The following is a 114797-nucleotide window of genomic DNA, read 5'->3' as shown; positions in this document are numbered from 1 at the left end:
TCATATAAAAATTAGGCAATTTCCCACATGTTAAGAACTGAACACTACAACCCATAATGCTGAAGCTGTTTACAAAGTTTTCATTGTATCCATGAAGGCTTTTCATATTTTGATGAAAAATTACTCATCAAAAGTCATATATTATAATAGGACTTGAATTTCCTAGGAGTTGATGCAGGACATTGTTGAAAGTCTAACAGCAGTACAACTATAATGCTGAAGGTACATACAAAGTTTACGATCATTTCAAATTTATTTTGCTATCACACATGGCTAGCGTAACTCTTGAGCATTTTTCGGCAAAACTTTGTCTCAAGCGTTGTCCACAACAACTTGCAGGATTGTTATGAAACATTATGGGGTTTTAGACTACCATATGGGGATGTGCATTTTGTACGGAATTTATTTTGGGGCAAAAATTGTAGAAGTGACAACTCCTTTATTTTAGGCATAACTCTGCCTCATGTGATATCTGCAACTCCTCCCTAACAACATGCAGGACTGTAATGAAACAAAATGGAGTGTTAGATTTCCATAATGGGATGTGCATATTGTCAGGAATTAACATTTAAAAGTAAATGTAGTTTTGTCATTTATTTATATTGTCAATAACAAAGTACTGACTGTGGTCTGTAGTTGGGTTTTAGAAATGGCAGCAAAATTATATGTCTAAAGTGCTTAGGCCAGTTTTTTAATTTGTTGGTTTAGTGATGTTTTACTGGATGAAATAAGGTCGGTTGATGGGAAAAATAAAAAACAAAATGGGGAAAAAATACATATCTTCTACTTATATTTCAAATAAAAACATTTTTTTAATTCAAAGATTCCACTATCTAACCCGAAAAAGTTTGGAAGTGGAATTCGTGTCTACTTTATGTACCTGCACATCATTTATAAACACAAACTCTCATTCCAATTTTTTAAGTGTCCAATAAATTCAATGGGCAATACTTAAACAATGTTAGTTTCCTTTATTTTTTGTATCTATAGCCTTCCTTACAATATAATATAGTTATGTTTACATAAAGGCAGTAAAAAGTGACTAAAAGTTAAATATAATCAAAGTGTAAATTTGAGTTTGAAAACCAGGTTACCGGTAGTCAAAACCATGTACTGTTTAATTTATTATTGATCATTGTTTTGGTGTAAACAAGTTGTGTTACAGTAGGGCTGAGTGAAATATCAATATATAAAAAAAAACTAAGTATAGGAAGAATTCGGGAGCAAAAAAGAAAAAATGAGTATGATTTTGTCTTCTATTTTCATATAACAATAAGACTGAGAGACATAACCTTTTTAGAAAATCTTTTAAAAATATTAAATTGACATCATCTTTTTTTAGTCTAAAAAAAATACACTATCCTAAGATTTAAAAATTGTGCATAACATTTCAAGAATTATGGATGGTGAAATGGTCTACAAAAGAAGAAGACAACAAATTATGTTTTAATTGAATTTTTTCAATTGTTTTATAAGCTCTCTGGCGTATTTCCACACATAACTTCATAGCTTTGACTTTCCCGCCAATTATCTCCCCTTTATTTATCTACTTCCTCTTGAGAAAAAACCCACAAGATTTTTTAAGCCCTTAAATCATTTACAATTTATATTTTTTTCAATTAAAGGTATTGTGATTTTATCACCTCTAGCCAGTGTTAAATAGTTTACCAAACTACCCAAACCTTTCAACATGTATTGACATGGTGAAATTTATGCAGTGATTTTGTTGGATCTTTTCACCTACTCAACTTTGTCAAGTTGTTGAATATACAAAACTAGAAGTAGGCATTGTCTGTAACTATAATTTTTTAAATAGGTATTACAATTTAGCCATTTTTTTGTAGTTGGTGGCAGTAAAAATAATAATTTGAAAACTGAAATTCAAATTTCATTTTTTTTTCTCTCCTTACTGTGGCCTTAATTTATCCCCCATAAAATTGTGTGTCCACATTGGTCCTCAAATGTACAAACTTCAACAGGCTGCAAGGGGTTTTAGTCCTATTTGGGGCAATGTCTAGTTAAATTGGGAACTAACAGTAAAGCCGAAGTTGGAACTCTTTACTACCATCACTCTGAGAATGTATACCAAAAGTCAATTGGACGAGGCAGAGGCAGATATGCATATGCACATACATACACACACACAGCAATGCCCAGTGTCATCATCCCACCTTTTTCTCGAAATATAGACCACAGACTCCAAACTGATATTTATTGTGGATAAATTCATGGAGAAGAAACAAAGCTAAAAGGAAAGTTGTAACTTTTTGTTTATTTTCAGTTTTCATTGTTACATCTTAAAAGATAGTACAGCTACTTTAAAATAAATACAAGGTATTGGAAACACAGTTCAAATTAAAGGTCAAATAAAAAGTTATAAATCTTTAATTTTTAAAAATATTTCACTAAAAGCAAATAGTAAACTCAATGATAAATAATTAATAAATGTAATATGTAACCTCTAGGGATTAATATCTAGAATTTAAAGATTGCAATCATTGTTGTATAACCTTTTCATCAACATTTCTTTAGAAAATTTTTTAGTATAAATAGGTAAAATACTAATAGGACAATTTTTAAAGTCAGGAATACTGTTATGACAACACATCAGTAAAACTTCAATAATTACTTCAATAATTGAGAAGTACCTGTTTATATATATCTATGTATATGAAAGGTAAATGGTTTGTACATATGACTAAGTTTTTCATAAAATAAAATAATATTACCAAGATGGCCAACCTCGTTCACCCTAAAGCTAGTTTATTTAGTGAATAATCTTACTTTTTTTTTTTACGATTTCACCGAGTATGAATTCCACTCTTACATGGCCTTAAGTCAAATGGTTAACTGCGAGTCACCTACTGTTTTACTGGGATACACATGATTGTCAAAATCTAAACCCTGCCATTCAAACAAAACAGACATAACTTATCAATTGTAAATAAATGTGTTCTCTTAAATTGGTAACTGGTTCATGTTTGATTTCAACAATAAAACAGAAGTTAATATCAATCAAGTAACACCACTTACCACATTGTCATTTTCACAAAAAAAAAAAATACAGCTAACTTCTTAGAATTACATTTTACAAACATGGAAAGCATTGATAATCCCATGACTAAGACACCAGAATCATTTAGTGATGGTTATCTAAAATAATTCTTCACAATCTGTAAAACAAGACCACATTAAAAATGTGCTTGGTTTTCTTCTCCTCTAATAAGGAAGGTAACCTGGCAGGTAGAGAATGCCTTTTTTATTTATTTATACTAAGTGAAACAGTTGGAAACACAACTGAGACAACCAAAAATTACTTTTTTTATGACTGATGACTATGTCTGGCAATTTCTTGATTTTTCCTAGAAATGATAAGAGACTTTTATCTGCGTTTATTTTTACCAACATGGCAGGGGTGAGGAAAAATCAAATATTTATATTTTTTTATTTTTGGCCCATAACATCCCTCTGTATTTTCCATAAGTATGAATTCTAGCTCCTCCAATTTAATCATTTTTAGAAATCTTTTTTCACTAATCAGTAAATTTGTATTTGAAATAATAAGGTTCCTTGAAAATTAAAGATTACATTTTCACAATACCCTATTTTTTCTTATTCTATGTCTGTGCTTTTTAATGGTTCCTTTCAACATTTATTTTACTATTTTATCAAACTTTTGTATCTAGCTGGCATAGAAGAACAAAATTTAGAAGCAAGCTCCAATAGTTAATGTCTACTATTAATGATTAATCAGTAAATCATTCAAAGATGTACTATTTACAACTGTACACTGTACAATGATACATCATACAAATAGCACTAATAGTAGTTTTCTAGATGTCAACTTATTACATTTGACCTTAAAGGAATAAATTGAAAAGTATACTCAAAGCCCTCCATGGTAATATCTAGATCAAGGTATCCAATCTACCCAATATAGCTCATGCCATGTTAATATTGTCAAGCAACTAAACAATTGTATTGTTAAAAATTATACCGATTAAAACCATTGTTATGCCATACTGCTCTTCTGAGGAGTCTCTTACATTTCTTACACATTTAAAAAGGATGTAAATTGTTAAAGTCATGTGACCACTATTACACATCACAATATGAACATTTGCATGATTTGCTTATGATAATTATATTAGTTTACATTCCTTACAGTACAAAATATCTAATGACTATCAACAGAGTTGATTAAAAATATGATGATAAACCTGGGAATTAAAAACATCAATGTGTCAAAAATGTATCTTTTAAAATGGTTGTTTACAACTTGATTGATATGAATAAACCTTTAACAGAATGTTTATTTGCAAGAAATCAATATGTCAACTTCAATTCATGTCTCCTTCATCCTTTAAACATATGTCTAATTCAAATTCATCAAAGAACTGATCCTCAAATGTCTTCTTCACTGCTTCAGAATAAGACCTAGAACTCTTTCCTGAATTGCATCTATCCTTCTTTGAGTTGTCTAGTGAATGTTTCTGCTGAGCTTGAATGACTGAGTTGGAGCAATGAGATGATGTTGATTCCATGTCAAGATCTGATGGTGATGATGAATAGGCAGTGTCTTCTGATGAACTATCAAATACTCTTCTACAAAAAAATATAAGAGCTCCATCACTAACTAGAAAAAAACTGAGCACTGTTCACTAGTTGTTAACCTTCACTCCCTTCCATAAAACCCCAAAAGTCATTCAGATGGGAAAAAGAATTGGTGCACAATAGCACCAGGAGTGAAAAAATGTGTGAAAGTTTCCATTTTGCAGTTTAAGAGTTGCAAATTAGAACTGAGAATGCACAAACGGACAACATAATCACCATAAACCTTTCATTTTTTCCAGCAGAGGTATAAAAAAACAGGGGGATTACACTTTTTTTTTAATTTGTTGGTTTATGGATTTTTGACTGAATGAAATCAAGTTGATCAGTCAGAAAAAAATAAAAAAGGAACCAGAAATATATATATATACTATTTATATTACTAAAAGCTTTTTATTTTTATTTTCGAAGATTCCATTATCTAACCTGACATTAGAAATGGGATTCTAATTTTTTTTTTTTTTTTTTTTTTTTTTTTTTATTTAAACATATTTTATTGTCAAAAACAATTGAATTAGACACAAGTTGTACAACTTATCAATGCCTTCTCCTAATATATACATTTGAATAATACATACTTATGACATTTACAATAAATCGTATTATTTATGAAGTTACTATAGAGACAAACAGATATGTAGAGACCCAAAAACATAGATGAATGAATAAAATTAGACAGGGATATCAAAAAAATATTTACTCAAATTGAATGTATTATGTTTAAATAAGTTACAAGTTGAATTTTTCAAGACACACATGCATCAATGTTGCAGTGGAACATGATAAAAATAAACACAAGTAGTGTTCACAATATACCCTACGAGCTGAATGTAACGACATTATATTACTCACTTGAAAACCACCTAGTAGCTTCAATGAACGTTTGAACATAACTAAAAATCAATGAGTTAAACTCGTAACTCAAATTATCATCTCCAAAAAGCAGAGTGTTGAGATAAATACTTGTTCCTAGACCAGTCAAATTTTGAAAAAGCATGTTTCGTTGCACAGTAAAATTTGGACAGACGAGAAAAAAATGTTCTGCGTCTTCCATAAAGCTCCACAAGAACAGCTTTTATCAAAAACAATATGTACTCTAAAAAAGTCGTTTTTCAAAGCACTACTCTTATTTCTAATTCGTGCACGAGTCAAATTCATGAATCGTTTACCAATGAGGTAAAACGGTGGTGGCCTATTAATAGCATTGTCATTAGGATATTTTAATTTTAAACGTAATTTAAATATATCAGAAGAAGGTGATTCTCGTAAGGATATATCCAAATTGTTCCATAAGTTCAATGTAGCTGGCAAAAATGACTGTTGATACAATGAAAGTCTAGTTGGAGGGACACTATAATTTCGGTTATTGCGTAAGTTATACACTGATATCTCAGATATTAATGGGGGGAAGTAAATCTGATAAATATTCAGGACAATGTCCATTAATCATATTATACAACAAAAGAAGCTTCTTTTGTTCTCTTCTATCTTGTAATGTTTCCCAACCAGTCTCTCGATAAAGTGAATCTCTACTAGCATATGATGTTAAACCCTAACTATTCTGGCTGCTTCAAGTTGGATTTTCTCAATTCTATCTGAATTGACTAATCCACAATTATCCCAAACTTCGCTAGAGTATTCTAGAATCGGTCTTATGAATGTAAAGTAAATCCTCTCGAGGAATTCTCGATCCAGCTTAAATTTTAATTTACGTAATACATTGAGTTGCTTAGAAGCTCTCTCAATTAGAATATATATAATTTGTCCATTTGCAATCAGAGCTAAATACCAAGCAGAGATGTTTATGTCATTCGACTGGTTGTATGATAGAATTATCAAATGTAAAAACAATATTAGTAGCTCTGTTGCAAGTACTAAATACCATAATGTCAGTTGTATCAGGATTTAGCTTTACCAGCCATTCACTAGACCATATAGAAATATTTTCAAAGTCCATATTAGTCATATTGACAAGTGTCTCCTCATCATTGGCTACATGATCAATAGAAGTGTCATCTGCAAATAATCTACAAAGCCCAATCATACTATCAGATATGTCATTGACATATACAAGAAAAAGAAGTGGTCCTAATACAGATCCTTGTGGTACACCAGCATACAATGAGCCTATGGTTGATTTTCCATCCATGAGAACAACCCTTTGTCTTCTAGATTCTAAATAACTATAAAGCTACTTTAATAAATTATGCTTGATACCATATCGTTCTAATTTAAAAATCAATCTCTTAATCCAAACACAGTCAAAAGCCTTGCTAAAATCGCAAAATGTAATGCAAGGTTTTTTTACCAGAATTTAAAGACACCAAAATTTCATGATAAAGTTCAACTGATGTACTGCAGAAAAACCAGGTAAGAATCCCGACTGAAATTTATAGATAAGATTATTGAAAAATTAATCGTTAAAAATAGGTTTATAAACTATCTTTTCTAAAATTTTACTTGTGCAACTCAACAAAGCAACTGGTCTATAAGTGGTGAAATTTATGCTGCCATTCTCATTCAATCTTCTCTTTGACTTGTTGAATTAAGCATTGTTCGTAACTTTCATTCAAAAAGCAGATTATAATTTTGCACTTGCCATTTTTTTTTGTAGTCAGTGGTAGTGAAAATAGTTGGAAAACTGAAATTTTTTGCGGATCCGTAAACCATTATCTTAAAAACTGTGGCCTTAACAACATTCTTCATTTCCAGAAGTACTTATACCCATCTGATAACAGGAGAAACTGATGATGAATTGAAAAGATGCACATTTGCAATTCCTACACAAATGAATAAATGAGGTATTTTTTAGTTATATTTACTTAATTGTTGGATATCTGTATTTCAGTAAATTGATTTATATTGATTTAAGTGTTTGTTGAATGAACATACCACTCAGGATCTTTTCATAATTAAATATGAAACAACCAATCACATAAATATTGCTAATTGCGATATGCTGTACATGTGTTTCAAGGATTAACCTCTAATCATAAGCATTATAATCAAATATTTGGGAAGAACTAAATTCACAAATTAACTGTATATAAGAACTCAAAACCAAACTATCTGAAAAGAAAGAGGTTCTACCATGTGCAATGCAAATAATGAATCCTCAGTCTTTTAGGGATTAAGAAATTTATTCAAAGACAAGCTGAAGACTTTCACCTTTAATTGTGAAATGTACCTAACCCTTAACCAATTTGGTCACAAAAATTCCCCATAATGGACCATCAGAGGAGCTTTGACAATTAAGCAACTGTTAGAGTGCAGTTTGCTTGCTACTGTGAGGCCTGAACTACCTATTTGCCTTAGTAGAAGGCTCATTGCTGTGGGCCCTTTTTCGACGTACTTGCCCGAGTAGTGTGCTTTTTACTGTGAGGCCTGAACTACCTATTTGCCAGTGCAATGGGGTCATTACTGGGGGCATTGTCCTACCTGTTTGCCATTTGTTCTTGGATGTGTGGGGGATCCCACTTGTGTAAAGCTATTCTCCAATATCTAATCTGACAATCCCAAGACCTCCTGCTACATTTCCTGTACTTATCAGGTGTTTTAGGATGCTCCTGTCTTCTTTCTCGTCTAAAATGTGTCATTAAAATAAATCAAAAAAAGAAGAAAGAAATGCTTGACCCTCAGTTCCTTAATCAAAAAAGTATTAAATTTAACACTGAAAATATCAATAAATTTTTGGAGTTGCTCCTTTTCACAAATTCTGTCAAGTGCAAAATTAAGAGTACCAATTTTCTCTACTATTTATCCTGCTTTTCTGTCACTAAAATGAATAAAATTATCAGCCAACTAAGATGCTTTTAAAAAGTTAATAAATGTATGGTCTACAAGTGGAAGTATCCAGGATAACAATGGAGATCTTGATGAATGTTTGGGCAGGAACGCAGAAATAGATCATCAATTAAAATTCTTGCTGCCTGCTTTGAAATGGATAGATTTATTTTTCTGAAATTTGGATTTCCAATTCCAGTGATCTGATTGGTCTAAAATTGAGTGAAGGAAGTATCTGAGGAAAACCTCAAAAGTCTTTTTCAAGAAACCTGATGTGGAGTTTCCATACTTAATTTCAACCTAACATCCAAAGACTCAGGATATTCTATCTCAACAATCAGACGCTAGAATAGTAATATAGTTACTTCGGAACAGCCTTTATATATTCATCATAAGCCAATGTATTTTTGCCATAGTCAATTGCTTTCTGTCTTCTCTCCAGAACACCTGTATCAGTCTCTTCCTCCTGTGTGTACATCTTTCTGTAACAAAGGTTGTCAATATTATTTCTTTTTTGACTTATAGACAATAAAATAAATTTAAGCCAATGTTCACTAGTCACAATCTGGAACCCAACTTCGGTACAACTAGGTAAATTATAAACAGAAGTCATCAAATAGGAGGTCATTACTAAAACATAACATCAAATCCCACAATATAACATAAATACATGTTGTATCAAAATATCAAATGCTTGTTTTTACAAGTAGTAGAGAAAACAGTTTAAAGCAATTTGAGAAACATGGGTAATACAGTAGGGATATAATACTTCTTGTCTAGATTGGTAGTGTTTTCTCCTCTCGTCCAGTGTCAGGGATGATTTTTCTAGGTCTTCAAACAAAGTGGAAATTGGTAACATCAGAAATAAATTAACAAAAAAAACAAAAACAAAAAACAAGTAACTCCCAGAAGCCTGCATCACTCATCTGGTTAAATTTTTTGCTTTTCAAGGGCAATAACTCTTAACAAGGAGTTGTCTGACAATTTTAACTCCACAAAGACTTTGGTAGGACTTATAAGGATCATTTCATCAATTGGAAAGTTTCATTCTCTTTATTATACTTTTCAAGATATTGGCTGAAAAAAAAACTGCTAAAACGTAATTTTTAGCCTTTCAAAGGCAACAACTACATGCAGTCATCTGACAATTTTGATCCCTGGAGACTTTTGTAGGCCTTACAATAGGAATCATTTCAGCAATTGAGAGTTTTATTCTATCTATCAAAGTTTTCAAGATATTGGCTGAAAACTATTTTAAAAAAAAAGGAGTCATTTTTCACCTCTCAAGGGCAATAACTCTTACATTGAGTCGTCTGACAACTTTGATACATGGGAGACTTTTGTAGGCCTAATAATAAGAATCATTTCGGCAATTGAAAGATACTGTAATTGTATTTAGGCCTGAGAAAAAACTGGTCTATTTAGAGACACTCCACTTACGTTTTTTTTTTTTCTGTTTACCCTAGCACATTCAACTGGTATTTTCTAATGAAATGCTCCGGAACTATCATTTTTAGTTGAGCACTATTAGTCGGGTAATCCCCTAATTAGAAATTCAATGTAATGCATTGAAGGTTGAGGATCAATGTAAAAGAAATCAGAAAAGTCCACGGTCTGAAATGGGTGGTCCTGGATCTCGTACCTATGCTAATTTGAACTTGTTTGTAGACTTAACATTGCACTTCCAACCCGAATACAGTTATTTTTTTATATTCATGAGTCACATGTACATTTTTGGTTGCACTTTTCAAAATTGGAAAATGTCACAGAGGGTTTCTGCTTAGGTTACAATTGCTTACATTATTTTTGAGTTTGGGGAAAATTATATGTTTATAGAAACAAAAAACTAGGTTCTTAAACATCTGCACAATGAGGATTTAGAATATTTCCCCTCATTATGCTGCATTTCCTTTAAGAGAGAATTCCTTACAATCCACTGGATAAGACACAAAAGGTTGCAAAACCTTTCAATATCAAATCAATTTTTCAAAAACCTTTGCTCCTGGAATATTTGTTTGTTTGTTTGTTTGTTGGAGCAGCAATATTTCAGCTATATTCAGACGATGAACATGAAATTGATAATAAAATGAACATGAAATGATGAAATGAAAAACGGATGGGACAAAAGGACAATGGGGGTTGACAAATTTAGATTGCCACTGGAAATAGGGAGAGGTGGGTAGCGTCGGGCAATTAAGCCTCCTGTGGCAGAGCCCTATGGTTCCTACTCCGGGAGAATACCACAGTAGGGTTCTTTAACGTGCGAGAAACGTGGCATCTTTCCCAACACGGTGCACCACTATGGTTTGCAGTCAAGTTTTCCGTATTATAGCCTGACAAACCCAGCATGTAACACGCCAGGGGTACCCCATTCCACCACCTGGGGCACACAACCCAGTTGCTCTGTGGGCAGAGCGCCCTAGCCCCCGGTTAGGGTTCTGAGTAGTATTTAGTCGCCTTTTACACGCTGCTGCAGGCCTATTCTTTTAACACCCGGACCTGCACGGGGCTGAAATCAGCAGCCCTTGTCACAAAAAATCGTAAGAGTAAAATTAGTCGGAAGTTATGACTCTATTATGACATCATAACTTACAACTAATTTTACACTTAAAATTTTTTGTGAAAAGGACCGCAGACTTTATTTTAGTGTTTTCCAGTCTCTAATATGAATTCATGAATTGACACTGATGATATTTTCTACAACAATTTAATACGAATTAGTATGTGAATTACATCACCTGAATATAGCTGAAATATTGCTGCTCGGGCGTTAAACCCCAACAAACAAACAAACAAGCATTTCTTACAGTTATATATACCTCTTAGGTCCCTTACTACCCAGCCTGTCATTCCCTTTCATTTCCAACTTTCTTCTGTATGACACCCTAAAAAATTACAAGCATGATTAATATATAGATTTATCAAATTTTCCCCACGTAAAAATTTCTCCATAATTCACACTGAAATAAATCCAGTAATTTCACTTTAAGTCTTTCTCCTGCCAAAACACTGCATCACAAATATCAATCTGCCAATCACAGAATTTGAAATTAATGTGGAAATTAGCGAAATTATTATCACTAGTGCCAAGAACACTTGAAGATATAACTTGTGTGCGGAACAAGTTTAATCTTGGCTTTCTTTGGCACTGGTGATCATATTTTAGTTATTCATTCTTTCCTTTTAATTATCCTTTTATCATTTTTATCATTTTTGTTTTGAAAGAAATAACATTCTAAATATATTTAAAGAACACTGTGAACCAAACAAATAAAAACTGGGACTTCATCAAGGACTAAACTTGAAGCAAAGACAATATGTGTGGTACAGATCGGTCTACCATAAAAGTGTCTTCAATGTTCTTGAATTTTTTGTTTGTTTTGACTTATTGCTTTGTACTCTGCCAGAGTTCTACATAGACCACATACTGTAGACACAGTCTTTGAAAATGCGTAAATTATATGGCAACAGCTGAATTGGGCTTGCAAGTCTCATCACATGACCATGTGAAATTTTGACTCCATTCAACACATAGAAAGTGATTGTTTATTGCACTGCAAGTACAATCTCATCAAGGAAAACCCTTTACATATTAATTTGATGATAAAAATATGATGTTAACTATATCTACACAACAATTAGTATGATAAGGCAAAAAATAAAATCAACCCACTATCGTTGTATATTCTATATATATGGGTTGGGTGTAAATATTCAATTATTTTATATCCAGCATTATCAAAATGTAAAATATGCCTATACAGGCCAACCCTTCTGTCTATCAGCACAACACCACTGACCATACCTAACATGAATTACTTTCTACTTGAATATTTCTGCATCTGAATAGCCAAGGTGTTGACATATTGGGTAATATATCCTATGATGTTTTTATATAAGATCTATCTTTCAAGTACCTGTTTTCATATGTGCCTTCTCCCCACCTCCTTTTTCCTAGCCTTTCTGGTGTATATCTGAAAGGGAAAAAAATTGTCATTTCCTAAGGTCTATACTTTGACAAAATATCCTCCAAATACATGATTGCTTTTCAGAGGTCATATAAAGTTAACTAAATATACTGGGAGCATGCAAGATTTTATTGCATCCTTTGCATTCATACATCTACATGTACATGTAGTGCCTTACCTTTACCCTCATTAAAATCTACACTGCAGTTTAAGAAGAATTCCACAAACAAAATGTGGGGAAAATAGACATCCATGGTGAATCCTATCCATCCCAAATTGTTTTAATGGGTGTAGCAAATAAATCAACAAAGCATTTGAAAAATCTTAAAATTCTCCTGATGGATTAAATTTCTAATCCAAATTCAATAGTATAGTAATTTTGATACAGATTAAGTCAACAACAGAAGCCATTTTTTCCAGTGAACACTTCACTTATCTGTTTTCGCCAAAGTGTGATTATGGGGAGATGCACTTTTTAGTTTCTTTTCCAAAGACAAATCACATGAACAATGTGTGTTAACAGTCTGCTACAAATGTAAGAGGGTAATTTTTTTTAGTATGTCACAATGTTGATCTGATTTTTGAATATTTTTTTTTTGTGTGTGATGTTTTTTTCTTGTTGTGTTTGTTTTAGGTATAATTATAGTGAAATTTTCGTAATTGAGTTTTTATAATTCACATTTAATAAACTTAACTGCATTATAAATATGTCTCATCCATTCTTTTTACAGAAATGGGAAACAAGCATGTGGCATTTATTTACCAAAACCTGATAATGCCTCTTACCAAAAGCAGCATTGCAATATAATTCAGTCGTTGCCTAACTGTATGGCAAAGCATATTCTCTTTTTATGAACTGTATTTTCATAATTTCTCAAATTTTTCTTGGGACAACTTGCAGGAGTGACATTTTCTAGATTGTCAGCACACAACTGTTATTGTTTATTTCATTTACAAGAAAAGAACTATTTGGAAAAAAAAAATCAGTTGAAATGAGGCACCCCCAAATCTGGGATTACCCACCCCCCCATCACCCAAAGATCTGATGATTTAAGATACCAAGATTCCAACACCCAAACCAGAGGCTCTAAAGAACTGGAATTGTTCACCTGGAACACTTAGAACCTGGTATCCATAACACAGAAATGAAAATAATGATGCTTACTTATATTTCAGAAATAGAAATTGGGCTTACATGTGACCCTCAACAAGAGGATTTAATGAAAATGACACGGCCCTTAATGATTAAATATAAAAACAAAAAAACAACAGTATTTTGATAAGGCCAAAGCACAAGTATAGTTGCATAGAAGGAAAAGACAATCACCACATTCAAAAGTGCATTGTTGAACCCATCAACTACAGAGTTTTTATCTGGACTGCATAAAGCAAACTTCTTGTCTATGTCACCTCATTTGGAACAACTTACATCATGATGTAAACCTAAATTAAATTTGATTACAAAATTTTTATTTTATATTAATCATGTGAATTTTTTAGGCTACAAATCTAAAACTTTTCAGTACCAGATCATTAGATTTTCCTACTTTAATGCTTCACCAGTATGGAAGTACAAACAAAGGACATGTATGTACTTTCTACAGACAAAGGGTTCAACTATCAATGGTATTGCAAATGGAATTTAAAAAAAAAAAATGAATAAAAGAAAAACTGTCAGTCATAGAAAAGTAATAAATTAAACATGTATGGGTTAACTGTTGTACAAAATCATATAAAATTATGGTTACCTCATTAATACATCCACTATGGCATATACCACCATGTGATTAGGACCCTATGTTTATTTACACTGATTTTCGTGACATCATCAAAAGTGTGACGTCGCAAAAACATTCCATACGTTATTGCGCTAAAAATGATTTCATAATTGTTAGTACTTGAATAAACACAAAATGAGATTTCAAGTTTCTATCTCTGAAACATCTCTAGATACTACATATGGGTGCATTATTTTTGTTTTAATACAAAGCCTGTACATGTATGTATAGAGTTCTTCTGTGGAACAGTATCCTTAATGCAGAGATCAGAGGATATTTTATATGTAGAATAAACTTATCATTAACTTTATAAATTTTCCAATGTTCCTACTGCCTGATAAAGTCTTGCCTCAGTCTACTGCGGTGATACTAAAAATTATCAGAAATTTCCAATGACGTTACACAACATAAATTGTGACATCGCCAATAAAGAGAATAACATCAGTTTTGAATATTTCAACAGACCATAACATCTTGTGCTGTCTGCCTTGCTGAGATATTTTCTGTCTCAACTTCAAAACTGCCATTATTTTGTATTATCTGCAATTTACGGCATTTTCCATTGATGTACACAGATGGATAATGCTTGTCCCAGGGTACTGACCCTTATATAAAAAATAACAGGTCAGTTTATTAACAGGCATGCGTGAAAAATCACAGAGAAATGTGTGCTTCTCAGAACATTCAATGAAAATTTATTACGTTTGAGTGAAGTTGAACCATATCAAAACACTATTGGATCAATCCAACAAAAAAAAGCCATTTGATAATATTCTTATTAACGGGGAAATTTTGATTTTTGTAACACAAGGTACAGAAAAATAAAATAAAATATTAATAAACAGAACATCCGGTATTGATTTTCAATACTGGCTTTATCACTGGGTATCTCAGGTGAGCAAAAGGATCAAACACCGCCAGAAAATGCATGACTAGCAAATCTCAGCATCCTTCAGTAAGATTTTGTTGTTCTCTGACTCGTCCGAGTATTGTTAGTGAACTCTAAATTTTGCCCACGGATGTTTGAAATTTCTGAGGTGTTGTATTCTTAATTTCATATGTAAAATCCTAATGATAGCATATAATGCTGAAAAAAAAAAGTTCAATAATGCACATCTTCAATGCCGTACTCTTCCATGTATTACACACATTCTTGTATTCTGTGCACCCTTTCTTGGCAAGGGAGATCAACAAAAAGTTAGCTTCTGTGTAAAACACGCACTGGGAAAAATCACCAACAGAGGATCACAGCAGTGTATAGGATCCATTCAACAGGACAGCTGAAATGTTTACATTTCCTGTTCGTAAGCATATCAGGTATTTCTCTAAAACAATGGCGTCAAGTACAACCCTTTTATAAAAAAGATGTTTAAATTTGCCAAGCTTGTGTATTGATATTTGATATCTGGAAACAGTTCATCAAGCAGATTAAAGGATTAGTGACAATTGTTTTCATCTTTTAAATTGATCCTTGGTTATATGATAATTAAACGACAATGGATCCAAGGACAGGTTATTCAGAAAAAAAAAATCTAGAAACTCATTCTTTTGGTGTATACCATGCACCCACTCCTGGAACAAAGAAAAAGTTGAAGTGCGCTGTATACGCGGAAAAATAAGGAATGTACATAAACTAAAACACTGTGCAAAGTTTGAATAATATTGCTTTAATACTTTTGAGTTACAAATTACTCAATGTAGGTACTATTCACAACATAAAGTGACAAAAAAATGGCCAAGTTCAATATGCTAAAACTATAGGAAAAAAATTAAACAAATTTTTCCATCATAGGAGATGCACATCTGCAATAAGTATACATGTATTATGTAATCATTATGCAAAGTTTGAATAATATTGTTTGATCACTTCTTGAGTTACTCTAACAGATTATACAAAAGTAGGTACCCCTAAGCATGATGGACAGAGTCAAGGGGCTACCAGACCTACTTTTAATGTTAGTGATACAGTTAAAAAAAATTAGTGTACTTCGAATCGTGTTACATGGTATAAATGTAAAATCCCTTTTGTTTGCAGGGTTTGACACTAACACTAGCCCACTAGTCCAAGGCTAGCACAATTTAAGAAGAGCTAGTGAAGTTCATATCTTAGAACCCTAACCAGGCTAGTAGAAATTGAAGTACCAACTCCACTTGAGTTTGGTTTACTTATGCATCATGTAAAACATTGTACTGAGTGGAAGAAAGAGACATAATCCAGTTGCATAAAACCCTTTCAATGATGACAAATAGTTCTAAGGTGTTGGTAATAAATCTTTATGGTAAAACGTACCACTTCCCAGAAAAGGAACCTGTACCAAAACAAAAATGATGCCAGAAGCAAGGAAAATTAAATTTATATGCTTAGTTTCACATAGTGCAATGATTCTTGGAAGCACCAAAAATTCAGGATTTCTTCCAATTTTCAAAATTTTCTAGGGCAGTAATCCCCCGATCCCTAGCAGGAGCTACTAAGCTTTGCCTGGACTACCTTTTTGTATCAATTTTTTTTTTTGGAGTACCATAACATCCAAAATAGGGCTCTTAAGATGGATAGCTCCCAATAAAATCCTCTGACATTAATTACATTCTATCAAGCACATAGTAATACATATAAATTTAACTGCTACCAAAACCCTTTGAGAGGTTTAAGAGAATTTGCAACTACCTGCATGCCTATGAAAACTTCTAAAATAACCAAACGAATAATGTGAATGAATAATTACATTTCACATGTTTTTTTTTTCAAAACAAGCATTCTGAAAGTATTGTGAGTGTTCAGTCTAGAGCGTGCAATTACAGGATTCCTGCAATTTTTATCATTTTGGCAAAATGGAAATGGTCACCTGGGTCAAATCAGGCGCATTGAACTTTCACCTTTTGAGATCATCCCTTTCATAAATTCCAGAAATCGGTACCGAAATGCATCTTATTTTACAATAAAGAGCTGTACTTTAAGCGCATGATATACCAGTTGCCCTTTTAATTTGTCCCTATGCTTTTAATAAATTTTTAAGATCAACTAGAAATACTGTGAGCCCTGTCAAAAACCCTCCCCCCCCCCAAAGAAAAAGTAGATCAAAAATGCACAACAAATTTGGCACTATTAATTCTACCTCAAGTTTAACTAAGTTTGTTGTCTTGATTTTTCACCCATACATTTATATCTTGTTCAAAACACACATTTCTGACAAGGTTACCAAGTACCTTTTATATTTATTAGTCGATCATAACAAATGGTCTGTTTTCAATGATTTTTTAGCAAATAAATTTCCTTGGCTGTTTCCGCCTTTTTTTTTTTTTAGGAGTAAAACTACATAACATGGAAACGTAAAATTTGACATTTACACGAATCAGAAAGAAGCTTACTTCAATAGATATGAACAATTCACCAATGTTTCATTTAATGTTTCAAAGTTAGTGAAAGAGTAATTGTGCAAAAAGTAGAAAATCCACCTTTTTTTTTAAGTACAAGAATTCAAAACTTGGAAACGATAAATCTGATATTTATAGAAATCGAAAGGGAACTTGCATCAATAGTTTCATAAAAGTTGGTGAAAGTGTTCTTGAGTTATTGTCTGAAGTGTTGACAACAGACGGACAACGGTATACCATAATACATCCGGTTTTAGATGGGCGTATGAAAACAATAAGTCTGAATAAGTACTGCACTTGAAGGCAAGTAATTATTCTCTGCTTTCCTTGCTTCAAAGTAGACTGAAAGCTTTGGGAATAGTCCAAGAACCCAAAAGAACGTACTGAAAACAAAACTACAATGTTAGAAATTTGTCAATTGTACATGTTGACAAGTGTTGTCAGTGGCGCAGCCATCACTGGCACTTTTTTATCAATGACTATCCAATTTGAATTCATATCGGATATTGACAGTCACTTGATGGATACAAGTGGCGGTTATGCCTATGTTCAATTGCTTCAGATAGCAAATACAAATAAAAGAACAGTGTTCCAATGTCCTTTGCATTAAGATACATTTCAAACTTTAAATTCACTGAAATTTTCCAAGTCCAAGGACCATAAGGCCAAAAAAAAATATACATTTGTTTCCTGTTTCCTGACCAACCTGGATTTTTTGTACTGAAATTTACAGGGAAAAAATGGTTTTTCAAGTTTCTTTTTATTCTGATCCAAGTCGTAATTGTTGATTGGAACTCCACAGTATTTTTTATTCTGAAGAAGCTAGTGTTCTGACACGCAGTAGAAGATGTTTGTTTTGTATCTCACTTACCACTGTACACATATTTCTCAAAATCCTCCGACATTTTTCAATTCAAACATTGGTTGACAATCTGATAACATCGCGTAAAATCATTCACTCTTTCCTGACTTAGCAAGATTCTTGCATTTTCTGAGAGGGCTGGCTGCAGCGAAAGTCAGACACCATTTCAGAGGTTAGGGGAGTAAGTTCTGGCTGTCTGTAAATACGGAGCAGCTGTCGCCGCTTCATTCAGTAATATACAGAAATTTTTAAGCAGTAACATTAACCAAAACAAAAAACAAGCTAAAACAGAGTTAACATATTGGCCATGGATCCGGAAACTCTCAAAAATGCCTGTCATGGACAGACAAATTTTGCAAATGTACGATGACCATTTTCCTATATCAGACATAAAAAATTGTCAACCCTTATAAATTTCAGTCTGGGTAGTTTTATTAATGTATAAACATCCTGTCTACCTGTCTCCTAATTGTTTATTGGAAATAAATTGACAGGTGCGTGTCAATTTTAGCCAATGTGCAGCCACCTGCGACAATAATTTACCTGTAACTGATCAGTTGATTGCATAATTGAATTAATGGTACAGATGCAGCCCCACTGCGTAAACAAATCAATTGAAGTGACTTGGACAATTTTCATACATTTATTACTTGATTTATTAAGAAAAAAACTGAGATGTCCATTGATCATTTTCCCATCGATCTTTCAGAGGTACAAAAGCACATGGTACTGTAACCACATATGGTGTTGAAACTACGAATCAGTCATAGTTTGTAATTATTAATTTGCAAATTTAATCTTTCCAACGCAGAAGTCAACAGCCCATATAAATCAATATACAGAATGTATTCCAAGATTTTCTTTTACAAATAATCAACTTTTTTTTCATCACTCAGTAGTTTTCATCTGTTTGCCGATGTGATGAAAAAGTCCGAGAGATACAATATTTTGTTTACATGTTGGAACGTCCACGTGTGGTCGAAACCAAACTCGTTCACTCGTTCAGATATTTTATAAGACAGAGTATGTGATGAAATAACACAAATTCAAGGAGCCTGAATCACTTACCTGGTTGAATTTTGCCTTTCAAGAGCAATAAATTAAACAAGAAGTTGTCCAACAATTTTGACTCAAGAAAACTTAAGACAGGACTTATCATAAGGATCATTTCAGTAAATGAAAGTCTAAATCTATCATAGTTTTCAAGACATTGGCTGAAAACTGTAAAAAAAAAAATCCGTCATTTTCCTCTGTTAAGGGCAGTAACTCTTATAAGAAGGCGTCTGACAAATTTTATGCCTGAAGACTTTTGTAGTCCTAAAAATAAGGATCATTTCAGCGATAGAAAGAATTTAGCTAAACCTAACGGTTTTGGAGATATATGCGATAAACTACTGTCTGACCCCTATTTTCTTTTTTAGTAACAGTGGCCATGTTTTTCGTCGGATCAAAAAACCCACTTCAATTCTATGCAGGATACCCCAAGGAACACTTATACTGAGTTTTCTTTCAATTGGTAAAATAGTCAGAGAAGATTTTTGAAAGAAATAATAAAAATAGCAAAGAAACTTCATGCTGAACACTTTCACCCTTTCAAAATGGGCTGAATCTAACCATTTTGGAGATATATGCACAAAATTCTGTCTGACCCCTATGTTCTATTTTTAGTAACGGCGGCCACGTTTTTCGATGGATCAAAAATCCCCACGTCAGTTCTATGCAGGATACCCCAAGGAACATTCATACCAAGTTTGGTGTCAATTGGTCAAGTGGTTTCAGAGGAGAAGAGTTTTGAAAAATTGTTCACGACAACAATGAGGGATGCCAACTGATGGCAATAGCTCTTATGGCCTTCGGCCAGGTGAGCTAAAAAAAATATAGTATTGAAAAAAAATTTACAGCCCAACCTCTCTGACAGCAAGATATATGACAACATACAAATTTTTCTATAAATGCCTCCCAAGTATCTTATCCTGTTTTCTTATAATTATTGAACAAAAAAACAAACTAACAAAAATAATCCATTCAACTATTGACCTCTCCATTGGCCCAACAACTTGATATACTTCCTTTGTGCAGGGTTTTTGATGTTTATTTTGTATTTTTCACCTGGTCACCTCCTCATGACGGCCACATCCTCAACTTCTTATCCTGGTCCCACTCAATCTTAGATCCTGCCCTTTTAACTCCTGACTCCCTTCCCGACATTTTGATTGAACTTTTTTTTCCCCACCCAACAGTCGGTAGAGTTTCGCTTTTAACCCTTTGACCTTAAGGGCACTCAGCTGTGGAAACACAAGTCTACTGATCGCAATTCTGTTTCATGACTGGCCAAATACTGATAACTTAGTGGTATCGAAAACTTGTAATAGCATTCAAAACTGTATCAAAAATTTGAATTATGTGCCATGTGTTATTTTCTTGAAAGAAATGTAGAACCTTAAAAGTAAAATTTTACTGCATCAGCTATCTTGTTTTGGAAGATAGTACTTTTTATACATTGAGCCATACTTGGCACACTTTCCTTTAAATTATTTCCCGATCATTGTGAAAGATGTTTTATTTATTTTTGTGTTGCATTCTCTCAGCTGCCCTTCATACCATCATCCGAGCATCATTTTTTACCAAATGTAGTTTCTTGATCATGTGATTGTAGTTTATAATTCTCATTTTTCCATCATCATAAACTCCCTTGGCCACCTTTAGTATTAGGTCCCACATTAAAGGTATATGATTTCAGGTCTTCCACACTTCTATTTCGAGAGAATTTATCCACATACTCAGTGATGGCAAACTACACTGACTTAAGGTAGAAGCTTGATATTTTTATTAAAGTTTATAATCCCATTATAAATTTTCAATTGAAATTACAACAATATTAAGTATGACTTAGACAAAGAATTTTGTTATGTCCAACTGATTACAGTAGGGGGCATGCAGTGTTCGGATCTGTCTGTCCATCCCTTGTTCCAAACCCTGGTTATAAACCTTACGTTTTAATTTTCTTTTCTATGAGAAAAGTGTGCATATGTCTTTTATCTGCACCATGTATGTCTTGGCACAAATTTTAGTATCAGTTTATTGCAAGAAATACACTAATATGGGTCAATGCAAAAAAAATTTATGCCCATGTCATATTTAAGTACATCGCTTATTTACTGTATCAAAAAAAAATTCCCTACCTAGATTTTTTTACCAATGAAACAGGAAACAAACATGTTTTTTTGGGGCCCAACTTCTGTAAATATCATTCAACCATAACCAAAAAAAAAAAATGCAGAAAACTTTAAATTCACTGAAATTTTCTTAGTCCAAGGAGGGTAACTTCTGTAAAAATCATTCAACCACAACCAAAGTCAATCTTAATCTGTAACTTCTCATATTAAGACTACATATAAGAGACAAAATCAATTGGTAAAAGCATTGCAAAACAAGAGCCTCCCAGGAGCCTGAATCGCTCACCTGGTAAACAAAAAACAAAAAAAAATTTTCACCTCTCAAGGACAACAACTCTTACATGGAGTTGTCTGACAACTTTGATCCCTGGAGACTTTTGAAGGCCTTATAATAAGGATAATTTCAGCAACTGAAAGATATAAGCTACACCTAACAGTTTTGGAGATATATGCTAAAAACTGCTGTCTGACCCCTATATTCTATTTTTAGCCACGGCGGCAATGTTTTTTTAACCAATCAATTTATTATTTATACCCTAAAAAAGAAAAATACCAACTTTCATTGAATTCTGTAAAGTTGTTTCTGAAAAGATTTTTGAAAGTAATAACATCAAAAAACAGCAAAAAATTTCCAAAAAGGGCAACAACTCCAACATAGGTCAATAGATTTTCACCAAATTTTGGCCATTGATAGATCTCATGCTCAATATTCTTACCCTATGTCAGAATTTAGTTAAATTTAACGGTTTTGAAGATGCATACAAAATTCTGCTGTCTGACCCCTATGTTCTATTTTTAGTAACGGCAGCCACGACTTCAAACCGATCAAAAATCAAAACACACATTTTGTGCAGAACACCCTAAGAAACAATTATGCCAAGTTTAAAACCTGTCAGTCCAGTAGTTTCAGAGGACAAGATTTTTTAAAATTTGTCCACGACGATGACAACGGATGCCAAGTGATGGCATAAGCTTACTTGGCCTTTGGCCAGGTGAGCTAAAAAGTGATGTAATACTACAAGATTCCAAGAAAATGGCCGCCTTCCACCCCTCTAAGAGCTTTCTAGAAATGAAGCAACACTTGAAATATTTATATATTTCAACAATTATTTTTTTTGTGGAGCAAAGGTTAAAAATCAGGAGTTATCAGGAGTTATTCTAGAAAATTCAGGAAAAAATCAGGAATTGCTCAAAATCAGGAAAATCAAGAGTCGGTTGACAGACTGTTATCATTTTATTATTATTATCAATTTAGATCGAAGATATAGCAGTCGCCAAAGCCTTTAGATTTGTAAAACCTGATAGCATCTGCGATTATTTTACACTACCACAGTAAAATAGTTTCTTGGCATATCCCATTTAGGTTCAAATGAAGTTAGTTAGGTCCATTTTATGGGTATTTCTAATATATCAAATTCAATTCCATGTTATTTATGCCAATAAACAAACCTAATAAACAACTTTTACTGCGAACTTAAAATGCTGATAAATTGAAATTATTGTACATTTGTATTAACAACAATTCAATGCCAATTAAAAATAGTAGACCTCTAATCTCATGTGTAAAGATGACAGAGCTGCAGGTGCACAAGGTGCTCCAGGACCTTAAAAGTGCATGACTAGCATTGTCTTCACCCCACTTATTTGTTGAAATTGTATTCACTTTAAATGGCACATAGGTGTCTATGCGATAACTTGTAGCATGTCAGCTATAAAGCTTATCAACAGAGGAGTGTAGCTAGTTGATGGGACATGTATCTAACACAAGCTTATTGTTATGAATGGTCAATATTGAGCTCTTCGCTTTTATTTTTAATTTCACCATTCTTTAAAATTTGATTTAAAAACCACACACACACACACACACACCAAAATTCATGATGCATTTAGCAGTGCGCCAGTTTGCGTAACATTCAAGTTCTATATCGGTTTCCATGGAGCACCTAGATGAATGAACTCAAAACTCTCAGACATAGTACATTTTTGAACTACAAACTACTAGTTGGCCATTCCCAGTTTATAAATTTTCAGGTCGAAATATATTCAATTTATTGACCTCCTGGTCGAAACTGTCTATTAAGTCATTCAAAATTAAGCCACAAACATTGAAATAAATCACATCCTTAGATACATGTTCTCCTAAACTAGCTACATTTCTCGGTTGATAAGCTTTACACTCAAGTAAATGCACTTAGTTTCTGGGCACCTAGTTTCAGAAACGCATACATTAATATTAACCATAAAGTCTTTGAATATGTTTTAACCAATCGTGGCTGGTGCAGGAAACATTTGCCATGCACTTTTAGGGCCATGGAGCACCTATATCTCTATTATAACAACATACACATGACCAAAATAGCCAGATAGAATGATTATAAATTTGCAAATCTATGGCATCGTCTATGCAGTTTCATTTTTATTTGTCAGATCAGGGCTTCTGATGTCACGAGACGGTAATCGTAATAAAAACATGTCAGGATGCTACAGAGTGCTAGTGAAAATGGCACTTGGTCAAAATGGGACAAATGTAAATAGGAAAAATGGTACCTGGTTAAAATGGCACTTGGTTAAAATGGCACCCAATATAGTCAAAATAGCACTTATTTGGTTTATTTTTTCAATGAAAAAAAAATGACTGATCATGGCATTGCTTATCTTATTAAAAGCTGTATAGAATAAACAGAACAAACAATTAACACAATCAACTGGAGTGTAGCTGAAAAAAATGACCAATGACAGAATAAATGTTTATTTTCATTGAACACACACATATTTAGTAATAAATATTACCAATAAAATATTTTTTTATTATTTATTTTATTTATTATTTATTTTGAAGAGCTAATTTCATTAAGGAAATGAAATATTATTCAAGTTTTGATTGCAAATTTATTAAGTAAATTAGTTTCAAAATTGGATTACGCTTTATGGCTTTGCTAATTATCTATAATTTATGGCTATGTATATTTAATAAGTGATACAAGTATTATTATAATTATTTAATTAGATTATTTCACTAATTCAATTACCATCTTGATATGTCCTGATATCCACATTACTTTTGTAAAATTTATAAGTTGTATAAGATTATTTACAAAGTAATAAACATGATATTTTCTTCTGTATTTTAATCTAGTTTTTATTTGTGATATAATTCATGCCTTATTTTTTGGGGGGTATTTCATTTAATTTCACAAAGTATTGTTATTGTGTTATATATTTTCCCATTTTTATAAATAATTCGGTGAAAATAATATATAAAGTGTGTAAACATATTCATATTGTAAATGAAAAAAAAAATATTCAGGTGAAATTATAAAATATTTTTCATCACAATTAATGCATGACATGTCTTGCAAAAGACTTTAATTTTATATCTATCCAAAATAAAAAAAAACTCCAAAAAATACCAGAAGACTACTAATTATATTAGAGGATTTGTTTTTATCTCATTAAATGATTAATCATACATTTATGATGGGCGCCAATTTAACTATATATATATTCTTTATTCCAGAAGCAATACAGCTTATAGGACTACAACATGGATAATAATACAATACTATACAATTAAATTAAAATAAAATGCGGAGCATGACAAACATATTACATATTTAAGAATTTCTAATCTTTTCAGCTAAAAATAAGTATTTTCCAAGGTTATTTAACTCTTTTATATTATTAACGGAGAATAACTGCATCAATTTATAACAAGATGGGCGTCTATAATAATAAGGTTTGATATATTTTGTACGTATATCAGTATACTTTGAACATTCCAAAACAAAATGATACTCAACTTCAAAACAATTTAGTTGACACATTCTACATATCCTTGCATTTCTATCGATATTATAATATCTTCCAACTTCAATAGCTAGACTATGTGCGTTTATTCTATATTTGGTTATAACATACTTATATCTGTAGTTAATTGGTCTATCAAGATATAATTGTAAATTGAATCTATCATAAATATATCTATAAAAACGACATTTTGGTGAAGTGTCAAAAAAAGCAGTAGCTTGACATATAAATTCATCCACAAGGCGTTGCCTGAATAAAGCAATAAAAACCTTTTCCATAGTTACATTTTGTGCTAACCATACATCATTAAAACCATATTTACACAATAGCTCTCTTATTCTACATGACCAGTTCATCTTATGATTTGGCTTTCCATAACTGGAAGCTAACATTTCATTATAACAACCTTTCAACACACAATTTTCTGTTTTTAAAAGTTTTATCCAATATTTCATCATTTTACAGTATCTACTTATATATAGAGGGACTCTGCCCAATTCAAAATATACCATATAATTCGTAGTACTTTTCTTTACGTTTAAAACTCTTTTCAAATAATGCAAATGGAGTGTTTCTATATCTAAAGCTTTGTGATTACCCCATACCTCACTACCGCAATTCAAAATAGGTGTTACATATGTATCAAATAAGGACAACATTGTCTCTGTGTTGAAATAGTCATCGTGTACCTTGCTGTATAAATGATAAACAGCTTTCCGTCCTTGATCAGACAATGATTTTTGACTTTCAGTAAAATTACCATTATATTTCAACATAATTCCAAGATATACAAATTCATCACAGATTTCAATAGGTTTTCTATCTATGAACCATTTTTCTTCAGTCTTGACAATACCTCGATTTCTAAATACAACAATTTTAGTCTTTAATAAATTAACATACAAGTTGTATTGGTTTGAACAGGTATTAATGACATCAATCATTTTTTGCAACTCTTCTTTACTTTCGCTAAAAATCACTGTATCATCAGCATACATTAGTAGATATAGACTAAGAGCTTGCAACTCGTATGGAATACAATCTTGTTTTATCAATTCTATTTCAATATCGTTTACATACAGTGCATATAAAAAAGGTGATAAAGACTCCCCTTGCATTAAGCCAACATTACACTCAAAGAATTCGGAAAAAGTACCGTTATGTTTAGCACATGACTTCAATTTTGCATACATGGATTTGATTAAATCTAACAATTTACCAGTTATACCTGATCTAGATAATTTGAGCCATAATTTTGAATGGTTAACACTATCAAAGGCTTTTTTGTAGTCAATGAAACAACAATACAACCTTTTTTGGTTTCTTAAAGATTTAGATACGATGGAATGTAGAGCAAATATTGCGTCGTGGGTACCATACCCCGGTCTAAATCCAAACTGCACATCAGTGAGTACACTATGTTCTTCACTCCACTTAGTAAGCCTTGCATTTATTATAGAAGTAAACAGTTTACCCAAGTTTGACACCAGCGATATGCCTCTGTAGTTTCCCGGGTCATTAGCATCACCCTTCTTAAAAATAGGTACTATTGCACATTTTACCCAAAGTTCAGGAAAATGTCTAGTTTCAAGAATAGCGTTAAATAGTTTACACAAAACTGGTAATATTACGGGTTTACTATTTAAAATGTATTCATTCAAAATATTATCTACACCTGGAGTTTTATTTGTATTCAATCTTTTCACACTCTCTTCTAATTCCTTACTGGTGAAAGGCATGTCCAATTCATCATAAATACATGTATTATCAGTGTTACCGCTTTCAGGATTATCTTCATCACTTAAAGTCATCAGTTTTTTAAAATGTTTCACAAACTGATCTGTTGATAAATCGTTATTAATACGCTTCTTCCGTTTTTTTAAATTTACCGTAGAATCGTTTTGGGTTGATCTTCTTCATCTTTTGAAACATATCACCTTGTCAGTTTTTATAACGTCGTTTTAATTTATTCTCAATAGTCTTATATTTTTGTTTTTCTAAATTCAATTTAAGTCTGTTTTCATTTGAACAATTTGCGTTGAATCTTTTCAGTGCACTTTTATAGTTTATATAGAGTTCTTTACACTCGTCTGTTGTCCACGGTTTATCACGTTTCATATTACATGATGAGTTAGCGTTAGCACAGTTATCACATTTAACAGTACGCCATTCGTTTTTGTAAATTTTTCAAAAACATCACATAAGAGTTCAGTCATATTCGATACAGCGTCATCGATTTTATCAGGATCAGGAGATATACTTTGACACAGTTCATCAAACTTGTGAGCGTTTGCCAAAAGATCATGGTTTATTTCCTCCCTCGACTCGTCATTCCATCGTATCGTATCATAATTTATCGTTTTACATGAACACTTTGGTTTAGGAACAAAAATTTTCAATTTCAAATCTACCAAAAGCGGAGCACGACAAGAAAAGGTATTAAAATCTCCAACAATAAATTTGTCTACAATAGAAAACGCATTATTAGATAATAACATATAATCAATAATACTACATCCATTTTTGTTTTGAAATGTATACTTTGAACTTTGATCTCCAAATCGTCCGTTACATATTCTTAATCAAGTAGATACACACAAATCTAATACATGGCGACCGAATGTATTGGGTGGTTTAAGGTCCTCTGTTGTTCTATCATTTAAAGGTTCATCATTATCGTAATCAATTAGATCTTCGATCCTATTAACTATATCTATATTCAGATTGTCCTGCACAATAAAGTCCAGCTTGTTACCAACTCGTCCGTTCAAATCACCAATAACGGCTATGTTCCCTAGGGCTGAATAATGTTCAATCTGTTCTTTTAAAGCGTCGAAAAAGTCTATTTTGTATTTCGTATAATAAATGTTTTTGTCAGGAGGCATATAAATTGCACAAAAGTATAAATCTTTACCATCATACATTACATTTTGATCAATTCTAAACCATATCATACAATCAACACAGCAATTTTCGAATTTTAAATATGGATTTAACCATTTTTTATAGAATACAATAACACCACCTCCGTTGCACTTTTGTCTGGCCACGTATTTCTTTTCATAACCATCTATATCAAATTCTTTAGGACATTTAACCCAGCATTCATTAAAACATACTATATCATTATTGCGCAATATATCTATGAATTCCACACTAGCGAGTTTTTTAACCAGGCCCTTCGAAATATTCCATGAACAAATTTTAATCTTTGAATTATAGATTTCACTTTGGTCACCCTCCGCAACTTCCTATCCCTCCCATAACTTTCCTTCCACGAACAACTTGTCGTCCACAAGATACGCCTGAATTTTTTCCCGTCACTTCTGAAACAATATAGGAAGAAGTTTTTTCCTTTTTTCTAGAACCTCGGGTGGATATTGCGGACTGATCCCAAGTTTAGAGCCTTTTAAACGATTTGACACTTTCCTAACTAAGTCTCTATCAGTTAATGAATCGAATTTCACGACAATTGGCCTGGGCCTTTCTGCATTCGTTTTCTTCTTCCCTAGTCGGAAGGCACTTTCGATGCGTAACTCGTTTCTCGCATTTTTAATCTTTAGCATATTTTCGCAAAAATCGAGAATTTACTCAACACAGTTTTCATCGTTTTTTTCCTTTTGAATTCGATTTTCGGTTTGTGGTCTTTCTGCTTGTGTGTTACCTATCTCCGTGGCATCTCTCTTCTCCTCGCTCTCGTTCGTGTCCATACCGTCGCTCGTCATCGGTTTTTCGACTATACCGAAAAAAAGTAAATTGTTCTTAAAATGTTGCATTTCAACGGCGACAAGTCTATCTTTAACATATTCAACATCTTTATTCATGCACTTGTTTGATTCTATTGCCTTCGTTAGATTATCTAGTTTACTTTTGATCGATTTTTGCTCATCATGGACATTTGACAAAAACTGGGCGCTCTCTTCTAGAGTACGTATTCTGTCCTTACATCGAGTCAACTCTTTTTCAACGTTTTTGAATTTCATCTCTAAAATTAATGTTTCAATCCCGAGCGATATTGGTGGTCGAGGAGGAGGCGGCGGGGGAGTGCTTGGAAATTGTGGAAACTGTGGATACGGTTGATATGAAACATTCGATTGTATGGGCGAACTTGTACACTGAAAACCTGAATTCATGGTGTATTGATCGTAATGTGAACGGTTTTCACCGTTTACACAGGCTAATGCTTCACTAATTGTCTTCGATAAAAGTACCTTATCGTTTTCTTGACACTTTCCTTTGTTTCCTTTATTTGTTTTAGCCGGTGGTTTTTGTTGATCTGAACTCGAGCTCCCGCTTGTAATGTTTCCTCTGTCATTATGTATCTTCTTCTCCCGCTTTTTGGTCATCACTTCATATAAATATTAATCCATAACAATGTCTTTCACTATAAATTATTTACAATTTTCGCGATATTTTTTTTCTCTGTTTAAATTTTACTGCCATTTTAATCGCGCATGCCCAATAGAATATTATATACTATATACAGGTGCCGTTTTGACCAAGTGCCATTTTAATCAGGTGCCATTTTGACCAAGTGCCATTATGACTAGAATTCATGCTACCTTTTGTAAAAAAAAGATAGTGGCAAATAATAGCCTGAAACCCCTTTCTTTATACAAATTTCTTGATTGTAACCACTGCCCCTTTTATTCGCCGAGGGCCTGCATGAAATATCTGAAGACAGCTCTTCCAGTTGGTACTCAGCTCAGCATGCCTCTTTACATTTCAATTATATGATTGATGACTATTTATAATCTCGCAGGGTTTTCATTTCTAGCTAAGCATCAGATGTTTTTTGAAGCTACTAAAAATGAATAGGCAACTTGAATATATAGACATTGAACGACTGATTTATTCGGGTAAATGCATAGAAATAAACAGGTACCAATAAGAGTACAGGGGTGAGCTATTTTCCAATTGGATAGTGGTTAATACAAACCAAATTAATCAGCATATTTAGTTCGCAGTTAAAGTTGTTTATTGGGTTTGATTATTGGCGTAAAACATATAATCAAATTTTATACATTAGAAATACCTATAAAGTGGACCTAACTATCTGCATTTGAACCTTAGTGGGATATGCCAATGGGACTATTTTCTGCGGTAAAGTACGATAATTGCGGATGCTATTAGGCTTCACAAATCTAAAGGCTCTGGCGACTGCTATATCAATTACGATCTTCGATCAAAATTGATAACAACCCAAAATAGCATATCTTACTTCAGATTTTCCTGTTCTTCAAGTCGAACCTGCTCAGACCAACTGTATTTAGATAGTTTGGTAAAGTAGTCGGAACTGAACCTGAAAATTAAATAATACTATGTACTAATTATCAGTTGCCTCAGTATCAAAATTTGTGAATTTTTTTTTTCACTTGGAAATGCCTGTTTAAGACTTGAGCATGAACATTTCCACAAATTCGTTTATGTTGTTTTGAAAATAAAAATATTTTGACTAATTTTTCACTTGATATGATCTGAAATAATTTTTACTACCTTCCTTCTCAATGTCATTCAATTCTCTGATACTATGTATGTGCTAGTTGTTACTTTTTTTCATGAATCTGTGAATTTCAGTTTGTCTATTCCATTTGTAGAGGAAACTTATTTTTTATGTTTCTATATGCGTCATCCATCTTTATTTTCCTCACATAATATTTATTGTAACATGAGGACATCATAATAACTATCAATGACCATCAATGACAATCACATTTTACTTTCACTAATTACAAAATATTTGTTTTTTTTTTTTTTTCACCCCAATCTTTTCCTTTATAAATGAACAAGTCAAATGAACATATTCTTATAATTCATTTGTTAAGTTGAATTTATGAGTACAGTGCAATGTGTTACCTAAATAACTTCTTAAGTTGACTGAAAGATGTATAGAATGTGAAATCGAGACTGTGAAAGTGAAGGTGAATATATATAACATTTAGTCAAGTCTTCTTAGCATTAATTATTTGTTCTCTTTATGATAACTCTGTTACAACTTAGTCAGGTGGTGATGTAAGAGTCCGTGTTAAAGCCTGTCAATACTCAAAAAGAAATTTCTAAAAAAAATTCAAGAACCTTAGTGAGCGCGCTCACATACCCCACGCGTTCCCATGATGGATACTCAAGTAAATTTGTTTGTAAGAGAAATACATGTAAAAGGACCCCGATAAAACGAGGAATAAGAATGTTTTTTAGGCTTTAGACCTTTATCTTCTAACTAAATTCACTACTCAGACTGGTAGTTTCAAACTCCAGACTGTGATTTCTTTCAGTTCATCAAAAGTAAATATCATCGTAGGGGAACAAAAGGTACACTTGACCTGTAACTTATCAAGGTAAACTTATATACCAAAAAATCATGTCATAATCTGCAAGCGTTTAGAAAAAAAAAGGTCTGAAAAACAATTATTTCTGTGAATTTAGCTAAGTTCAAGGCCCGTAATTTCAGTAAAAATCATCAGAGCAGAACAAAACATAATACTGACCTGTAACTGATCATGGTGAATTCATATACCAAAAATCATGTCAATATCTGTAAGTGTTTAGAAAAAACAGTCCAGAAAACTGTTATTTCTGTGAATTTTGCTGTTCAAGGCCAGTAACTACAGTAAAAATCATCAGAGCAGAATGAAAGTTATACTTGACCTGTAACTTATCATGTTGAACTTGTATACCAAAAATCATGTCAATATCTGCAAGCAGTTAGGAAAAAAGTCTAGAAAACTGAAGATGGACTGACGGACGGGTCAAAACATTAAACCCTTAGCAACTTTGTTGCGTGGGGTATAATTACTTTCATTTTCGTTTATTAAGACTTTTCAAGCCTCCTTTAAAGTAATGAGAGTTCTAAGGATTTCTTTCAGTCACCCTTTTGTGACCCTGGTTCTGTTTACATGTACAATCTGTGACTGTCCAATCAACTACCTTTATAGTAAATTTCTTCAAAAACAAGAATGGGAATTTCAAGGCCATTTGAGAAAATAACAAGCATTTTGCAATCGGTAATACGGTTGAAGTTCTGCCCCTCAGAATACACTGAAAAAAACCCTGTTTATCATAATTCAGGAAAAAATTAAAAGGTTAAAAGATATTAAACACCGATACTGGTTTTTCAATTCCAAATTTGATATTCTGAATCATAAAATACAATTAATTTTTCTATCTTCCTACCCATAGTGACAACAATGTTTCTGGAAAAAGCAAACAATTCTAATGTAGGCTTTAGATTTATGTATAAAGACTTTTTATAATTAATGATACTAAGGATTACTGGTCCATAATTACCCAATTATTAAACACATAACAATGTTTAGTATTGATAAAAAGATGTCCTTCAAGAAAAACAGGACTTTTTTGCTTTGGTCAATGTGATTTAAAATAACACTAAATGACTATTAGCTATCATGCTATTCAACAACATGGTCCTGTTTTCATTAAGATCTAATTATCTTAGAAATTTACATACTTTGAGCTTTGCAGTTCTGGATATTCATTTTCATCTGTCACAAATTCTCCAGCCAAGTCCAGATGTTTCCAACATTCCCTCTTTTCTCTACAATCCATATCAAAGTACAAAAAATTACACGCCTAAGCAGACAAGAGATCAGCCTATGCTTAACTATTCAATTACCTTACAATCACCCTAATGACCTTCCTTCAAGTCCTATAACTCCTGTAAAATTTGAATAACAAAAAATGGTGAATAACAACCAAACAAAATTTGGACAAAACAAACAGAATGGCTTTGGAGGAGTTGCATCAAAAAAGTTGATGAACAGACACATACACACACACACCTGTATCGAGTTGAAGCAAGGCACACTAAAATCACACCAGTATCCAGTTGAAGAAAGGCATACCAAAATCAGGGATTACCCTTTTCGTGTTTATACTACAGTAGTATGGCTTCACTCCTGATAGTTGGAGCAAGACCCAATGGCTAAAGAATAACCAAAAGCCACTTAGGCATTGTTTAATTAATTGCTCATTAAAGATCTTAAGGTAACATGAGAATTCCTGAGAGATAAAGCCAAAAATAAAATATTCTTTGTTTCCCCAATCCCAACCGACCAGAAAAAATCATCGCAACCCAAATGATATTATTGCCGATTTTGTGTAGAAATTATTTTTGTACTTGTTAAAATCCATGCTGTGGTGCTCCTATAAAATGGAGGAGCCAAATACATAAGAAGGTGTCGCTGTTCTTTAAAGCGCATTTGTTATCGACATAGATGAAAATGCATCAAAGATGCCACTAGGCTTTCTCAGGTCTTTACCATATCCTCTATATTGTTCGTTAATTTCAATAAACACATATACACCATTCTGTCGGTTTCTGTTGCCATTTATTTCGGCTGGAAACTTTAAGAAACAGTTGTTAACAATGGCAGAGATTTTCGAAGATGGAAATATTTGAACAGAACCATCCCACACTAGTCTCGTAAAAGCAGACAGCCCTTACATCTCCCCTGGTAGTGGGTGGTAAGGGGTTATTTTTGTGTACTGTCCCGGGCATTTTTTATCTTTCATGCATCATGATTAGGGTCTTAAATGTGTAACCCGTACCCGCATCCGTACCAACTTTTCCCTGTACCCAAATATTGTTTTGCTAAAATATTCCTTCTCACGCCACGTTTAAGAACTGAAAATTGCGTGAGATGTGAAAAAGTCTGTTTTAATTCATTTCTAATCAAGAACTTAATGTATATTTTTCTGATATCTCGTTTGATCAGTTTTGTTAAGTTTAAAATGTGTAACTGGAAGATACCGTACCCAAATATTTATTGACTATTTCTCACTAACCTATCCCAATTTTACGTTTTTCTAAAATTATTAAAGAGGTTAAAACTTCACCTTAAGGCTACGGATAACGTGTTGAAAGATTTCATATTAAAAAAAAAAAAAAGAAGTGACTGAGTTTGAATTCAATAACGTACCTACCATCAATCCCCATGCCAGCAAAAAATGGATATGATCTTATCCAGAATATAATGAAAAACAAAATCTCAAAAACAGAGTCTGATGCTATTTTAATTCATGGTCAATGAAAATTTTAATTATATTATGACATTTTATTGTCAAATATGCAATACATTAGTACAGATAACAAAAATACCGGACTTTGATTTTGGGTACAGGAATTTCGGGTTTACACAGTTCTATTTTTTCGACAAATATTTTGAAAATCATTAATTGAAGCCTATCCATCATGTCATTTTGCAAACGTGTACCAACTTTCAGCTAGAAATATCAAGTAATAATGAAGAAACTGGAAGAAATTGGCAAAACAGTATATGGGTACATTTTAGACCATACCATCGGCATGATAAATTTTTTTTACAACATACTGATAAAACATGTTTTAGATCGCTCAACACGGAGCGCATGCTATGTCATTTGTACTAGGTTTATCATAGTCCATTTTTTACAGATACATTTTTTAATCATGCATGTGACTTTCAAATTTCCACGAACTAAGGGATTTCATTTGCTTTTATTTTCCATGATCTGTGGAATGAATTATCATTAACCGTTCTTTAGTGCATGACACCCCCTTTACCAATCACTTGGTAGCGTTTCAAAATAACTGCCATTTTTGGGCAGTATTTGAAAAATTATTTGATTTTCAATTAAATTTGGTACATGTAGGAAAACATGTTATCCCGAGTTGAACGGTGATTTTGAAAATTTGATTGGAGCAGCCATTTTCAAAATTGCTGTTATTTTCCTGCTTTTTTATTTACATTTGCTCGATTTTCAACAATCCTTGGTTTATGTAATAAACATGGTATCCTGAGTTGAATGGATCTCACTAACCACTTCCCGGTCAAATGGCCACCCCCCTATGTAGTACCAAAAATTCACTGAACCTAGACATATGCATTGTAAGTGCATTATTTGTGTGTATTATGATTAAAAGTAATCAAAATGAAGCAGAGAATGTGTACTTTAAAATCATATATGTAATTAACTACAATAGTGTATGAATATTGTTTACATGTGTGAGTAATTTGCCTCCATGCTGTCAGTTAGCATAACAGGTAAACATGTGGATTTTCATTATTATTTATTGAAGTAAATTTCGTGAAGAATTTCTACTATCATCGTACCATTAGCATAATGATTTTGGAGGCCTTATTTTCCAAGCTTCGCAACGGTATGCAACTTTAAGATATCATTTGTCCTGGGAATTCACAGTGAGACTTTGAAAATTACTTTTTTAACATGTAAAGTAATGGAAGCGTTAGAAGTGGTTAGTGAGACCATGATAATGGTGGATAGGTTTATTATAAACCTTGTTTTACTTCAGTATCTGTTTTTTCTGAATATTAGTGTAAAGCAAGATATATAACTCAGTACTAAAGGGTATAGTTTTCTCTGGCTTCTGTGCAGCTGTTGGGGCAACAAACGAAGGACAAGGAGGCCCTTAAAACACATTGTATTGTGTTACCAGTGTGCAGAGACTGCATTATTATTGGCAAAATACCACCTAAGAGAAATCCTATAATATAAATGATTTCAAAATATACATAAAGTTTTATTCGGTAAATCTGACCTGAGGAAAATGATAAATTGATACACCAAAAAACTTAAAATACTGGCTTATAATACTGGTTTGTAATTCCCATTTACAAATGCCAAAAAAAAAAAAACAATTTCCAAAAAAAATAAAATATTTTACCTACCTACCTACCCACACCTGACTTGGTAGGGTCGAGTTTGGGGAAACAAACAATTATTTATTCTTGGCCTAATTTAATGAAATAGTTTTAAAACATTTAACTTTTTTTGTATTTTTGAGTGGATACAAATGAATTAGTAGTGAACTTCGATGTATAGTTTAAAGAACCAAATTACTGCAAGGTTCTTAGGTAGACTTCAACTTACCTGTTTTCAAAATCAGAGCACTTCTTATTCAAAGGACTTCGAAGAGGACTTAGAGGTCCCTCATATTGTGTATCTCCTGTCCTAAAATAATAACAGGTGTTATACAGGCACTTTTATTCTTTGCGGAACAACACAACATAAAAATTTGTGTAACAAATTTAGTACAAATTCACTACTTAATCACTACTCACAACCCCTCCCCTCAAAGAAAGCCTACATTTTGAACCAAACAAAAATTTAGGTTAAAATAACTTAAACAGATTAATGAGTGGAAGAATGGCAATAATTTAGATAAAAGTTATTTGAGTCTTACGATCAGATGACAGGATTTAATTGTTTGCTTCTAATTTTATTGTATGTGAATATACATTTATCTAGGTACTGCATTTTTCTTCTGTAATAAACCAATGGGCTTTGTGAAATAAATTCAAATATATATATATAGTACCGGTCTTTGAGTACATTTGTTCCAGAGCATTAGCTGCTTAAGGTGGGTGTATCAAATGTTTTGTACTTCATTTCTGTCAGCTTCTGGGATGGTAAAATAGTTAGAGAGGAAAAGCCATTTGACGAAATTGATTTTAGTTATTTTAGTGTTACACATGTTATCCCTTCTCTAATTTGTTTTTCTTGTTCACTGACTGTTCATTGTTGTCAAAATATTGAACTGAATGTGTCTCACTTAAAACAAGAGAGATTGGTGGAGCGCAGCATGACACAACCACAGTGGTCAAACCCTGAACAGTTGGTGCAAGCCATGTTGCTAGGGTGGATAGAGATGAAGACCAAAAACAGACATAAAAAATGTGCATTTCCCTCATGACTTCTGGTCCTTATTTCTACCAACTGCATGTTACTAGGGCAAAGTCTCTTTCGGTGAGGAGAATGTGTGAGACTTTCTTCTGGGAGAGCTTAATACATTTCTAGACCACCAATAATTTCCAAATTATTACTGAATAAATAAATAAATATAAAATTGTATTCATTGACATATTAAAAGACAATTCCGCACTTAATCATCTACTTCAGTGTTGTCCATTTCATTTTTTGACAAACTTAAGTAAAGGGACTTACACTTACAGTTCATTACAGACACAATTGGTTTGAACACAACACAGCAAAAAATTTTTAATTTAATTATAAATTTTCGAAATCAGACCCGAAAATAAAAAAGTGGGTGTGGACCCTTTAACCCCTGTAAACTGTACGATATAACTGAAATCTGAAAACAGCAGGCAGAGATGTTAATGGAAAAATCGGTGTTATTATGATTAGAATTGGTAGGAACAGCTTTTTGTTGATCCGATTGGTATGATACAATTTTTTCCAATTAAAATTCATTTTTAAAAATCTATTGCAGGGTACAGCTTACCTTATGCAGGGACTTTTACACTCAAACAGCCCCTGATTTATGATAAAGATTAAAAGATTTGTAAGAGAGAATCGTGACATGGACTTCGTCACCGGGAATATAATACCTTCTAACTTTATTTCGTCTGTCTCTTGACTGTCTATGTGATTTTAAATCCCTTTCAAGTTCCGCTGACATGTTGTAATAATAAATTTGTTGTAAATCTTTGAAACTGGAAGGGATTCTTCTGCTCTAACACCCTCAAAGCTGTAACTCCCGCCAAACTTTGACGCAAGCGCCTCTTATTCCAAAACAAATACTTATGAATATTCATGAGAGAAGGTCAACCAGTCAATTTAGAAAAAAAAAATGTTATTTAAAATTAGCAATAAATGTGTATTTTACAATGTAAAAAGACCAAGCCTATCATTTTTTTTAATACTCTTCATAAAATTTGTGAAATACACATCGCTTGCCTCCAAATCTACTTCCTGTTTATGCATGTCTTTTTCCCGAAGTCTGATTGGTTAAGGCAGTGTTGTTTTTCAAAAAGGACGGCGGCTTCTTAGTTCCTATCAGCTGAAAAACACTCGAGAGAAAGAAATGAATTGATCTTGCAGTGATATTAACATTAACGATGATATGGAGTGATACAAATATCCAATATTTTGACGGAGCATCTTGAAATAAGTCTGTACTTGCAGCGTCGATCGATAATCATGCTCCAAATTTCGTGATATTTGTTTAGTGTATTGAGTGTGTATTCGGTATTGACGGGTTAGTCTTCTGTCACAACATCCTTGATATAACGTCATTCATCTGAATGTTTGATTCGCGCATACTGTCATCATCATCATCATTTCATCTTCTTTTGTCATTTTCTACATTGCAATTTAGAGATGTCCAACTTGTCCAAGAAACCATCACATTTGCGCCTACCATTAAGGAACCTCAGTAATAATTTCAACTTCATCAATGCCATTCACACAGCACCAACAAAAATGAATTCTCCTGTCACCAACCTTACTCAGAATCTCAGTGAACTACACACAGGAAGGTAAGTTAAATGCATCTATATGTCATGAAGTTACAGTGTACATTAATGACATGCATAAAAATGCAGTAGATATAATAATAGGTGATAGAAAAATTCATTGACCTTACCAAAAGGCTGCAAAAGTTAAGAGGATATAGTTTTCAATGAGTGTTAAATGAAGTAATTGCATTGTTACATATATTGTTATTGAAAATAAAATAATTCAATCAAATATTTTTTAGAGTAATGTCTTCTTTTTTTTTTTTAATTTCAAATGTATCCTGTCTATGGTCATGTTGTATCTTATGTGTGGAATGTGACTTGAGTGGAATAGTAAAACCCTAATTTTGAATGAAACTTGTGAATTAACTTTGTTTTTATGTAAATTCAATACAAGAAGTTTAAATAATTTTGGCCTTCTAAGACCCAGTTACACGTTTTCTATTCCAGGTTGTTATATTTGCTACCCTAAGGGATATATATATATATATATATATATATACTTAGCTGTTTTTTGTTTTGTTTTGTTTTTTTGTGATGCAACATGACAAAATTTGTCAAAAATTGATTTATGAAATTAGTTTAAGCAATTGAAGTTTATTTTTATGGTATTTTACTTGTAAACAGAAGCTGTATCATGTTCACTGTTTGTTTTTTTTAATTTGTCAATCCTATAGGTATAAATGTGTGTAAATGTATGAGTTGTACATTATTTTGATAACAACTTTGTTATGTTCAGTTATTTTAATCATTTTAATTTGAATTTATTTCTCAGAGGAGGAACACCAAGAAGAAAACTGTCACTATCCAGTATAGATACCCCTCCATCACAGTGTCCCCCAGATCATCTGGATTCATCAGAGTCAGGTAATACACCAAATTAATTTTCTTTACACATATGTACAGTATTTTTGAAGACTTGCTCCTTTCAAAAATAAAATGTACATAATTTTTGTTTCCTTCTTTTTATTTGTTTATTTTGCATGCAGAACTAAATTGTACTCTATTACTATTGTACACTTGTATGCATAAAAATTAATGTAGAAATTGTATGTAATTCTTTGATGTTTACACTAAAGTAAGTCATGCGGTGATTTAAATATACCAATGAAAATGGTTGTTTTGAATTTGACCTAAGTATCATAGTTTTTATTTGTCAGACACAGATTAGAAAATTGCAATTTACACTAACAAGTGTTTCAGGATATCACTTGTTGACATTACACAGATTAGCAATGGTGTAAAGTCTATTATACAGGAAATCTTTATTAGATTCTTGTTGTTCCTTATTGGTCATAAACAAACACAGAACACATCAACTGTTCATTATTATATATGAACTTTTTTTATGTAACCTCTGTTGATGTATGAATATTTCGGAATTTCTAACCATAGGAAGATAGTTTAAAACTAACTTAAATTTTCTAATCATTTGTTTCATGTTTGTTGAACAGACCATTTACAGTGTTTAATATCCAAAACAGGTATAAAAGCTGCCATGATATTGTTTGTTAATGTTTTTGTGACAGTGGGACATTTTAAAAGTTGTAATGCAATAAAAAAATAGTATTATTTTAAGTCATTTATGCATATCTGTGTAAGTTCCATAGATTGTAATCCTCTAACAATATGTTGATAATGCTGAATATCATCTTGTACCACCAAAGGGCAAATCTTGATTATATTGATAGAGATGTCTTGTGTCAACTTTGCCTAGTTGTGTAATTGAATATTTGCAGCTATAAAACTTGGTACCTGTTGACCTCTGGTGATTTCTTTTTCCATAGCATTTGTTCCTTAGAACAGGTTGCAACATCAAAGCCAAAACTTGTCAAGATTTTTAAGTTTTAATGACTAAAAGTTTATACTTCCTTGTTAGTAAGTGTTGAGTGGAATTTGTTCTGAAACTTGGGTGATATATCCAGTTTACAACAAAAAATAAATAAGAAAAATTGGGAACAATGATGTGATTTGACTGTTCAAGATCGGCCAGATTTTGTTTGGTTTAAATATTCTTTTCAGTCTTATCAATTTATTTTATTTTTGTTTTTGGTCTAAGAATTCAAGTGAATAGAAATAACAGGTGTGTTATTTCATCATATCATGTGTAATTTGCAGGATGTTTTGTGGACTCGCCAACACCCTTGGATTCACCAACTATAGAAATGAGGTAAGGAAGCCATTCAAACCTCCTCCCCTAATTTTCCATTATTAAATATATTAATTGATTGTTAACTGCATGGGTTTGCCATTCATGTTGGATACCACATCTGTATACCTCCTACCTTAGTGAACTGTTGGGACCCATTTATCACATCCAGTCAGAGTAGAAGAGCAACGTGATTAAACAATAATGATCTAATTAAAGTGACTGACAGCTGGTAATTAATGACATAAGTATGGACATTAGTTGTGTATACAAGGACTCCATTAAACAAGTGAGATGATGTAACATAAACCAATAAAACAAAAAAAATGTGGGGACTTTAAGGAATCCTTTAATTATGGAGAACCATTCACTAATTGGTCAATTATCTGTTTTGAGTTAGAAAAGATTATTGGTTGTAAAGTTCCCTGAGGCCTTATTTAATCATCCAAGTTGTAAAAATCATATGGTTTTTGCAGCATGCTCCAATTTGTTTTACTCAAATAGCTTATTATAGTCTCACCACATACATCCATAAAATGCAATTTTGTCATAATAAATTATGGGAGATTTCAACAACAGGAATAAATTTTCATTTCTGACTTGAAGTATACATTTCTCATCATTGTCTTTATTATTTTAGTGTATTTTATTGATATTTTGATGGAATATTTTATATACGAATGCTCTAAGAAAAATATATTTGAAAATATAAAACAAGATTTTACTAAATTGGGTGGTTCTATGAGTGGAAACTTTTAACACTTATTTCAGCTAAACTGCCACTTTTTGTGTATATATTACAATATTTATGAAAGCCAAATGTTTGAGAATGAATATTTTATTTATTATATACAGACAGCATATTCGACAATGCTGGTAATTAGACCACATGTTTGTGTCAGACTTGTTACACATTTTTGACAGTAATCATGCTGGTGTGTATTGTCATGTCTGGTCCTGGACCTCACCCGAATACCATGTACCCTTCAGGATTTATGACAACAAAATATGGTCGTCTTAAAGTGACCCTACATAAAAGACTGCCATTATGTGAAGGACTTAATATCATTTGTTGTTGAAATTTCATGTTTACCAAGTCAGTAGCCACTAGTTAGTTCTCTATGAATGAGTTCAAGACCGTCTTGGTTTCATACTTGAATCACAGGCAATTTTATGGGAATGATAGGTACAAAATTAAATTTAAGAATGTTGATATCATGTCAATGCAAAGGAATATATTTTTTTTTCTGACAAGCTAGTTCCATTTAAATAGTACATTTTGGTAAATACTTCAGTGTTTAGGACAAGTTCTTAGAGGTCTGATAGTTTCAGTTTTAGAAAAGTACTATACATGGAGTCATTTATGGACTGAAGTTTTGATTGATTGATTATTAGGGTTTAATGCCTCAGCAGCAATATTTCAGCTATATTCAGGTGATGAACATGAAGGGATGATAAAATGAACATGAAATGAAAAAAGGGATGGGACACAAGGATAATTGGGTGGACACATTTTGATGGCCACAAGATAACAGGGAGGAATGGATAGGGTTGTGGCGGAGCGCAAAGGTTCCTACTCCTATCAAATACCACAGCAGGGTTCTTTATCATGCAAGGAAAGTGGCATCTTTCCCATACAGTGCACCACTATGGTTTGCGGTCAGGTTTTCCGTATTATAGCCTGACAACCCCAGCATGTAACTTGCCAGGGGTACCCCATTCAACCACCTGGGGCACACATCCCAGTTGCTCTGTGGGCAGAGCGCCTAGCCCCAGCTAGGTTTCTGAGCACTATTTAGTCACCTTTTACGACAAGCTTAGTGCTGCTGCAGGCCTATTCTTTTGACACCCAGACCTGCACGGGGCCTGAAGTTTTGAACTGAATTATCAAGTTATAAAGAACTGATACCTTTTACTTTGACATCATTGTACAGTATTAAATAAAAGTTTATAGCTGTCAATACTAGGGCATCACACGATTCAAAATTTCGATGAAAAGCAAGTCTTGCAAAGCATCATATTCTGTATTGTAACTAGCAAGGCAAGAATATTTTGTACACTCAGTACCATCTGCTGTGTGTGCAGAAATACTGATCTGTCTGTATTATAGATGTTTCACCTGAACATACCTGGCTTTCATTGAACACCATCTGTTGTTTCCATACAAACAAGGATGTTGACCTTAAATCACTAGGACACCATCTGCCTCTCTATTCAGGATAGTAGACCAGGTTGACTACCTGAATTTTGTGGTATTATCCACTCAAATTTGCTCGATTGTTGTCAGAATTTTATCATAATTTCAGTGAAAATTGAATTAAATATCTTTGATATTTGTGGTATAGTGCTATATTTTAGGGAATGAATGTGTTTTGTGTTTTCCTCTTTGAGTCATTACATACTGTGATATCAAGACTCCAGTTTTTTATTGATTATAGCTCCCACATGACAAAGTAAAAATAAACTTTTAAAATTGTTAGGACTTTTAATTTTTTTACCAAACATTTTAGTTCCTAGTGTGTATTGTGATGTGAATTAGTTATGTAACTCACTAACGGGTGTCTTCTAATCATAGCCATCTATTACCCGAGGTTAGGAGACACTTATGTGTTGAGAAGGTCATAAAACATGTCTGACAAGTAGATAATAAATATATGGTTATTATATAATGATAATTAGTAATATTGGAGGGCACCTGCTGATCAATGATTGATTGATTTAATGGCCAATAATCAATTGGGTTGATGTTAACAGCTTCTGTTGATGTCTGGCTCCTAGGCATTGAGCAGAAAATGATGTCTTTTGTTTGATTTTTTTGATAGTGGAAAATCTTTGGTCTTTAAATCAAATTTGAATGAACTTGTCAATAGATATGGATGTAGTCAAACAAGTTTTAAATTGTTTATTGTTATATAAAGACAGAAGAACATTGTATGTATTAGATCATGGTGAAGTGTCTGCATTAGTGTTACAAATAAAATTACATTCTCCCTCCCCTCCCCCCCCCCCAAAAAAAAAAAATAAAATAATGAAAATCAATTCTGATACTTATGCACATCATCATATGATAACTCAAAAAGAGCTAAGTGTGATATTGAATGGTAATAAGATCACCTGAATGCATGAAAGCTCCTGTTATATTGTTGTCAGTTTCCAATTTCAGGGTAAAAATGGGATTTATACATTGAAGTCTAGAAATTCAAGATTTGTAACTAAACCTTTGAAAATTGGTGAACCACAACCAAAAGTCAAAGTAATTAAAAAGTTCAGTACTTCTTTCTTTTTTAAGTTTACTTTTGATACTATGATATTAATACTTTTTTCATGTTTTCTACTTTATTTTGCACATGAAGAAATCTATGTATTTCTTTGTGTAAAATATAGCCCAGGAGTTAATCACATTTATTACACAAACAAAGTGGGTTCCTACAACAAAAGAAATTTTTTTTTAAAAGGCCATAGACTTTTATCTCAAACAACTAAGATTACACTATATCTGTATTTGATGAAGGGAGTTAACTAAGCCTATTGTGAAAATTGTAAATATTTATAATTGAAACACAAGCTGTTAATTTAATTATTAGATAATAACATTACCCTAACAATAGTTAACCAAACACCAACAGATACCCAAACCTTCTGTTTGGACAACTTATCCATCATTTCATTGAACACATTTTCCCTAAAATTCACATTTTGAAAATTAATGAGGTTGGGTTAAGGTATGGTAATATGATAGTGTTACACTTCAGGTCATGATCCTAAATTGGAAAAGAATAATTAAATGCATTTGTATCAACCTTTGAATAATATTTGATGAATAATACACCAGAAAATTATTAACTTTAAATATGTTGCCAAATGTCCTTAGTAAATATGATATTACTTGTGTAAAATTCTATGTGGATATTAAATGACATTGTTTCTCAGTATTAAATAATGCAGAATGCCAGTTTTTTGCAAATTCAAATCCTGAAATACTTGAGAGGAATAGTTCATAGGTTATGGGTTTGAATTCTCTAATCCTTTTGATTATCATTTCCATTGATTCACCGTCACATTGATATTTGAAGAGTTACTTATGTCAGTAAGGACATTTCTGATTATCTGATTATCTTTCAGACAAACATTTGAAACATTGAAAGCATTTTGCTCTTAATTTTTATTATATATACATTGTTACATAAAAAGGTATTGATAGTACTAAAGAATCTATAATCTAATATATTATACAAAGATATGTCATGACTTTAATTTCTTGTTTTAAAACTAAATAGTTAAATTCAGAGGTAAAGCATGTTTATTCAGATACATTGTTGTATAACCATGATTGCTACTTGCACATCTGTAGGTAATTAATTGGTGAAATCAATTTACAGCACAAATTACTTATACTGTTGCAGATATGTGAAGGACTAGAAGTGTCCTTTGTTCTGTTCAACTTATATTTGCGCAAAAATTATGTAAATTCTAGAAATAGCTACAGTTAAGTGTAGGAAATACTTAACTACACCATATTTGTTGAAGGAAGTTCATATTTAATGCAGTATGGAATAAGGTGTGAATTGTCTCAGGTGAGTTTACCTGTCAGTGTCACATCTCACATCCTTGTTAGAACAAAATCCATATCTCACACTTCAAAGAGAGTGTGGCAACAGGATGTTAATTAATAAACGTAACACCTTTAATTAAGAGTGGCCCCTCGGGTAGGAATTGGAAAATGTTTATGACCAGCTCCCTGTACCTGATACCATAAAGTTATCTGACTTCTAAGAGTCAGTCTCCTTTGATCTAGGCCAGCTAGTACCTGCTACCTGTTGTGAATGTCATGGTTCCTAATTATCTGAGGGAATTGTAACTAACACACCTGTTGTCTTTCCATCATTTCTGTGTATGGTCTTGCACAGTTCACATCCTGTATGACAATGATGACAATGGCTGCATCAGTATTTAGTGGTGTATGGAGGTATATTGTTAGAAATCAATTAGAATATTTTGCTACACAGCATTCTATTGTTGATTTTTTTCATAAATTAATATACAGAGTAACTATTAATTGAGAAAAGCTATTTTATTTTACACATGAATTGAACAATTATTTCTATATTTCAGTTTACAGAGATTTGCTTCCAATGTCAAGCCAGAGATCCCTAAGGAGGCATTTACAAAGTAAGTGTACTTAAAATCTAACATCAAAGTTATACAAGTAGTGTCATTTCAGACTTATTAATTTAAATATATGGAACTAAACAAAGACTAGATGATCTGATAGTAGGATTTATAAATATCATAGTAAATCAAGGGATTATTTTCTGTTGTATTTATCTCCTGGACAAAACTATTTTGTACAAATTCTTCACAGCTTGGGTTAAACTTTGTCATTTAAATGACTATCAACAAGTTCAAGAAAAAAATGAAACTTGTGAAAATCTACACTTTTTAAAAATGATACAAGTAATTATTCATATGTAATTCAAAGGCACACTTATCCTGAGAAGTAGTGAAGAAATATTGTTTTTACACCTTAAAAATAATCTACTAATTACCTATTTTGCCAAGCAGAACTTGTGGTAGGTGTGAAGTATTTTGAGGGAAAAAAAAAACACTTACCCAGTAGATAACAATTTGTGATACATGTATTAATGGATTCCTAGAATTTGAGCATAAATTTTAGTTTATTTAGCATTCTGCTATGAGTTGTTGGCAATTTCAAATATGATACTTGAGTAGAAATGGCTTTTTCTGATACTAATTACATTTTCATGTTACAAAAACAAAATGTGTTAAACTAATAGGAATAAAAGTTAAAAACTTACAGTCACATTTACAATGTCTTTTGAGTCACTGCATTATGAATGCATGCTTGACTTCAATCCACAGGAAGAAGACCATTGCCTTCAGAAGAATCCAGTCAATGCCAGCACCGGTAAGTGTACTCACATTCATTTTTAAGTAAACTAGTCTTTTATAGAGGACACAGCACCAGTTAGGGTTATCTATTGCCATTCAGAAAAAAAATATGAAAAAATGTCTTAAATGTTGAAATTTATCTTGAAATTCTGTATTGCTCTCTAATGCAATAATGTTACTTTTTTTTTCACCCCCAAAATGTCAGTTGTGTAAATTTGAATAGATGGATGAACATGCTATACTTCCTCTTTTACTATGATTAAGTACCATTCCATATAAAATTCAGACACAGCATATGGTAAGGTGATTTATGGAGCAGAAAAATCCACCAATGGTGGGTGTTTGATATGCATGAATCACCTCCTGTCTGATTTTTATAAAGACTGCTACTTAAATGCTCTCCTGTCTATTTTTTTAGATGGAATTCAGTATATATTATAACTCTTCAATTTACTTTTAACTTTTTTCACCCTTTATAAAAATTGAAATTTAGACAGAAATTACTTAACCACTATTTTTCCATTGTACATGGGAAGAGTTCATTTCTGTACATTTGGAAGAAAAACTATACGTAACAGTATTTTTATACCCAATGGAAGCTAAGTTTGGGGGTAGATTGGAATCACCATGTCTGTCTGCTGTTGGGTCACCTTTCTACATTTCTTGAAAGCACAACTCCTAAACTGCTCAAGGGATTTCGATGGAACTTTATACATGTAGGAAGGTCTGCTGCATATGTAGATTTACATAATGGATTGTCGGATGACATGAAAGGGAAACAATCAAACTTTTAACATTTCACATGTATGTGTTAAAACCTTATAAGCATAACTCAGAACTGTTAATTTGTATGGATTGTCCATAGTTTCCACAGATTTTGTATGAAAATATGCACAAATAATTCTTGTTTAAAATCTTAAGGTTTATGCTCAACCCTGAAAAAAATAAGTTTCCCAAATTTGCTGATCAGTGTTAGAAAGTGATTTATGGCAGTCACAGAGCAGGTATTTGGTCATGAGCATGGCCGACCTGGCTTCAATAATGTAGTCCCATTGACATGTTCTGTTCAGGTGGAGACATAAAGAGAATTTAAAGCAACAAGCAATCCAAGCTGTGATATACACCTGGGCAATTACAGTTATCTTTCAAATATGGTGGAATACATGTAACATTTGAATTGGACTAATAGTCCATTCAGAATGAATTTTAAACTAATTGCTACAGAATATGATTTGATTACAATATACAGCATAATGACCCAAATATACACAGAAAAAAAAACAACATCTAGCATTCAGAAACCTCAATAAATGTTTGTGGGACTTTGTCATTTTTTGTATGTAAAGTTGGATTCTGTGTAACTATTTTTCTGAAATCAGTAGTAAAGTTTGATATTCAGTTTATATGTATATACATGTACAAGAAAAATTCAAAATAATATGGAAAATGGAATTCTGTTCTTGCAACAATTTCACAAGGATTGTAAAAAAAAAACAGTGCTAACAGCACTTTGATTCACTACATGTATGTGGAATGATAGAGAAAATTTTCATCACAAAAATTTGGCTCCCAGTGGATGGATTGATTTCACAACTTTGCTGTTATAACATGAAAATTGTTCAAAACCCAGTGAAATACATGTACATGTATGTAGTCGTAAGGTAAATTATTGATTTGTGGTTTTAGTCTAGAATCTATGTCCCCACTCAAGAAACAGGATAAACTATGTATGATGAATTCATTCACTACATATGAAAGTGTTTCTAAGACGTTGCCAGAAATATGACAGGCAAGTACAAAACGAATATCTGAACTTTGGTAAACTTTAAGCAACTGCTTTGTCCTTTTAGTGCAAGAATTTCCAGAAGTCCTTATATTTTCTTTGTTATGGATTCAAGTCTCCAAATTCACAATTAACACTTTTAACACTTGATGATTATGATTGATTTTTCAGTTGTAGTTTAGTTCAATAAGAGCCTTAAACGCCTTCTTCATTTACTTCTCTGTCCAAGAATCAGGCAAAATGTGTGATAGGTTTGGCACATAACGAAAGATATAAAGACACAGAGATTTTATTGCATGATCTAAGTATTTACACCTCTTAATCTCCAAAAATAACCACCAAAATGTTTGTAAAGTTTGCCTTTTTAAGATATTGAAAAGGTCAAATTTAGTTGAAATGCACTATGGAAAAATAACAGAAAAATTTTCCCTCACTTTTTTCCCTTTATAAGCAGTCGAAAAATTTTGACATTACAGATGCTTCTGGATAAATTTAAATTGCTTTTCAGTTGTTTTCTAAATGTATTGAATTTGTTTGAAAAAATATGTGCTACTTATTACCTGATACTTACACAGAATGGTACTTGCTGTTAAATCCCCAAGAAACCTTTTTTGTTTTTTATATCTTTGTACTGATGATTGCTAATAAATACTGGCATCTCCCTATTGGCATACTGACAAGTCAAGAGGGATATACAGCTCTAACAACAACTCCAAAATCACTCAAGGGATATTGTTAAAAATTTTGTAGAAAGGTTGGGTGTAGATGTGCATGAATGAATATAGTTATAGTGGAGGGACCTAAAATGGAGTTATTCAACTTAGGCCAACATTTTTTCATAATCTGTTTTATGGGACAGCCGACCCTATTTTAGCCAAAAATAAAAGTATGTGAATTTCGCCAACTCCTGGAATATTTGCAAGAAAATCCCATGCTAAAAATAAAAGAAAATAGATTGCAAGTTTTCATTGGACGAGTAAAAAAGAAGTGACTAATCAGCAATCATTTTAATTTAGTAAGCTATCGGAAGCTCTCGGAATTTATCATTAGTTAATGAAAAACTCAACTGAAGGTCAATGGCCAACCACAACAACAATGCGTTCGAGGGTCAGCCGACGATTATTTCAAATTCGTTATTATTGGGGAATACAGAAAGATGAATCTTTCTCTATCTGTCAACGAAATAATTGATGAGATTGTCAATGAGAAAGCTGCGGTTGTCATACAAAGGTGTCCTGTCATGGTCCCACAAACATTTTTATTATACAAACAGCTTAACAAGGATTAATATATTTAACTCCATGATTGTGAAATAAATGCTTATTAACCAAACAACATTCTCTTACACTGCCCAACACACCAGCGGGCAATATTAGCTTAAAAAGTTGTCTAAATATTAACATATCTTGTAATACAGTAAAAAAATTCTGCACAAATTATTTACATTTTTCAAAGCAAGACTTGTTCAATATCCCACCTCTGCAATAGATACTGATGAAAACAACTTTTTCAATACCAATTGCAAATTCAAAATAATCTTATCTAGAAAAGCTCCTGTCTAACTAACAAGAGATAAGATTATCCTGTATGGATAAATTAAAGGAATCACATTTATATACTGTACTGGGTAAACATCTTGCCTATAATTACCATTTTATCTGGCTTGGACAGCTGATGATTACTGGTCATTATAATAATGTACATGTCATTATTGTAAACAACACAGACCTTTTTAAATTTAACTACCAAATTACATAAACCAAAGATTGATGGACAACACCACACATCTCAGCTGCAGCTTTTGAACAAGATCATTTCACCTACCAATAAAACCATTATCAAAACACATTGTATCAATAAGATGCAGACATCCAGTCATACCTAGGATTTAATACAAATGTGATTCTCCAACTAATAACCATAACTGTTTAGTCACAATAAGATCAAATGTGGCATAGGTTCTGGTGTATTTACCTAGGCAAAAGTATATTGTCAGAAGGGTCGAAATGTTTACAAATGACTTGAAATACACATTCAAAACATTTCAGAAATGTAGCCCAAAACTTGGAAAGGGTTACAAATGTATCTACACATCGAAAGTATTTTTATACATCTTCTTTTCAAAAGTTAAAATTTGTATGTATTCTCTGTTTCATTGTGAAAACGGTATCAATCAGTCTAAATGATTAAAGAAGTGAAATGTATATCAAAATTGGGTATCAAAAGCTTTTACTTTTCAGACATTTAGATTATAGCAAAAAAAAATTAAATAAACATGAAAAACAATTACTTTTATTTTTATTTGCTCCCCTCGACCCATTTTTTATTTTTAAATCCCGTAAAACAGGTTATAAAAAAAAGTTGGCCTTAGGGTATTACATGTTAATTTTGTAAGCACAACTCCTCCCCAACCACTCAAAGGACCTATATAATATTTTATAGAAAGGTTTTGCATCATATTTAAATGTGCTTGACTTGATATAATTATTGTATGAGCAATCCAAAGGGTACATGTAGGGTTTAAACCTTGTAAGTGTCACTCCTAAACTCCTCAAGGGATTGTAATGAAATTTTATAAGAAAGTTGGGCATCATATTTAGTTGTGCAAGTAATAATGTAACTGTTGTCAGAGGTCTCTAAAATTATATAACTTAAGTGTCTAGCTTTTTATTCCATTTGAAGTGGGGGGTATATTCTCTTTGAGAGCATGCTCACAATATTTCTACAGAGGTGTTTACTTATACAGGTTCTTCTTATTTTCTATGAATTTTGACTGCAAGTTAAGCTCTGTGAATATCTCCATAATACCTTTGTTAAACTTTCACAAAGTTCAGGAATTTACAGATCATTTCCATAGAATTTGGTAAAAAATAGAGTTGGCATCAAGTTAAATAAGCAGGTCTGTTGCTAATAAAATTAAGTCCCAGCAGAAAATATAGATATCCAATGAATTTAGAGATTCCTTTTTTTCTGTGAAAAGGAAATGTTCACTTTAAACAGACCAAGTACTTGATAATTGAAGATGTAAATGCTATTCTGGGTGCCGAATTATTTCATTTTACTGGCTGATTTCACATGACTATAACATTAGAAGCCGCAGCACTATGTTTTTCTCCCTCCTCAAGAAAGTTTGAATTTATTTCAGCCACCAATGATGAGATTGAGTCCAGTTGAGTTCCAGGAAAAAGAGAACAACCAGATAACACCTGACTCAGGACTTCCTGATAATTCCAAACCTGTATTCTTTATTGATGAAAATAGTTCACAAGATAGTGGCCTCAGTCTAGATAATAGGGTATGTAGGAGTAGCTCACAGAACAGCAATGTCAGTTTAACAATTTAGTATGATTTTGCATGTTTTGACTACTTTAAATTGTATAAAACCATTCTTCCAGGAGCTAATGAAGAACATTCATAGAAAATCTATCCACCATTGATGAAAATATTTGTAGTATAAACCAATGAATAATATGCAGATGAAGACCATAAGCGGAAAATCCATCTACCAATGAAAACAATAGTTGTAGAATCAGTCTAATATTCTATAATTTTACCTTGACAGTGAGACTAATATAGCTCAGTCAATGAAGAAGATGCACAGTAAGTGTGCACTTTCAAACAATTTGACCTGGACGTCAAGACAGCTGATTATTTAGACAGCTAGTTGATCTGTTGGAGTGATTCAGCTAATACTCCGTCCTCCGACGGAATCTACTGACTGTCTAAATAACCTGGGAGCTTGTAATTAATAATTTGTAACTGTTGACTTAACAGCAATATCAGACTAAAAAGGTAGGTTATGTAGAAATGGCTCATACAAAGCAATGTCAGTCTAGATAATATCTAGAAACAATTCATACAATGTGAATTATTAAATTTTATTACATGAAGATCTTTAATATATCACTGCTATCTATATAACAATAGTTTAGTCATTTATAACTGTGCTAATTATTGTACAGATCTATCTTTTAAATGTTATAATGTTAAGAAAAAAGAAGACAAGTTTTTTTTTCTGTAGGACTTTGAGTTCGCTCAACCTGTTGGTATTCCAAAGAAAAGTAGTAGATTGAAGATCATAAGCGAAGACACATGCTCTCCATTGAAGTATTCACCTGTTAAAACCTCTCCATCCAGAAGTAAAGGCAGATCCTTCTCTAGTCTTGTAAGTATACAGTTGCTTATAATATTGTTCTTTGAAATAGAGACCAGCCCACCAGCCAATGCAGATAAAAATAGCAGCAGGCTTGTAGAAATTTTGCTTCCAAGCCAATGTATCATAAATAAAATTCTTTGCAGATTAAGGGTAGCGGCTTGTTTTCTGAAATTTTGACAGTAAAGACTGTACTCTATAACAATATAATCTTGACCTACTTATTACTAAGTTGAACTAATTTCTGGCAGCTACATCGCTAACATTCCTTAATTACATTGAGTATACCTGTTAGTTTTGATATTTTCATTAAATGTTGAAAAAAATAATTACAAGCCAGAGTTGTTTTTCTAGTAGTAAGTAATTAAATTCTTGACAAGCCAAGTGGATTGTTTTGATACAGCCATTTTTTCATTCATTCTTATTTTGGTACAACCAATAACCCTAATTAAAATTATAAAAGTAGGGAACAAGAAAGAATAAAACAGAAGGTTTATAACATTCTAACAACTAATTTTGGAAGATATATCAGTAAGTTAAGAAGTTTTATAATTAGGGAAAAAAAATTCACAAAAAGAATTGTCATAAACTAAATTATTGATTACTTTTGTCACGAATTATGGTACATTATTGGGTCATGTCTCTATTACACCTTTAGGTTTTTGGCCATATGGGTATACACAGGTAAAAATCAATACACAAAATGAATGAGTGGGAAATACGAATATAATCAGAGGAGTATTGTGGCAAAATAAAGACTTAACAATATTCTTTTTTGCATCATATTTTAGCTGTAAAAGGTAGAAGATGAAGAGAGTCTTCCTAAAACTGATGTTTACAATTTAAACATTGGGGTAAATGGTGCTGGTCTGGCTTTTCAAAGTTGGTGTCACACTCATGTCATTTCAAGCTTTTGACATTTTCAAGCCGAAAATTTTATTTCACAGGCCAGATCTCGCCTATAAGTCAGAACCCTTCCCAGCAGTTATAAAATTTAGTCCCAAAAATTTATAGGCTTATAGGCAAGTATATACAATAAATTTCTTTGTAACACAAGGTGTCATACCACAAAAAATAGGCTGGATTTATTGGGGGGATAAGTTGACTCACAAAGTCAAAATTGCTACATTTTCCTGATTTCTAAATGATAACTTGATAAAAGGGAAAGGATCTTTATAAAATTATACAGTATAATGGTATTGTCTTTAAGGAACGTTGGGATTGATTTTGGAGGTTGTGACAGGAACTGTTTAGGAATTATGGGATGAAAAGGGGCACTTCGATTCTGGTGAGTCCATACTTGCCCCAACATTTCAGGGTTTTACTTATGTGATTGTATCAAGCTCTAACCTTTGAAGCATTTTATTTTAAAGTTTTGGTATATTGGTAGTAGAAACATAAAATAATAATGTTGTTTCTGTATATCAGGACTTTTCTGGTGATCACTTGACAACTAAACCTGAGAGTCCACTGAAGATTTGTCCTCTTGTCAGCTTCGATGAAGATGATGTTGATGATGGTTTCCTTGACCTTATTGACCCTGATGAAAACTCAGAGGTAAAAACTTAGCTGTTGCAAATTTATTAAAGTATTTACCAACATTTTATATTGACCAAGTGAAAAGAAAATCCTTTACCATATTAATCGTTGTTGCATTTTCCTTTATAAATGTTTGGCCATAGTGAAATGTTAAGTCCTGAAACATACTTGTAATAGGTCTATATCAGAATAAGTGTTGAAATTTTTGTTATGTTCATTTGTCAAGATCTACTTTATTATTTGACACACATATATGTTGTGGACTGAAATTATCATTATTTATGACTTAAAAAATAATTCATGGCAGACAGAGGTATGGTGTTGTAAACATTTACACATGGGTTGGGTCTTTACATTTGATTATTGTATTCCGAGGTATTAAAATAAATACAAATATAAAGGTCAACCTGTGTGTAAATGAGTACTCTCCCATACCTAACATGAATAACTTCTATTCTAATATGACAAAAAGAATATTTCTGCATCTGTATTGCCCAGGGGAAGATAATTCTGATAATATATTGTTTGTCATATTAGAATTGTAAATATCACATTTTCTGATTTAAACAGTCGCTGATCTGTAATCACTGTTATATCACTGTTTCACTTACTTTTTATTATTTTCAGTCCTCTGAGATGCCAGACACCATGGCCAAGCTGTTTAGTGCACCTGTTCTCAATCAATCTTCAGCCAATCAAGAAGATGATACTCCACAGGTTTGTTATTAGATATTTTATTATTTATGACGTGATGTAACTCATTTGTCTAAAGTGGAAAGAGAAACTCATGTAGATCATAGAAAATATGCTTAAAATTTATTACTCCCTGCCACTACACAGCTCTTTTTATTAGGATAAAATTTGTACCTAAGATAACAGCCATTTATCTGACAAGTTCCAAAAAACATTGATCATGCTAATATTCCTGAACTTATCTCCCTTAAAGATGGAAATTATTACGGAGGAAATGGAATGTTTATTTTAGATATATAGACCATTTGATTTCTTTACGATTATGAGGGAAAAAAATCCATGTATGGACCTTTTTTTTTCATTATCCTACAGACAAAAAATGGTCTATACAATACTGATTGTTCTTCCTAATTGTTCAATATTAAGGAAATGATTTTGTTTCAACTATACATGATGGAACCATGAAACTTTTTGGAAGTTTTTTACAATAACTTCCACATGCATTGCCTTTGTTGGAAAAACTGTTCCATAAAAGTACATTTCATGACTATAAAATATGCAAACAAACAAAAAAAAAAAATTTGCATATTTCTTTTTTCAATAATTTCTTCTGCGTGGCAATATGACATTATACTCGAATTCACCTCATCCTGTTTGCAGTTTTTTTAATTATTTTTTTAATTACTCAAAAGTTCCTTTAAAAAATTGGCCCTTTTATTCAGTTGTTCTGTACTACAACTCTCATACAATTATTTCCCAAAATATCCATAAAAACAAGATAGCGGATAAACAATATGGTCAGTGCAAACTTCTCGGAGGTAAGAACTAGAAATAATTGTATGAGAGTTGTAGTACAGAATGACATAATTGAAATGGCAAGTTTTTTAAAGGAACTTTTGAGTAATAAAAAAAATTATCAAAAAAACTGCAAACAGACTGAGGTGAATTTTAGTATAGTTTGTCTTGCAATATTTAAAGTTTTATCTTATTTACAATTATTCAGATATTTCATCATTTGGATTAGCTGAATACCAATCAAAAAATGATATATTGTCAATTTAAATCATATATGTCAAAACAAAATCTAGTTCAGTCACCTGCTCTTGACATTCATCTAACAGTATGTATGAAAACCAAAAACAAATTCTGTAAAAAAAAAAAAAATGGGGGATTTAGTATCAACTTTTATTTTGTAACACATTTTATTCATGAAGTTTTTCTATTCTGGATTCTGGATAACTAAATCATCATAGCCATTCAGGTGGATTCAAATGACAGCAGGAGTACAAAGTCTTATTTTATTAAGTTTGTATATAGATAATGCTTTTACAGGGACCTGACTGTAAAGGACGATTATTTGATGGTCCAATCCAGAACCAGTCACAGACTACAGATGATGAAACACCAAAGGTTTGTGAAGTTAGAAATAAGATGTTTAATAAAATATAACAAGAATGGATTATAAAGACTGAAACAATATACTTGTGCCTAGAATAACAATTTTTTATTCATTTGATAAAATTATGTGGTGGTCTACCTATATTAATGAAAACAAAAGAAATGTAAAAGCTAGTTTTTCAGGAGCATTTAAGTTTGAAACTCCTGGACAAGTTTTTCTTATTTTACAAACAAGTAAAGTTTTGGAAAGGTATAACATTATGGATAAGCATATTGTCAGAAGTTTGGTTAAAGATATGACTATTTACTTGGAAAAATTTCTGTACAACAAAATATTGATCACAACTTCTCCTGTAATACTAGATGAACTCTCATGAAAATTTATTATTTGTAGATCTGCAAATAATTAATCTGTCTCTGAAATGATGCCAAAGCAAGTTCATACATACTTAAAATTACACGTTTTATTAGAGTTATCAGTCCCTTGTAGAACAATGCTAGTCATTTACGAGTGATTAGGAAAAGCAACTAAGCTTCATGGTATTGCAGGACCAAAAAAAAACATGTATAAATGAAGACTCATTATAAATTCAAAATCTTCATTAGGTTTATTTATTACATGAATTTCACATTAAATTAGAATTTCTATTTAACAATAAATTGTATTGTAGCTGAGAAGAAGCAGGTCATTGTTCAACAGGTCTCAGTCCTTCGATGTTCGTAGCCGATCTAACAAACGTTTCCCGTCCAGCGATGATTCTACTCCTCATCAGAACAAAAGAAGGAAGTCATTTGCCATTGATGAGGAAGTCAAAGAAAGTCAGGTAAGGTGTTATAGTCAGTTTCTATATAATGGCATGTCAGAGTTTTTTTTGTTTTGTTTTTTGTTTTGCTCTTTTCAGTAGATTTAATTACATTAGTAATTAAAAAACCCTTAGATGACACTCCATGGGATGTATTTCTTCATAAATTTTTCATGATAATATATCATTAATTATACAGAATGATATAAATGGACATTATCTTCTTAAAAAGTAGCATGTTACTTCATTAATACCTACAACCATTCATGTTTTGTTTAAATATGGCATATCATCTATATAAAGAAACTGATGAGTTTTTTCAAGGTTGATTATGCTAATAGACTTACTGTGCTTGTCTTATTCATAGACAGGTCTATGCCCTCCTAAACCCAATACCACATTTTTAGATTTTGTTGCTATTTTTTTCTTTGCCTTAAAGGTATAGTACATTATTGCATCTGAAAATGAAGCATTGAACCTGGAGTCCATGATTTATAAATAACATACCTTATGTCTATCTGTCATAGTTGATTGTTTCCAAAGCTTTTTTATGCTCCCTTTTCATTGGGATATAGAGTTGGGTGTTACCATTTTCCTACTATTCTTTATGTAATGCATATGATGCTTATAAATGAAACTTTTGTAGAGCATGCCCCTTCCCAGGTTACAAAGATGCCACTCTGAGACTGATGCTATGATAAAGATGGCTCTCAACAGACTACACGACCAGCCAGATCTTATAGCAGATTGTTCCAAACCTTACTCATTACCCATCATTCCTGGAAAGAAACAAGATCTCACATCCATCTCTGCAGAAACTGTGAGTGTAATTTTATGATTTTTATCAACAGTTCTAATGGAGAAGTAGTCCAAATATCACATTAACATTGTCATTCATTGTGCAACCCTTATCCTCATAACCCCTGCAAACAAAGTTTGAGGTCTCACATCAACAAACATTGGCTTTATTATTCCTTGATGTGTTTATCCTGTAATTTATTTTACACAACTGAAATGAATTTAATGAAACTTCCACAGACAGAATCTTCATTACATATTACCATTGTGCACTGGCTTCTTTAGGTTTTGATTTAAATCTTGTTATTAAATCACTTTAATGAACACTCACAGTTATTTCTAGTATTTATGCTAAGATACTCTGTTGTAAAATATAGTTAGTCAGCAAAGTCCTATTTTACAGGAAAAAGTATTTAAAAAAAATATTGAATTGCGATCCTAAGTATTACCTTGGAGATCCTAGCAGAAACAGATGACTTAATTTGATTTTCTTCCACATTATTTTGGCTGATTTATAGTCTTGATTTGTTCCTTTTAGACAGATTGAAATAAAAACTAGGATGTCAATGATAAAAAAAATTACTAAAAAGTTAAACAATAACAAGGGCACTAGCATTTTAAGATTCTACTCATTATAATAATCTCAATCAAAGGGAATTATAATTTGCTAAGTGATAACGACTTGTAGTTCAGTTTTTGATTTTTCAGATGAAGCAGCTATTAGACCATCAGTATTCCCATGTGATAGAAAAGTTCATCATAGTTGATTGTCGATATCCTTATGAGTTTAATGGTGGTCATATAAAAGTAAGTTCATTTGAGTGATGTTTAGAACATGAAATTATTATGGAATATCACTCTTGGAGGAACTGCTGTCTGTATGGATGTCTTATAATTTTTTATCCACCAAAGGATAAAAGAACCCTTCATTAGAATTACGATCTGTGGATTGGGTTATACTGTATATGTGACTTTTCTATGGTTGAATACTTGCTTACTGTGATGTTTGGGGCATCCATGTCCTATAACACAGTTTTTTTTTTTTTTTCATTAAATAAACTTATTTGGAATGTGACAGAAATTTTAATTTTTGATGTAATGAGGGAAAAACAACAGTTTGTAGATTAATCATTTAATACCTTTAGTAACAAGTAATAATCAAGTGAAATCAACATCATTGTCAGTGAAATCAATATGACACTTTTATATACAAGGGACACAAATCAACTCTTGTTTATTGCAGGGTGCACAGAATATATACACTAGAGAAGGCATAACAGAATCATTCCTTAAAAATCCTGTCCAGCCAGAGGACTCTGAGAAGAGAAATATCTTAATATTTCACTGTGAATTCTCATCAGAACGAGGACCAAATTTGTAAGTAATTTGCTTAATAATTGCTAACACAGTACCCCTTCATTATTTACATCTACCACCTTTAAATAAGTGAATTAAAATGGCGTCCTGAAGAAGTGATAATAGTACACTGCTGTGGAAGTTAAATGCTTTATTGTAATCAGCAGTGATTTTATCACACTCTGAACTGTTTAGTAAACAGAAGCTACCTTAAGATTAGTGAGTGGGCAGGTATATAGTTCTTCAGTCAATAAACCCAGTCTCACTCTTAGGTTTGCATTACTGTTTGTAAGACCTCTTGATGTAAACAATTAAACATATGGATTTAATTCTATTTTTCTAGGTAGTCCTGAGTAAATATCAATGACATATTACATTTTATTGATAGTTATAAATTTCATGATACTTATTACCCTCTGGGTTATGCCTGTTTATTTAGCCTTGTTTTTATATTTAAATAATTTGGCATTTTGTACAGGTCAAGATTTTTAAGACAACAAGATCGTGACGCTAATAAAGAATGTTACCCAGCACTACACCACCCTGAGATGTACCTTTTAGAAGGTGGATACAAAGTCTTCTATGAAAATTATCCTGTAAGTCCATTATTTAAGTACAGCTTGTATACTTTAATGGTAAAGCAGTTGGAAAGGCTGGCTTTTGATTCAGGGTACATGCATAGATGCCAACCATAATTTTCCGTAATTTGTACCAATTTTGGATGGAATATACGGTCCTTATGTCAACAGTCTAATATTTTCATATTTCTGATTGTTTAGGCACTTTGCAGATACCATTGAAATAAGCACAATGGGGATTTTGATCATGCATTGCATTGGGTTTCACAAATGTTATCAGTCGAGGTCAAGATAAATCTTATTGTTTCAGAATAGATGATGACTGACAACTAATTTTTTTTTTACTGATTGTATTTAAAAGGGGTTGGCATCTATGGTACATGCTCATGTTGATTTGTAGAACTTGTGTGAACCAGTTTTTGTCAAAAAGTTTTTCTTATCGTTTTAAAAACATTTGGTACAGTGCCTACCAGATGTTACTAGGCAAGGTTATTCTTTTAATAGTTAAAAGAAGAGAGTCCATGCAACTTTTGTAGTCATATTTATCTGTTAAAGCACCATGTAACAAACATTTAAGTGTAACAAAGTTCAATACTGAACCATTTCAGACAGTTTACTTGTGTCCAAAATACTTATTTAAATGTTTTTATTTAGAAAAAGAGTTGAAAATCAAACACCAAATTGCGAATCCTTAAAACACTATGAAATGTGGCATGGTATATTCTCGTGTGCATCAAATAATTGATGTGTCTTAAGACTTTATAGAATTTCTGCCATTGTATTTTGTTGCATACCAGTTTGTTCAATGACTTCAAGAAATTGTGTTGCATCATAGAAACTAGTTTTTTTTTTGTTGTTTTTTTTTTTTTTTTTTGAAAAAAGTAAAAGAAAACTGTTACTGAATGATTATAATTGAGTGTCAGGGTCTTCATTTATATTTTTTATTTCCCGAAAGTGATCGGACAACCACCAACACCATACAACTAAACAGACCTTTTTTTTTTACTAGAAAGGTGTTTTGGACTACTGTCTTACATCAGACACTGTGTCAACACTTGCTGAAGAAATGATATATCTCTTAGACATACTTGACAAAAATAGTTTCACAGTGTAAAATTTATTTTCATAGTCAGATGCTGTTGCTGTTGATCACAATATTAATATACATTCGATTTATCTACTTGTTGATACTTTTTGTTACACTAGTACTATTAGGAGTCATTTGCTTGTGTTTATTCAAAGCATCATTTTCTTTGGCAGGAATATTGTGACCCACAAAGCTACAAGCCAATGTTGCACAAAGATCACGCAGAAGACCTTCGACATTTTAGGATTAAATCCAAGTCTTGGGCTGGGGAGAAGACAAACCGTCCTGGATTCCGACCTCTGAAGTTCTGAAGTCTGTTATATTTATGTTTGTCTGTCTGTCTGTCTGTCTTCTTCTCTATCTTCTTATCTTATTTATTTGTATTTTACAAGAGTTTTAAATTGATTGTTGTTATGAGTTATCATGGTTGCTATGGTGACTTGAAAGTGCTCATTTTTATCTACCTGTTGGATCTTGTATGATATGCCCCTGTACAGTTGTTATCATGTCCTGAAATATTTATCATATTCATATACATATTTATTATTCTAATAACTCAGTGTTTCATTGTGTGTAACTGTGTATAATTGATTTTAATTTGTTGTATTAATGTGTGTGTATTTTAATTTTGGGAAGTGTATGTGAAAATGAATTTTAGCTAATAAGGTGCCATTACCTTCACAGCTGTGTGAAAGTATGTTTGTGTGTGTGACTGAAACATTAGTCTTGTGGAATCTTTTTTTTTACTTTTCATGGCAATCATTAAGTCCTTGATTTTTCATTGAATGCTGAAAAAGTAAAAAGATCAACCCATATGTAAGAGAGAGTTTTATGACTGATTGATGGACACTGCAATGTATTTATACTGTACAGCAATGAGAAAGTTATTTTTTGGGCTATCTCAAACTTGGTCTTCTTCTTCCTATCATCCCCTTCTATTGACAGAAGACAGTGCTACTAAATATTGACCCTAGAAATAATGATATATTATCAGTTAAGATGATGATGATAATGATGATGATGATGGGATTACTGAATCCTGAATTAAACAGGAATGAGCCTAACAAAAAAGTGTTGTTTTTGTTATTTTAAGTTATTTTTTATTTATTTTTGGTTTGTTTTTTGTGTGAATCTATCAGTTTTTATATCCTGTCAACATGTCATATTAGTTTTTTTTTCATTGTGATGGAATGTAATTTTCACACATAAATATGGAGTGGTATAGGCTATTTACATGTATATTTCTCGCATCTTCTTAACAAAACAAGGTATATGATGTGGGTTGTCAATAATTGAGTATATAAGCAAGTTTTAGTTAAAAAAAAATGGTGTGACATGTAGAAAGGAATATTTTTTTAAGTTTTATTGTAGTTTTTAGTTGTTTTATTTATGTAGTAGCACATTTTGTAGTAGCGGGGAAAACAAAATAGATATCAGAGAAACATTAACAGATTGATAGAATATAAAGCAGTAGAAATGTTATAAAAATCTAAGTCGGACAAAGTGTCTGTGATTAAAAACTTTATATCTAGAACATTTTAAGTGTCCAAGTTAATGATAATTATCTAGGAGAGAATTACATCTTGTGTATGCAAGCAGAAATCAATTGTTTTGAGAAGTATGCTTGACTTCTTGGTTTTGGATTTTTTGCCTGGATATGATGCAAAATATAATCTGTAAGGTGAAGAATCTTTATCCTGAAGTAATGGAAATGGTATAAAAAACAATAAAGAAATCGAAACTAATACCAAAAAGCCATGCATTTTCTATTAAAGAATTGAATTCTGTGACGTATATGTAATTGCACATGTGATATGAGTACATATATGTCATCTGTGATATCTAGATGGCAGTTTTAGTTGTGTATGACAGTGTTTAATGCTTGTATACATTATAACTTAATCGTGACAATGTTAGCTTGTGTAACATATTGGTAATTGTTACTTAGTAGAACTTCTTGTTAAGTGTGTGAGTAGATGGAGCCATACGTAGCTGTTTGATTCACATAGTAACAAGAAAATACTGGTTGTTATGCTAAAGTTGTATGAGTATATGTTGGATATATTTGTAGAAATAGCTGCTTTATATATCTTTGTTATGCCTCTATATTTGTTGTTTTATTTATTTTACCTCAGATGTTCATTAGGAACTTAACATTCATCAATATATCATTTGTAATAAATGTTCAAAAACAATCAGTACTTGTTAGTTTATTATCTGAACTGGAGTTCAATTTCTGATTATCTTTCAAATCTGGAACCTACCATTATGTTTCTTTTTTCTTTTTTTTTTGACGTCCACTTCTGGTTTCATCAATTTCTGCTTTTTTAAACTCCATGATGAAAACAAATACACACAGGTAACAGGATAACAACTGCAGTATGAGTACTGTGTGTTGCCAAAAGTTCAATAGTTATTCTTTATACAGTTGTTCCATGCATGTTTTAATGTAGATCACAAGTAAGCAAGTACTGAAGTTCAATGCATTTCCAAACAGTGTATTAGGCCATTTATAAATGTTTGTTACAGGTTTCATGACTGTTCCCTCAGTTTAATTGCCTTAAAGAAGTCCTAAAGTTAAATCGTCTCTTGGATTAATAAACCTTATTTATAGTAGTTTTTCTGTACCGGTAATTATTTAAATTTTACTATATGTGTAGGAGATGTCAAGAGGTAATGAAAGTTCTCTCATTTTAATCCTCCAAAATTTCTCATTATTTTATACTGTAGATTCTTGGGTTGCAAAAATCACAAAATACGAAAAATAAAATCCCAATTTTACCACAAAATCATGAAATCTAACCTATTTAAAAACACTTTACAGTAGATTGTACAGTATAATCTAGGTTTAAAGTGTGGATGCTAAGAATTGTCAGTTATAGTACTTGTTGACTCATTTCATTGTATTGTTATATCCTCAAGGTTTATAGATCATGGGTTCTCAATACACTTAGGAGATAACTGTTTTGTATTTGAAGCTTTGAGGATGTCCATCTGTAGTATTACTGCCACAAATTGAGTTTACCTTGGCAATGTGGGAAAATTGGTCTGTCATTTGAAAAGTCATTTTGTCCGTTTTCTGGCCATTTTTTGCTACATGTGGGGGTTCAACAGGAACCAAAGCACATCCATCCCACAGCTTGTACACTTGTGAAGGCCATCGATGCCAAATAAGGTTTGTTACAGTCACGAGTGGGAAATCAGGAGTCCCCTGAAGAGTCACTTGTGTGCAAAAATGAGGATTTTTTCCAATATTTGGCCTCAGTGTGGCCTAAAACCGGAAGCAGTCATTACAAGGGGTCAAGTTGAATTGGTGGTGTAAGCCATCGTTCTTATTTAGATTCCAGACAAAATAAAGTATTATAGATTAATTCTGCTCTGACAAGGGGCCGAGAAATGAAACCTACTCCCAAAAACTCACTTTTTGGGCAGCGTAAACTCATGACTTTTTTCAGCTCTCCAGTCATTTTTTTAAAAAACTCAGTCTCATTTTAAAGCACAGTCACGCTGCTTGCAGATGGAAACAAATTGAGCTTTCTTAACTAAGACTAACACTGACAGAACCAATAAAGCGGAAACAGGGTTAATCCCTGATTGGTCAGGGCGCAGCATGACAAGGGTTATTAACATCTTTCAAGGCCAAAAGGAGGCCCTCTAATCTGTTGATTTAAAGACAAGAACTGAATTTGCAGCACTGATAGAATACTATGAAACTGAATAATTGTCTAAAACAAATTTAAAAGAGATATTAATGAATTACATATGGACTATATTTTGAATAGTGTACAGAAAATATTTGTAAAGTTTCTGATGTACAAGTGACATAAGATCATTATCATCTTATTGGACACATTTCATGGTAGACACAGCACTTTTGACACACAATGTTCTGTCATTGTTAAAACAACCAACTCAATCAGCAATCAGTACTATTTTTTTGTAGTTAAGACAATATAACAACTTCTATAATTTTTGTCCAAACACAAATTCCTGACAATATACACATCCCTATATGGTAATTTAACGCCCCATTAAGTTTCAAAAGAGTCCTGCAAGTTGTTGAGGAGTTGTGGACAACATGTGAGACCAAGTTTAGCTAAAAAATGCCTAAGTTCACAACAATCAATTCTGTATTTTTTGTAGTATAAATCCCTGGCAGTATGCACATCTCCATGTGGTTCTAGTTTCATAACAATACAGCTAGCAAAATCTTCAGTTCAGAATTTCCTTAAATCAAAATTTTTCCTCAAATCTTCAATTTCAATTGATCGAAAGTTGTCTCAAGATACAGAGGGGCGTATAAAAAGAAACCAATAAAGAAAAACATGAACACATAGTAATTCCAGAGTTTTGTAGTTTATTGCTCATTTTAAAATGTCCCATTTGAAATATCATAAATTTAGAAGTTAAAAATGTACAATAACAATAAGGCAAAACCAAAGAGAAAAATGGTTGAAAAACAGTCATACATTTTTATAATATCTTGGTTTCATTACCAATCATGAAGGGATTGGGATCAGTTCTTAAGTAAAGAAAGAAACAAAATGAATTTCTGTAGATAAAGTTATAATATCAACCTTAGTGTACCTAATCCTTATAAACACCGGTTTAAACAACTTTGTATGACAATCCTTAATACTATGATTCACTCAAAATATGTACAATTTTTAGCAGAATAATTTTTTCTTGGATTTTCCACATATCTGCAATGTATTTTAAAATTTCTTACATAAAATAAAAACCATGACATGTGTCCTTGCACCCAAATAACTTTAGCCCTTCTTTCCTGAATCATTTTCCTTGACAAATAACATAATTTTCTGATTTGATTCTGTGCCTTTAAAAAAATCAAAGCAGGTCATCATAACTGGACATTTTTTCCTTTGAAACAGTATTTTAAAAAGTTAACTTTTTGTCATCTTCCATAAATTTCTTCTTTTTCTTTTGTATTAAAAAGTAAAGCAAATTTCTATTGATTTTATCTTTTCAAAAATGCAAAATTCTGTATCCCTCACACCTTTCCTGTGTTAATGTAATAAACCTTTGTCTCCTTGTAAACACATTTCTGAACATATTGAGGTAGACAAACAAGAGACGAAATCCAGTGGGGACAACAACAGATAGTAAACATTTTAACTTTAGACCAAAAAACTACTTTATTTTTTTTTTTTTTAAATTATTAAGCAAAACACATGATAACTTTAATAATAAGCCAAATTGTGAAGAAGAATATTTCAATTATTAATTGTTTTGAAACACCAGCCCATTACAGTTTCTGTTGTAGTTTTAAAGTGTTTCCCACAAAGAATTATAATTTAAAATTAAGATATATTAATAAATTAACAGGATATAATAAAGGTCCATTCATTTCAACTTTTTCAGGGCTGCAAAACTATTTTTAGATAAGGTGATTCATCAAATGACTAAATAAAAATAATAAATATATATTAGCACTTAAACTGACAACTAACCTACAAAAAGCAATATACAGTATTGAAGCTTATAAAACTCTAAAACTTTAGCCTTGAAGACCAAAATGTCCCACATACAAGGACGAAATATATTGTGGATTAGTCATAAAACATATATATTATATACACTGTGACGGTATCTTTATAATCGATAATAGTCCTTTAAAAAAAATTATGGCAGCTCAAAATTTACAGAAACAGAATTCTTGGCAAAATGTATTTAAAATCAGAAGGGTGATTCATTGTTTTATAAAAATGCAGCAACATTTTCCCACTTTTCCTTAAAAACATGGAAGCACTTAAATCATAAATGAAATTAATTTGAACATATGAGAATATTGTTTCTAATTTTGACCAACTTTCTGTTAACATTTTAAACAATGTCTGAATTTACAGTGTTTACACATTTTATACACACACAAAAAAATAAATATTGCTTTCACCTTGGAACATTTTGCCAAGAAACTGAGAACAGATATGTACAATACACACACCATAAAAAGGGAGAGGGGGTACTAAGCCAAAATGATTATTGTTTAAAGCGTTCAAAGTCTATACATGATTGAGGTAGCAAAGTTTGTGGTTTAACTTGAGAAAATACACACAATTTCTATGGAAAACTTCTGTGTTAAATACTTACTGACAGTATGGACAACATTTAGCAAGATGAAATATGGAGAGCTATGCAAAAATAAATTTTATATGAAGTACTTTACACAAGAATAATGGAAAAGTGGTGTAACATTCATGATGGATTTGATCTCCCTATTTCTCATGTTACTATTTTCTAACCCACTCTATGATACACTGCTAAAAGGCAAAACCTTAAAGGAAGAAAAAAGAACTTCTCCACTATGTGTTCTGCACATGCACCAGAATCTGAATAATGCACTATTAAATTAAAAAAAACACTCTTGCAAATCCATATTAACATGGGTACTTCTTCATTCTATAATGGTGCTAGTGAGGGTGCAGGTAGGTCTATAATGAATACTTCATCAGGTAAAACAACCTTTAAAATATTCTAAAAAGACTAAACATTTTATAGCAAACAAAAATAATTCAACAAAAACAAATAAATTGTCTAAATATAGGAACAAATAAATAACAAAGAAGTGGTTATCTCCAATTTTGTGTAGTAAGCAATATCTCCATAAAAAAACAAAATTTAATTCAAACAACTACATAAATATTGGCAGCTTCCAACTGATAATACTAATGAGCAAAGGGGTTCAAATATAAACGTGTCAGCTGATATAAGATTTGTTTAGAAATATTACTACAAAATTTATATATATAAATGTAAAACTACAGAAAAACAGAACTTCAATGAGAAAGCTATCTTAATTTGTATACAATAGAACAAAAAGAAAACACAAAACATTTAAATAGAATTATAGTTTTGACCAAACTGTTTTTTTTTTTTTTTTTGGTACTTAAATTTCAGAAAATTTGGTATGCTTTGATATGTTTATATTGTTCCCATTAAAATATACAATCTTTTGATTCCTACAGGAGGATTTTGTAACAAAACATCTACCAATCATTTCGTAAACAACAAAGTTGTAGTGAAATGACAACATTAACAATATTGTAGATTAAAATACTGAAAAGCTTTAAAATGTTTGGAAACAAATGATATGTTTGTTCATCTAATGATCTCAATGTACATAGCACTACTACAGACATCACAATTTTGCAACACACACAATAATAACACATACTTAGAAAAACAAAGGCATCCAAACAAATTTTGATTCACACAAATATATAAGCTGGTAGAAAAGCAATAAGAAAAGAAAACATTGTGATGTGTTTATACTCAAAATATTAAAACAATGGATAAATATTTGAATTGATTCTCTCAGTGTTACATTTGTGTAACTCATGTAGCATAGTTAATCAAGTAACAAAATGATCATATATATATTACTGGCACATTAAAAAAATCTAAACAAAGAAACCAGTTCCTAACCACCTGAAGGCAAATTTATTAGGAACTAATGACAATAACTATTAAATGAGTAATAAGAAAATCATGCATTGAACACTAAAATGACAAGTAACTAACTTAACAACGAAGAAAGCCTGATATAATATGAAGGACAGTAAAACACCTCAAGTTTGGTCTAAAATAATTCTATTCCTGAGTATTACAAATCACTGTGTACTGGGTGTGTTCACTGTCTGTCACCAATGTTTCTTTGATTGTTAGACTTTGGTGTTTAGGTAATTTACCCTGGTTGGTGATCAAATGTTCAGTCTGACTGTGCAACCTCTGTAGCATCAGCACGGCAAATTGGACATGTTCTGTTGGTCTGAAATGCATAGATTGAAAAAAACTCAGTGTTTTGTTGAAAAATCTCCTATGTTCATGTATATCAATATTTTGTATATGTAACAGTAATAAATATTTGATAAATAAACCCACAAAAATAACAGTGCAAAATCCAAATGGATGGAAGCTATATAATCAATTTAAGAATAGTTCCAAAACTTCCTCTGATAATATTATTGTCAAGTGGTAATACATTATGATATATGCACATCATTCCAAAATCCATATATTTGTTTTTATAACAGCCATTTGGATATAATGTAGGTAAGATTGATGTTGATAAAAAATCTGGAAGAGCAATGTATATTAAACTTGACCAACTATGAAGTTTAGGCGGATACTGGAACTGATTCAATATTAAACTAACAAATCTGAGAGCAAAGCTCACTTGTTGATATTCCCTGCTCCCCTCCCTAGATAGGAACCATAAGTCATTCAGATGGAGGAAAAATTGTGATAAAGAATGAGAAAGTTTCATAAAATTCCATTCAGTCTTTTAAGATTGATTGATTGATTGTTGGGGTTTAACGTCTGAGCAGCAATATTTCAGCTATATTCAGATGATAGTCGTATAAGAGTAGTTGCAGACTAGAACTGGGGATGGATGAATGGATGGACTAACAGACAGACAGCATGATCACTATTAACCTCCTGCTATTCAAGCTGAGGGTATTATAAATAGGTAAAATAATGCATTGTATATAAACAAGCAAATAAGGATACTTAAAGATCATCATCAATAAACTAAATATTTAACCTACCTTCAACCATTTATCAACACATTTAGCATGGAACTCGTGACTACAAGATAGTACTCTTAATAATTGTCTGTTTTCAAAGTCACACATGCAAACTACACATGAGGTCTGGTCCATATCAGAGTTATGGTTTTCCTTGTTAAACCTATAAGATGGTAACTGCTCTATCTCTGGTTTTGTTAGACCTTTAGGCTTGGCATCTCCAAGTCTTTCTGCCAGGTTCAGCAATGCCTATAATGGAACAGTAATCATTATCATTTGTACAGATACATAATATCACATGTACTGACAAGGAGATAATATAAAGGACAGATCTATTATACCATGCCGCTGGAATATTAGTTTCTCACTTAGTTGACATACCTAATAATCAATACCAAACTTGAAGACAAACAACATATATTTAAGAGATTAGGCAATTACTAATGATACAACTCCCTTAATCTTTCAGTGATATAGTGAAATGTAAATTTTTATTCTTATTAGGCAAAAAAAATTACACCACTTTTTATCAACCATCACAAATCTACAGTAGCTATCAATTTCACAAGAAGTTGTCAGAGATGTCATTCATCACAAGTTCTGACACTACAATGAGATACAACTAATTTTAGACAAAACTTAAATCCACCACTGATACCCAAAATCTTGATAAGAAATTTTGTTAGGCAGGTTTTGAAGATTGAAAAATCCAGTTTTAAGACTAACCAGTTACCAGAGAATAAATTGACTGGTGTAATAAATTTACCTCATAATTCTCCACTTCAGTAGCTTCATCATTAAAGTCTCTGCCAAGATGAGGTATAGGGGGATTGCTTAACATAGCTCTGAAAATACAAGTACATATATCTAATACCTCAGAATAAGTTAACTTCTTTCTAAGTCTTCTATTTTTGCATAATGATGGTCTTATACAAGTACACAAGACTCTATCAACTGCAGCATAGACATAAAGACCTTACATTTACTAATTCAATGAATGCATAATTAAATAATTAATAACATGATAAACCAATCAAGTACTTACAGGAAGTGAAGAAGGAATCCTGGGTAAGGAGGTGGAGGTAATGGTATTGAACGTAATCTGCCACTTCTTCCTCCCATCCGTGGTCGTGCATAGTGTCTTTGGAAGGGACTCTAAAAGAACAAATAGACTTCATTATCCTGGAACTTCATTATAAAACCACAAATGTAGGGTTATTAGGGTAATGAGATAGTGTTATGGATGGATCTATCATTTCTACATATGGATCGCCCATTCAGGAAAAATGAACTAATAACTTCAAACAGAAAATGTTCAACATTAGAAATTAACATTCATTTCAGTTCCAAAAACAGAAAATAATTTACATTGGTAGAAAAAAAATTACATGTAAATGAACACACATAGTTCAACTTAAATTTAAAAACTGCTAAAACATCATCTATAATGAGTTCACTGCAATTAGAAGGTATTTAAAACATATCAACTTACAAATAATTCATGAGGTGTCGGATGAACATTAGGTTCCTGAAGCAATACAGGGGGTGAAGTATTGAATGGTGTGGCCCCTCCATGGGCATGATGTAATGGCACCTGGAAAGCCTGGCGATGGTCAGGAATCATTTGCACTTCTTCATCTTGACGCTGAAACAGTATTGTGGTTCATGATCGATTGTTCTAATTGTCTTATTTACAGTTTACAGTAAAAATGTACTTGGGACATTTTCTAATTGTTCATTTACATTATGCACCAATAAAGTCCATAGAATGATTGATGTTGTTCAACTTTTATCCATTGTTATTTGAAACAAAACATTCATTTAATTTATGTTTTGAAACTAACCAGTATGTGCTGATGAATTTGCTTTCTAAAAATTCTAGATTCTCAGTTTCTTGTTTTTGTCTTATTCAAATCTGATTTTATCTGAATTTATTCATAAATTGATTTCTGTAAAAAGGACATCATATCCTGATAGTATACACATAAATGATGGAGATATTTGACAGCACTATGTCAGGTTATCACTTTTTATTCTATCTGAATACAAAGAGTTGTGTGCAGTAAGGCAAAAATAAAAAAAAATATCCTACATTCTCAACCACTCTGGACCCAATTTTTTCACCCTCCCTGAAAAATTTCATTTTGATTTTTTTTCCAAATTTAGGTCAATTTCTTTCAAATTGACAACATTTTTCACTTGTATTGATAAAAAATAATTAAATTCAACCTCCCCTAATTTTGACAAATGTTGGATGAGAATCTAGAATTTTTTTTTATGATGGCCTAATGCAAATAAATCATGATAAAAAAATCAATAAGACTTACCTGATGAAATGACTGATGATGTTGTTGATGGTGATGTGGCTGATTGTGATTAGCTGCAAATTGTGTGGTGGGTGGAGACACATGTTGCTGACGAGGTAAATGATTGGCAATACCATGAGGATGAGCAAAAAGGGGTGGGAACGTATGATGAGGAAGGGGTATCTGTGGGATACTGCAGGCAGGGATGTGCTGCATGTTGCATGTTGGTAATGGGACATTGCAGGCTGGAAATGACCATGTGGCTTGACTACTGCAGACTGGAATATGTGCAGTGGTGCATACTGGGATATGATGTGGCCCTGTACAAACAGGGATGCCAAATGGTGTCATAGACACAGGAGCAGTCACAGGCATCTGTTAAAAAAAAATGTAAAATTAAGTTGCATCTTCAAATGTCCTAAACAAATTTCCATAATTACAGAAAGCATTCATTATTAGGGGATGAATTTGAATTAAATTATGTATATGTATATCTCCAAGGCATGTCCTTCTTCTAATACCAAAAAGAATTTTGATTTGCAACTGATGAAGAAGGTCCTTCTTTCAGTATATATATTTGTGTTAATATTGTGTTTATCTCTCCATAAAAAGTATTTGTGTTTGAACTCTATCAGAGGAGAAACCCTCTAATATGCAGGGATATAAATTCTAGCTCATGCCATCCCCAAACACAAACTAAAAGACTCCTTTATTTTTAAAGCATTGAAGGTTCCAACTGGTCACTGTGAATTTGATGTATTTAAAGAAGTATATCATGTCATACTATTACTATATGAGAGATTGGATACTTCCAAAAATTGTTTTGGATTTCAGAAACCACTAATGCTTATATTAAACCTATCTTATATTACCAACAATATTTCAACCACTATTACAAAATTAAACAATTGGCCAACTTATACCATAGATAATATAAATATTAAAAGAATCAGAAATTCGAACAGGTTCATATACTTGGTATTTCAATATCAGGGATCAGATTTTATCAAAATGACAAAATAAAAGTTGGAAATGTAAAATGGATAAACAAATGCGTGTATAATTTATGATTAAAAAAAAAGATTATTGGCAGACTTCCTACACAAAAATAATCAATCTCAAAGTTTTAAATACACAATTCTTACTTTTTAAGTTGGTAGTGAGCCAGTAACAAAATATATTTTAAAAAATCTTTTGATAGCTAAATTTTATTGACAATTTAAAATAAAACTACAAAAATTCCTAAACACCTTATAGCTAAGTACAGGATCCAGTCATATATGTAAGTTACTAGACAGTCTCAATAAAACTTTCTTACCTGTTCCATAATGATAGGTCTCTGTCCACTTCTGTGGTGATTTGATGGCAGTGAAGCAGGATGAATCTGTGATGCCATCATGTGTGGAGGCTGGAAGGCACGTCTATCTGGAGAATTTTCACGGGTCTGTTGTATGTTTCTTTCACGTGTTCGTCTTCTTGTTCCAGGACTTCAAAAAGAAAATCATAGTTCATCTAAACATGACAGACTGACAGTTACTAACCAACTGCACAATCAAATAAGGTCAAGTACAATATACTATTTTAAGCCACTTCTGTTCTAACTTCAGTATTGCATGGTCCTTTAGTTAGTAAAAATCATTTTTAATAAAGGTTTAATTCATTACGTAATAGCTCAATACCAGGAAACATTTTATGATGAAATATTTCTGTTATATTGCTTCTGATAAAATCAACTATTATTCAAAATATTTCCTTATTAGAAAATGCATGATAGCAGTCAATATTCCTTGTGTAGTTCAAACAAAACTATATAAATTAAATCAATTTTGACAAATAAGAAGAAGTAAGAGAGGTTCTTTTCACAAGCAAATCAAACAGCAAACAGAATGAACTGTAAATGCAGAAATATGAATTTTGATGACCATGCATTTTTCAATGTATTCAAAACCATAACTATATTCACAATTCAAAATTATTACTATATTCAAAGAAGAAAAAAAAAAACATGAAGAAAAGAAAGAAAGGAATTTTGATATACCTCGACAGAGATGTAATGGTGTCTATACTGGCAAACATATTTTAGCTTGTTTCTTTTTTTCCTTATTAACATTAGTAGATCATAGAAAGTTTAACCATTATGACATAAATTGAATATGACTCAATTTATCAATTTTCAATTTCTTAATATGTGTGAAAACTGAATGCATAAATGAAAGTCAGAAATTTAAATATAGAGCAGAAATGTGTCTAAATATAGTTCATTGTATTATGATTGAAAACAGATATTTCTTCTTAACATTCACGAGTAGAATCATGTGTTGGAATATGATAATTCCCTTCTTACACAATAGGGTTCTAAATAGGGGTAATTAGCACAATCCATCCAGTTAGTTCCAGTTACACCCCAAAATCAATATCTGTAATCATAGTCCTATGTCACAATAAATACACCCAAAAAATCAATACACAAACTGAAACTGTAAACAAAAATACAAAAAGTCATCCTATAAAAGGAACTACATCATGTGAGCAGACTTAAAAACCTCATTTATAAAAAAAGTTGCGCGGTTGTGGTTATTAACAGTGAAAACTGTATATATGAAGAAAAATAAATGATGTAAAAATCACACTAAATACCAGTATACAATATTCAAGTTAAAGATTAAACCAAACAAACAGGAAGAAAAGACTTTAACAAAATGTCAAATAGACCCCTCCTAGGAACATTACCATGGCAACACATCAGGTATTGAACTTTGCTGATTAATGATCATCCATCTTGTAGTGTTGTCAACAACTTCAGCAAATCTCCCTAACAGACGAACTGGTGATAAAAATATGTTGAAAATTCTAGCATGTGCCCTGAGGAATAAAGCTGTGTTGTATGTTATTCTCCGAGAACTCTCAATCCTTTGCAATGTTTCAGAAATCTGCCTTAAAGAGTAGTTCTGACCAATCAGAACTCCACTTACAAACCCATTCAGAACAGTTTGTGAAACAGTGAGAACACTTTCTGACACCAATGCTGAAATGACTCCTAGTAATGACCGTGTCCTTGTTTGTCGTGGATGTTGAAACACAACATGCTGTATCCAATTCTTTGTTTCATTTAAGTATGAATTAAGAAGATTTTGAAACCAGTTTTCTAAAGAATAAATGTTTTCATGACTTCGGTTCTCTTGAAAACTTTGCCCAGTACTCCAGTTATCATTGGCTGATGCATGTTCAGAATATCTTTCTGGCTGCGGTATGGCAGTGACAGTTAGGGTTTCATTTTCAACAAATGAATGATCAGCTGATTGATTAAAGACAGATCGAGACTGGTGACCATCTTGTCCATAGCCATTTGTGTGATAATTTTCTTCAGCGCTGTATTCAGATTGCATGTTGCTCACTTCTATATGCTGAGAATTATGACTAGTAAATAGATCTGTTGAGTCTCCATTAAGGTTTATATTGTCTCTTCTAGTTTCTATGGGTGTTAACTGTTCCTGATCTCTGGCAAAATGAGAAATTCTATTTTGCAGGAAGTAGCTGTCTGTTATTTCTGATATCCTTGAAAATGCCTGATTCCATTCGGTAGCTTCTTCTGTACCATCATAAACTGTCCTGGAGTCAATACTATTTTGTCTTACACCTATGTGTGGAACAAAAACAAACTGACCAGGAACTACATCAAATGGGAACCCTTGGTAACCTGCTCTTTGGAATAAGCTTAATTGTTGTCCAAATGGTACAAAATTTACAGGAATCAATGGAGCTACATGTCTGTTCATTTGTATAGGAGATCCAGCTTGCTGAATATGACTTGAATAGAATAAATGCCTACTGTCAGAATTCACATAAACTGGAAGGTTTCCAGTATAGCAAATGTTTTCAGCCATCTCGCTTGTATGACCTTCCCTGTCTGTTACACAGAACTTGATTGGACCATTCTTGTAGTTATTTGGCCTAATTTTTCATTGTAGAATCATAATTGACTCCAAGAGCAATATGGTTGCCAATGACTTTGACGTAACTATGCAAAATTTTTAATGACGTCATAATTATAACAAACAACACATTGTGACGTCACAGTTAAGATTATAAAAATACATGCACAGAGGCAAAATTAGAGACATTACAAAAAAACAAAATCTACAGACTTCCCTTGAATTCTCCAATGTTTGGTCAACAAATATTTTTTTCTAAAAGATGGACATTAAGCATTTGTTGTTGGTGTAAGAATATTTCAACAGATGGTCATTTTCAGTACTGTTATCAGGCATCAAACTTAATGTAGCTTACAATATCCAGATTAAGTTTATAACATATAACTTTATATCATGATAGAAACTTTTGATTATCATTAAAGAAATAACACCCCCTATAGTAAGTTTACTGATTCAATGTTTCTAAGACAGGCTATGTACCTGAACCTTCATAAGCTGTATAGTCTCATATATACACCTCTATTACAGTCAGAATTTGTCAAGTAATGGGACTGTGAAATTTCAGGGGGGTCAAAATAATTTTTACTAGTCAGAATATATTTAAATGTCTCTTTGTTTCTGTAATAAAATAATAATATCAATAGAATTTTTATTAGCATACTGTGAGTAGACTTAATCCCACACCTAACTTAAGATATTAATCATCTTATATCCTTAATTAGATGGTCAATAATAATTAATTTACTATCACCTTTAAGCACATCTATATATGATGCAAAGTGGTCAGAAAAATAAATTTCATTCTTACATGACAGATACAGGCTTGCAACTAAACCATAACTCTATTTCCAAATGAAAGTTAAAGAAAGGACAATGTCCACAATCTATTAGATATTTGAATACTTGATCTTTATTTTTGTACTGGAGATGTCAAAAGCTCAGGTGGCAAAATATTACTTGCCAACAAGAACAAATTATTGACCAGTAATTCATCAAAATTTAGAAAGAGTTGGAACTGTTGTAAACACACCTACTGTGATTGGTCATAAAACAGAATAATATTTAACTTGAAAATAAATTGTGGTATGTTTTATTTTTTTTTTTCGTAAGAGTATGTACTGTTTATGAAAATATAAAAAGACATACTGACACACACATAAACCATCACTTCATTGTTGCAACTTTCATCATCAAATCAACATGTTACTAATCTTTATATTTCATTCAGACATAGGAAAATGTATATGCTTTTGATGTATAAGAAAATTATCACTTAGCACGTTTTGTGTATAAAAATGTCAACTACCTTTAACTACTTGACACTATTTTATAATTTATCTAGTAGTCAATCCTACCACAAAATTCACTGACACAATAAATTCAAACAAAAGAAAGACATTATTTCAACTTCAGACAATTAACTAGTACAAGACACCTTTCATTTCAATAAATTGAGACAAAGAGTAGAAAATTCTTTTAAATTTTAGCTAATGATAGGCTTACAGGTTCTGACATAAGATTTGGTGGTATTTCTTGATTTGATGTGGATACAAATAATGCACCAAGTGTTCATCTATTTAGGCAAATGTTTTTCTCCTCAAATACATTTTTAAAGGACCAAATAACCAAAGTTTACATTGATAAATCCCACAATGTACCCATCTTATATGCCTGGAACAGATCCAGTATACATGTAAAAATGGACCAAATCAAATTTAACTAATCTTTGCTTACATATCAGAGAAAGAACTACCATATAAACCCAATGTTTTACTCTACTGACTATAGAGAATAGGGAAAACCAACAAAGACATATTCAGCTAAGCTTGAACTAGTTAAATGGCTTACAGCCATATATGCTAAGATGGAATTCTAAGTACTATAAAATGTGGTTTACTAGTTTGGTATTAACCATGAGTCACAAAGGCATTCTAAACCTGCCATACAGCTTTGGATATTTACCTTTGGTTTTACATTACATGGGAATTATTACTAGAACATACAACATGGAACCTTTCATGGATGTGTGTACTTATATGACCCCCCTTCAAAAAAAATAATTTAAAATCTATAAATTTCACTACATGTTTGTTAACTACAAGTAACAAAGATCTAAACTGATCAAAAGTTAAATATATATCTACTTAGAAATCTCATATTTCCCATATTTTTCCATGTCCTATATTTATTATGTAAATTAGAGCAAAACATACTGAACACACAGGTAACTATTTTCTTTATCTCTGCATTACATTGAAATTCATTAAACTGAAGATATCAGGCTTGAACAGGACTCCTTTTTTTACTTTACTTTAAAGCCCAATCCCTTGAAAATTTTAAACCCAATCAAGAAGGAATTTTATTTATCAACACTGTTTTTAAGTCCAAGTGGCTTAAGGCAGGGACTTCTGACTTGGATATTAGGATGTAATTGTCCACATCCGCCATTTAGGTGTGATTAGGTATTATATTATCCTTAAATAAAAAATGTTCAGGTTTGCAGAGTAAAGGCACAATCCCCAAGAAAAATAGGTGAATAAACACATCCTTATTAAAGGGAGAGAACAAAGAGATTTGTCCTACAAAAGAAATCAATCTCTAACCACAATCTCTTTCACATGGATAGAAACATTGATTTCCTCCATCTCTCTGTGGAGAATTTTAACAAACAAGAAGATCAATGAAAATATTCAACAAATAAATAGCTGAAATATTAATCTGTGTGCCAGAAAATTTGACACACTAAAATATAAATGAACATAAATACACGGCTAACAATGAAGAATCAATACAGCTATATCTGTTTACCTTCTACGAGCTCTGGGTGTACTACATCTATCAGCTGACACTCGTCGTAACAAATTTGTAGGTCTCCGTCGAGTACTTAGCCTGGCAGCCTCAGTAATCACCTCCCTGGTCCACGATGGTGGGGGACTTGGTGAATTTGTCAGATCAATATAACTGCCAGAGGTTTTTCTCCTTTTTCTGCTAGGGCTCTCACTCTGCAGAAAAAAGCAATCAATACCTAAGCAATCATGAATGTGTCAATGCTATGTTAGATGGAGCTATTTATTAACACACAAACCAAGTCAGGCTTTATAATTTTTCTTTCTGAATCCTATGTTACAAATTGATTAATCTTTCAATATTTGAAATTTTATCATAAATTGTAAACTTTACACTTGAGTTTGCAATTCAATGAAAAATCTGTAGAAATTAGATTATCTAAAAATAGTATTAAAAACAGAACTGAAATGTATGTGGCATTGGAAGCATATATATTGTAAATGGAGGCATCCTCTACAGCAAGGCATTATTTTTAAAAAGTACAATGTAATCTTACATTTATTCAAATACTTCAACTATACTTCAGTATCTAATAAACTACATCTCTATATTCTCTTCAATAAAACAGTTGATAGAACTTACAGGGCTGAACACATTGAACATAAAAGCAATTGCCCTCCCACCCTCCATTTTAAAGAAGATTTCAATGAGCTGCAAGTTATATTTTTGTTGTTTAAGTTTCACTCATATGTATACAGTACAGTTAAGTAAAGCTGGTTAGGATTTTTACTTATTTTATGACCAAAAAAAAAACTGACTGAGCATGTCACATACATTGGGATTGGTTCTTTTATTATAACCTTTGTTTACTATGGTGTTAGTCACAAAATACAGTTAATACAAGCTTGCAATAACAACTATATTTCAAGCAACAATTGGAATGGTCTTACCCTTAAATCAGTGTGTTATTTAACTCTTCTAGAACCATGATAGTTTAACAATGACAAAAGTTTAATAAAGGAAAACAAAGATTTAAGATCTGTGGCAGGAAATATCTAAGCTTTGTGAATAGAACTTTAAAATGCCTCACTGATGATTCATATCACAAGTTAGGGGGTGAAGTATTTCATGTTGACATAATTTTATAAAACACCTTATCCCCTTGAACAGATACCCATAATATGACTGTGTAATGACCTAGAAAGTTAGAGTGTGTTTGTGCGCCATGCTTCACTACCATACAGTCTATATCTGTGTAGATAAAATTGCCGTGGTTAAGGTTTGTATTTAAGTGAGTTATTTTCTACACTCACAAAGGAAGTTGCTATTAAAAATCTTGATCATGAATCATGTCAAACAACTTGAAATGTAAGCCTTGGTAAAAACAAGCCAACAGGATGGCCCTGAGTCTTCAATCTTATAACATGAAGTACTTCTAAATAACCTTATGTCCCTTTCCTGGGGATCAATGTTCTTGCAAGATAAAATTTTCAACGTTTTGCTAGAAAACTTTGCAGCCAAAATAAGAATACATGTCAAAACAAGGCTTAACTTAAATGTGCAAAGGGGCTGTTTTGTTCAAACAAAAAGGAAGAGAAAATGAAAGCAGAAATAAAACATGATTGAACTCACCAACTAACAAGATTTTGTCAATGAAGGAAGGGGACACTAACTGATAAAGTGAACAGTCAGATGAATCTCACACAATATAAACACAGGAATGAAGTATTGTTTGGTTTAATAATAAAATGAGATTTTTATCATCTGCTTGTTCTTCCTGACAAGTAGCCACACCTGGAAGGGACAATTCATTTCCTCCTATCTCATACACTACTCCTTTAAGGCATGTGAACAATGGCACCATTCAGAGACCTCCAGGGCATACACTCATGTATGTGGTTGTATGCATTACTATGTCAATGTTGACAATTAAATAGGTCAAATGAATTTTATCAGGTCTTGACAAAGGTATCATTAAATTCAGATTACTCCAATCAAACTATGCACATAAACTGCTTTTTTTTCCCTAGCACATACATGTAATGCTAGATTTATCTTTTTTTAAGCTTATGTTTATTTCTTACTTTATTGTAAAGTGAAGATACATGTGTACTTAAAAATAAGATGAAAAAAACTCATAAGATAAGGCCTCATCAAAACCAAGAAAGATGATCTGTCACAACACTGTTTCTATATAAACTTAATTTTCAGGTCCTTTTTTGAATTAAAACTCTGTGTCCACAAAAATAGTTGATTTAATATTTAGTGTTTCTTTGTCAGAGCTGTGGTATTGATCACACTAAACATAGGAGTGTTGGAGCCCACATAATGTTAGCTTTAAGATTAAAGGGGCCTTTACTTGGGAAATGCTGAGGCTAAAACTAAGGGTTTTTCATCTTTTTTTTAAATAAGTATCATAATTAGGAATAAGGGTAGTTATTGGACACCAAATAGACAAAGGATCTTAACACACTAAATCACACTGTATTGATTATTGACACTGCTGCAGTAAAAATATATGCTACAGCTCCTGAATCCAATTTTCTAAGGGTATAGGATTTCACAGCCAATACCTTCTTCTGAATACTTGTGTATGTGTTGTAGTAATTTTTTTAGTTCTTTTTAGCTTTTCCAGCATTCTTCTTATACATAAAGTTTCAACACTTGTTTTCTTTCTGAAAAACTTGTTTCATGGCATTATAAACTGTGTTAGAAATCAAAAACAAAAGTTTTCACCTTATCGCAGACTTGATTTACATTCACATGTGCAATGTAAGCTGTTCTTGTAGCAGTTTTATTTTATCAGCAGCCTCATTTTTTAATACCAAACTCATTTTTTTTCATTTTAATAAAGAATATACAAATTAATTTTCAATCATATTTAAGTGAAGTTTAAAATTATCAATAAACTACCAATTTCAAGTCAGGCTACAAGTATGTGTACTCACAAGTTAAATTTCATGGAATAAAATTCAATATCTTTATTATTTGTCCAGCATGTGCACTAAAATGTGCAGGACAGCTGCTACATCTTCAAAGGGCACATATTAAGTGTCACCTGTCCAAAATATTCCAACATTCATCACATTTTAATTCAATGGTTTTTTACAAGTTTATGCAGCTGCATTGAATGCATACAGCTGTTACAATGCTTAGTCCAAGTAGCCTACTGTACAGCAAAATCAGATGTAGTCTAACTTCTTGTACATGTACATGTACCTTATTTGACCAGAAAAAATGATATATGTAGGTACATGTACCAGAAGATAAAATTTCCTTTAATGGATCATGCAGTTGGTTAAATTCATTTCATTGTTTTTCTGAAGATTTTTCAAAATCATGTTGCACATATTCTTTGCTTCAGTAACTCAATGCTATGCATCTAAATCAATATATATTGACTATAGAAACACGAGCTGGTTCTTGGACAATATAGTGCCATGTGTTTGGGGGAAACAACACAGATTTCTTACCTGCGCTAATTGAACAGATAAACCAAGTATGCGGCTTTATAAGGCCTCACATAAATTTACAAAGAAAACAATGTATTGTTGTAACTATATAGCCTTACAATGACACTTCATGTGCAATGTACAGTAAGGATATCTTCAAATTTAATTTTCAACCATGTCAAATGATGCATGCCAACAACATCATGGTTGGACTTGTATCAATGCGATTGTGAGATCTACATGTACCAGCTCATGTATATAATTTATAACTCATAACACTCATAGGATTGTAGATATCACAAGGTTTAGACATTATCATCAGTTCTTTTAGATAATTTCCTCAAAACCTCAGACTTGACATATCATACCTCCGGCTAAAAATATTTTACCACTTTTTTACCATTCTAAGGGAGTTAATGAATCTACACCTTTCACACATGACAACCCTTTACTAACCAGTGTAAAGTTACTGGTATAATACTGACACACATACAACCGACACACATATGCATGAATAAGCTATAAATAGAGATGTTTCAGTTTGCACTAAATATTAAATAAAATGTTTCAAAGGGCACTGTAGTGGTCCAACCCTGAACAATCAAGAACTACTTCCCAAATCCCTCAAAGTCAATCCCAGCCTTCCTTTTTGTTAAATGGCACCTTGTGGTACAGTTTTCATAAAGATCTAATATCATAATCAAGTTATTATCCGGGCACCAAGATGAGACAATCCAACAACCCTAATTTTTTTGGAGTCATATAAACTTACCCAAGAGGGTTCCTTAGATTATAAATATAACTGAATTATGCAAGTCTACAGCCCAAATTGGTAGTCAAGGGCATTAAAAAACCTCAGTCAGTAAGTTCTACATTTAATCTCATTGATTCATTGGAGCATCAAAGAAGCTGCAGCTACATGTATATGGACACAAAGAAATGTCTAACTATACCTTGCTATCAGAATCTTCAGATATTACACCAGAACAATTCTGCATCTGAATGTTTCCCTCTGAAAATAAAAATTAAATCATGAAAATATGGCTGACCTACTAAGTGTAAGTTTTTGTAAGAATCAGGCAAAATGGGAAAAAGCAGAAACATGCTTGTCAAGACCCCACCGATCTGCCAATACTATTTCACTCCAGGATGCTTTCTCTATTTGAAAAGACCACTTTCTGGTCTCAGCATCACTCTATTTGTTTTCAATAGAATGTTAGTTAAATGAGGTTTTTGACAGAATTACCTGTCCTTGAAATGTTCATTTTCAGTGCATTTCAATGAAATCATAACTCAAAATACTGAAACAATATGGAAAATCTTGTATTTTTTCTTTGTTTCTGATGGTGCAAATAGTCAAGTTTCAAAATGGTGTTTTTTTATACCATGTTTCACCAACTACCTGATTCTTACAGAGACTGATACTTAAAACAAGCAGCATGGTTTGAAATTCCAAAACCCTTGACATTCTTCATGCATGTATTGTGTGTTCCAAACTAATAACACAAAAATAGTGTCAGTATTTTACTGTAAAATGAAAAAAAAAAATTATGAATCATGTGATAATAGTCAAAGGTTATAATCAATAAAAGCTCTGTTGCTTTACCACCAGGTTTCGAAAATAATATAACCACATAGCTCAACTTCAGTTCTGGTGATGTCCTACTGATCATGCATGTATACATACACTGATACATGTAAGAAAAAAGATATCTGTAAATGTGGTAAATGTAATATGACAGACTGATGTTTAGCATGGGCCATTGAACACATTCAAGTGGAAAATATACTCATTTAAAATCATAACTTTTATAATGAAGTTGCCGTCCGAGCTAGACCCAACAGGGTAGTTAACCCCTCAGTCAATGAATGTTGAAGAATTACCCGCAGAAGTTCTAAATATAATGAAAAATAGCGAATTCTAAAGATTTTTAATACCAATCACTTTTTTTTCTAAGTTAACAGCAGACAGCTAGTTCATAGCCGCTAGTCGATTACTTTAATCCTGAGGGAATAGTTTTTTTTCTATTAAGAGAAAACCCTTTTTTTAGTATTTTACTACAATATTAAAGACTCTTTTGACTATAAAAATATCAAGAGGCATTTTTTAACTGAATACAATGCATAGTAAATACAAGCAATATACATGGAAAAAAAGCAAAATTTGATTTGAAATATGATGATGTCAGCATTAAACAGGTTATAATGTCTGTTACATTAATATGCTATTCATTTAGGGTTTAGGGTCACTTGTCCAAAATTCATAGTCTCGACTTAAGCATTTTCAGTGAGTACATGTACTCTGTAGAAGTAATATGCTCTTACATTGTAGCTTTTGTACATACACAACTGTTTTAAGTCGAATTATTTCTTACAGTTTTTTTTTTTAATTCAAGCCTTGATAAGAAAGGGAATAATAATGTATCAATCATACACCAGCACAAACATGTAACCATTCTTAGGTAGGATAATAATGCCCCTTTGCAGGTCCTTAAATAAATAACTTTTGGTCACCCCAAACCCTACCCAGTCTAGTCAGGTATGTAGACAGGTAAGAAATCTTTTTTCATTTTTTTTTCACTTGTAAATAACCCAACAGTTTGACCCGAATGCCATGACAAGTAGACTTCAATCACACCACCAGCCATTGTGTTATTTCAATAGTTTGATCTGGACGCCAAAACAAAAATAGATTCTACCTATTAAATGCCAAAAAACTCCAAAGAGGTATAATTCAATACATAGATTAATTCATTTCCCCATAATATGGATACCCAAAATTCTACCAAAATGCTTTAAGTTCCTGTAACAGTCTATGATTATTTAGACAGCCAATAGATATGTTGGAGGGATTCAGTTTTCACCTCACCTTCCAACAGAATCTACTGACTGTCTAAATAACCATAGATTGTCACAGCAAGATCTTATAACTTTTATGATACATGTAGGTGAATCCTGTGCTAAAATAACAAATATAAAAAATGTACTTACCAACCCAATTTTTGTTAGAATGCAACTGTTACCAGACATATAATTTCATGGCCTTATCATAAGGGCTGTTTCATTAAGGAAAGAAATCTTTTTTCTTATCTATGTGTATATCAACTAGTCTATAGTTTCCAAAAATATTAGCTAAAAACTGCAAAAAAGTCACTTTTGGCCTTTCAATGTCAATAACTCTTATAAACTGTTGACATATCAACCCAATAGACTTATGAAGACCTCTTTGTGTCTTTCTATCTATATTATATTATGGTTTACAAGACATCAACTGAAAACTGCAAAAATATATAATTTTTTGCCTTTCATTCTATTAACACTACAACTTTTCTTAGGAGAATAACATCAGCTGTCATTCAACTTCATCTAAATGGAACATAATCGACGCTAAAGATGCTAGTGGCCAAATTTGGTTATAAACCACTGAGTGTTTCAAAGGAGAGAAGATTTTTAAAAATGTCAAATCTTTAAACCAGTTCAGCTGCAACTTAGTTTGTACTTACAATGTATTTAATAAAAGTAAACAAAAAAAAATTTAAATCATTATTACATTAGTCATGATATCATCAACTGGTAATTTTCAGCTCTATGAAATGTGAGCAAATATTTCATATTTCAGTGATAAAAAGTAAGCAAAAATGATACTGTACATGTAACAAGCTCAAAGAGATCTAACTGAACAAAACACTGAATGCACAGCCATATATGAAACACTTTCTAGTACAGAAACCATTTATGAATAAGAATGATTTTTCTTTTTGTATCTTAATACAGAGTCCAAGCTAGCCTGAAATAGAGGGCACTAACCCCTCTACCTTCCAGAAGAACATAAAATTCTAATTCAGTTGTCACTCCATGAAGTAAGTATATCTGAAATTTTTACTTCATTTAAAATTTGATTTTTACATCTGGAAATAGTTTAAATTTAATACCCTACTCATTGATAAACATGAATGCAAAGTGTGTCCTATTGATTTAAGTTAAGTAAGCATAAGTCCTCTTTTTTTCAGCATTGTGTTTTACCTATACTTGTTTATATGTGAAGGATAATCCGTTTTAATCATTGTTATCACTGTACATTATACATTTTGTACTATTTTATTTCCAAGAACTTAAGTGTAAACTTCAAAGTCCATTTCAACCCCTTTTACCAAAAGGCAATAGTCTTTCATAAATCTAGATCCCCAAGTGTTCTTCTAAAGTGATCCTAGAGTTTTCAAGTCAATCAAAGTAAGAAATTTGTATCTGTAAAACTCATAACTTACCATGCAATGACCTGCGTCTTGTGCTTTCTCTCAGGTCATAAAATGGTGAACCACGGTGAGTTGGTGATGTTCTGTTAGTAGGTGAACCACGCTGACTTGGTGATGTTCTATCAGGTGAACTCAAATGAGGACTTAAATTTAAAATTGGAGGACTATGTGGACTAAAATAATCATCATCTTCATGTATGCTATGTAAATGTCCAATATCTAATGAATCATGTCCATAATAGTTATCAGATCCAGTGACTAATGCTCCAGGTGACTTGGGTAACAAATGTTGATAGTGCTGGAAAATCTGTGCATCTTTCTGTGAAGCTGCCACTGGCATATTCCTCTAACCTAAAATGTCAAAGCTATAATATAGTGATTACCTTATACATGTATACCATACTTAGCTAGATGTATATCTAGTCAATCAACTAATTAGTACAAGTACGAACATTGTACCTGTAAAAAACAAACTTGCTTGTAATCAAACCTGATTTTCTGATTTTTCTAAATAAATAAATGTAAGGCTCACAATATCATTTGTCAGTTTCAATACATGTAATTAAAATATGAATTCATTTGTGAATAAGCAAGTCAAGAATTTTTATTTCAGAATGGATATACATGTAAACATATATCAAATCCCTTTGTTTATCCAATAGAATTTTTGAAATTGAAAAGAAATTGATATAAACATGGTAAACTTCAATTTACTGTATTGGAAGCCAATTTGAAGGTGAATATAAGTAGCAAATAATGGTCCACCTCAACTAAATTTTATATTAGAAGTGATTCCAAGTTACATGTGTATGTAAATGAACACTTTGGTTACCTAGAATAAATTCTCTAAATTTTTCACTTAAGAAATGATGTCTATCTTTATATGTATCTGATTGCAAAATAATGAAAAAAGAAATTAATTACTGCCTGATACAAGCCTAAGACTAAGTTAGTAAGTATCTACTGCATTCACGAACGCAGGTTTTCTTCTCATGAATTTGTGCGCTACTTTTTGTTGTTTTAATGTATATTTCGTTGCCATTTCCATGCTTTAATCAATGAGAGACCTGTATAAAAATCGTTTCCTGGGCATTGACTTTCACGTTCTACACACCTAACGTAAGTGTGCACACATGAATGAATAGCACACTTGTAATTGTAAATCGACGAAGTTTTTCAATAAAAGTATTCGAATTTAACCTATGATCGGCACTCTTATCTATACACTTACAACTTACCTCAAAAATTATTTCTTCCTCTTGTATTTGGAATTCGGCTAGCATAGGAAAACCAATTCTAGAGCACAGTAATTTGAAGTAATTCTCACCGAAGCAAACTGTCTGAATACACGCACTATACCGACAATGCGGATTCCCCGCCTACTTAAATGACGTCACCGGAAATGTTTTAAGTCATTCATCGATAACTGTTCTTCATTTTGATGTTCTATCTAATTTTCAACCAAAATCGCCTCACTGTACTGGACAATATATTCGAATATTATTTTCACGTTAAATATTCTTACTCTGCAATATTTAAATACGGTTCTTTCATTTTCGATAAAAATAAACAAAACATAAATCTATAAATAGGACACGAAATACCTATTTTCGAACCAATGACAACGAGCACCTGATATCAGATGACCAATTTGCAGTATTCTTATTGGTCGCTTAGTTATCCTTGGGTCGACATTGACAAGGGAGAAGAAGCTCGGGAGGAATAGTTGCCTTTTGTAAACAAAGACAAATTACTTTTTAAAAAAATAGAGATTTGTTAGTAGAGTTTTATGAACGTTTATAGACGATTATAGGAATCAGTACTTAGTTCGGATTCGGGTATATGGTATCTTAACGAGGACAGCATCGAGAGAGAACTTGGAACTTTTCTTCGTTATTGTGCTGTCAATTTACAACGACGCCATTTTTGTTTCTGGAAATTTCCGTCATTTGGTCAAATGACTGTCTCAGACATGATACACTCGGAAGGAATTCTAGAAGGACAATCAGCTCCTAGGCGTGGGAAAAAAATGAACAAAGATCGTCGATCGCCACTGCGATTTATTTCATCAAGGAAGACTCCGTCGCCGAAACTGTGCAGCAGAGTTCAAGTTGACAACGACAATGAACATTCTCAATCAGATCAAACCGTTTACGCAGGGGCAAAATTTTCGGAGCCTCCGTCACCAGCAGTGCTGCCAAGACCACCAATACATTGGACTGAACGATGTGCCAACAGTCTTCCATTTTGCAATGACATGGCTAGTCACCTAAAGACGATCTTGAAAGTTCCAATTGAGGCATAGTTTTGTGCTAAATGTATAGTTAGGACATTCCAAATGTTTATTTTTTAATGTCATTAATCATTCATTTTAAAAACAGTTTTTATCAGACGCATATTTTTGTAATGTGATAAGTATATGTTATACTGATGTTATGGTTCTGAACCAATCTAGACTTCTTGCAAAACTAATTCTCAACTCAGATCTATTTTTCTTCCTTTTTCATAAAACGGGTTTAATGCAGTGTATCAAGTTGTTTTTTAATAAAAAAAAAATGTTATTTCAGTCTAAAGATGACTAAACTATAATATATTTATTTGGCATATACATAGTATAAATATGATATAGATTACTTGTATATTTCATGTACATTATTCTTGTTAATGTACAAATGTACTAGGGTAGTAAAGTGTATATTTTTTTAGTAGTTCTTACATTTGAATTTAGTAGGAATTATTAAAGCAGCACAAATAAAATGATAAACAAATTACTTCATATACAAAATGTGTATGTATTTTTTTTTTTAAATTAATATGATACACTTGATACATTGTATTGAATATTTTGGTTAATGTTGGGACAAATATTTTTTTTTAAATTGTAAATAATATTTTGTTTTTGTAAATAAGATATGTAAATTGCAGGGCATCTAAGTTTAAGTGCAATATAAATAACTAATTTGATAATTAAGAGAGAATTTGAATTCCAAATTCTTAGTTTAGCTGTGAAAAATAATCTTGGACTAATGAGATAAATTAACATAATATTTTGTTGGAGTAGAACATTTCATTGGAACAGTTCAGATAAATTGAGTTCTAAATTAATTTTTATCAGACAAAAATTTGTGAATATAACTTAATTGAAATTTGCAAAAAGGGAAGGGCCTATTATGTTAAAAATGTTTGGAAAATTTTCTCTGATTTCTTGTACAAAGTATTTAAAAGTTATTTTTTTAGCTCAATTTCAAAGGCGAATATGGCAAGTTAACATTTTTTGTTCATAATTGTAAAAAAAGTTTTTGTTTAGGGTAAGAAAACTTCATGCCTACTCATTGGAAACAAACAAGAACATAATTATATGTACATGTATCAGTGAATTAAGATGATACCAGGGAATGTGACATTTTTTCCAAGATACAAGCGCTAGCAGTGAACAGAGGATGGAATGCAGATTTTCTCATCAGGATCCCTGCAGTCTACATCAAGCATTCTACAACTATGTCCCAGCATCAACAGCTTACAGTTATACAGTGCTTCTTCCTTCTTTCTTTCGGACCCTTTTCAGGGTCCACAAATGATCCAAAAAGATTCTTAGTTGATATGTACAGCAGCGTGTATGAATGAGTTATTTTTTATTGCCTCACTAGCCTTAAACCAATGATTTTTATCTTTAATAAGTAATGTTGGTCCCAGGATTTTAAGCTAAAATTTCAGCTTGATAGCCCACAAGATAAATTCAAGAAGCCTATATGTCTAGGTTTTATAATCAAAGTAGAAATTTTAGGGGCCGCAAGTACAGGTCTGACCCTGCCAATTTCATATCCTGAGTCTTATGGCATCTGTAATTAGGTTACTCAAATAGTATTCAGGACAAGGTCTCATAAATTTGGACCATAGCTCATTAAGTGTTTTCTGAAGAAGAATTAATTGGCACGTTGCCAATGTTTCAACTTCTGCAAACTATTATTAAGTTTTCTGACAACAGGTCCAGATAAGATGAGGCATCTGTTCTGTTAAATTTGATTTGATATTTGGTTTGTAGAAAGATTTTGATGATCAATGCTTTGTTTTTGCCGGTTAGGGTAATTTTTATATGGTCCCAAAACTACGTGGTCATCCATAGACACTTTAAGTTTTGAAAGGATAACTGAAGCAATGTTATTTGATTAATATTTATAACAAGTTTAACATATTTCAAAAAGAAGGTTAGTATTGATTTTTAGGGTTATGACCTGAATAATTTAGAAAGAAGGGACTGTAAAGGACGCACACTTTGCACTAAACTGAAAAAATCTGCTTTTAATTTTTTATTAACCTTTTGTCAATGGATTCTTTTTAGCTCACCTAGCCTAAAAGACCATCATTGTCGTCAACGTCCTTCGTTGACTTTTATTTAAAAATTTTCTCCTCTGAAACCACTGAACAGAACTGGGTAAGACTTGGTGACAATCATCTTTGGCATTTCCACTCCCCAAAATTGTATCTGTTATGGTCCCTCGCCAAAAAACATGGGCGCTGTTACTAAAAAATAGAACAAACGGGTATCGCCATAATTTTGTTCTTATCTCGAAAACCATAACAGATAGAAGAAAACTGAGACATCATAAGCACTTTGATGCAAAGAGGTATTTTCCCTGAAAATTTCAAGATAATCGGTTTACCAATTTTGGTGTTATTGCCTATTATTTAGAAAACGAAAACAGATTGATTGATTATTGGGGTTTAACGCCCCAGCAGCAATATTTCTGCTATATATAAGCGATGAAATGGATGGGACACAAGGATAATAGGGTCGACAAATTTTGATTGCCACAAGAAAAAGGGGGTGGGTATGGTCAGGCAATTTAACCTCCTGTGGAGAAGGTTCCTTCACCTATCGAATACCACAGCAGGGTTCTTTAACGTGCGAGGAACGTGACATCTTTCGCAACACGATGCACCACTATGGTTTACGGTCTGGTTTTCTGCATATAACACGCCAGGGTACCCCATTCCACCACCTGGGGCACACAAGCCAGTTGTTCTGTGGGCAGATCGCCCTAACCCCTGGCTAGGGTTTTGAGCACTATCTAGTCGCCTTTTACAACAAGCTTAGCGCTGCTGCAGGCCTATTCTTCTGACACCCGGACCTGCACGGGGTAAAAACAGATTGAGGATTAAGTGAATGTATCTCTGAAATTGTACCATAGGGTGCCTTGCTACCACTGGAAGGTTGGGATCCACCTGGAATTGTGACAGGAACTGATAAGGAATGAGGGGTTAGAAACAATCACTTTCATGTTGTCGGGACAATAACTTTACTACAAGTAAATGATTTTCTTTGAAATTGAAGTACACGGTGCCTTACCACAAAGGTTCGCTGCGATTGATTTTGAATATTGTGACTTGAACTTAAAAGGAAAGGGTGACCAGAATCAAGCATTTTCCTGACGTACAGATAATAACTTAAAGTGAATGCATCTCTGACATATCGAAGGAAGGCTGGGGTTGTGCTTATTGAGGGAAAAGGGGCTTCTGCAATTTTCCTGTGTCGAATATTTAATCTCTATCAAAATTCAGAGCTTTATCAAGCTTGAATGCGTATCCATACTTGTTTCAACTGTTCATAGTTTGTCCTTTCGGTTCGTAACAATCTGCGTCATGCGACGCATTTATTTATTTTGAATTTTTTTATTGGATTCCTGATGAAAATCACTGTCAGATTTCAGATGTTTAGATTGATAAGAGGCCACGCCCCAAAAATACACTTTTTATAATAATGCTCGGTCGTAGTATGGTAAGTTAGTGTCCGTTTGTCCGCCGTTCACACTAAGCACAACAAGTCAAAACTGCTGTCAATATTTTTTTTGTGAAACTTTGGTGAATCATTTCTTTTTATTGATGTGAGCTCCCCTTTGGTTTTTATTAATTTCTGTTTTCAGAATTATATAATGTGGGACTTCATATGTACAAAAATGGAGGGTTTGTATATTTGGACTATAACTCAAAACCCCTCAGCAATTCAAATGAAATTTAGGTGAATTGTTTTTTTTATGCTGAAGGTAGCTCCTTTTCAATTTTTGAAAGTTAATATTTACGATTTAGAGTTATGGGGCTTTGTTCGCAAAATGGGAGAATTTCTCCAATTAAATAGTGGTAGCACCCATTCCCATGAAACTTTGGTGAATTGTTTCGTTTCATTGATGTTTTTTATTGTTAGATAAAAGATTTGATTTATTAAAAATCGGAGATTTTGCAGTTTTTGATAAATCTGACTTGCCGTTTTCGGGAAAGTTATGAGACTTTATTCATAGAAAAGGGGGGGGGGTATACATTTGCATAAATTTGTATGAAACTTCGTTGAATTGTTTTGTTTTGTTTTTTTTTTTTTTTGCTAATGCTCATTTTTATACCACCACAAAAAACACTTGTGGTCTTATAAAGGTATGGCACTGTCGTCGTTGGTAAACACAAGTTTGGTTTTCATTTGATAGCATACATGTAAGTTGGTTGATTTTCAAACCTTAAAACGAAGGTTGGTACTGATTTTATGGGCCAATCGTTTTGGATTTAGGGACTAAAACGAGCATTTCATAGAATTTAACTATAATCCAGTAAAAGCATAATTATGGTTGCCTATTCTATACCACAAAGGTCAGGCTGCCACCCCCCCCCCCAAAAAAAAAAATCGGCTTTTAATTTTTTTTTGGCCTGACTTTAAAAAAAAAATGAAAATTAGATCCCTTATAAAAATCAATGCCTGCATTTTTCAGATATTTCTTATTGTTTTCCAGTTATAAGAGGCCACACGCCCCCGAAACAATCGACTTGTTTAATTTTAGCCCGATTTCAAAACAATTTTTATTGGATTTCTTCAGAAAATCCCTGCCTGCATTTTTCAATCATATTTCAGATAGCTCTTATGGTTTTCGAGTTATAAGGAGTCAAAAGGATCACACCCCTAGTAATCTATTTTTTTTTTTTTTTTGGTTTTGTAAACTTATTATTTTGTTTTCAAATTTTGAGCAATGTAGTGTCCAAACCAGTTGTTGTGACCATAACGAATCGTAAGTCCCCATGCTTAAGTGTGTTAAAAACTAATATTGTGTCCACATATGCCCCATGCAACTGTTCAAGATTCGACCACTGTGGTCGTATAATGCTGAGCACTGCAAAGCCTTTTCTTTAATTGTACCACACGGTGCCATACCATAAAAGGAAGACTTTGCTTAATATTTGGGGCTTCGACTTGAACCAATTAGGGATTAGGGGGAAGAAACAATAACTTTTCTGGTATCTAGACAAAAACTCGAGTTACAGTAAATGGATATCTTTTAATTTGCACTAGAAGGTATCATATACTTCACTGGAAACTGGGTTGTAACTTTAGGCAATTCAGAATTAGGGGCCAAAACAAGCATTTTATTATAGAGTGAAAGGTAATGGATCTTATGAAATTATACCACAGGTGAAGTATGGGATTGAATTTGGAGGTTGCATCTGGAACCATTAAAATTTTGTTCAATGAATGGTGTGCCCATACTTGCCTCAGATATTGAGTGTTTCTACTCTTCGGTCGACATTTTATTGGTTTTTATATGAACGCGGAATTTATGCAACCGCAAATTTGTTTTCACCCTGTCGTCAACGTTGGTGTCCGTTTACTTTCTTTTATTTACAATAAACCTTTTCGATCATTTTGAAATTTTAACACATGGTTCCTAGTCATATGAACATACCAAAAGGACCCTATAGTTTGGGCGTTTTTGCCCCAACCCTTTTGAAAATAAGGGACTAAAAGGAGGAAAACGTGTGTTATTAGAATTGAAAGAAATAGTCAATCATTAATCCGCTTTTGATTATTCTGATGTGAATTGGTTATTAAATTCTGCTTTATTTTTTTTACAGGATCATTATTTTTAACCGTATTAGAGTTGTAGAGAAGGGAACGGATACGGACGATGTCCACGCTTGCCCGAAGTGATAAGAGTTCATGGTGCTGCGCTCCGCGTAGCTCTTTATCATAAAATTTTATTGAAAATTTTATATCACAAAAGGAAGGCCGGGATTAATATTTTGGGTTATGACTCGGATTTTTTAAGAATGAGAGGCCAGAAACAAGCATTTTCCTGTTGTCAAAAATAATTTGGTGATTAGTAAATGGATATTTTAAAATTGTACCATAATAACACTAATGGAAGGAATTTAATTTATTTTTGGGGTTATGAAAACGAATTAGAAATTAGGGACTATAACAAAAATTTATTCTGGCCTGGATTTCATAATAAAAAATCTCAAATTGAGATTTTCTTCAAATTCTCGAGTTTTTCCTCAGATCTTCAATTTCAAGTGATTTGATTGGTCAGAATTTAAGTTGAGAGTTTGAGGAAAATCTGAGTATGAGATTTTTATGAAACCGGATCCTTACGTCTAAACAATAACTTTACGAATACATAAATCTCTTTTGAATTGTACTTCACTGTGCTTTACCACAAAAAAAGGAAAACTATGATTGGGGTTGAGACTAGAGCTGAGTAAGAATTGAGGTCCAGAAAGGGACTAGGAACAGGCATTTTTTCTGATATTTGAATGATAACTTTAGATACGGAATTTATCTGTTTGAAATTGTACCCCAAGGTGCCATACTCCCAAAGGAAGGATGGAATGTATTTTGGAGGTAGTGACTATATCCATATAGGAGTTAAGGTTGGGTCACTACGATTCTGGTAAAATTCTTACATCAGAATTCAATGGTATATCAAATTTGAATGCCGTGCAGTGGCGAATCCTTAGGGAGGTTGCAGGGGGCTAGCACCTTCCTTTTTATTGGAAAATTACTCTATTTCATAGGTAAAATTGACAAAAAATGGCAAATAATGTCCTAGCACTCCCCTTTTTTAAGAATACCGGCTGGTACCCCTTCTTTTCAAAGTGCCTGGATCCACCCCTGTCGTGTACATACCTGCCTGTCGAGGATTCTTTCTCTGTTGTGGTATCAACATACGCCCTTTACAGCGTTTTATTATTATTTTTTTTTTCGATTATACAATTTGTAGTATAGAGATATTTTTATATACATGTATACATAAACGACTATTTGTACACACACATGTAACGCACCCTGTGTTGACACTATTACTCACTTTGCATTGGAATGTTTTTTAACTGTTGATATTCGGGACAAATTGTGGACTTCTGTTTTGAACATTTTTGGTCTTCATACCTACCTTTTTTCTGGACAGTTTAGACTCCAACGAATACTGATAGGAAGCACAAGTGACCTTAAAGAACTTTGTTGTGACAATGAATATGTAACTATAAACATTGCTGCCAAATTCCTGCGAAACTCTGCTAAAATATACTGCTGTTGTTACGAACACTCGGATAAAGAATTTTTTAAGATTCAAGATTCTTTATTTCACTCAGACACAAGTTATGTGTAACATGAGGCAAATACAAATACAATTAATGAAAATGGCAAGGTAGACAGATATACAAAAATTACATAAAATATATGCATTAAATTACAATATAGCTGACAATATAGCTTTATGTGAACTATCAGTTTCACGTTTGAATTTGATTAAGAGACAATCTTGCTTATATGTGCTAGACGTACAAATGTTCAGATTTATAATAATTTTGCTTATATAGTTCATCCTTGGCTGCATAATGTTATAACTGATTTCTATTGTATTTTCCTTCTTATTAGTGCATATATTGAAATCTAAAATTCTTTTTAAATGGCATATACATGTATCCCTGCGATGGAGAAATTAAAGAATATATAAATATAACTTCATATGCATATTGCACATTCATTCAATACACATTACTGGACTCATTAAAAATAAATCAAGAATTACCATTTATTGCCCTTCGCTCTCGTTCAAAGTTTGTTTTTCGTTTGGTTGGTTAAATACGAACAACAATAAAAGAACCGCTCTTAATATTGAATATTCGCTGTCAAACAATGAGTCTCATTTAGGGAAAAGAATATAACTAGGGGCCAATTTTTTTCTGTTTTATACAATTTTTTACCAATATATAAATCTAAGTTTCTATAATCTTAAACCAGTCATATATGGTTCAGTCATATCTAATTTACATTTATATACATTATATTTTGCTATAATAAGCAACAAATTATGAAATGAATTTTCGTCTGTGTATCCAAGTAACACATATCTTTTCCCCCTGGACTTATATTTTAAAAAAAATTGCAGAATTGCAAAGAAGTTTTCAAGGAAATCTTTAGTAACTTTACAATTATAAAACAAATTGTCTTACCATAATTCTTACAAAAATACATTGTTTCATAGCCTGTCTTACAAGTAATTTGTGATTTTTAAAAGAGATCTTAGATATATCTAAATAGATTAATGGGTCTGTTGATTCAAAAGGCTGTGTAGAAATTGCTTAAAGTTGTGATGAACACCTCATGATGATATTTCATTGTGTTAAGGTTAGATGCTGATGCAAGTGTTGTGCATCACTGCATATCTCTTCTTTTTACAATGATCAATATAACATGAACGGGTTCATTTATAAATATTCGTCTAATATTGATTTCCAGTACAAAAAGCATATGTACAATATTAGTTGCTTATTATACAAGTAAGTATAATAAGTTATACGTGTATGATAACACTTATGACAATGAATTAAATTCCCAGTTAGTATTTTGCACACGCTGTTTGGCCACATTATTATTCCTATTTATGGTCTTATGGACACATAGACATCAATGCAATCCTTTCTTTGGCTGTTGAAGGTCTTTGTCAAACCAGTTTTTTTTTTTCATTGATGAGGGTGTCCAAGGACCACGGCAGTTGGTGGCACACGCCAAATATTGTTTAAAAAAGTTAATCCATTTGAGATACCCAAAAATGACGATTGGTTTGTAATAGAATGAAATAAATTACATGGGAAACACGACAAACGTTAAAATAAAGGGAAATAACTCTTTACAGAGTTTGTTAGGTAACTTTAACATATATCATGAGTCAACTCTTTTTGATACAGAAAAACCAATGCTCTCTTTGATATCACAGTGAGTCCAGGTAGATCATACCTAATATTTCTAGTATACAGATTTCTGTTTTTGTTTATTCTCCAAGATGATCTTGAATGAACATACTTTAGAATTTTAATGCAAAAGATATTGGTCACCGAACTTGACTTCGAGATAACTGAGCCTTGAAAAATGCATATTTTTACATCATTTAATACCGATATTGCAATGAATTTTCACTATTTCGCCAACTATTAAAACATTGGTACATAAAAGTCTTATAAGTTTATTTATCTACAGAACGCTTAACTGTCAATATTTCTATTTTTAAACAGAAAATTGGGAGGGGGTGGGGGTGGGGTCCAACGAGCTTTTTTATGTTATATTAAAAAAAAATCCATTACATTTATATAGAACATTTTCCCGACAGTTATCTTCCCTTGAAAGAGGCCTTTTCACAATCTATGTTTGTAAGTTTACCATACATTTTTTGGGAAGTAATATAAGCATATTTATTACGCCATTTTAAACGCTGTCAGTTACTTGAAAATATATATGTCTTTATGATTTTGCATTTGTGGCATTAATCATATGTGGATATTAAACAAATCTAAAGATTTGCTCCAAAACTTAATATCCCGCAGCTTTTCGGAAATTAGTTCTCTTCAAACTTTTACTTCTCAGCTCTTTACACTCTGTTACTACATGATAAATTGAAATCTCGTTTGAAAGAACCTATTCGTAAATCTTTTTCTGTTTCAAAAAAATTATGTTGTACTTGGTTGCAAATTGCAAACATATTTTTCTAAAACATCACAGAAGGGCAAAGTGTGCTACACAGAAAATCAGATTTGCGATATGCTTGATTTCATCACTGATAACAAATTTATCACATTTGGACGAGCTATTTTTCAACAAGTTGGCATTCCAATGGGCACTGACTGTTCATCTCCTAGCCTTTGTTTTTATTTTAATAAGAGATTGAATCTCTCCAGAATCTCGCAAAGAATATAAATTTAAAAAGATGCTAAATCCCTTAACTTACCATACAGATATACTGATGAAGTATTGTCCATCAACAACCCTTCATTTGGTAAATGGTTACCGTCAATATATCCACCACAGCTCGAGATAAAGGAAACTATATAAACAGCATGTTCTGCATCTTTTTTAGACATAAATCTCGAATTTGACAACAGTGGTATTTCAGCACTAATGTTTATGATAAAAAAGACAACTTTGATTTTAGTATCATAAATGTCCCTTACCTGTGTAGCAAAATTTCTTCATCTCCTGCATATGGTGTTTATATTTCACCATTGATTCGCTACGCTAGAGCAAGTACTAACTACTCTGATTTCCTTGAACGTCATTAATACCTGCGTAACCGATCCCTGAATCAGGGGTATGAGGAAATGCGTCTTAAAAGGTCTCTTACCATATTCTTGTTTACATGTCAGTCCTTGGTTGAAAAATACTCAGTTTCTTTTGAAACAATGAGTAATGATTTTGTTTTTGTTTTTTTTTGTTTTTTGTTTTTTGTTTTTTGTTTTTGTTTTTGTTTTTGTTTTGTTTTGGTTTTTTTTGTAAATTGTTCTTTGTGCTGATGTGACCGCTGATTTACTGATTATGACAATAGCATGCAAATGTTTTTACCATTGGTTTATTCACGTCGCAATGGAATAGGGAGGTTTATTGCGCTTTAAAACCTAGATTTAACCTACCATTTCGTTTGAAATGCCTGTACCAAGTCAGGACCACTGCGGTACTGTAATATCTGATTTAACAGGTTTATTTTGAACTTGAGTTGATTATAAATTGTTACCCTTATTTGCAAGATGACAGAATGTTCCGTGTAATAGGTACAATACATTGGAACACAAAAACATGTGTTGTTTCTTTAGAAAGAGGACATTAAATTCAAATTGAAAAATGTACTAAATAAAAATCAATTTAAAAAAATTGGTAAAAGTTAATAAAAATCACAATTTGAATGCGAATGATTGAATTTGCGTTATCGAAAACGTATTGAAGCAAATTCAATAATGCGCATTATTCCAATTCGCATCAACTCGCAATTGAAAATTCCTTTTACCCATGAACGCGTAACTGGATTTGAATTCGCCTAGAACTCGAATTGAATGCGCAATATTTGACAGAGTGAACGCACCATTACATTTCAAGTGATGTAGAAGTGCTTCAACTTCCTGATCAACTGACTTCAAATCTTCTTCTATTGGGATCAGATGAGATGTCGAATGAGTAGTACTAAGGTTCAAAACTTTTTAATACAGGGCAAGCTGAGTAAATGCTCAGAGCATTAAATATCAACACTTAACTCACCAAATGCACGTAATGAGCACTAGAGCACTCTTCCTTGGACTATGTTATAAATCAATGATATATTTATTATTCTTGTTTACAGGAGGATTGATATAAGATTTTTTGTCTTGTTTCTGAATCCTGTAATTAATTTGCTATAGTTTATTTCATTGTCTTGTTTTGACTTGATGTTAAAATCTGCAAATTACTTATTAATTATGTTTACCCTAAGTAATTTTGAACATACCGTGTGGTATACATGTGTCTTTTTCCATATTCGTCCGGACGCGAAAATGAAAACATGCGATTATTTCCCGAAACATTTAGGTTTATTTCTCTTTATGCGTATGTATGGATTTTCTGGGATCGTGAAAAATGCATTGTGCTAAACTACAATCACCCTTTTTAACAAAAAAAAAAACAAAAAACAAAACAAAAACGTAAAACTTATACGGTATTATTATTTTTTTTTAGAATAAAATGAATTTTAGCACTGGTGGATTCTTTTTTCCATTAAACGAATATCAAAATTTCTTAAGTGTCCTAATCAAACAGAAGTATATGTTGCCAAACGCGACGGCTTTTCATGCCGTTTTGTCAAGTGATCTTCCTTCTGTGGCAACATCCCTTCAGCATCTGCGTATAGAGTTTCATATCACAACTGTTACGTTATGCTAGACCTTTCGTAACTACGCAGTCTTTTTTGCACCGCGCTAGACTTCTTACAATTGCGTGGGCTTAAGGAACATGCATGGTTATTTTGCTACAAGATTGAAGTCATCACTACAGAAGTTTTATGGTCGTCTTCATGAACTCGTAGATCGTTGCGGTGTATCCATACGCAACATGAGAATCGACTTGTTCAATATGTCATACTTTTCCTTTCCTCTTTCGTCTACCCCGAACTGACTTTTTATGAACAACTAGGCGGATGTTTCTAGAAAAGTAGAGGACGCTTACCCTACCGGTGCACCGTTTAAAAACGCTGTGGCAGATCCAGAGGAGGCTTCGGAGATTTGATACCCCTTTTTGTTCATTTTTTGTAAATTTTGAGCAAAATTTGGGCAAAAATGACTCGGAAAATAGCCCGGGTTGGATCCTCCCTTGAAGCGTCTTTATAACCTATATAAAGCTAAAAGGTTGATATTTGGTTCCATTTTACTGAACAATATTGCTGCTATACATATATGAAATTTTTTCTTCGGACAATCGGCATTAAATAGCAATCGGACATGTCTGAGAACACACATAATGACTCAAATATGGAAACAAAATGATTTAATAAAATATTTTTTGGTGTTAAAAAAATCCTGGTCCCAAGGGCCTGTGGCTTTGACATTAATTGTTAAACAGTGATAATGTTAATTTGACTCTTTTGATCACGGGTACCTACAGAATGGATACAACACACCTTCCCTTTTTTTTCTCCACAGCATATATCAAAATATCACATATCAGTCAATAAATATTTGATAGTATAATAAGACTGTTACTCGAAGCAGTGATGAGTCCGATTACTTTCAATGTAGTTGATTAAATTACATACTTAAATTAAATTATTGATTACAGCATTTCTGATAGTAATTATTTTAATGAATTAAATTAATGATTACATTGGCAAGTAATCATGATTACATCTGATTACGATGAATTTGCAAATTACTATGAATTAATTGAAAGGTTTGGTATATTTTGTTTATGTTACATGTATTTGTTAAGGCCTTAAATTCTTTGAATTTAACGGGTAATATTATTTTTTAAAGTATAGTAGAACATCAACCCTCAATTTATTAAACCACATAGATCTATGAATTATACATAAGTTCAGTATAACAATTTGTTACTTTCACTTGAATTTTTAAGACCCATTTTACTTGTTTCATACACAGTTATACCCTTAGGGATATTTGAATATAAAAAAAAATAGTCATTTACTTATGTACTTCTTATAAAATTCATTAAAACAGTTGTTTAGGATAGCTCTTACAAACATTTTTTCATTAAAATAATTAGATATTTTTTACTTGTTGGTATTGAATTAACATTTTGTAATATCTTCCCCCCCCCCCAAAAAAAAAAAAAAAAGAACGCATGTGAATTGAGGGTATCTAGAACAGCTGTATCTTATTGTATTCCTCAGTTTTCCGCATCTGTATATATCAGAACTGTTGAATATTTAAAAAAAAGTTGTTGAATAGCCTACATGCCATAGAGTTTAATTATCGAGAAATTAAGGTCAACGACTTTTCATTCCATTGAACAAATATGTGTCGAAACTATCATGAGACGAGATAACATACGGAAGAGCGGTTTCGTGAACAGTTTATTTCACTCCCCACCTCATCCCTCTCCGAAAATCCAATTCATCCAGTTAGTTCAATCAAGAAGAAGAATATATATATATATATATATATAAAAGATATACCTATTCCAAGTAAAGGGTCCCTTACAGAGCGCAAGGATTTATATTTTGCTAGATATTTCTATATTTAACTCCTTGCAGAACGTTAGTGATAATTTCATACAATGATTATCTGACAGCTACAAACTTTAAGACAAACAAAAAATGCATGTATATGCCTATACTCGGCGTCACATAAATAACATACAGTTAAAATTTGAATAAAAATATTTTCTACGACTTTATTGAGACCTACCGTTGTTTAAATTGTCTTAAATGACTTGCTCATTCGTTTAGCCAAATGGCTTCTCCCTGAACAAGTCGCTTTTAGCTTAAATCATGCGTAACAAATCCTTACGGTAAAATCCCATACTAATATCCGCCATGTTGGTTTCTATGGGACGATTTGTTTACAAACGAAGTTCGTAAGTTCCCGTCGAACTCCGGTGACAATCGTCTGCTTGATTAACTTCTCGGTATTGTACGTTGTTCGCGTAAAATAAATCCGAGATATCCGAAATAACGCCGAAATGCATTCTGGGTTCTTCGGTTTTTGGACAAACCATTTAAACGTAAACAACATCTCCTAGCAACCCGATCACTGTAAACATGGCCGACTTTTTACAATGTAAATATTGGCACCTAGAATTTAAATCTGACCGGAATTTAACGATTCAATGTTTAGGGAGAAGCCGTTTGGCTAAACGCATGAGCAAGTCATTTAAGACAATTTAAACGACGGTAGGTGTCAATAAAGTCGTAGAAAATATTTTTATTCAAATTTTAACAGTATGTTATTTATGTGACGCCAAGTATAGGTACATGTAGGAATACTTAGATCTAGCTCGTGAGTCAATTTGTTTTGCATCTATGGTTGCAAAATAAATTCACCAAGAAAAAGAGAATCCCTTTTTAGCTCACTTGGCCAAATGCCATGTGAGCAATTGCCATCACTTGGCATCCATGGTTGTCTTCATCTGTCATTGTTGTCTGTCGTTGTCGTCCGTCGTCGTGGACAATTATACAAAACTCTTCTCCTCTGACACTACTTAACTAATTAGAACCAAACTTGGTATGTATGTTCCTTGGGGTATCCTGCATAGAACTGATGTGGGGATGTTCGATTTGTCGAAAAACATGGCCTCCATTACTAAAAATAGAACATAGGGGTCAGACAGTAGTTATTCAAATATATCTCCAAACTGTAAGGTTTAGCTAAATTCTTTCAATAGCCGAAATGATCCTTGTTATTAGGACTACAAAAGTCTTCAGGGATAAAAGTTGTCAGATGACTCCTTGTAAGAGTTATTGCCCTTGAAAGGGGGAAAATTACTTTTTTTTTTTTACAGTTTTGAGTCATTATCTTGAAAACTATGATAGATTAAAAGAAACTTTCAATTGCTGAAATGATCCTTATGATAAGTCCCACCAATGTCTTCTTGAGTCAAAATTATTGGATAACTTCATGTTAAAATTACTGCCTATGAAAGGCGAAGTTTTACTAGGTGAGCGATTCAGGCTCCTGGGAGTCTCTTGTTTGGATTTGGTACTGGGGATATTTTTTGTGGGGCCACTCCCACAATGGTTTATGTGTTCGCAAAACAGTGTATATACATAATTTGTAACTGAGTATCTACTTGATCTATCTCTAAGTAAAAGAGAGATTTGTGGAAGAACCAGTCAGTTTGACTCCTAACTATGAAACTGAATGATATTGTTGGATTTGTCCTTCTGAAATCCCAAGATTTCTTCTTTATTTGCCCTGAATATCTCTCTTTCTTTCCATCTTTGTACAAACTATGTTTATAAACCATTTATTTGTAAATATTGTTCGTTCTTACACAATTTGAATATGAAGACTCTTGAACATGCACAGTTAATGTCTGTTCATTAAGGGACAACCATTTGATTCTGGGGGGGGGGGGGGCTTGGTAGTTTTTGGAAATAGGTATTTTGGTCCTGGAAAAGTTGAACATAAATATTCTGGCCTATACCTCCTTGAAAACAAATACATTTTCTGACCTCAGTCCAGATACTTCATACGGTGAAATGGAAATAAATAATCTTGACCCAGTGTGTTTGAAAATAAATTTTCTGACACCCAACATTTCAAAATTAAATATTCTGACCCCACAAAATTTGCCTGCCCTCCCCCAGAATCAGGTGGTTGTCACCTAATATAATAGAAATAAACAATCTTGGTTAATATTTATGTCTTGCTGAAATAATGTTATTAAAATATAACTTTTCTCTGCCATGTATGCTGTATTTTGTCAATTAACAATATTGATTGTGTATTGCATTCTATGAGCAGTATTTGCATACAAATATGGTCATATTAAATATAAATATATATATTTCTATCTCAAGTTTATGATAGGTATTGATGATATATACTCTAAAGTCTTTGTTTTACTTTCAGATTGCAGATGTTGATTAATTTTTGTGATGGACGTGCTTTGCCCAATGTTAGCTGTGATAAAGTTTTTACAGATAGTAACCCAGTAGAAAACCTTATTTCACTTCAGTATAATGAAAGATTGAAAGGGTTCATTGGGGAGAATTTTGTAAGACCACCAGTCAATGTCACAATACAGTTTCCGTGTAATATTGAAGTCTATCGTATAACCATTAATCCAATTGTTGGAGCACAGAAGTCATGTGGATATGAAATATTCTCTTGTTCTGATAAAGTTGACACATCTCCTCTCCTTCAGAACAGGAAAGCTGACAAATGTTGTAAAAGTTCATTTTTTGTTCCCATTGGGAAAATACTTCTTACAGAGCTAGGTTCATTTTGTTTTACTAATCCTAATTTTAGAGGTGAGAGAGAATCTATAGATAATGTGTCTCCAATTAATCAGTATAAATATAACAAAACTCTGTGCCATGGTCGACCAAGTGCTTTAAACTTTGTCAGTCATATTACTGTTAGAATAACACGAACAGTTGGTGGTAGTGCTGTGTGTATAAAAACTCTTGAGGTATGGGGTCGACCATCTAAATCTTCTCCAAGTTACATTGAAAGTAAATTAAAAGAACTATTTCGGTCAAATGCAAAACCTTCTGAATTAGTGGATACTTTTATCTCAAAACTTGGTGAGAATGATAAAAATACTTATACTAATGATATAATTCTTAAAAATAGTGTAGAAATTCCAGAGGATTTTGTAGACTGCATCACACAGGAAATAATGACAGTACCAGTATTGTTGCCTTGTGGAAAAAACATAGACCAATCAACTTTAGATAAACATGTCTCAACAGAGGGGTCATGGGGAAGAATGCCAAATGATCCTTTTACTGGCCTTGTTTTTGACCGACTGAGAAAGCCTGTTCCAAACATTGCTTTGAAAGGCAGGATTGACCAATTTGTATTGAGTCACTCAGAGTTATTAAAACACACCCCTAGAACTACTGGTCGAAGGCAGGAAGGAAATCTTCATGCTAGCAAACTAGTTTCCGTAAACTACGATGCAAGTATGCAATTGGAACATCCAAAATATAAAATCCCCATAACCAAAAGATTGCAATCCCTCAATGCCTTAGATTTGCCATCAAGAAGGCCAAATTGTAAAACTGGTCTTACTTCTTTAGAAGATACTGTAACATCCAAGAACGATTTGAAAGTTCAAGCCTGTAAGAAGATGTCACTCAGATCTAGTGAGATAATAGACATGACACAGGATGATGACATGCTGTTACACAAAAAGAGAAAAACAGAATATGCTGAACTTACAAATACTTCTGAACCACAGAGTGTCAGCTCAAAATCAAGTATTAAAGGACATGAAAATTCCTTAGCCAGTAGTTTGAATAATGCTTTAGCTTCAGCATTGGGATCTTTACCTAGTTTTACCAAGCCTCAGAAATCTGATTCTTCTCCTGCAAATTGTGTTTTTTGTAATAGTGGTGTTGTATATTACAGACTGCTGTGTTTACATTGTATTTGTAGACATTGTTTAACATCATTTGGTACCATGATAGAGTGTCGGGTGTGTACAGTTAAAACTCCCAGAAATGATGTTGTCAGGGTACATTTATGTTGACTACACTTTGATTACTTTAGTTTTAACAGTTGGCAATGGGTCTAAAGGAAAAATACATTTGTATACTGGTACATAAAATAGCATTATTTTCCTGTAGCACTGTGCCTTGGTGCACTATGCAGTTGGAACAACTAAATAGCTGCTCCATCTGTTTTTGGTACAAGAATGGCAAGCAGCCTGTCCGTTGTTTTGTGCAGCTATCCTATCCATTCAGGATGGGATGACGTGTACCTAGTTTTTGTTGTACCTGAGAACTGCTTTAACATTCTTTAAAAAGAATATCATACGAAGATTATAGGGTTGTTGAATTTACGTCGTATGTAATTGTAGTTTTTTGTTGTTGTGTGTAACGTGCACTATAACATGTTTCTTGTGGATAAGCAAACATTGCATTATTTATTCCTAAGTAATTTATTCTCTGTGTCATAATATTCTCTTTATATATGTTTACAATCAACGTAATCATTGTATCTTTTCTTTTTTGTTGACATTTATGAGCCCATTATTTGGATGATAAACATTCCTCTTTTTATTATATAGAGTAATCAACTGAACCAAGGTTCTAGCGGAAATCAAAAGAGCGCAGCCCAGGTACAACGACCAGACAGGGAAACTGACACACACAACAAAGAACATAAAATAACAGAAATAATGCATACAAAGTAACAGAAGCAAATGAGCAACTCGGACTCCACCAAAAACTGGGAGCATGGACCAGGTGCACCGGTAGAGTAAGCGTCCTCTGTTTTTTTTTCTAGAAACACCCGCCGATTTGCTCATAAAAAGTCTAGTCCGGTGTAGACGAAAGAGGAAAGGAAAACTATTACACGATGAAGTAATCAGATTTCATGGTGCTGATGGATACATCGTAACGATCAGCGAGTTCATGATGGCGACCATAAAACTTCTGTAGTGATGACTTCAATCTTGTAGCAACATAGACCTGTTCCAGAAGCCTAATTGTAAGAAGTCTAGCGTGATACAAAAAAGTCTGCGTAGTTACGGCAAGCTCTAGCATAACGTAAGAGTTGTGATAACATATGAAAACTCCATACGCAGGTGCTGAAGGAGTTTTGCCACATATGAAAGGAAAGTCGATAATTCTGAATGAAAAGTCATCACATAAAGTCAATAGTTTTCATTTACCATCGATCTCTGAGAGTAGGTCAAGATATGAGGCTGACTTCACAGTTTCTGTAGTATCCTTCATCTCAAGTTCCTTGGGGTAGATGGGATGTATCAAGTCCCCGAAACTAGGATTGTTTAACGAAAGTACATCATCTATGTAGCGGAAACTGAGGGTAGGAATAAGTCAGCAAATAGAGGAGCACAATTTGTTTCCATTGGAATGCCGACCGTTTGTTGAAAAAAAAAACGCGTCCACCACACTGGACAAATATATTGTCGATAAAAAAATCGAGCATTTTGAAAACATCATCTGAGTATTTGGAAGATGATTTGGAATTATTTTTTACAAAGTATGAGGAATCTCTACCGAGAATTACATTAATATATCTAGGTGTACCATCTTTTTTTTTTGAGAAACAATGATGTATAATGTTTTTGAGTCCGGATTTTAACTGTGTATGAGGAGTAGAAGTATAGTGTTGAAAAATCATTGGTTTTAATGCTATTATATTCTGATAATAATCTTGAATTGAGGGTCTCCAAAAGGTCTTTCGAATTTTTCAGGATCCACATTGAATTAATACCACTACAGGAGTAACAAGCGTTGTGGTAGGACTGGAGGAATCTGTTTGACTAGACCATATGAATTCCAGATTCTAGTAAAAGATAGCTTCCATTTCACGTTTAAAAACTGCATTGGTATAAATGTATGCTGCTGTAATCCGTGTCTTCGTCATCGTTATCTGTATACACTTAGTTTTTGTGGAATTCTTGCATATTGGTAGGTTGATCTTCATAAAATTTTGCAAGAGGGTTCCAAACCACTGAAGGAAGCTTGGTGTTATCGCCCTAGGGGTCAAAAAGGGTAAAAACAAGCATATAACCATGCTTTAATTATTTAACTCCAGTAAAAGCATATGGATCTTTATAACATTGTTTTACAATATTTTATACCAAAAAGATTAGACTTGATTTTGGGCGTTGTGACTTTAACCATTAAGGGATCGGGGCCAAAAAGGATCAGAATATAACGATTGTAGGTATGGTGTATATGTCAAAGAGAGACAACAACCCCGTCGGGATGAAAATGTCGGCCCAAGGCATCCCATTTGTCTTCAATGAACGACGAGGAAATCCTCATACCATGGGACAGGCTGCATCTGGCCCCAAAACACCATGAGATACAGGTACAGCGAAAGAGTCTCCCCTATATACTCAAGTAACATAAAAATGAATTAAAGGTGGAAATGAAACAAGACACAGAGACCAGGAATTCCTGACTTGGGACAGGCGCAAAAAATGCGGCGGAGTTAAAGTACTTTGACGTGATCACAACTCCCTTGAGATTCTGGTCACTGCGGAAAAATATTACACAATTAAACACATCTAAAATCAGTTCAAAAATGATCTGAATCCGTTGTTACAACGGACATAAATTAAAGAAACTGAATATAAATTACATAAATGTACACACTAAGGACTTCTAGCAGTTAACTGACATGCCAGCTCCAGACCAGTTTAAATCTACAAAAAAGTTATGTCCCCATCGTTTGTAAAATCAATCCTAATTCTCCCCTTGCGGGGTTGAGAATCACAGTACATCATAAGGCGGACAATAAGGACACAACCCATGTCATGCCAAAATCGCTTTTAAAAATAGTGTATTAATTTCTACGTAAAGACCCTATGAGCGAATCGATGGTAATACCAAAAATGCTATCCTTAACGATTTGACAACATCATAACTATATCACTTACGAATTTGCTATATATAGAATATTACCGTAAAACAAATGGCGAGAGATATTCGCACGTATTCATCTTTACAAGTACATATGTATTTGAGAGTGAGTTCGTTGTATCAATTGAAAAAAAATGAATGTTTTTACGAGCTTGTGAAATCGAAACCCTTGATTTAGTCATTCCTCGGTTATACAAAAAACTAGACATGTTTATAGAACCAATACCAATAGAGTCGAAACTTTTTCTACAACTTGATAGAACAATGTGATTTATTTATACATGTACGTCAAAATCGAAAGAGACTATCTATGAAGAGATTTATACGGTACTTTGAAAATCTTTCTTCGCTTAACTCTGCGTGCATAATACTTTCATGTTACACCTCATTTGAAGTCGAACTTTTCTTTCATTATGTGTACATGGATAAGAGATTCAACAGAAATCAGATGAATGTGTGGATACTTTACCCACTGGAACTCTAGTTACTTTTTTCCTGAGTTTTTCTCTCATATACAGGCGTGGATCAAGGACGGGCATGCCGGGCTTATGACTAAAATTGGGAATTTTTTGCATAAATCTTGATTTTTCCACAAATTTTACCTCCTAAAGGCCGTATGAGCTGTTGCCATCACTTTGCGTCCGTCGCCAGTCGTCTGTCGTCGTTAGCTTTTTTCAAACATCTCTGAAACTACTTGACCAATTTAAATGAAACTGAGCATGGTTGTTCCATAGGATATCTGCACAAACTGATCAGTAAAATTTTTTCAAACGTTGGAAAGCATGGCCGCTGTTACTAAAATAGAACATAGGGATCAAAGAGTAATCAAGGGAACCAAGATTCTAGCGGAAGTCAAAAGAATGTAATTCTGGGGCAAAGACCATTTGTCCAAGACTGGAAAAACAGACGCACGCAACAAAATATATAAATTAACCAAATAATACGTACAAACCAACAAAAGTAAATGAGCAACTTGGGTTCCACTAAAAACTGGGAGCATGGACCAGATGCACAGGTACGGTAAGCGTCCTCTGCTTTTCTAGAAACAGCCGTCGAACCAAGTCCGGGGTAGACAAAAGAGGAAAGGAAACCTATGGCACGTTGAACAAATCGGTTCTGCAGATGGATACACCGTAAAGACACCGTAAAAATTCATGAGTTCAAAATAGTTTTTTTGCAAATAACTAAAAAACTGTTGTTCACCATCAGAAGACGGACTTGTGCCGAAATTTTCAAAATGATTCGTCGCCCTATATAGAAGTTACTGAGCCCCCGAAACAGATTTTTTTTTGGTCGTTTTTCACGTGTACGATTTTGAAAATCTTCTGAAACCATGCAACAAAATTTAATGAAAGTTGGCATAATTGTTCTTTAATGATTCTACACAAGCTGACCCTTTAAATGTATTCGTCGGTCGAAAAACACAGCCTTCATAGGTTGGGATCGACAGGGGCCGTGTGCAACGAAAATGTGACAGTTCTGGTCATCGACGGATCGGAAAGCAGATTAGAGAGGGATTAAACCAAGCAATGACCTGATATTGACTATAAACTAATCAAAACGAGACAGTCTACTCTAAGAAAGTGTTTCAAAAATAGTCAAGTAGAGGAATATTTTGTAGAGTTTTAAACTCTCTTTTGATGTCAGTAAATACGTTAAATGTGTTTTCAAGTGAAAAAAAAAACAAACAAACAAACATGAAAATAACACAAAAATTAGTTCAGCTACTTTTGGGGGCTCTGCCCTCGAACACCCAACCCCCTTTGCCTCAATTTACTTTTTCCTGCGTTACGACCCAGCGAAAAATGTGATTGGGAGGGAGTTACAATGATTCACTTGATACGGAAATTTGACAAAGTTAACGTGATTGTTTTGAGGTTTAGGTTTAGTTTGTTTACTTCCGGGTGGCAAATGGTGTACGCTTTTTTAGTTCATAGCCTCATTCCAGGTCAAAGCACATTGATTTACCAACAAGTATTCAACCAGGGTGTCACAACATCCGAAAACAATGACGATGAAATCAAAACGCATAGGAAAAATCGTTTGACTGATTGCGCCGCCCAGGTATGTGATAAATATATAACGCCCCTTTGTGACCGTCTTGGCATAGATTTCTTAGTTAATCAAACTTATTTTTAAGCTGAACATAGCACTACTCACGTTTTGATTTACTTCCAGTTTTACAGCGGGATCGGTTTGACTGGCCGTTTATTGGCCTCGCTGGAACAACATCCATAATGTTTCTGCTATGTTTTTTTAGATCTAAAATTTGTTTCTGTCAGCGTATTACTGTTGATTTTGGTGTAGCTACAATTGGGCTGCATATATATTTGATAGTTGGAGCCAACATCTTTGGTTTATCTACCTTCTTTACAAATTTATGTTATTTTTTTTAAAACTTAGATTACACTTTTTATCATGACATTTTGTGTGCCTGCTATTTGCATAAATTAATTTATACTAAAATTTTATAAGTATGAAATATGTATTATTTTGTATATAGGGAATTGTGCGGTGGGTTTTTCCATATTTCATTTTTCTTAAAACAACTGAATTTTTTTTAGTAATTTTTAGTATTAAAACCAGTTCAATTCCAATATTGTCATCTGGTGATGTGTCAGAAGTGTTTGGAATCTCCATATTTAAACATGTTACAGAAGTTTTCATTCCAGCTGTAAAGATGTAGCTCTAATCTAGTTGACAAATCCCAACCGTTGTCTCGTGCTGGTTTTTAAGTGACTTTATTTTGTCTGTCAATTGTCGTACGATGAGTCTATGGTGTCATTTATTGTCATGTATTTCTCTGCTTGTGATACAAGATGATTTTTACTTTTTTCCTAAACAGCGGAGTGTTAATTTTTTAGTGTATTCTTCTACAATCTTCTTTGCTTGTGTATGTTTTATTTTATTTTATTTTTTTTTTGCTTATCCGTATAATTCTATGGACTTGTTTGTTTCGTCAGATTGTATACTCTCTCTCTCTTTGAAAAACCCAGCACCTCTTCGGGTGCCTTTTTTTTGTCATTTTTACTAGTAGTAAATTCCACTTTTGTTCAAGTATTAAAGTCATCCTTTAAATATGTTTGTGCAACTTGATGCTGAATTTTCCACATATATTTAGTTTCCCAGTGAAGCATCTCCTGTTAATAGCATCTTGTTTAGTTACCCTTGTCTTTTATCTTGTATTTGGCAATAAGAAGTTGATGATCGGATGTTTTGTCTGCACATTGATATATTCTCGCATCTTTTTCTTACTCAATGTTTTTGCAATTGTAATATTGTTTTACCTTTTTTGTTCTTATATCTGGGGTATCCGTTGTTTTGTTGTGTACATGTAGATGGTGGTAACGATGTGTCTTCAATTGCAATATGGTTATGGGAACTAAAGTCTACAGAAAAGGTTACCATTTTTTAGTGATGATCCGTATTCATTCTTTCCACACGTTGAGCTCCTCTTTGTCTTATCATACCACCAGAATCGCAGTATTGAATTAATTATATTATTATAGGTGCACTCGGAATATCAGTTCAGACGAGCAGTTTTAGGAAGAACCGTCGAGGATGATATACAGAGGTTACATAACGACGACACTCTACCAGAATTTGAAGTTGGTTTCACACAGCTCCAAGAGGACGTTCCAGGGAAAACTGCTGTATGGTTAGGTGCCGGATACACTTGTTTTACATTGATTTGCGACTGCTCAGAGAACAGAATGCTAGCCGAATCAGTACTGAAGACACTCATACGATTCATTCAACAGCATGTTGGACTATTGACATCGCCTGTAGAAGCATTTTCAAAGCCAGAACGTATTTCCGTTATTTTAGATAAATTTTTACCACAGGGGAATCTGATTTTTATGAACCATAGAGTTGTAAGACAATTAGAAAAAGAAGTTGAAAGTTTAATTAAACAGTAGCTCATTAAGTCAAAAAGATCATTTTTATAGTGTTTTACATTTTTGCAAATACTTGCCTTTGTTCATCCACGGATAATTTATCTCCAAAAATTGTTATAGTCACTTAAGTAAAAAGAGAAAAAAAAATGACCGAAAACCATTACCAAAGGTTGTCGTTAGAGGGTTATGAACAACACTACATGTATATGAGTATCAAATTGGATTTTTCAAATCCTCTTGTTGTCCTTTTCTTTCCAGAGAGTGTTGTTTCATTTTGTTGCTAATATCAATGATTAGTAAAGAAAAGCTTTACTAAGAGTCGGCACATTAAAAACTAAAAACAACATAAGCTTTATTGAGCTTAAAAACGTATTGCATGCAGTTTAAACAGTATATAAATGACAAAGACAAACTCGTGCAGACAGATAAAAATATAAAGCATAAAATACATGCAACACAACACAACACACACAAATAAAGCAATAGGTTCAAGCCAGATAAAGCAGCAAAGTAAGTAAAAGCAGATAAAGCAATAAAATCATGACTGAAAGCTTTATAACTAATAGGAATCCCTGAGCACAATTAATTTTCATATACTGTATTTGGCATTTATAATTATTCCCGTCCCATGATTTAAGTAAATGTTTGAACTGAATAAAATCCCAGTTTTTTCTAATTTGCCCAGGCAGTTTATTCCACAAAACAGCAGATGAACATCTAAAACTGTTCTTTTTTTCCATATGTAGTTGTATTAACTCTTGGAACATCTACAATATTAGAACATCTAAAGCTGTATTTTTATGCCATTTATGTCGCATTGTTTTAAATAACGACATAATTGGCCAACCCGCGGTAAAATTAAGTTTCTGTGATTTATTTCGATTCTAATAGGACTATTATAGTTTATTCATATTTTTTAATAGACGCGGCCTATTTGTTGCACGAAATGTTGCTCATGTGTTTATCACTTTTTTTTACCACGGCTGAAGAACGTTGAAGCACGTTATATTAGAATAGTATTTAAGCCTTGTTTAGTAACTCATCATAAGACAGACTGTAATCAATATATATAACCGAAGCACTCTTTCCTGTGCTTTTTTCTATCTTGTCAGAATTTTTTTTTGCTACAAAACTGCCAGGCTAGAGGACAGAAGTTAAAGTTTGACAAAACAAAAAGTATGAAAAAAAGTCAATCGATTTAATTTTGACAAATTATGACCAATACGTTTAAGTTGACCAAGTTGTGATGCTTTCCTACAAATATTTGTTACACGGTGATAAAAAATAGATAAGTTCATAGTCAATATCGATTCACAAAACCTTCACTATTTCATCACATGTTATAAAAGCCGATTCAATTATAAAAGTATGTTTTTTTTTGTTATAAGCTTTTTTCCCCAACCGCTATTACCTAAAATTTATCAGGAAATGCTTGCATAGATCAATTAAAACATTACTTTTTTTTATAAGATTATAAAAATCAATATCAGAGTTAAAAAGAGTATTATCGTCAGTATTATTATATAAAACTCCATGTTCAATAAAGTGAAAAATGTCATTTATGAATACGTTAAATAACAGAAGGCCCAGAATAGAACCTTGGTGAACACATTTCTGAATGTCAGCCCAATTACTCAGATCGCCTTTAAGCTTGATCTGTTGCTGGCGACTGGATAAGTGATTTTTAAGTTATCCCACTGAATTTTGAGATAGATCTTGGGCGGATAATTTACTCAATAAAATGATATGTGGGAGGCAATCGAAAGATTTAAAGAGGTCCATCAGTATTGGAGTCACGTAACGTTTTTTTTTTCAAGCGGATCTTCAAGGAGCCTGAGCAGGGTGCTCTGATATCCATGGCCCATTCTGAATGCACATAAATACAGTTATGAAAAATATTTAAAAAAAATTAAGAAAGTTGGTCACTCAAACCCATGTAAAATTTTGGATATACTAAGTAGTAGGCAGCATGCTAACAAATCTATAACTGGTGCACTAGCGTGTAGAATCTTTGCTGATATTTGATCAACTCATGTGACCTTTTACGTCGCTAATGTTAGCGATTTCTTGCGCTCGTAAGTTCGGTACTTTACATTCGCATATGATT

General features: G+C 32.6%; 5 protein-coding genes across 8 annotated transcripts; 3 read left to right on the top strand and 2 right to left on the bottom strand.

The window, feature by feature from the left end:
* Positions 1-2252: 2252 nt before the first annotated feature.
* LOC148622786 (uncharacterized) lies at positions 2253-37891 on the bottom strand. Its single transcript, XM_088572984.1, has 9 exons — positions 37723-37891; positions 36245-36325; positions 32823-32909; positions 30579-30659; positions 12312-12368; positions 11214-11279; positions 8760-8876; positions 8050-8193; positions 2253-4605 (listed from the first exon to the last, which is right to left on the bottom strand). Exons 1-9 carry the CDS (start codon positions 37791-37793, stop codon positions 4341-4343), a joined length of 969 nt encoding a protein of 322 aa, XP_088429110.1. The 5' UTR covers positions 37794-37891; the 3' UTR covers positions 2253-4340.
* A 233-nt stretch (positions 37892-38124) lies between these two features.
* On the top strand, positions 38125-63077 carry LOC148622785 (M-phase inducer phosphatase-like). Of its 2 annotated transcripts, XM_088572982.1 has the most exons (16): positions 38125-38652; positions 39407-39498; positions 40750-40801; positions 45893-45949; positions 46661-46706; positions 51619-51768; positions 52495-52638; positions 54055-54183; positions 54793-54882; positions 56191-56268; positions 56928-57080; positions 57706-57879; positions 58566-58664; positions 59101-59234; positions 59692-59809; positions 61052-63077. In XM_088572982.1, exons 1-16 carry the CDS (start codon positions 38495-38497, stop codon positions 61187-61189), a joined length of 1812 nt encoding a protein of 603 aa, XP_088429108.1. In that variant the 5' UTR covers positions 38125-38494; the 3' UTR covers positions 61190-63077. The 2 variants fall into 2 exon arrangements, with proteins under 2 accessions (XP_088429108.1, XP_088429109.1); XM_088572983.1 differs by lacking the exons at positions 38125-38652; positions 39407-39498; positions 40750-40801 and adding an exon at positions 45619-45746.
* Positions 63078-66033: 2956 nt separating this feature from the next.
* On the bottom strand, positions 66034-87538 carry LOC148622784 (E3 ubiquitin-protein ligase RNF38-like). 2 transcript variants are annotated; one of them, XM_088572981.1, is made up of 11 exons: positions 87396-87538; positions 86170-86508; positions 82858-82916; positions 78474-78667; positions 73052-73220; positions 71755-72108; positions 70920-71072; positions 70473-70582; positions 70194-70272; positions 69449-69676; positions 66034-68667 (listed from the first exon to the last, which is right to left on the bottom strand). In XM_088572981.1, exons 2-11 carry the CDS (start codon positions 86495-86497, stop codon positions 68608-68610), a joined length of 1734 nt encoding a protein of 577 aa, XP_088429107.1. In that variant the 5' UTR covers positions 86498-86508; positions 87396-87538; the 3' UTR covers positions 66034-68607. The 2 variants fall into 2 exon arrangements, with proteins under 2 accessions (XP_088429107.1, XP_088429106.1); XM_088572980.1 differs by lacking the exons at positions 78474-78667; positions 82858-82916; positions 86170-86508; positions 87396-87538 and adding an exon at positions 74464-75688.
* Positions 87539-101773: 14235 nt separating this feature from the next.
* On the top strand, positions 101774-106390 carry LOC148622783 (RING finger protein 37-like). Of its 2 annotated transcripts, none has more exons than XM_088572979.1 (2): positions 101774-101906; positions 104296-106390. In XM_088572979.1, exon 2 carries the CDS (start codon positions 104303-104305, stop codon positions 105920-105922), a length of 1620 nt encoding a protein of 539 aa, XP_088429105.1. In that variant the 5' UTR covers positions 101774-101906; positions 104296-104302; the 3' UTR covers positions 105923-106390. The 2 variants fall into 2 exon arrangements, with proteins under 2 accessions (XP_088429105.1, XP_088429104.1); XM_088572978.1 differs by having other exon boundaries at positions 101818-101978.
* A 4290-nt stretch (positions 106391-110680) lies between these two features.
* On the top strand, positions 110681-112727 carry LOC148622782 (AP-5 complex subunit sigma-1-like). The gene is made up of 2 exons (XM_088572976.1): positions 110681-110855; positions 112301-112727. Exons 1-2 carry the CDS (start codon positions 110703-110705, stop codon positions 112709-112711), a joined length of 564 nt encoding a protein of 187 aa, XP_088429102.1. The 5' UTR covers positions 110681-110702; the 3' UTR covers positions 112712-112727.
* Positions 112728-114797: the final 2070 nt, after the last annotated feature.

Source organism: Perna viridis, chromosome 3 (genome assembly GCF_037379345.1).
Source record: "Perna viridis isolate PV_CMFRI_1.1 ecotype Kerala chromosome 3, ASM3737934v1, whole genome shotgun sequence".
Lineage (NCBI taxonomy): Eukaryota > Metazoa > Mollusca > Bivalvia > Mytilida > Mytilidae > Perna > Perna viridis.
The sequence above is the reverse complement of the archived record's forward strand: the minus strand, read 5'-3'. Positions and strand labels throughout refer to the sequence as shown.

What these genes read in the sequence shown, in the direction of transcription:
- LOC148622786 (XM_088572984.1), bottom strand. Translation starts at nt 37,793, where the DNA reads ATGTCAGCGGAACTTGAAAGGGATTTAAAATCACATAGACAGTCAAGA. An exon ending in AGACGAAATAAAGTTAGAAG is followed by an intron (nt 36,326 to 37,722) that starts GTATTATATTCC and finishes TTATTATTTTAG; the next exon opens with GACAGGAGATACACAATATG. An exon ending in GGTAGTAAGGGACCTAAGAG is followed by an intron (nt 8,877 to 11,213) that starts GTATATATAACT and finishes CCTTTGTTACAG; the next exon opens with AAAGATGTACACACAGGAGG.
- LOC148622785 (XM_088572982.1), top strand. Translation starts at nt 38,495, where the DNA reads ATGTCCAACTTGTCCAAGAAACCATCACATTTGCGCCTACCATTAAGG. An exon ending in TCTGGATTCATCAGAGTCAG is followed by an intron (nt 39,499 to 40,749) that starts GTAATACACCAA and finishes TGTAATTTGCAG; the next exon opens with GATGTTTTGTGGACTCGCCA. An exon ending in TCAGAACGAGGACCAAATTT is followed by an intron (nt 59,235 to 59,691) that starts GTAAGTAATTTG and finishes CATTTTGTACAG; the next exon opens with GTCAAGATTTTTAAGACAAC.
- LOC148622784 (XM_088572980.1), bottom strand. Translation starts at nt 75,617, where the DNA reads ATGGCTGAAAACATTTGCTATACTGGAAACCTTCCAGTTTATGTGAAT. An exon ending in GACCTATCATTATGGAACAG is followed by an intron (nt 72,109 to 73,051) that starts GTAAGAAAGTTT and finishes TTTTTTTAACAG; the next exon opens with ATGCCTGTGACTGCTCCTGT. An exon ending in ATCATCAGTCATTTCATCAG is followed by an intron (nt 71,073 to 71,754) that starts GTAAGTCTTATT and finishes ATACTGTTTCAG; the next exon opens with CGTCAAGATGAAGAAGTGCA.
- LOC148622783 (XM_088572979.1), top strand. Translation starts at nt 104,303, where the DNA reads ATGTTGATTAATTTTTGTGATGGACGTGCTTTGCCCAATGTTAGCTGT.
- LOC148622782 (XM_088572976.1), top strand. Translation starts at nt 110,703, where the DNA reads ATGGTGTACGCTTTTTTAGTTCATAGCCTCATTCCAGGTCAAAGCACA. An exon ending in TGACTGATTGCGCCGCCCAG is followed by an intron (nt 110,856 to 112,300) that starts GTATGTGATAAA and finishes ATATTATTATAG; the next exon opens with GTGCACTCGGAATATCAGTT.